Source organism: Chelonia mydas, chromosome 6, assembly GCF_015237465.2.
Source record: "Chelonia mydas isolate rCheMyd1 chromosome 6, rCheMyd1.pri.v2, whole genome shotgun sequence".
NCBI lineage: Eukaryota > Metazoa > Chordata > Testudines > Cheloniidae > Chelonia > Chelonia mydas.
Window position 1 is genome coordinate 106289516 of NC_051246.2, and position 144179 is coordinate 106433694.

The 144179-nt window shown below is 42.7% G+C and overlaps 1 protein-coding gene across 2 annotated transcripts; it reads left to right on the forward strand.

Annotated features, from left to right (window-relative positions):
* The first annotated feature begins 11208 nt into the window (after nucleotides 1-11208).
* C6H14orf132 (chromosome 6 C14orf132 homolog) lies at nucleotides 11209-97303 on the forward strand. Of its 2 annotated transcripts, XM_043549156.1 has the most exons (3): nucleotides 11209-11688; nucleotides 37076-37154; nucleotides 84201-84280. In XM_043549156.1, the coding sequence occupies exons 1-3, from the start codon at nucleotides 11377-11379 to the stop codon at nucleotides 84239-84241; spliced, it is 432 nt and encodes a 143-aa protein (XP_043405091.1). In that variant the 5' UTR covers nucleotides 11209-11376; the 3' UTR covers nucleotides 84242-84280. The 2 variants fall into 2 exon arrangements, with proteins under 2 accessions (XP_043405091.1, XP_037756840.1); XM_037900912.2 differs by lacking the exon at nucleotides 37076-37154 and having other exon boundaries at nucleotides 11267-11688; nucleotides 84201-97303.
* The last annotated feature ends 46876 nt before the right edge of the window (nucleotides 97304-144179 follow it).

Genomic DNA, 144179 nt, shown 5'->3' on the forward strand with positions numbered 1-144179 from the left:
CTTGATAGACTTGTGCCCATTAAGTATGGTTGATACTGTAAATTTGAAGCAAGTTATGGATGCTGATGAAACCTACATCAACTAAATGTGATGCTCTGTTTCCCCTCTAATGGTGGTTAGGACACACATAAGTTGACAAACTAGCTACAGCTTTGGCCAACAGAAAAGTGTGTTTTTGTTTTTGTTTTTTTTTAGTTCAGGCAGTAGAGGCTCATGGATTGGATTTAGAGGTCATGGGTTTGATCCCCACTGTTGACTCAGCCGGGAACATGGCTGTATACTGGAAACAAAACAAATAACAGTTGTGGCATGGAAGTTTTTTAAATTTCAAAATATAGGTATATGTAGTGCCTTTTCAAAGATTGGAATGTGAAAATTCAGGATGACACGAGAGCATACTGATTTATGCCACAGGCAAGCTTACTGATGTCAAGAGGGTGTATGTTACTGCGAGGAAGCCTGGGCCAAATTTTAATGGGCTCAAAGTCCTTCATGAATATTGCTCGAGGTAGGGACAGTCCAACCAGATATATACAAGTATCTTTTATTTCCAGCTGGATATTTCGATGTTCACTTTATCTTAGTTGCTTTCTGTTAAGCTTAAATAGGCTAAAAGATTCATTCCCTGGAAGCTTTTGCAAAACACACATAGCTAAACAGAAGTGGTAGGTTTGCGAGAGATATTTTGAGAGAGATGGCAAAAAAACCAATAGTTCAGTACAGTAATTGTAATGTATCATAAGCAAGAGTAAAGGAAGTGACTCATACAAAAAGCCTTACGTGTATTGCTGTCCATCTATAAAAGCTCCAAAGAAGCAATAATGAATCCAACTCTGATCCTGGGTTGTATTTACAAGGAAGATCAAGTTTTTATGCCAAGAAATGAGAAAGAGGGGACCGGGTTCTGTTCTATTGACACTACCACATAGAGTTGGCATGTCATTGAGCAAGTCGTATGTCTATCCCCCTGTTTCCTGTAACATGGATATAGCAAGTCTTACCTTGGTGTCATGAGGCTAAATTTTTAAATATTTTTAAAGCATTCTAAAATCCTTGCTTTGCATTTCTATAGCACTTTTGATGTATTAATTAGGGAATATAGTGCAAAATACTTATATTTTAAGCCAAAATCTTCAGATTTGTTTGACTAAAGTTAGGCATCGAAGGGCTTGTCTCCAGGAACACTTAATTCATGGCAAGTTGGGGTGTAAATCTTCCCCCACACTAGCCTGCTGCACACTAATTTTCCATGAGGACCCTGCTGCCGTGCACTAGAAGTTCCCTAGTGCACTTATATCTACTCTGCTTTGAAACAGGAGTAGATAAAAGTGCACTAGGGAATGTTTAGTGAGTGGCCATAGGGTCCACATGGACACTTAGTGCATAGCAGGCCAGTGCAAGGTAGACTTACACCTCAACTTGTTACTAACAATGTGTTCATATAGACAAGCCCCAAACTTCTGTTTTGAGCTATAGCATATCTTTTAGAAAGGTTAAGAGAAAGCAGTGTTAGTGGCCTACAAATACGTACATGAGGAAGAGATTTATGAGAAGAGATGGCTCTTAGATCTAGCAGAAAAAGGAGTGATGAGATCCAGCGGTTGGAAGCTGAAGCAAGACAAATTCCAACTAGAAATAAGGCACAATTTTTTTAAGAGTGAGGGCAGTTAACCTTTTGAACAATTTACCTAGGGACATTGTGGATTCTCCATAATTTGACTTCTTCCAATCAAGACTGCATGTTATGGCTCAAACAGAAGTTAGGGACTTGATGCAGTAATTACTGGGTGAGGTTCTATGGGTCATGTTATGATGAAGTCGGCCTAGATGATTGTGATGTTCTTTCTGGCCTTTAAATCTCTCAATCTATTAAATGTTCCATCTGTGAACATATAGATGCAGACCACTTACCTAGTTGCCTGAATATGGAATAAATGTAGGCACCTATGCTTGAAAATATTGGCCATTTTGCCTTGTGATGGTGAAACAGACCTACAGACTTCAAACCCTAAGGTACCTCTATTGCAGAGGATTTCCTGTCTTGTAGGGTGAGTTTCATTGGATAACACTGAGTTTCTGTAACAAGAGAGGCGGTATCTTAAGACTCCTGGATTTAACTAATACCAAGGGCCCGGACTCTGGAAACATTAAAAAGTATGGGCTAGATTTTCAGCTGGTATAACTGGAATAACTCAGTTGACTTCCATTACTTCAGTGGAGCTCTGCAGAGGATCTGGCCTTGTGTTTTCAAGATAATGCCAGGAAAGAGGATAATGCTTCTGGGTGGGTTGTGACGGCAAGATGGAGGAAGACAGCCGACTGACCAAATAAGTCAGCTTCATTATAGTGGATTATTGGCACCACTATATAGGTCTGCCAACCATGCTTGTCCTTTCGGCTCAAATTCTTAAGGGATTTGGAATAAATGCCAGCCTTGCCAGCAGCTTTTTCCACTGCTATTGGCCATAAGGGCCTTGTTTATTTCTTCTGTAGCATATGGAGATGATAGCGGTGGAGTAGCAGGGCTCTGTCAGATGTTTATAACAAGCTCTTTCTGCGCCTTCTATCTAACCAGCTTGTCACTTTTGGTCTTAGAATTATGGAGAAGGTGTGAGGCGATAGCCTTGGCCGACACTTTCAGCTGACTGCATTATACTGAGTCAGCAGTCCCAGCTTACAGAGGAGTGCCCAGGCTTTGCACTGGAATGAGTGAAGTCAAGATGAGGGCTAGTAAATGTCTGTAAAAACTTTGAGGCCCTCCTCTGAAAGGTGCTATAGTAGTGAAGGCTAAGAGATGACTTACAGTTTAATAAATCCCTCCACAGGGAGAAGATTTCTGATAGTAGAGCATTCTTTAATCTAGCAGACAAAGCCATAACAAGATCTAATAGCTGGGAAGTGAAGCTAGACAAATTCAGAGTGGAAATAAGGCATACATTTTTAACAGTGAGGGTAATTATCCATTAGAACAACTTCCAAGGGATATGGCAGATTTTCTATCACTTGAAGTCTTTAAATCAAGATTGAATGTCTTTCTAAAAGATACATACTCTAGCTCAAGCACAAGTTACTGGCTTGATTCAGGAAGTATTGGGTGAAATTCTATGGCCTGTGTTATGAAGGAGGTCAGTATAGATTATCATAATGGTACCTACTGGCCTTATAATGCATTAATCTATACATGCAAAGTGTTACCAAACAACATTATTCTCCTTACTGATTAAGCATTCAGTTCCCTGAATGGCACCAAAAAGAATGATAAAGGGAAAACATTTCTAAGTGAATTATCCTTTGGTAATTCAGTCCAATCAGGCTCTGTATTAAAAATGAAGAATCCCACTGCTTAAATTATGATGTATTGTAACAACAGGGGTCTATCAGAGACAATGCATACCGTCTCCAGGTAGGGTTTCACACATCACTTTGAATTATTCCTCCTGAAGAGAACTAACACTCAGCTGCAGCTGTGAATGAACCAGGCTTGGTACAGTGAAGAGAGTAAAACTTAAAACTGACGTTCAGAAGAGAATAGCATTTGTTTAATTATATCACAAGTTCACCAAAACCTCGGATTCACCTTCTCTCCAACATGGAGAAATATTATCTATGTAAACGTAAAATCTGAGATCAAAGGGAGACAGAATTGGGAATAGGGTGACCAAATGGTCCAATTTTATAGCGACAGTCCCAATTTTTGGGTCTTTTTCTTATATAGGCTCCTATTACCCCCACCCCCCACCCCATCCCGATTTTTTACATTTGCTGTCTGGGCACCCTAACTGGGAATGCTACAGCACTACTTTGGTAGTAAGATACAACATACAATAAATATGACTGTACACATACAAGCACTCGTAAAATCCTTTTCAGTAGCAAGACTCAACTGTCAAGTTTTGTAAAGTCTGCTTTGTGAAGCAAAAACATAACTTATGCATGCATTCAGTGCAACAAAGGATTTCCTACTATGCCCCAGGAAATCTAACAAACCAAACTATTCTCTAATTGACTGATGTTCCACTGAACTGAAAAATGTGGTCTTTTTAATAAACAGCTCTAAAGCAAATTAAGAAGCACGTTAGGCAATTGTGGCTTGTTTTTGGAATGCAATAATGTTACACAACTGAATTTGCATTTTAAGCTAGAAGCTTTTATGCTGTATTTGTCAAAGGCACTAATAAATCATAACTCTATTTAAATGCTCTCAATCTACTTCATGAGACCCATGGTTGGCATGCTAGCTACTGGACCCCTATTCACACCTTCCACCATCATTAATAGAAGACAGAAGCAGCCCATAGATTTATTTTACAGTAGAATTTAAAGAATTTGAAAGATACTATAGAGTAGTTTTGATGCAAAATTTAGTTTTGCATAAGGAAAAAAAATGAAGTGTTTATAAATTTTCTTCTAATATATTGTTGGAATGAAAGTAGTTCATTTTTCATGGCATAGTGTTTGCAATTCAAATATTTCCACATTGTGCTGTTGCAGGAGCCAGGAAGAGAAATTGTTAATAAATAGAAGCGAAAATTGACTAGTCTATTTCCATCAGGCAAGCAGAATGAAATGCAAAAAGTAAACAAACATCATAAATCATATAAAAAAGATTATCTGTCAAATTTGTTTACTTAAATCATCTAAGGCCTTGTTAGTGAGAGGACATTTTGTTTTTAAAATGTGGAGATTATTACTTCCTTTTAGAATAAAACATAACCAAATATCATACCTATTATAAACAAAAAGAGTAAATTTACCTCTTTCAAAAAAGAATGACATCTGAAACAGTAACCTCCTTTGTGGTGAAGAAGGAAGCTGGAAGTTACGAAGTTCTCTTAGGCAGCTTTTCCCAGGCAAAACTGGCAAATTCTGCCCAGGTATTATTCCCATAAAACAGACTGCCTAAACTGTGTTGGCAGGGAAAGGGCCCCAGTAGATAAAGTTCCAGCTCTGGTCAAGCCATTCAGGAAGTAATTCTCAATGGTAACCATTGGACTTTACTGCTGCATATAGTTAGATCCCATACTGGAGTACATCTTGCACCTGCAATAATCCATTACTTTATTATTCCTCTACCACCTGCCACTTCAGTCAAACTTCTAGAGTGCTTAGCAAATACAAGATATCATTTACCTGCTGTATATCCAATGAATGGATAACAGCTGTGAAGAATAATACTGGCACCACATTCCAATGGCACCAGATGTAATGAGACCCTCCTCCTTCTCAGATAGTAGAAGAGCATGTAAGAAATCAAATGTAAGCAAAGTTCTGCATAACCCAAACTATGGAAGCGAAGAAGAAGAAATGAAGCTAAGCATTTGGGGTTCAGAGTAGGAACAGACTGGGGCTGAGTTCCTGTCTTCTCTGCTAAGCACAGCAATGTTAAAAATTGTTTATATGAAATAGTTTTTCTGCTAAATCCAAACTCGGCTCTCACCTACAAGGGTCTAAATCAGAAGTCATTCCATAAGGCATATGCACCATGGAAGTGAAAATTTTGAAGCTTGAAAATTTTCAACCAGCTGTATTCTCCCTGACCTTAGTTACATAGGTCTGGAGTGGAATTCTGGAGTTGTACACATTTCGTGTGAATCAAGATTACAATGAATAAGAGAATATCAACAGTTTGATGCTAGAGCCAAATCATGAACTTGGCTCTAATATGCTAGTCCTACAGCCCTGGGGCGGGGGACAACAAAAAAACCAACAACCCCTCAGACCTTAATGAGCAGATTGAACGACTGCCCGTTAACCACCTAAGCATCATTTGATTGTCCAGTAAACCTGCAGGAAATTCACTGCACCATTCCAAAATCAAAACCGGAGAGAAAACTACAGGTTAAGCTATATTCCTTCCTTCCTGCATATTTCTGCCCACTTTCAGAGGATTAATGCAGACATCGGCTGAGTGTCAGTGCCAGAGCCATGCCCCTGCAAAGCTCTTAATACACAGATCAAATAATATCCTCCTTTAGGCCCCAATTCTGAAGAGACTTAAGCACATGCCTAACCTTATGCACTGTGAGTAGCTCATTGATTTCAATGAGATTGCTGAAAGTGCATAAAGGTAAGAATCAGGGCCTTTGCTACTTTATTTTCCTACTGAAGTGATACTGCTATAGCTTTTATTGTGGAGGCAGCCAAATGACCCTATTACACTCACAGGGATGGCTATAAATGCATGCAAAGTTCATCTCTAGACAATTAATTATTGCAACTGCTTTGCTTTGAAGTTACCTTATGGCTTGTGATGCATGTGTCAATAACCTTTTAAACCTTTTAAGACTCTGGAGGACTTCCCAAAGTGAGACAATTCCATTATTCAGAGAATATAATTTAAAATCTTAAAATGAGAGAGCCTCATTTAGATTCTGTTGGGTTTGGTTTGTTTTTTTTTCCCTTCAGTTAATGAGACTCTTGACACGTAGGAGAATGTTTGGCAGGGACACAAACAAAGTCATTCAAGTAACTGAGAACTGATTTTTTTTTAATACATCATCTTCTTTCCATAGTCACCCTCTGCAAAACTGTACATAATTATCTTGAAAAAATTAGTATAAGATGTGTCTACTGATTGGGAGTGGGGAAAACACAGTTAAAACCCCAGTGCATAGGATCAGAGAAAAGCTGCCATTACTATGCTCTTACATTCTTATTTGTATCATAGTAGCATCTAGAAGCCATGATCAGGGCCCCATTGTGTTAGTCTCTGTACAAACATGAAGCAGTAAAAACCCAACTCCAGCCCCAAAGAGCTTAAAATCTTGAAGATGTTGCAACATGGATGAAACAAACAGATGTGTGGCAGGGGCAGGATGAGGTAACAGTAATACAAATAAGTCTAGCATAGTGAGCAGTAGTTGCAGCTTTCTACCACAGGTTTCAGAGTAACAGCCGTGTTAGTCTGTATTCGCAAAAAGAAAAGGAGGACTTGTGGCACCTTAGAGACTAACCAATTTATTTGAGCATGAGCTTTCGTGAGCTACAGCTCACTTCATCGGATGCATGCTGTGGAAAAACTTCCACCTAACGATGGCCAAGGGGCAAGCTTTTTAAAGGATCTCAACAGAGGTGAGACTCCAGGAGGGATCTGAAAGTGGATAAAATAGCAGCTGTACATATCTTTTGTGGGCGATTTTTCCCATATGTAAAGGACAGCATGAGAAAAGGTGTGAAGATGTTTGAGGATGAAGCTGCCTATTGAGTGGTAAAGGCTGGTAATGCTGGGGGAGTGAGGGCACCATTAAATGTCATGATGAATTAGAGTGGTTAGGTAAGGTGGGGCTAAGTCGTGGAGGGGCTTAAAGATGTGATGTGGTGGAGCAGAGGAATCAATGCAGTGATGCAAAGGGAGGGGTTCTGTGGCCAGAGTGAGGAGCCAGGAAGATGACTGCAGCAGCATTTTGAATAGACTTGAGAGGGTTTACATAGACGTTTACAGCATTCAAGTACCTCTGTGAACTGGGATGGATTGGTACAATGTAATATAAGGCTCTGTGAATGAAATGCAGGCAAACTGGAAACACCTATTCCTCATTCTGTTAATTGGTCCGGCCCTTGTCTTACTAGGAGTTCTACAGAACCCAGCACTCACCCCCACACTCAACATCACCATACTGCGTACACACAAGGAGGTTGAATTAAGGTAGCACAGGCAGGTTTAATTTTTGGCATTTACTAACTTTTGAGTGCATGACTTTGTAACCTTAATGTTCTTGTAATAGCTGTGTGTGTGTGTAAGTCCCTAGGTTTTTAAAAAAGCAAACTGAAAAAACAAATTCCCTCAGGTGACATCATATTGACACCTACATGGGTACCATAGTTTGAATCTTTAAATCCACCGTGCAGACTGTTGCCGCTTGAACTGACAGAGGAACTGATAGCAATAGTAGATTGTCAACCTCTATGTACACCAGCACTAGAAGAGGGGATGAGGCTCCCACTTTTCAGGTGGGATTCTCAGATGTCTGCTGACAGCAGAGGAATGATGCGATTCAGGAATCTTGAATTTCATCCAAGGCTCTGGAGGGGAGTGGGCTTTAGCAATCTCCTGCCTGTTTCCCCAGCGTTTGACACCTCCTATCCCATTCCCTCCATCCTGTCTCTGTCCCTTCTCTTCCCCACTCCTGGCTTCTTGTCACAGTTCCATTCCCTTTGCCTACCCAGTTACAAACTCTACTCCTCGGGTTTCTCGTCCCTGTTTTCTTACCCAGCCAGACCTTACCCATCTGGGCTCACTGTCTAAGCTCCAGTCCTCCCCTGCCCTTGCTTCCAAATCACTTCCCCACCACACACCCCAATCTCAGTCTTCGTGCCCAGCCAGTCCCAGTTCCCCACTCCTGGCTTCCATCTGAAATGTCTCTCCCAACCCCACTAGTTCCCACTCATTCTCCCTTCACACTCCTCCTTCTCCTCTCTTTCCCCTACCTGCTTAATTACCCCAGTTTCTTCAATAGCCAGTCCCACTTCTCTCCCTGCATCCTAGCTCCTTGTTAGTTCTGTCTTTCCTTGTCCTCAACTCCTTCTCCAGCCAGTCCCAGTCTCCTTCCTCCTCCCAGCTCCTCATCCCGATCTGTGTCCACCTTCAATTGGCTGGCACCCAGTCACCTCCAATTCCGTTGCCGGTTCCCAGTCCCAGTTTCCTTGTCTAATTAGCCCTTGCCTCCCCTCCCACCCAGCTCCAAGTTCCAGTCTCTCCGCCCAACCAGTTCCAGCCTCTCTTCCACAATTGCCAGTCTCCCCAAAGGTGATTTTGTCTGGTATCGACAGGAGTCTGTGATTTTTTTAATGAGGTCATACCAGTGGGGGTGGGATAGCATGTTCTTAAAAATGGCACCCTGTTGCAGCGTGACTTCATACACATCAGCATGACCTTGCATGTATGGTGGGGGTTCATGCCATTCCCATAAGTACTGGAATGTCTTATACCACAGCCAGGAATGTGTGAATGGCTTAGTCCTAGTGCCCAGCCCAATCTACCTGGGTGCAGACACTAACAGGGATAGTTCTTCTGAGAGCCTGTATTCCTGGGCTGAAATATGCTTAATCACTCTATGGTGCAGTCCAGTCCCATACAGCATGAGCAGCGAGGGTGGAATCTTCTGAGATTTTAGTTGTTAAGCTCCAGGATGTCTCTACCAAGCATGTGCAAATTGTGATCTTTTTTTTTTTTTTCAAAGGCTTATATCTCAGCCGAATTTGGGTGGATTTTCATGGAGATGAAAATCATCCCTGACACTAAAGTATCCACCTGCCCAATTTCAAGTCCCTGCTCCAAAGCAAGCAGGGTATTAGAGCATTTCAGAGGCAACGTCTCAATTTTTTAATATGGGCACAACATATTTTTTTTCCTAGCCTCCTTCTTAGAAACAGCTGGACCATTTGGGCTGAAATTTTCCACTAATATTTCAGCCCAAGGCAGAACCCAGCATGGACATTTTTAGTCCAAATAAGTGTGTCAAAGTTATAAGCAACTGAAAACAGCGTCTTATGATGGGAAATGACAGGCAACCTATGGTCTACCAAACCTGCCTTTAATATCATAACTAATTGTATTAGCATCTCAAACACTTTCAGAGGAGAAGGAAGCTTGACTTGACTTTAGCAAAGCTTTTGATACGGTCTCCCACAGTATTCTTGCCAGCAAGCTAAAGAAGTATGGGCTGGATGAATGGACTATAAGGTGGACAGAAAGCTGGCTAGATCGTCGGGCTCAAGGGGTAGTGATCCATGACTTTATGTCTAGTTGGCAGCCGGTATCAAGCGGAGTGCCCCAAGGGTCGGTCCCGGGGCTGGTTTTGTTCAATATCTTCATTGATGATCTGGAGGATGGCGTGGATTGCACCCTCAGCAAGTTTGCAGATGACACTAAACTGGGAGGAGTGGTAGATAGGATACAGAGGGACCTAGACAAATCAGAGGATTGGGCCAAAAGAAATCTGATGAGGTTCAACAAGGACAAGTGCGGAGTCCTACACTTAGGACAGAAGAATCCCATGCACTGCTACAGACTAGGGACCGAGTGGCTAGGTAGCAGTTCTGCAGAAAAGGACCTAGGGGTTACAGTGGACGAGCAGCTGGATATGAGTCAACAGTGTGCCCTTGTTGCCAAGAAAGCTAACGACATTTTGGGCTGTATAAGTAGGGGCACTGACAGCAGATCAAGGGACGTGATTGTTCCTCTCTATTCAGCGTTGGTGAGGCTTCATCTAGAGTAATGTGTCCAGTTTTGGGCCCCACACTACAAGAAGGATGTGGAAAAATTGGAAAGAGTCCAGTGGAGGGGAACAAAAATGATTAGGGGGCTGGAGCACATGATTTATGAGGAGAAGCTGAAGGAACTGGGATTAGTTAGTCTGCGGAAGAGAAGAATGAGGGGGGATTTGATAGCTGCTTTTAACTACCTGAAAGGGGGTTCCAAAGAGGATGGATCTAGACTGTTCTCAGTGGTACCAGATGACAGAACAAGGAGTAACGGGTTCAAGTTGCAGGGAGGGAGGTTTAGGTTGGATATTAAGAAAAACTTTTTCACTAGGAGGGTGGTGAAGAACTGGAATAGGTTACCTAGGGAGGTGGTGGAATCTCCTTCCTTTGAGGTTTTTAAGTTCAGGCTTGACAAAGCCCTGGCTGGGATGATTTAGTTGGGGATTGGTCCTGCTTTGAGCAGGGGGTTGGACTAGATGACCTTCTGCGGTCCCTTCCAACCCTGATATTCTATGATATTCTAAGCTTGCACCCTCATAGTTATCCTTACTCTACAGTACAACACAGGGGAGTGATGGGTAGTTTTTAATCAGTGTAGCTTTCAGAGGTTTATTGTTCCTGGACAGGGAAAGAGAGGAATGCCACTTCAACCAAAGTTGAGGTCTTGGTCTCCCCGAAGCCAGGGGGCTTGCCCTTCCCTTCAGGCCTAAGGGTGTTAGGCTTTGCATGCACTAGTAGTCTTCTGGGAGTGGAATCTTTTTTTTTTTTTTTTTTTTTTGGGGGGGGGGAATCCCCTTAGCGGGCAATCCTCTTAGCGGGCAGTCATCCCCACGCCCCAGGTTTGAAGGATTGCCTATGCCTGACACAGTGAACCTGCTTCCCGCTGCCCTGGTAGGAGTAAGTGGGGGAAGCCAGTGGCAATGCGCTGGTGGCCCAGCGGGGCCAGGGAAGGCGCAATGTCCGCCCAAGGGCGGCAGTGGAGTGGAGCGGGGAAGGCCCGGAGAGCAGGCGCCGCCCGCAGCTAACCGCTGTGACAGGCTCAGCCAGGCGTGCACGGCCCCCGCTGCGGCCGGCGGCAGACCGGGCTCGTCCCCTGGGCAGGCGAGGGAGAGCCCGGGCAGGGCTGCGGGGCTTCGCCCGAGCAGTAGGCGGGGAGCAGGGAGGGGGAATCACATGACAGCACGGGCTGGCTCGGCGGCTGCTGTGCTGGGAGCTGCCGCTGCCCGAGCCGCTGCCCGCGCAGACCATGAGAGGAGGCTGCGGGGAGCCGGGCTGCTGTCGGGGCGCCGCGATCGCACTGAGCTGGAACTGCTAACGCGCCCGCGGCTGCTGCTGGGGGAGGACCAGCTCCCTCCTCCTCCTCCTCCTCCTCCTCCGCAGCGCCACAGGGACCTGCCGACCCCGGGCAGCAGCGGCAGCCTCTCCAGCAGCAGCACCGCCACCACCCGCAGCAGCACCATGGACCTTTCCTTCATGGCTGCACAGGTAAGTGGCCAGTCCCGCCAGAGGCACCGGATTTCAGTGCCTGGTTAACCCCCACCCCTCCCTTCCCCACTGGATCTGAGTCCCCTTCCTCCCCAGAAACTCCACCTCCCCCAGGGGCTGCCCGGCCGTAGCCTCCAGTCCGGGGAGCTTGGCAGGTGCGCGGGGGGACTGACACAGGAAGAGGCTGCTTTCTCCCCCCTGCCTCTGCCTGAGGCTCGGGGGTGGCCCGCGCCGGGCAGGGGCTGCGAGAGGGAGCGGGGCATGTGGATCAGAGCGGACGCATTGTGATAACTGATCTTCCCCCACTCCCTGCCCAGCAGGGAGGGTCCTTTTCCTAGTGACTCTGAAGCTCTGTTTAGAACAGAGCGAAAGACGAGCACTGACCCAAACAGCTGGCCGTAGAGGGAGTGTTTTGTATACAGTCAATCCTGCTGGGTTGTTTTTTTTTAAAGGGCACTTAATGATCATTTAAATTGTACATTGTCATTATTTGGCAAAGGGGAGAAGGGATTCTCCTGGTGCTCCCCGGGGAAAGAAAACCAGCAAGATTTCAATGCCAGCCAGCACCCTTTCACATAAATAAAAAATTGCATTGACTTGATCACATAAACTGTTAATCACCATCACTTTCATAACAATCATTAATAATACCCAGAACAGTCGCTTTATTTTCTCAAAGACCTTCCAGGAAATCAGTAGGCACCATATTAATAAGAGCTCCTATGCACAAATCAGCATACAGCACAACAGCTGTTTACACTGAACAGAGCTGCACTTCTGAAAATGGAGCTGCTGTTCTCCATAAGTAGTTTCACAGTTGCCTCTCTGCTGCTAGGTTTATATTCTTACAGGGGCACAACAGCAGCAACATTAGAAGCAAAATCTTATTTTTTAGTTGCCTATTGGTACTCAGCTGGCTGCCAGACCATTCGTTTATATTATGTTACGCTTCAAGTTTATGCCAGGTGATTTCATGTTAAATTGGATTATGTTGTATGAAGGGAGGAGCAAGCATGAAATTTTTCCAGTGCTAATGTCTGCTGGGTGCCTCCAAGGCTGAAATATGGTTGTATAAATTCAATGGCCATCTCCTTATGCAGCCCTGCTTTCTATTATATTTATTTTGTTTTCAAATTCGAGCGAGAACAGTATTTTTCCCACCAGGGCCAGAGATTATTTTATCCCCTGAAATATTAATGGGAGTACAGTGCACAATTTGTTTTTCTCTCTTTAAGTGTGTGTTTGTGCATGTCTGTGTGTTTATATATATTATTTTCTGATTCTGAAAACTGTTTCTGTATATGTCATGTGTATGCGCAAACATATGACAAGCTACCAAATAAGTTCTGTGGGGTAGTCCTATAAATATACAAGGAAATAAACATTCACTATGGGGAGAGCAACTCAATGGTTCCAGATATCCTCAAGGCCAAGAAATGTCTGTGACCTGGGTGGTGCTATCATGTTTTTTTTTTGTATTGTTTTGTTTTGAAGAGAGAAGCTGTATCTAAGATATGCTATGAAAACACAGGGTTTTATGTCAATAGGGCATCTTCAATAGACTGTACTTTTAGGATACTTTAAGGTCATTTCTGGTTGGTTTGTTTTTTGTTTGTTTGGTTTGGTTTTTACAGAGAGGTGGGTATGATCTGCAAAATTTGGAACTTTGCCAAAGGATTCAGCCCATCTCTCTTTAGAAATATACTAAGGGCCAAATTCTGGTCTCACTTTACATCAGTGTAATGGCCTGGACACTGCCTACAATTGCATTTTATGAGTGTAATGGAGAGCAAAATTTGGTCCCAAGTGTGCTGTATTTCATTAATGGGATGGTAGTGTTCTCTTGTATGCAGTCTTCTCCCTCTCCACAGCCTACTTCTTCTTGGTGTGGGTATCGAGCTATGTCTTCCTGAAGGAGGACTGACCCCGTTGCCCAAAAGTGAAGTAGCCTCTTGTATTTAGTGGGAATGTCCATAATAAGAATATTCTATAAGCAATGCCATACTGGGGAAAAAAATCAATGGCTTATCTAATCTGCTCTCGTTCCTTCAACAGAGTCCCGTTCTGGATTATTCAAAGGAAACTGTCATACATTCCAAGTGTCCCTGTTTAAGCGGGAATATACTTCTTTAGTTACAGAGTTTTCTATGGTCCCCATTACCATAGTCCCTGGGTACCTCAAAATCACTGATGCCTTTATCTGCATGACACCACTGTGAGGAAGAGAAATATTATCATCTCTATTTTACAGATGGGGAACCGAGGCAGAGGAAAATTAAGTGATTGACTGAAAGTCACAGAGAATGTCTGTGGCATAATCTGAAATAGAACCAACATCTCCTGAGGCCAAAAGCTGTGCCTTAAGACCATCTGCATTCCTTTCTTAGCACTATACTTGCTGTTTACAGTTCTCATTCTAAAAATCCTGTTTTCCCCATCTTCAGTATATTCAAAAAGCTGAAGAGCTGGGCCCTTATTTTCTCCACAAAAGTCCCCTATTAATAATTTTAATATGTACTAAATTAGGCAATAGGAGTGTGTGGGTGTGTTTCTTCCTGACCCTCCAACTTTTTCCGTGAAATATGAAGATGAATAGTCTCTTTAAGGTCCTACCTGGTGAAGTTTCAGAATCTATTCTTTATACGAATGTCTGAGTATTTTTAAAGTCAGTTATTTGTGGTGTTAATATCCTGCTGCAGTGAGTGCTAGAGAGAGAATGAGATCATCCCTCCATGGATCTTGTGTATATACAGATCTCCCTCTCTTGTGGTAAGGAGAGGTGGAAGGTCTGCTGCCTCCAGAATGCTATTTCCCTACATCTCTGCCTGGACCCTCTGAGGAGAGTTGCTGGTGTAGGGTCCACTCGGGGATAGGGTGGAGACTGGGCAAACTAGGGGAGGATTGAGTGGACCGAGGCAGGGACAAATGATTGGACTGTAGGAGGAAAAGGTTAAACAACCTGAAGCTGTATTATCTTTTCCACATGGTGCCCTCCCACCCCGTGGTCCCGGGAATTGCCATGGCCATAGGAGTCCCTGGGAGTGCAACTCCAAAGCCATGCTGCCAGGGGCCAGAGCCAGTGTAGAGGCAGAGTGCCCCTATGGACCTTCTGCGCTTTTCCCAGGAGCCAAATGAATTCCAAGGGATCTGCCCATTGGGGGAAATGAGGGAACTCCATGAGGAGATCCTTGTGCAGATTTCCCTCCATAAAAACCTGTCGCATAGGAGGGGATGATTTGAGGTTTTATGTGTATATTATGTAAATCCATGTTAAGGGTTGCTATGTTTAGTAGAGATGCCCAACTAGCCTTCACTAGACCTTTACCACAGCACCTCTTACTCTGTCTTCATTCTGAACAAAACAATCCTTTCCCAAGTGGAATTTCATACAGACAGACACACGTCTCTTATTTTTGTTGCCCTTCTTTTTCCGGCCTCCTTTTCCTGCTGTTTTTGTAATTCAAAGCCAAGATGTATGATCTGTTTGACATAACGGCATTATCCTAGGGGTTCCAATGCTCAGTGTTGTCGTCATGTCGCCTATTGTATTATGCAACTCTTCATCTTTCAAACTACCCCATGGCTTTCAATCTGCTCGGTGTGGCTGGAGCCATTTGTGTCCATAGCGTCTGTGGTGAGATGGTGCACTGAGCTGGCCCTGCTTGACAAGGCAGGTGAGGAGTTGGTGGTTAAAGGAGAGGATGTGTGAGGACAGGAGATGAGATGGGGGCAGGAGGAGATCCAGTAAGATTGTGTTTGCCATTTTACGGCATAAATGCCAGATGCATAAATATTATACCTGATTTTTATGACAAGGTAGGCAGTGCTTGTGAGCGAAGAGCATAGCTAGCCACAAAGGCAAGGGTTAAATCTTAACTGAATTTCCTTGCTCTTGTGAGTTCATCAGGCCATTAATATTCCTGTGAGAGAGGCTTTGTATATTGATCTTTAAGTAATGCATTCACACAATACGTCAGGGACAGGCAACTTTAAAGTAGCAGAGGACCACTAAAACCCTTTGTTTTTAGGCTACATATTGCATAACTCAGAAATGTTTGCTACATATAGTCTGTTGACCATAAAAATAACTATGTACTAACAGTGTAAAACTGAAGTGTTTTTAAATATAAAAGCCCCTTATAGCTCAACCTTTAATTAAATAAAAAAAAGTTTAAACAAATCTTTTATGAACCTTTTTTTTCAGTGTGCAGAAGAGCAGGGGATTAGGGGTTGTCCATTAATTATGTAACACATTAAGGGTGGATCCTTAATTTTCATGCTTGTTTTAGTGTTACAAGAGTGAGAGGAAGGTCTTGAAAAAAATCACTCGAAAAGGTGTTATATAATTTATGGAGAGCCCCTTAGTAAATGAAAATAACAAAAAATAACTATGAAAGATGTTTATGTCTTTGTTGCTTTCAGTCTGCCTCCTCTCTGCTTCCGATGTACGAGATATGTTGGCATGCAAGTGTTGAGCTATATTGTAGTATGTATATTTTACCTTTGCGTGCTCTGTGTTCACCTGGGAGCACATTTGTACTGTAAATAATCTTAGAAATAAAATTGGCTTCTCTTTATTTTACATAGAGATTCAGTCTTTCAAAATAACGGCCCAATTCTGTGAGGTGCTGAACACCCTCAGTGCCCAGTGGGAGCTGAGGGCATGCAGGACTGAGCCCTGAATTCTGACTACATATCAGAAGGCTGTGCTGGTTAAAAAACTGACCTAGTTTAGAGGGGAAGTGAAAGCAGCTATACAAATAAAAAACAAATAGAAGAAAGAGGAAATTGATAATAATGAATATAAATCATAAATTAGAAACTGTAGAAAATTGATAAGGGAAGCAAAAGAACACAAGGCGAACTCTATGGCCGGCAGAGTTAAGAATGATAAGGAGTTTTTAAAATATATTAGGAACAAAAACAACCATGACAGTGGTATTGGTCCATTACTAAATGGAAATGGTAAAATTATCAATAATAATGCAGAAAAGGCAGAAGTATTCAATAAATATTTCTGTTCTGTATTTGGGGGGAAACAGATTATATAGTCTCATCATATAGTGTTGATAACACTCTTTCCTAGTCTAGTATCTCTGGAGGATATTAAACAGAAGCTACTGAAGTTAAACATTTTTAAATCAGCAGGTCCAGATAGCTTGCATCTAAACGTTTTTAAAAGAGCTGGCTGAGGAGCTCACAGGACAGTTTAATGTTGATTTTTCAAAAAGTTTTGGAGCACTGGGCAAAGTAGAAAAGACTGAAAGAAGGTGACTGTTGTGCCAATTTGGGGTAAATGAGGTGACATGGGTAGGCCTGTCAACCTAAGATATTGAAGTGGCTGTTCTGGGACTTGATTAATACAAAATTAAAGATGGATAATGTTGTTAATGGAAATCAACATGGGTTTATAGAAAATAAATGTAATACAATCCAATGGCTGGAAGCTAAAGCTAGACAAATTCGGACTGCAAAAAAGGTATCAATTTTTGATTGTGAGGGAATTAACCCCAACAGTTGTGATGGATTCTCCATCACTGACAATTTCAAAATCAAGGTTAGATATTTTTTTCTAAAAGGTATTTTCTTGGAATTATTTTAGGGAAGTTCTCTGGCCTGTGTTGTATAGAAGATCCGACTAGATTACAATGGTCCCTTCTGGCCTTGGAATCTATCAATTATTTTGTCAGTGACCACAACCTGGTACCAGGCAAAGATGTGTTTTTTGGTTTTGTTTTGTTTTTGTTTTTAAAAGCTCTGTAATTAAACAACAAGTTTAAATTATGTTAAAAAAATTTGGAAAAAAAAGAATGGTTATATGGTCTTAAGTGTGATACATATCATTGCTATCGTACATGCCAATTGTATAACTAGGTCCAGTTAGTTATTTTTTAGGATTTACATTTGTAATATTCCCCTATCCCCACAATGTTTAAAGGATTTGAAAAGATAGGTGTAATTTTTGCTCCATAGTGAAAGAGAAAATTGCGGAATCCTCCTTTCCTTTTTTTGTATTTTTATTGCACTATGTGCTATGTAAACCACTACTATTTTCTGAACCCCATCAATGTCCTTTGCATTGTACCAAAAAAAGAGTACCTGGTAACGAAAAGACTAAGCCTTTTAAGACTCTAGAGAATGTGGTCAAGATTCTAAATGAAATGGAGTACTTGTGGCACCTTAGAGACTAACAGATTTATTTGACCATAAGCATCCGATGAAGTGAGCTGTAGCTCACGAAAGCTTATGCTCAAATAAAGTACTCCTTTTCTTTTTGTGAATACAGACTAACACGGCTGCTACTCTGATTCTAAATGAGTTCATCGGTACAAGTGTAACTTACAAAATTAAATTATCTTTGTGTTCTGCCTGGTTCAAAAGACTTTTTTGGTACAACTTCTGAGAATCCAAGGTCAAGTTAAAGTTAACTCTTAGGCCTGCAATTTGAGTTTGCTCAGATTAAGTACAAATTCTTCACGTTGCTAGAGTGAGTTTTCTAACCTTGAATTTATGCTAGGGCTAGGTACATCTTATATCTTGTCCTCCATAGACATTAAAGTGCACCTCAGCAGTGCACTGTGGAGGTTAAAGAAACACATTTAAAATAATATAGCAGATTCTGTTTTAATTGTTCCCATATTCTGTGTGGGAGTCATTCCATTGACTTTAATAGGCATGGATCAGGCCCTTTTCACAGGAATGTGTTCTTTATCTCCAGTGCAGCTTAGAGAAACCCCAGGGCTCTAAATTGTGCCATCTTGTTAATATACTCCATAGACTGTTACGGTAGCACAGAACAGCCAGATCATAGCTCCCCAATCAACTCTACCGCATCCTCTGCCAGAGGGTCCAGGAGGTGATGCCAGTGTAGAGCTATTATAAAGATCGTATGCTATTTGGAGAACTTCCAACAATGAGGTTATTCTGCAGGAGCCTTTTAAAACCTTTCTGGCCCCTTTACACTACTAGAGCAGTATACAGTGGTCCCAGCATAAGGAAGAATCTTGACAACTGATTCTAGATGGGTGTGTTGAAACCTGGATTCAATATCAGCTTAAAGAGTTAGATCTTGCAGACCTGCTTAGTACCTTGAGTAGATGTGTCTGATATTCAGGAATGCACTGATCACACTTGGGAACTTGTTCTTCGTTTGGCACAAGTTCAGGGAAATGTTCTGATCTTCAAAACAGTATATCATGTGGAAGAAAACAAATTAGAAAAGGAGATTTAAAGATGCATGAGTATCACACGTCAGCTTTTTAGACTTAAAAGCCAAATCCTCTTTGATCCTTAGTATACAACATTAATAATTCTACCTAAGTGGATGCAGACCTCCCCTTATATGAAAATATAATTATTTCAATACAAACTGGCATAAAACTTACAATATAGTAAGGCACCATAAATTCCTCTACCAGCTTTGCTGTTTTCCAAAAGTTAAAGTAATTTTTTTTTGCATCCTTTAATCAATACAGATCTAGAATGTCTTGACCCATAATAAATTGAATCAACCTATTTGGGAAACTAAAAGATCAGAGATGTGCCCAAGCTGCAAAATTCAGGTCCAGATCCAGGTTTCAAATTCTCAAAGTTCAGGGCATCTTTTAAGATCAGGGGTTTTGATATGGCCCATTATAGAGATATGGGCCACTTGTGAAACTTAGATACAGATCAAATTCCACCCCATACCCCCTCAACACATAAGTCGGTCGTGTTCAGATCCAGGACATTTGTTGGGGCCCATTACTCTACAAAAGGCTATCTGCTGCTAGAGGCTCCGGTGTGAATAATCTTTGGTGTGGCCTGTCTGGGATTCGATGCCATATGCGATTGGCAGAATCTTAAAGGAAATATCTCTAGCTACAGAAACGGTGGAGACCAAGACAGCATCTCCAAATCTCATGTTGCTTCTCAGGTAGCAGAATCATTGTGCCAAAAAAGTTTTTGAACTTCATTCTGCAGAGATTTGGTTTGTTTTGTGAAATTCTTACACTGCGCATTGGAAGAGGCTGCTTTGTCCTAGCATTATGGGCTTGATCCTGGGCGATGCTGAGAACTCTTGACTCCTTTCCAGCAACGTGTGCTGTCCTTAATATCTATGAATGGTCCCACTGACACCAGTGGGGGCATTCATCTGCTTAAAGTGAAGCACATGCTAAAGAACTTTGCTCAGCACTTTAGGGGATCAAGACCAATCAGAGTGGGAGAATGGGAATACAATTATAGAAGTACGTTATCTCATGCTCCAGAAGTATCCCAAACAAAGCTGGTGTTTTGGAAAGAATCATTTTAAAGAGATTAATGTCAGCAATTGTCTATTTCTCTCTCCTGTAAAAAAAAAAAATCAGTGATAAATATTCCATTGGAAATTACTATATGCAGTGGAGTTGTAGCTGTGTTGGTCCCAGGGTATTAGAGAGACAAGGTGGGTGAGGCTATATCTTTTACTCAACCAACTTCTGTTGGTGAGAGAGACAAGCTTTCAGGCTTACATAGATCTGAAGAAGAGCTCTTTTATGTCTCTCACCAACAGAAGTTGGTCCAAAGAGAGAGATTACCTTACCCACATTGTCTCATTGGAAATTACTAAAACTTTTAGGGAAAGAAAGGCAGGTGGGTAGGAGTGTGTGTCTGTGTGTGTATGCACCTTTTTGTGAACACCTGGGTTTCACATTCATTAGTTTGTGTTTTGTGGGGGTTTTTGTACATGTGCATGGATACACAGTTTGCAGAGAACAATGCCCCTCTTTGCTGTCAGTTTTATGTGTCAATTAGCTAATAACTGAATTTTATGAAGTATTACAATTATGATTTTATTTCTGTCTGTTATGAACCACCACATCCCCAGTCACTACATTCTGAATCTTTGACAATTAGTATCTGAGTCTTTTTTAAAATTTCCTGCTAGTGCAAAGATAAAGTGGATAAAAATATTTGGAAACAGACATTGGTATTATCCATAAACACACCTTTTTGGGGTTTTGGGTTTTGTTTTTTTTTTAAAGGATTATTTCCCAGCTTTCTTATGGCAGGAGCTCTGCTGGGGCCCATTGTAAAGAGGAAATTCCAAGAGGTGGAAGCGTGAAGAGGAACCAAGATTGAAGAAGCACCGCATGCTGATTGAATATAGTGTTTGTTCTTATGTGTATATTTTGCCCTGCCGTAAGAGCCCAGTACTGCAGTGTCCTGGGCGCTCTTAAAAGGGCTGAGCACTGTCAACTCCTTTGAAATCAATGTGAAGTGAATTCTTGGAGTACTCCCTCCATTCTTATATTACTGGATTCTAAGTGTATATAAGCAGAGTTGCAGTCTGAATTCTTTAGAAAATTTAGCCCTGAGTTTTATACAAATCCCTTTTTAATGGACATAGACTGAATCTCACAATGCAGGAATAAAGTGCAAACAGCAAAGCGTGCTAAATTAGATAGACACTGTATGAAGAATGAATAAATTGACCAACTTTACTGACAAGTAACATTCTTTGTGAGTTAGAAGGTTACCATTAGTTGTTTTAATTATAATAATCATTACCGTTGTTACAGGGGGGGTTTATGGACCGTGTGGCAGGGCCGGCTTGCTCCTGTCCCTGCTCAATTCCACAAACAGCTGAGAGACCTTTATGCCGGTAAAACACCCAGTGCAGTTTATTTACAATGCTGGCTCCCGTTACCCTTGTATACTATACAGCCTTACACCTAGGGAGCCCCCAGCTTAATTAGCCTTTTAGTTCTCCTCAGCCCATCAATTAGGCCCAGCTCTTCTTAATGAGGTCTGCTCTGGAGAAAGTACGGCAGTTAGAACTGCAGTGACCAGAGTGCTGGCGTAGCTGCTGTTGCTCAGTACTCTGTCGCAGGCTGATACACTTTCTTGAGAATTTTGTATGGCTGCTATAGATATTGGACAAGATTCTGTGGCCAGTGTATGGTCTCTTTGCATCACTTCTCCACCACAGCATTCCTCCTAAGGCCTCTCTGTGAGTGGGAGAAACTGCCTGGCAGAAGCTTTCAGTTGTGTTGGAGATGCGGTTGAGAATTAGGGAGTCAGTTCTGGCTCTTGATGCACCTGTTCCAATTCCTGTGCCAGACAACACTCAGCATAGAAGAGTTTAGCCCAATGACACAATTTTATTTTTTTTTAAAGCAAACTATTTCCCCGCCCCACTCAGAAAACCCAAAAACAAACCAAAACTTGGAATGAGACTTAGAGCTACAAAATGAGAATCCATTCTACTGCTTGTTTGAACATTATCAAATCATAGCGTCACGTAAAAACCCAATTTGGATCCTTCAGATGAAAGGCGCAGTAATGTAGAAAGTGGAAAATTAGAATGGCAGCAGAAGTAAATTTAGCATTGACCAACTTTGTTAGCATGCTCAGTGTACCTGCAAGGACTTTCATGGCAGAAAATCCCTTCAGTGAATGTTTCTAAGAATCCTCCATCTATCCTTCAGAGCTGGTGTAACCCACACACCTTCTGGGTGTGGTGTTCTGTCCCATGTAGTGGCACCAAGACCGCTTAGAGAGAGATAAAATGAGTCTGCTCTTCAGCCTTAGCTAACAGCCAGTTGGCTTTAAGCTCATACGGAAGACTGGAGGCTCATGCACTAAACTCCAGAGGTCCCTGGTTTGATCCCGCCTGCTAACGACCGGGGTCTGTCAGCGTTACAAGTAGGGGCTTGTCTGGGATTTCAACTGGGAAGTCTCTGGACGTGCTTCCTCAGCTAGGGGAAGTATGTAACCCACATACCTTCTGGGTGTGGTGTTCTATCTCCTCTAGTGGCACTGAGACCACTTAGAGAGATTAATGAGTCTCAGCCAGTTGGCTTTTAGCTCATGCAGTAGAGGCTCATGCACTAAACTCCAGAGGCCCCAGGTTCAATCCTGCCCACTGACAACCGGGGGTCTGTCAACATTACACTGGGACTAGGCATAAGCAGACTAAGCAATTGCTTAGGGCAGTGTTTCTCAACCAGGGATAACGTACCACTAGGGGTACGCAGAGGCCTTCCAGGGATACATAAACCCATCTAGATAGTTATCTAATTTTACAATAGGCTACATAAAAAGCCCTAGCAAAGTCAGTACAAACTAAAATGGCATATAGACAATGACTTGTTTATACTGATCTATATACTATACACTGAAATGTAAGTACAATACCTATATTCCAATTGATTTATTTTATAATTATATGGCAAAAATGAGAAAAACTGAAAAATTGCTTAGTAATATGCTGTGCCACTTTTGTGTGTTTATGTCTGATTTTTGTAAGCAAGTATGCTTACAAAGTGAGGTGAAAGTTGGGGGTATGCAAGACAAATCAGACTCCTGAAAGGGGTACAGTAGTCTGGAACGGTTGAGAGCCACTGGCTTAGTGCCTCAAGCAGCTCAAGGGGCCCCCTATTAATTATGATGTGTTTTGGGGGGCAAAAATATTCCTACTTAGGACTCTGAATGGGCTAGTGCCGGCTCAGCTATGATTTCACATAGTCCCTTGCCTAGGTGAGTGTTATAATATAAAAAGAACCTGCTAAATCAGAGGTCCCCAAATTGTGGGGCATGCCCCTAGGTGGCACAGAGGAAAGTTCAGGGAGGGCGTGGCTAGGCCAGCCCCCATGGGGCGCGGGGAGGGAACACCACACAGCTCTGCTCCTGGTCCCAGCCATGGCTGCTGGCTCTGTGCCTCGAGCTCTGCTCCCTGCCCACGCCCGGAGCCCGGCTGCCAGCCCTATGCTCAGGGCTCTGCTCCTGGCCCCTCTTCTAGGGTCCTGGCTGTCAGCCCCATGCCCGGTGCCCCGGCTGCTGGCCCGGTGCCCCGGCTGCTGGCCTCGGGCTGAGGCTCTGCTCCTAGCTGCGGCCCCAACCTCAACCCCCTTACCCTGGTCCGTGTCCCCCTCTCCCAGAGCTGGCCCTGGCTCCTGGGGTGGGGGTGGGGAAACAGATAAGGTAAGGGGTGAACACGAGATAAAGTGTTTGGGGAGCACTGCCCTAAATGGCTTACACGGGCCATCATGTAAAATGGGTGCCCTAAAATAGAAATGGTAAATCAGTGTTGCTCTTAATAAAAAAGTGCTTTCAACAGACGAGCGCTGTCATCTCACTGGAGGTCCACCCAGAGCAGCAGTAAATCGGAAACATTTGTGCCATCCGCTAAGGGCCTGATTCTCCTCTCAGGGCTAAATTAGGACTAATTCCATCGACATCAGTGGAGTAACACCAGTGTGAAACCAGTATAAGTGAAAGGAGAATCTGCCCTGCATATTGTTCATGCCAGAAGCACAAATAGCTTTATTATCTGGGGTGTCTGTAATTCCCATTGTAGGGCCAGGGGCCAGATGCACTCAAGGGTGCATTTTGAAAAATTAAGTGATGCACAAACCTTGCACTGCCCTCACCTGCGGAAGAGCAAATTTAACCTACAAATGGTTAATGCCCTTTCCCTCCAACCCCAGCACATGGCCTGAAGATGTCTAGTGCTGAATGCTTGGAGAATGTCCTCTCCACAGCTCTGGGGGAAAACCAGGAGCAGAGGAAAACATTCCCCATTGTGATACCTCTCTGCCTGCAAATGTTCTGACATGAGTCTCTGGGTGCATGGCAGCCAGAATTTGGTTTATTACTTGCAGCTACTGTACGCCCACACATACAGGCTCACACCCACGTGCAGCTCCTTTTATGTATGTCTCCCAGCAAAGCAAGTTTGAAACCACAATTATTCCTGTTCCTCGACTGAACCTCTTGTCGCTCCCATTCAGTGTTGAATTCTGCACTCGTATTAGCTGTCAGGCCCCGAACCTGCCAAGAACGAGCTAACTAGAAAAAATTAGTATTCCAGTCACTTCAACTGAGCTGGAAGCCTATTAGGAACAGACGTTGGGAGGCAGAGGCAGACCAAGTGCCAGTTCTTTTGTTATATGACAAGCTGAGTCCTCTCTGTTGAATGATCAAATAGTACATTTTTGACACCAAAACTGGCTTTTTTGCTGCTACTGCTGCTGTTCTGCTTATTTTTGAGAAGTGGTTATAATGTTATAAAAAGGGGAAACATCTCCGAAATGATGTTTAGCTTTTTAAACAATAATACTTGCAACATTATTTATCCTCTGCCAAACCCACCAGTCAAGCATCAGTAAGGCACATGCTCCCCTGCTGGGCATCAGGGTTTGGGCTGCAGGAACTTGGAGCTGGCAGGAGCTGGTCACACTGTAGAAGCAGCATATTCAGTCCCTCGGGAGGAGGAAGAATCTAAGAGAAAACTAAAGCCACCCCTCTGGAGGACGCTGCAGCATGCACATGCTTGGAGCGGAGAGGAGTAACGGGAGAATAAGGCAGATCAAAAAGAGTCTCCCCAAATAAAAGGGTTTCCAAGACAGAGCATCTGATGCTGAAGACTCAGAGGGGCTGTCATAAATATAAAGGGAAAGGTAAACCCCTTTAAAATCCCTCCTGGCCAGAGGAAAAATCCTCTCACTGTAAAGGGTTAAGAAGCTAAAGGTAACCTCGCTGGCACCTGACCAAAATGACCAATAAGGAGACAAGATACTTTCAAAAGCTGGGAGGAGGGAGGGAAACAAAGGCTCTGTGTCTGTCTGTATGCTGCTTTTGCCGGGGATAGCACAGGAATGGAGTCTTAGAACTTTTAGTAAGTAATCTAGCTAGGTATGCGTTAGATTATGATTTCTTTAAATGGCTGAGAAAAGAATTGTGCTGAATAGAATGACTATTTCTGTCTGTGTGTCTTTTTTGTAACTTAAGGTTTTGCCTAGAGGGATTCTCTATGTTTTGAATCTAATTACCCTGTAAGGTATCTACCATCCTGATTTTACAGAGGTGATTTCTTTACTTCTATTTACTTCTATTTCTATTAACAGTCTTCTTGTAAGAAAACTGAATGCTTTTTCATTGTTCTCAGATCCAAGGGTTTGGGTCTGTGGTCACCTGTGCAAATTGGTGAGGATTTTTACCAAACCTTTCCCAGGAAGTGGGGTGCAAGGGTTGGGAGGATTTTGGGGGGAAAGACGTGTCCAAACTACGTTTCCCAGTAAACCCAGTTAGAGTTTGGTGGTGGCAGTGGTTATTCCAAGGACAAAGGATAAAATTAATTTGTACCTTGGGGAAGTTTTAACCTAAGCTGGTAAAAGTAAGCTTAGGAGGTTTTCATGCAGGTCCCCACATCTGTACCCTAGAGTTCAGAGTTGGGGAGGAACCTTGACAGGGGCTGATTCTCTGCAGCTGATCTGTGGCTCCAATTGAGTGAGATACTTAAGCATGTGCCTGACTTTGAGCTTGTGAGCAATCCCATGGACTTCTCTTGTGATTAAAGTGAGGCACGTGCTTAAGTGCCTTGCTGATTTGGGGTCCCTGGCTCACAACTTTGGGGCTACATGTCATTGCTGTTCTTCAAGGGGATGTAGGATATCTGGACACTCGGACCAGAGAGAGAAAGGTCATTTTCCAGAGCCAGGCCTCCATTATCACACCGTTAGCATTTGCGAGGCCTGTCCCATGACCTTCCTTTCTACCCCTGTGTCTTCAGATTTTGTGTGAAAATTTTCTTTGAGAATGGAGTCCCACAGATCTGCCTGGTGCTTCTTGGACTTTCCACTCTCATTTCCTAACTCAGCTTTTGTGCTCTAGTGCAGGGATTCTCAACCTTTTTCTCTCTGAGGCCCCCTCCTCCTCCCCCCACCAACATGCTATAAAAGCTCCACGGCCCACCTGTGCCACAATGACTGGTTTTCTACATATGAAGGCCAGGGCTGGTGATAGGGGGTAGCAAGCAGGACAACTTCCTGGGGTCCTATGCCACAGGGGTCCCTGTGAAACTACATTGCTCAGACTTCAGCTTCAGCCAGGATGCCGGGGCTCAGGGCCCTGGGCTTCAGCCCTGTGTGGTGGGGCTTCGGCTTTCTGCTCTGGGCCCCAGCGAATCTAATGCTGGCCCTGCTTGGTGGCCCCTCTGAAACCTGCTCTAGGGAACCCCAGACTCCTGTTTGAGAACCACTGGTCTAGTGCCATGGTTCCCAAACTTGTTCCGCCACTTGTGCGGGGAAAGCCCCTGGCGGGCCGGGCCGGTTTGTTTACCTGCCGCGTCCGCAGGTTCGGCCGATCGCGGCTCCCAGTGGCCGCGGTTCGTTGCTCCAGGCCAATGGGAGCTGCTGGAAGCGGCGCGGGCTGAGGGGCGTCCTGGCCGCCACTTCCAGCAGCTCCCATTGGCCTGGAGCAGCGAACCACGGCCACTGGGAGCCGCGATCGGCCGAACCTGCGGACGCGGCAGGTAAACAAACCGGCCTGGCCCGCCAGGGGCTTTCCCTGAACAAGCGGCGGAACAAGTTTGGGAACCACTGGTCTAGTGCATGCAACAAACTAAAGCCCCGATCTTCAAAGTCTTACATTCATACCCATGCTTGGGTCTTTGTAAGATTTGGTCCAAAAGGTGAAATTCATTCTTGTGGAGAGGGCCACTATAAAACAGGGATTAAGTGGGTGTGCTGGCCCACTGCTAAAAGGGACCCCAAAACTTGCAAATGTCTGCTCTATTGCAACTACCATGATCGTCTGTAGCCAGTTCTCTCATGTTTTAGCACAGCCCTTTTGAAAGGACTAAAAAGAGCTATCGCTTTGTGGCAGAGCTGCAAAGTTCAGGTTGGCCAAGGTGACTAGTAGTACAGATTAGGAGGGCATCATTATTGGCCTATGGGACTCAGAGCCAACAGACATGAATTCGTGTCGTGATAGTGACACTGGTTCATCGTGTGAACTTGGGCAAATAATTTCATCTCCCCGTGCCTCAATTTCCCCATCTGCAAAATAGGGGTAATAAACACTACCTTGCAAAGCACTTTGGATTAAATATGCTGTATTTTATTATTTAAGTGGAGGATTTTTATAATATTTTTACATAGTTTTCCCATATGAATGTAGTGCTTGTGAAATGTGCTGGATTAGCAGCCCTGCAGACTGAACTCCTGTGTTCCCTGAATACATAGAATACAGGCAGCAGCAGCATAAGCTTTCCCATGCTGCTCTGTACCAGTGTGCCTGTGACTTTTACAGGAGAAAAGGTACTTCTGGCTTTATGTTCATTCTTCTCTGCCGAGTCTCACAACCAGAGTGCCACTTAGCGTCAGTTGTGATATAGAATCTAATGCACCTGGCATGAAAAAACCACACTAATTTCATAGAGGTCGTCAAAATATCGGAGGGTAAAATCTTGTGGTCACTCTCAATCTGGGCTGATTGATTCAGCAACTCAGATCTGAACGGCTCTGAATCCCATTTTCAGTACATGGCGCCACCCAGTCAATTGGAGAAAAACATTTAAAACATAAAAATAAAACAATTGAGGGGAAGGGAGTGAGTTCAGATGCCTCCTTTTTTCCTGTTCACCTGTCCTCAAATTTTCTCCCTTTTCTCCATTGTGGGTGGACGTTATCAACATAAAAATGCTTGTTATTTGTCATGTCCTAACTTTAAAGAGCATCGTTTGGTATTACTGGCAGCCCCTTCTGTGCTAGTCTTTGCCAAATGTGCAACCTTTTCACAATTCTAGACCTCACACCACTTGACCAGGCATGCTGTGAAAATGGACAGATGGCTACGTCAGTGAAATCCTGAACAGATTCACTGACAAAGTGCGACAGTTGGTTTATTCTCCTGGTGTGTTCTTTGGCACTCAACATGTAGATGGGATCGAAAGAGCAGAAAATCAAAGGTTTTTTTCTTCCGGATGCCTTGCGTTCCTGTGTAGCTTTGCAAGTCATTATCCATGTAATGTCATGGAGAATGAACAGAACTGGGTCCTCTTTGGAAACTTCTTTTACAACTGTGCTTTACGCTTTCCATGTGGCCCTCATCTTTACCCAAGCATCCCTGACTTAGCGTGCAGAGAGGATTTAGAATAGAATACACTTTGTTTTGATAGTATCTTCCTTACTCAGCATGAAGAGGTATGATGTATTCTTAACAAAATTTGAAATGCAAGTATTTTTCAAATGTTGTGAATACATAATTAGTCCCATTTCCATAACATTTGCCCAGTGATATCTGTTCCCTGGAATATAGATCAGCCATAAAAAGAGGATTTAGTGATCTGCCAGCAAAAGGTAATATGCTAAAGAAGCTGCCATTGAGGGCCCCAATTCAACAAACCATTTCTGTTCAGCAAACCAAAAGGAATAGGGGTGAGGAGAACATGGGAAATGGAAGAAAGGCAATGGCCAAATTCTGCCATTTGAAAGCTGGACCTGTCATCCGTGTGTGTGTGTGGAGAGAGAGAGATCTGTCCCTCTCTTTCTCTCTATTATGTTATATACTCAGTGTAATAATACATCAGTGCATCCTCTCAGGAATGATAAGAGCTGGATGTGCCTTTCATGATAAAATGGGACTGATTACTGTCTGCCTTATTGGGTATACAATATAGAATGGTTTGAATTGATTTTGAGTACGTTGGCCATTTCTGAATGCCAGCTCATTATTTCCAGCAGTGTTGGATTAGGAAACTGCATCTAGGTTATAAAATTTGAATTCAGTGCTAGAGGAGAGGCTATGGATTTATCGAGGTCTCCTGTGAAATGAAATCAGTCCTGTCATGCTGCTTAACCCGTGTTATTTAAGAAATATAATAAAATAAAAACAATGCAAAATTATATAAATAAAGTATGGTTAATATATTAAGAAACTGTATCAGTGAATAAACAGCAATCCTGCTTTCTCAGGTCAGACAAAGTGATTTAATTAAATATTTCTTCCCTCTCTAATTTCCATTTTAATAGTGATACTGTTCTGCATATTGCTCTTGCACAACAAATGTCACATGAAGGAACCACACTTAAAGCCTAAGTAACTATATTTACTAAACATATATAGCATGCGCGGCCTAGCTACATGTATACACTGCTGCTCTCTCAGAGCTCTGGTGGCTTCTAAAACAGAAGATGGTTGGGGCCATTGGGGGGCTCACGCACTATTTAAAAGGATATTACGCAATTCCTATATGCTACAGATGCTTGCCATTTTTAGGCCCTGATTTAACTTAAGTTATGTGCTTAAGTCCCATGGACTTCAAGCCACTTTCCAGAGGAAGGCAAGTATCATTTACAGACAGGGCACCTGAGGCACAGAAGGGTGATGTGACTCACTTAAAATGTCAAGGAGTAAATTAGTAACATAATCAGGCCTGGCTGACTCCCAGTTTGGTGCTCTGTCCAGTGGAACACACTACTTGTCCTGTAGATCAAGTTGAGATTAGTCCTACATGGGGGCAGGAAGGTTTCTCCTACTTCTTGTGTCATGCACAGAGAGCCAGCTGGACTGGCGTGGTGATGTGCACATGTGTCCTATTCCACTGTTCACTCCTCTCCCCATGCATGAGGAATTTATACTACTGCATATGCCCGCCCCAGCCCCATCCAGTATAACCAGTATCTCAAAGCCAACTTCTGTCTGTCTGATTCTCTTTGAACTTGATGAAGTCTAATCTCCTTCCCCATCTTAAGCAAGTCTTGCCCTTCCATGCTGCACTCACCACAATCAAACTCATACACAATCCATTATTAGGGCCCCCTTTCATTCGAGGTGACCTCAGTAAGTATCATCGCTGTGCTGTGACAGCAAAAGCAATCTTTTCAGGCCCAATCTTGCAAGCTCTCTGAGGGCAAGTCTTTCAGTAAAGCCAGGGCAGGCTGGCAGGATCAGGCTCTACATTTACACATCCCAGGAACTAGGTGAAATCTCAGTGATTGTTGATTTGTTCAGAGGTAACAAATGCAGGACTGGGGGAGGAGAACCCACTTTCAGTTTATGTAGGGCTACTTATTGAGGGTTATCCCACGTTCAGCTCAGTTATGGTAGCTGCAAGTTCCTGACCTTCTCTCAAAGAAGTAACAAGATGGTGACAAAAGAGATAATACTCCAACTGTCTGTCATATTTAGACCTTGTTGTTCCACATCAGCCAGCATGCAGCTATTTCTGGCACAGAAAGTTCTAAAAACACAGGAGTAAATGGATTCAGTATTCACTCAGTAGAATGAAAATATTTTTCTAATTATTTTTAAAGTAGACCATTAAAAAACTAAATCACAAGTAAAAATGTAATATCCCTGCTAGTTGCTAAGACAATATTGACAACATGCCGAATAATTGAATTCTTCTACTTCCTATACTAATTTAGTAGGAGATCCAAGCATTTAATGCCAGATCCTTAGCTGATTTAAGTTGGCAAAGCTCCATTGATTAAATTTATACCAGCTGAGGATCTGGCCCTTAAAGTAAAGATTTTATTCCTGGATTCAGTGGGTATGTTATCTCAGGCTTACCAAATCTACTAAAATGAAAAAATATTCAGCACAAGGCCAAACAATATTTACTGTAAAAAGGCAGAGAGGATTCATAGTTGTGTGACTATAAAATCAAATTGAAGATTCCCTTTGTTTTTTGAAAACAGTGGTGGGGGAAAAAACATTTGAAACAATTAATGCTTTCTCCCTCGTAACCTAAAAACAAACACTTAGCCTCACACCTTCCAGCTCAGCCTCCCCAAAAACATGGGCACAAGACCAATTTTATAACAGCTCATTTAGTCACTAGATATTTTTAAAATTCAAACAAAATTGTTGATAGTTCACATTCTTTTCTAAATAACGCAGTAAGTCCCAATACAGCAAAGCTGACACGCTTAAAGTTAAACGTGTGTTTATGTACTTTGTTGAATCGATGCCTGGTATAGGGGGGTCTCAGTTAAACAAAATAAAAGAATATAGCAGAGTTTGTAAAACTTCACCTCCTCAGGAAGCAACCAAAGGGTCTGATCCTAGGAGGCGGTGAGTACCTGCAACTCCCATTAAAGTCAATGGGACTGGAGTATACCCAGCACCTCAAGATCAGGACCATTTTCTACAATATTTGTTTTCTACACATTGATAAACTTCATTTAGAATAAGACCTTTCTGAGCTCACCTGAACAAGCTCCTTGCCACAGGATCATCAGCCTCGGAGATTTGTGTTACATGAAAATCCCACCCAGTTTGCAGGACTTCACTCACACCACCTCCAATAGAATGGACAGATTCATGAAATGAATAGATGCCCACTAATTACTCCTGCCAGAGATCAGGTTAAAAGGGCCACCGAGTCCACCCCTCTACATTAGATTGAATTAATTATCCCTGACTTATTCCTGGTAGATGGGCATCTGATTATCTCCAGTGAAGGTGATTGTCCATTCTCCCTTGTCTGCTGGCTCGGTGCTATAGTATACTGGCTAGTGCCTTAAAGTATTATCATAAATCATTAAAAATAAATGAAGAGAATACATGGGATACAATATATTTGCATTTATAATTGTTTGTTTGTGTACTCAGTAAGCCACAATAGGTCACCCAGTTATTAGTGTGAATTAGGAGATATGTGACACAACTAACTATTCCTTTCCCATCCACAACTCCAGCTAGTGTCAAATTAATTCAGCCCATGTCTTTTAGGGTTGTTAAATGCATTCCCCATTACAGATATTAAAAGCATAATCCTGTGTAGGATTCTATTTGCCTATTCCTGAGCCTTCCCTTTAATAATATTTTGAATTCTACCTCTAGCAAATAGGGCACCTCCCAGAAGGCATCAGGAGTGACTAAGTGGAACAATCCTTCAACTGACAAAATCAAGGTTCTTGAATATTTTTCAATTTAAATTTCTCTTGCAGTTTTCTAAATGACAGTAAACCAGACTTTTTGTACAAGGCCCATATCACTGTAATCAACCCTCCTAGCAATACAGTTCCCCATCCGTTCTTAAATTTGGTATTGCCTGGGAACATTTACTTAAAAACCCATCTTAAATTATTCCCTTAGGACCAAATTTTACTCTGTTACAATGCACAAATACAGTGTAACTCCTTAAAACCTATTAGAATGACTCCAGATTTACACCATGGTAACCTTTTGTTAATTTTCCAGACTCTCCAGACAGCCAGGTTGATGGGCACAACTGCTGTGCAAAGAGATGGGCCAAAGCATTAATAATGGCATATGCGTATTTCTATATCGCAAACCTGTCTACCAATGCGATGCAGTGTGTGTGTTCTTACTATCAGAAAACCTCAGCAATGATAGGATGTCACCTCATATTGTTGCCATTTAGGGGCTAGGCTGTACCAGCCCTAATGCCATTGTGCAGGGGAATAAGTCTCCCCCAAACCTTCCACTGACCCTATAAGCCACCATGTTAGGGATCAAACACAGAAGCTGTTTACCTAATGCTACACTAAAGGTACATCAGCACTGCATGCTCCATACAGTAATGTGTAGAGTATAGACCCAACACCCTCCTCCCCCCAGCATGGGTATGAATAGCAGTGTAGACAATGAGGCACTGCTTAGGTGCAAAAAGCCATGCCAGACCCTTAGGGTATGTACTCAAGTACGTACTCTCTGTGGCTTTCTACATACCAAAGAAGTGCCCGTCTATTCACACTGCTGTTTTTAGCAGTGTAGTATCCTGCAGCTGTCTCCCAGCTGCCAGAGTCTTTCCCCTCACAGGGACCTTCAAGAGCGGTGAAGGGCTCCAGCAGCAGGAAAAGGGTCTGGCAGATCCCCACGGCCAGGCCTTTCCCTGCTTCCTCGCCACTGCCAGAGCCTTTCCCTGACAAACAAAGCTACACACTACAATGTGGATTCAGCCTGCTTTTCACTGTGGCATGTAGCTACACATACCCTGCACATGATCGCCACAAGAGGTCTGCCGTGGAGACATAGGCTTAAGGTATGTACCCTACAGAGTTCTCTACACACCCAAGCAGTGCCCTCCCCCCCACACCGGTACAGCTATTTTAGCTGTGTAGTGTCCCACTGCCAGAGCCCTTCCCCACCAGAGGGAGCTGCCAGAGCCTTTTCCTGCTCTAGGAATAGACTCCGGCAGTGAGGAAAGGTCTGTCAGATCCCTGCAAGAGGGACAGGCTCTGATAGGTGGAGGCTCCAGCAGCTGCTGACCTGCCACAATTTTTCTTGCTGCCTCCCCTCTGCAAAAGCCTTTCATTGCTGTCTCTCGCTACACACTGCAGTGTGGGCGCAGCCTGCTTTTTGCTGCAGCATATAGCTACACATGCCCTACATGCTGCCACCACTGGTGTGCAGTGCAGACTTACCTTAAGGAGCAAGCAGGCAGTCAGGGATGGATAGTTGGTGGAGCTTTAGCGCTGCCTCCCACCCCACCCCCCCACATAGCAGCCAACAAAGCTGCAGTGAAATAAGTGCCCCATCTTTCCAAGAGCAATAGGGGAGCACCAGAGGAATTGTGCCTCACTGATACACCAGGCCCCTCAGGCTGCACCTGGACTTTCCCAGCTCCATGCCACCCCTAACTGCAGGCTAAGTGCTTTAAACACAAATTAGCCTTAGGCTTTTAGTGGGAGCAGGAACAGGCTCTCCCTGCACAGAGCTAGTTACCCATTCCAAAGAAAAAAGAGTCTGGTGAGACATGTTATAATTGTCACATGCATAAAACATACAGCAGGGTTTGTAAAATATGCAGAGGTCATGAACCAGTATTCTGAACGTGCACATTGCTGCTAATCACCAGCTCCGGTCATACACACTTTGCCTTCAGCACTCAATTATTTTCTTTTCTTTGGCATTACTGTTTTTCAGCTGAATGTAGTGTCCCCTCACAGCTCTGCACCTGAATAATCAGTAAATGTGATGAATCATTTGTTCGCAGACATTTTAAAAATAGAAGCTTAATAAAGCAAGTAATCAGCACTCAGCTGGTAGCATACCCAGTCATGAATGCTGGATGTTATATGATGAATTGGAAAACTGAAATTATTAGACAAAGGAACTAATGATCATCCTTTTTATTTTTTCCTCATGGATGTAATAGACCGAAATGTCAGACTGCAACACACCAAACTTTGAATTCTGAACAGTTCATGCAAACATCTGTTTGCAATGACACATGACACCTTCTGGGGACAGCCACCTGCGTGTGCCTTTTTGCAGGCATGAAAAGAAAGGCCACAGCGCTACATATTTCCCCTTAAAAATTCTCTCCTCATTAAATGATGGATCATTTTAGAAACTGCTATTAGAACTTGTTGGGAATTTTCCATCTGAATGATTTTTCAATGGAAAAAACAATTTTGACAATAATGAAATTTTTTGTGGACATTTTTTTTGGTTTTTGTCAATTTTCTGTTGGGAAAACTAAATGAAATATTTCAGTTTGGGTCGGTTTGATCTGAATCAAATATTTCAGTTTGTGGAACTGATCTGAAATGCTTCTTTTCCCGTCATTTCAACACTAAACTACATCTCCCTATAATGCTGATTGCCTTATGGGTGTTGTTAATGCAGATATCTGATGCCCCCTTTTTCTCCTATGAGCCAGACCTCTTGTCTGGACTACAATTCCTATGATGCAACATGGTCTCCTTTCTGACTGAACCACTTAGTGCATCATGGGAGGTGTAGTCCTGCCAGGGAGCCCAGCCCTCAGGGGAGGATGGGGGCATCAGGCACCTGCATAACTGCCATGAGGCACTGTGGCACCATAGGGAGATGCAGTTTAATGTTGAACAGACTTGAAATGAAATGTTTTAATTCAGGAATATCAAAATATTTCATTTCATTTTGATAGAAAATGTCAAAACAAAATGTTTTGCCATTTCAGGTTTGAAATTTTCCAGAACTTTTTGTTCTGCTAAAAATGTTAATATTTCAACTTTTTGTCCTGATTCAAGATGAAAATAAATATTGAAATATTAGAATTTCCCTTGGATGGAAATAGGATTGCCAGGTGTCTGGTTTTCCCCTGGAACGTCTGGTCGAAAAGGGAACCTGGCAGCTTCTGGTCAGCTGACCAGACGTTAAAAGTCCAGGTGGCTGCAGTAATCGGCCTCCACAACCTGGGGGGGCAGGAAGAGCAGGAGCTGCGGCTGGAGCCACATGGAGGAGTTGCTCTCTGCTCAGCTGCTGACACCTGACAGAGAGCAGTGGCTGGCTTTTGGACCAGGCTCCAAGAGGTAGGTGCTGCTGCTAAGGTTGCCAACCCTCCTGGTTTCATCGGGAGTCTCCCAGAATCGGGCTTTATCTCCTGGAGGCTACTGAAGCCAAAATGGGAGATTTTAGGCCGCTAAAAGTCTGGTGGCGCAGTGGGGCTAAGGCAGGCTCCCTACCTGCCCTGGCTCCACGCTGCTCCCAAAAGTCGCCAGCACATCCCTGCAGCCCCTGGGGATGGGGGCAGGGGGTTTCTGCGTGCTGCCCCTGCCCCAAGTGCCGACTCCACAGCTCCCATTGGTGGGGAACTGTGGGGCGGGCCCCTCCCCCCCACTTCTGCCTCACCATGCCCTGGTCCCTTGCTACAGGGACCAACCCCTCCCCACCCCAGCCCCTTGCTCCGAGGACCGACCCCTGCTGTACCCTGATTGCCCCGGCCCTGGCCCCTCGCTCTGGGGACTGACCCCCCCTCTGCCCAGCTGTGCCCCAGTTGCCCCTGGTTCTCCTGCACAACACTCAGCAAAGGTTTAACAACAGATACCATGTTGTAAGAGTCAATGTAGTACAGAAAAATGAATATTATCCTGAGAAACACCTTGCAATTACAACTTCTCCATCACTTGAAAATACAGAACTGTGTATTCTAAGGAATGACTGGTAACTGATATGTAAATATAACCATTTTCTGTGATGGGGATGTGGTGTTGGATTATGAACTAAATTCTCTACCTACTCTCTTCTAGGTGGGCTTTTTTATTGTCTTAAAGGTTAAACCAAATTCAGAATATATTCTCTTAACACAGTTGACTTAATATATCAACATGTTAGTGCCTTGTTTTGTTAATCTTGAGAATAGCTGGTATCCAATGTAAATTATATTGTTATCTTATAGTTTTCACATCATTTTGTCATGGCTTAATAATACTCTACCAAACATGAAAAATGGTGAAACTGTAAGCATGCAAGTTTCATGTACTAGATACAGCAGTTAGTGCTGTTCCCAGGGTGGTGCTAATTGAACTGTTGCAAATATACAGAAATGTCCTTGCAGAATTAGATGTTACACAAGCTGGTCAAAATACCTATGTTAACTATGGCTCCACTGAAGACAGAAAAATAGCTTATGACAAATTACAGAGGATAATATATAATATAACATAACATAATATAATTAATTAATATAATTAATTCAGAAAGTCCAGATTTAAGGGGACCTGTGCAGTCAGAAGTATTGACCGCACTATGTTACCAGGCTCTAATTTAATTATAAGTCAGCAAGAAGATTAATTGAAATCAGTGAAAGCTCAATACAGTTGTACATTGAAAGAGAAAGAATGGGAAAGGGGAGTGTTAAAAGGGCTGTGAGTGTGCTAACTATGCTCCTTTTCTGAGCCAGAGCCCGACGGCTGTGCCCGGATTGGGCAGGTGGGCAGGCTCCACGTCAGCTCCTCCCAGCTTGGCTCTGCAGGCAGCAGGTGAGTCCCGGGACAGAGGGGAGTGAGCTGGGGTGGGGTGGGGTGGAGAGTAAGCGACGGAGAGAGGAGGGGAGAGGAGTTATTGGGGGGAAGCTTGGGGGTAAGAGGCAGGTCAGGGGCGGGGCATCTGGGGAAGAAGCAGGGCAGAGGATGGGGAAAGGGTGTTCAGTTTTCAGCAATGAGAAAGTTGGCAACCCTAGATGGAAATTCTGACTTTCACACAGCAATACAGTGTATGTAGTCTCAAGATTAGGGATCTGTTTCTCTTGCATTTGCTATTACTGTTTTGAACTTTGGCCTCACTTTTACTAGGATTGTATTTTTCATTATCAGTAATCTTTCAATTTCTTTTTGTTCCTCTTTCCACTTAATAGAGTCTGACTCCTTGCATCCCAAATTTCTTTTGATTCTATTTGTCCAGACAATGCTGTGTCTGTAAGACCACAATAGTGAGCATTTTAGAGCTTACATGCCAAAATATTAAAAGTTTTATAGGTAGACATCTATTAATTTTTTCCAAAGTGAGACTTTGCAAAGTGAGACTATATAGCAAATTTCTCTGAAAATGACATTTGAAAAGGATGCATGCAAAGCTCATATAAGTCAGTTTGAAACTATGGAGGATTAAAGTATAATCCATAGATATGTAGTGCTCGAGAGGTCATCTAGTCCAGCTCCCCATGCTGAGGCAGGACCAAATATACCTAGACCATCCCTGACAGGTGTTTATCTAATCTGTCCTTAAAAACCTCCATAGATGGGGATTCCACACCTCCCTTGGAAGCCTATTCCAATACTTAACTGTCCCTATAGTTACAAACTTTTTTCTGTTATCTGACCTAAATCTCCCTTGCTGTAGATTAAGCTGATTACTTCCTGTCCTACCTTCGGTGGACATGGAGAACAGTTGATCGCTATTCTCTTTATAGCAGCTAATGTAAAGGCCAGTCAAGGCCCAGTGCTCTGAATGGGCATCCACATTTCTAAGTATGAATTAATATCACATTTCCACGCAAACACACCCCACTCCATACATATGTATTTCTAGACACCTTGTCCCTCCCCCATAAGCCCTATCTCATGATTCCGTAACCAAGGCCCCAAATTTTACAGATGATCAAGGCCACGGTTCATTTGAATCCATCTCTGACTTAGATTGTTTAATTTTCTGAATTTTATCTCAGCGAGAACTGTGGTTTGCAATAGTATTTGATATGCAATTGAGAAACTAGCCTTGAATGAAATAAATTCTGCTGTCTGCAAAACTAATCATGGTTCTGCATTTTCCAAAAATGGAAGAGTGATTGCAGCTCTATTATTTTGATGATTTCTGATGATAAAAACAAAAAGTGGTTTATTTGGAGGCAAAAATCTTGCCCTTTGAACACAAAGATTTGCAGAGGTGGGAGAATTTCTGATTTAACTCATGGTGAAACTTCATGTTTTCGGGGCGGGGGGGGGGAGCATTTGCTGATATATATGGCTAAATCTCACTTCTTATCAAATCTAGAGGTTAAGACCAAGAGTAAGAAGATCTGGGTTTTTCTATTCCCATACTCCTGTTTCTGCTGCTGTCTTGCTATGTGACCTTGGACAAGTCATTCAATTTTATTTAATTTCTGTGAACCAAGTTAACCTCTTGTTAATTGTTAAACTCCATTGATTTCTTTGGGTTTACGTGTAGGCCGAATGTGATCCCTAGGAGCTGAGTTTCTTTTTGCAGCTGTAAAATGAGGATAATATTTCCCTACCTTATTCAAATGGAGTTTGTGAGGTTTAATTACAGTGTATGCATGAAAATGAAAACTGGTAAAGTGGTTTCACACAGCTCAAGAAATATGCAAAGCACTGTAATTACAGAATACAGTTACAAAGGACTCCAGAACACTGTAACCATCAGGCAAAGAATTTCACACTTTAAAAAAGTTTCAGAGTAGCAGCCCTGTTAGTCTGTATTCACAAAAAGAAAAGGAGTACTTGTGGCACCTTAGAGACTAACAAATTTATTTGAGCTTTCATGAGCTACAGCTCACTTCATCGGATGCATTCAGTGGAAAATACAGTGGGGAAATTTATATACATAGAGAACATGAAACAGTGGGTGTTACCATACACACTGTAACCAGAGTGATCACTTAAGATGAGCTATTACCAGCAGGAGAGCGGGGGGACGGGGACCTTTTGTAGTGATAATCAAGGTGGGCCATTTCCAGCAGTTGACAAGAACGTCTGAGGAACAGTGGGAGGTGGGGGGGGGGGGGAAATAAACATGGGGAAATAGTTTTACTTTGTGTAATGACCCATCCATTCCCAGTCTCTATTCAAGCCTAAGTTAATTGTATCCAGTTTGCAAATTAATTCCAATTCAGCAGTCTCTCGTTGGAGAGCCACACAAACTTCCTCATGGCTGGACTTTACAAAAATTAGACAAGCCATTTACAACACACACTTTGCTTCTCTACAAAAGAAAAAGGACACTAAACTATCTAAACTACTACATGCCACAAGGGGCCACAACAGTGGTTCCCTTAACCCACCCAGCAATATTGTTAATCTATCCAAATATACTCTTAGCCCAGCAGAAGAATCTGTCCTATCTCAGGGCCTCTCCTTCTGCCCCTCCACCCCCACGAACATGATACAGTTCTGTGGTGACCTAGAATCCTATTTTCGACGTCTCCGACTCAAGGAATATTTCCAACACACCTCTGAACAACATACTAACCCACAGAGACCTTCCTACCAAGACTACAAAAAGAAGGATTCTGGGTGGACTCCTCCTGAAGGTCAAAACAACAGACTGGACTTCTACATAGAGTGCTTCCGCCGACGTACACGGGCTGAAATTGTGGGAAAGCAGCATCACTTGCCCCATAACCTCAGCCGTGCAGAACACAATGCCATCCACAGCCTCAGAAACAACTCTGACATCATAATCAAAAAGGCTGACAAAGGAGGTGCTGTCGTCATCATGAATAGGTCGGAATATGAACAAGAGGCTGCTAGGCAGCTCTCCAACACCACTTTCTACAAGCTTTCTACAAGAAATCCCACTGAGGGTTACCAAAAGAAACTACACCGTTTGCTCAAGAAACTCCCTGAAAAAGCACAAGAACAAATCCGCACAGACACACCCCTGGAACCCCGACCTGGGATGCTCTATCTGCTACCCAAGATCCATAAAGCTGGAAATCCTGGACGCCCCATCGTCTCAGGCATTGGCACCCTGACAGCAGGATTGTCTGACTATGTAGATTCCCTCCTCAGGCCCTACGCTACCAGCACTCCCAGCTATCTTCGAGACACCACTGACTTCCTGAGGAAACTACAATCCATCGGTGATCTTCCTGAAACACCATCCTGGCCACTATGGATGTAGAAGCCCTCTACACCAACATTCCACACAAAGATGGACTACAAGCCATCAGGAACAGTATCCCCAATAATGTCACGGCAAACCTGGTGGCTGAACTTTGTGACTTTGTCCTCACCCATAACTATTTCACATTTGGGGACAATGTATACGTTCAAATCAGCGGCACTGCTATGGGTACCCGCATGGCCCCACAGTATGCCAACATTTTTATGGCTGACTTAGAACAATGCTTCCTCAGCTCTCGTCCCCTCATGCCCCTACTCTACTTGCGCTACATTGATGACATCTTCATCATCTGGACCCATGGAAAAGAAGCCCTTGAGGAATTCCACCATGATTTCAACAATTTCCATCCCACCACCAACCTCAGCCTGGACCAGTCCACACAAGAGATCCACTTCCTGGACACTACGGTGCTAATAAGCGATGGTCACATAAATACCACCCTATACCGGAAACCTACTGACTGCTATTCCTACCTACATGTCTTCACCCAGACCACACCACACGATCCATTGTCTACAGCCAAGCTCTACGATACAACCGCATTTGCTCCAACCTCTCAGACAGAGACAAACACCTACAAGATCTCTATCAAGCATTCTTACAACTACAATACCCACCTGATGAAGTGAAGAAACAGATTGACAGAGCCAGGAGAGTACCCAGGAGTCACCTCTACAGGACACGCCCAACAAAGAAAATAACAGAACGCCACTAGCCATCACCTTCAGCCCCCAACTAAAACCTCTCCAACGCATCATCAAGGATCTACAACCTATCCTGAAGGACGACCCATGACTCTCACAGATCTTGGGAGACAGGCCAGTCCTTGCTTACAGACAGCCCCCCAACCTGAAACAAATATTCACCAGCAACCACACACCACACAACAGAGCCACTAACCCAGGAACCTATCCTTGCAACAAAGCCCGTTGCCAACTGTGTCCACATATCTATTCAGGGGACACCATCATAGGGCCTAATCGCATCAGCCACACTATCAGAGGCTCGTTCACCAGCACATCTACCAATGTGATATATGCCATCATGTGCCATCAATGCCCCTCTGCCACGTACATTGGTCAAACTGGACAGTCTCTACGTAAAAGAATAAATGGACACAAATCAGACGTCAAGAATTATAACATTCAAAAACCAGTCGGAGAACACTTCAATCTCTCTGGTCACTCAATTACAGACCTAAAAGTTGCAATTCTTCAACAAAAAAACTTCAAAAACAGACTCCAACGAGAGACTGCTGAATTGGAATTAATTTGCAAACTGGATACAATTAATTTAGGCTTGAATAGAGACTGGGAGTGGATGGGTCATTACACAAAGTAAAACTATTTCCCCATGTTTACTCCCCACCCCCACCCCCCCACCTCCCACTGTTCCTCAGACGTTCTTGTCAACTGCTGGAAATGGCCCACCTTGATTATTACTACAAAAGGTCCCCCCCTCCCCCCGCCCACCGCTCTCCTGCTGGTAATAGCTCACCTTAAGTGATCACTCTGGTTACAGTGTATATGGTAACACCCATTGTTTCACGTTCTCAATGTATATAAACCTCCTCACTGTATTTTCCACTGAATGCATCCGATGAAGTGAGCTGTAGCTCATGAAAGCTTATGCTCAAATAAATTTGTTAGTCTCTAAGGTGCCACAAGTACACTTTAAAAAGTTAATTATTTGTGCTTACAGTCTGTGTGCCTTCCAATTAATTATTCTCTGTCTCCTCACACTACATTGATAAAAAAGGTAATTCTGAAAGGGCACAGTCCTTTAACGTATTCTGCTTTTAAACCCACCTGCACAGATTTGATCACCTGGGCACACAAGCAATTTTGAGCAGAAAAACAGTGCATGGGAGGGGGTGCAAATTTGCTTATCTATAAGTTGAATCCACCTAGTAAAAATCAGATCAATATTTTTATTATTTTCGCACTTTTTGGTGATGCCAGCATTGATTTGCAGAGGTCAATAAATAATGTATGTGGATAAGTGTTTGCTGTAGACAAGGAAAGGAAACAGATATTATTAAGGTCCTGCGCAGATACAAAATTTGTATCTGCATCCAATCCGCAGACATGGTCCGCAGATATCCAGAGATTTGCAGGGCTTTATATATTATGCTGTTGGTGGCTATTTTGGTTGTTTCTTTTTAATATAGTGTGAATATATTAGAAACCAGGGAACATGCGTGATGAAAATAATGACAGGTTTCAGAGTAGCAGCCGTGTTAGTCTGTATTTGTAAAAAGAAAAGGAGGACTTGTGGCACCTTAGAGACTGACAAATTTATTTGAGCATAAGCTTTCGTGAGCTACAGCTCACTTCATCGGATGCATGCAGTGGAAAATACAGTGGGGAGATTTATATACATAGAGAACATGAAACAATGGGTGTTACCATACACACTGTAACAAGAATGATCAGGAAAGGTGAGCTATTACCAGGAGGAGAGCGGGGGTCGCGGGGGGCTGGAACCTTTTGTAGTGATAATCAAGGTAGGCCATTTCCAGCAGTTGACAAGAACAGTAGTAGGGGAAATAAACATGGGGAAATAGTTTTACTTTGTGTAATGACACATCCACTCCCAGTCTTTATTGAAGCCTAAGTTAATTGTATCCAGTTATGAAAATAATGTTAGGGATGATCAGTTCTTTAGCCCAATCTATTTCGGCACAGCACTTTCTTGAAATTCAGTAATTTTTGCCGCTAAGGTCTTGACTTCACTGGCGTGTAAGCTCAAGGTGTAATTCAAATGCGGCCCATAACCCAGTTCCTAGCCATACAAAACAATCTCTAGCTCTAAAAACTCTAGCTGGTCTGGGGCTGTGGGTTGAAGCTTAAGTGGGTCTGATGCTCCAGCTAGTAATGCAGTGGGGATGCTGCCAGTCAAAACACTCTGTGCTGTTCCAGTATTATTTTGCAGTGTGGCTACTGACACTCAAGCTAGGCTAACACAAGAAGAGATATCTTGAACTACTCTGCAGTGAAGACATACCCTAAGACTTACCTTGGCTTCTATCACTGTCATCTTCTGGTTCTCCTCCTACTTCTCTAATTGCTCCATCAGTGTGTCCTTTGGAGAATCCTCATCATCCCCCACCCCCAACTTTCTGTGTGGGTTCCACAGGGCTTTTTCCCTCTACACCTCATTGTTGGTTAATCTCATCTGCAAACACAAATTCAACTACCATCTCTATATGCTGACAACTCACAGATCTACCTCTCTACTCCAGACTGGATCCTGTCCAAAGTAAAATCTCGGTCTGTCATTCTAACATCTTCTCCTGGATGTCTAGCCATCAGCTTAAGCTCAACATAGCTAAAATAGAGTTCTTAATCTTTCCTCCCAAATGTTCCCTTCTACCTCCTTTCTCAGTCACTGTGGACAACATCATCATCTTACCTGTTGCTCGGGCCCCTAACCTGGGCATCATTTTCTACTTGAATCTCTCTCTAGGTCCTCACATCCAGGCTATGTGTAAATCATGAAGATTTTGTCTGCGTAACCTTTTCTCTGGCCTTGACAAATGCAATTTTGCCCTGCTCATATCCACTTTGAGTGCTGCTGCAGAAATCATTTTCCTAGCTCATCACTTGGATCATATCATGCCCCCCCCTTCACATCCCTCCAGCGGCCTCCCCTTTTCTATCACAACAAACATAAACTGCTTTTCTTCACTTTCAAAGCCCTTCACGGCTTATTTCCATCCTACCTATCCTCTCTCATTCTGTATGGACATGGCGACTTCCTCCTCTGATTGTCCAGTAATGCCAGCCTCCATTGTCCACTGTTAAATCTTCAAACAAACACCTTCGTGTTTTCTCCCATGCTGCGTCTCGTGCTTGGGAAGAGCTCCTTGTAAACATCCACAAAGCTACCTCATTTTCCTCCTTCAAATCGCTCTTTAAAACTCACCTCTGTCATGAGGCCTACAAAAAACTTGACAGTTGGCTGTTGGTGTACCGAGACCACTGCCTGGCATGTTGACTGATATTGTCTCATTGTTTCCGCCCTTGTCGTTCTCTCTCCATCTGTTGTCTCTTGCCTTATGCTTAGATTGTAAACTCTTTGGGGGCAAGAACTACCTTTTTGTTCTGCATGTGTATAGCACCTAGCACAAGGGGTTCCTGGTCCTTGACTGACTCCTAAGTGCTATGGTCATACAAATAATAGTGAATAATAAAAAAAATTCAATTTGTAGCCCATCTAACTGCAAAGGGTTCAGCTTGTTAAATATAATCTTCATGAAATGTTATCCCTTTAGCAGAAATGCTGAAAGCTAGTGACTAGTATGTTCCCATGCATATATCCAAATGCTTCTGAAAGCTGTTGACCTCCTGTGGATCCTCTCAAAATGACCTCAAAATGTCCAGTGCTCCGTAGCTGCTTATCATAGTCCTGCTACATGTTGTATGGATTGACCATATTTTACTAGACAAGTTGGATCACATAGTGTTTTTTCATATATATCCCAAGCACATTTGTTTTGATGATAAACTCTCACTTCTTGCTCAAGAAAGGAAATGGTTTCTTCAAACTGTTAGCTGTTGGGGCAAAGCTAAAGAGACAAACAACATGCAATAGAAAAAGATCAGTTATACTAATTGGGCTCAGTCTCTTCTTGTCATTCCAGTTTCCTCATGCTCATCCCTTTTCTCCTACTCTAGGTTAGCTAAGTAACAACCCTCAAAGCGGTTAACCAGACTGGCAAATCCAGTTACCTCTTTAGTTTTAATCACCTTGTCTCAACAACAATGCCAGGGAATTATCCAGTCAATAAAGTTGCATTTAGAAGAGTAATTCTTTCGTAGATTTATTTATTTGTGTGAGTTTTCTTTCCCCTGAAACAGTCTGAGTTTCAGTAATTCTTCATCCAACTTGCTGGCAGCACAGAGAACAATCACTGCCAGACTCTTATGAATGCTCACATCATCGCATCCTTCATGGAGCAGTGAGAAAATGCTAGCTTTTCACTTATCAGTCCTGAATTATCCACTGGCACCACATGCATATATCACTATATCAACCAAGCACACATCAACTACCGCATTACTGCCTGCCTTTTTTCAGTTTTGTCTAGCTATCCATGCTGCAAAAACAATAAATTTGTAATGATTGTGTATTGAAGGTAAAGATGGCTTCATGCCAAAGGATCTGAATCTGCTTTCAGATCGGATTTCAAACACCACCAAAATACAGGGTGTTCTGATCTGGGTTTCTGGATTGGCTCATGACAAAGATGGGACTAGGGTTGCCAGGTGTTTAGTTTTTGACCAGAAAGTCTGGTTGAAAAGGAGACCTGACAGCATCTGGTCAGCAGTGCTGACCACACACTAAAAGTCCAGTTACCAGAGTAACCACAATCAGGGTCCCTGCTGAGAGACAGGAAGAGCAGCAGCTGTTGCTGGAGCCTGGAGGAGCTGCTCTCCGCTTAGCTGCTGAGGGAGAGAAGTGGCAGGCTGGCTCCTGGACCCAGCTCCAGCCTCTCCAGCAGAGAGGTAGGTACCAGAGCTGCCACCACCCGGGAGGGGGGATCCTGTCTGTCCCCGCCCCGCTGTGCTCCCACTCCGGCCTCTCGCTCAGGGGACCGACCCCCACCCCCAACCTTGTTGTGCTCCTGCCCCGACGCCTCCAGGGACCAACCCCCTCCTCAGCCCCACTGTGCCCTGATTGGGCAGGCAGGCAGGCTCCAGGTCAGCCCAGCTCTTCAGGAGGCAAGTGAGTCCCGGGATGGGGCAGTGAGCGATGCGGGGAGGTGGGGAGAGGAGTGAGTAGGGGCAGGGCCTGGGGGAAGGGGTGGGGCAGAGGTGTCTGGTTTTCAGCAATTAGAAAGCTGGCAACCTTCGATGTGGCACATTTGCAAAGTTCAGATTCAGAGTATTACTACTAGCTATATAGCACCCAAAAATGTACCAGGGTCTGTATATTAGGACAGGTCACTGTCCTAAAGAGCTTGCAATCTAAAACATAAAGGACAGACTAGGGACTGGGGGGCAAGGAACATTGAAGCTTCAGGATGTATTTCAAACAGCCTTGGAATTTGAGGGATGTTTGAAACTCAGTGTTTTGATTTACTCCAGTTTGAAATGATCTCATGAAGGATATTAAGGAAGTTCTCCATTTTGGCTACGTGCACACGCTTGTTAGCAAGAGCTATCTCTGGAATAATGAGTTCTTTTTATCATCTCTCTGCTGTAGTTTGTTTTTGCATAACAGAGACATCTCAACAGTCATTTAATAGCGAGTGCTAAAAGATCCACTCTTTCATCTCACATGCTAACTAGAGGTTGTCACATTTTTTCAGACAAAACATATTTCCATTGGAAAATGCTGTATTGTCTAAAGGAGCATGTCAATTACAACAAAATTTTATTTTAAAAAATGGGGAAAAGGATTTTGATAAGGTCAAATGTTCTGATTTTCCATTTTGTAATATTTTCCACTTTAAAAAAATTCATTATCAGAAAAAAATTTTAATTTTTTTTCATAATGGCTTTTTGACCTGAATTTTGCTTATTTTTAAGTAAAATATTGAAATCAGAATGAAACATTTAGATTTGATCAAAACAGAATGCTCTGATCAACCCCAAATGATTTTTTTTAGATAATTATGTTTTACAGAAAATTGAAAATTTTTTGCAGAAAGGAAATTCTGGTTCCTGCACAGCTCTGTTGCTAACATTGTACATTTTCAAAAGTTTTAAAGCAATTGGATACATTTTAATCATGTTGAGCTCAATAACTTAAATGCATCCATTTTCTAATAGGCACAAAAGATGTGGAACCTAGAACACTGTTGGAAATCAAGCTTTCTAATGTTCATCTATTCTTCTGATCTATCAAAGAATAAAACATCTTTGTAAGTAAGCATTGCCATGGTATTTCAAGGAGCACCAAAAAGTTAGAGATCAGGCATGATCCTTCCTACTGGGAAACATATTCTGGATATCTTGGTGTCTGACTAGATTTTTCAGGATGCTCAACTTCTCCATGGGATAGTCATAGATTCTGTCCTACCTAGGCATTGGGAGGATATGTTGAGGGGATGGAGCACGTGCACAGCTGACCAACAGCTGGGTGGAACCATGAATGGAATATACATACTTAATATGGCACTCCTAGCTGACAGATCCAGACCAGAGCTGTATCAAGGATAGGAGTTGTGGCTCAAGGTACCATTTGGTTTGGTTTGATTTTATGGCTCTATCCTGGACCCTACAGCTGCAAGTGGGGGAGAGAGGAAGCAGGATAAACAAAGGTGAGTTCAGGGTGTGGAGCAAGGAGTTCATTTTCACAGTCCTCTGCCAGCAGTTCCATTCGCCTTGAATATAGACTATGTGTTCAGAGCCCTTCTGCCCCCCTTCTTTTCTGAACTGAGCCAGCTGCCCTCTGGATCAGTTAGCAAGGCCACATGAACCAATAGGCTCATGACGCCCAGGACTAGGGTACAGCAATTATAGGACCACCATTCTGGAGAAGTAGGCAGATATGTAAACAGGGGAGTGGTAACAGTGAAGGGAACTAGACAGCTAAGTGGAATCTGAGGAAGTCTGGCATGACTTCAGCCGTTGTAGCTGTGCCAATCTAGGGGAGGAGCTGTAGGTGCATGCTGGCCATGCACCTGGAGGAGAACCATGCCAGCGACAGGATGGGATATGAACAAGAGAATCTGTTAGAAGACGAGGAAATGGACAGCCGCCATCAGCTGTCTGAACTGGCATCTCAGAATGAATATAGGTTGTGTTTATGCAAACATAGGTATGTATTGGGTTAATCTGTCTCTGTTGGCCAGGCCCATACAGATCCAGTATATGTAGCAATAATGGATTTCCAATCTCCTTACTGGTGCAGTCCAGGATTTTAATATTAGTAAGAATAATTAATAATAATACATTAATATTGTAACAACTAGGGATCAACGGAGTTCGGGATCCTATTGGCTAGGCATTGTTCAGACACAGAGTAAGAGACTGTTCCTGTCCCAAAGAGCTTACAATCTAAATAGACAAAACAGATAAAGGGTAAGGGAAGGGATATAATACACAAGTAGAGGAAGTAGAGTCAGTCTGCAAACACCATGTGAGTATTACAATTTAAAAAAATTATATGGCTGGCATTTAGTTAGGAGGGGATTAGCTAGACGGAAAGACAAGGGAAGGGAGAGCAGGTAGGGGGACAGGGCAAGGGAGAAATAGTAGGGTGAGAAAGGAGAAGGGGTGCAGGGTTGGTGGAGTGAGGCTTGGGTGCAGAGAATGTGGGGGAGGGAGTTGGAGCAAACAGTCAGTGAGCACTGGGGAGAGAGTATCCAGCCAAACCAGTATAAAGGATTCTGATTACATCATCAGTGTCCACCGGTCCCTCTGTGTCTGCTTCTGCTGGTATCCATTCCTCTGGTCTCTGGGCCTGGCAGCTCCTCCCTGGAATTTCTTCCCCTAATTTAGCCCTGTGAAATTATATTGCTACATTGTTTAATAGCTGATCTTAAACCCATCCTTTCCATATGAAGATATACAACACTGATATACAGCAGAGCGTCAGGTATGCTTCTCCCCAAGCAATTGGACCCAACCTTCATTCATTAATCTACACAGAAGAACTACATTTATTTATTTATTATTTTGACTGAATTTGTGGAACTATTGGCTATGTTTTTAGCTTGCTTAATGTTATGAAGGAACTTCCTCACCGAGAAGGTGCTCTATAAACTCATGAGAATAACGATAACAATAAAAATAGTTACAGCAAGACAGCATCTTTTATTAGAGTTGGACTGAACCATAGCAACCTACTACCTGGAGGATTGTCTGAGATCCACGGTTCAAGATAGTCAAAAGTGACTAGTGATAGCGGGTACCTCTTTTGGGGATGTCCGGTTTGAGACACGCTAAAGCGGCTTTACTTTCAGAGGGCGGTTGCTCAGCTCTTTCTGAAAATCAGGCAGCACTCAGGGGTTTCAAATCAGCTACCCACAAACCTGAGGCTCCTAACATCACTAGTTAACTTTTAACAATTTTGCCGCTATGTATCTATATGGTATAATCCCATCATAGCACTGATGGCCCTGATTGGACAGCCATTTCTGGAATTATCCCATACCAGGAAGAGGAATGATATAAAAACATGGCTTCCCTTACTGCTGTCAGCACTTGATTTGCCAGTGGGCAAATTATGGCGGGTAAATGAGGAATATGTGAATGGAAGACCTTGGCTGGTGGGTTATTTTGTTCCTGATGCATCAGTCGTATTTATATATTTCTACCCTGGTAGTGCCTGGGGCCCAATCATGAATGGGGTTCAATTGTACTGGGCAGTGCACAAACATGGAGTAATAGACTGTCCCTGTATTGCGGGGCTCACAATCTATATCAGTGGTTTTCAACCTTTTCATTTGCAGGATCCCTAAACATGTTCAAATGCAGATGCAGAGCTCTTTGGAAATCTCAGACATAGTCTATGGACCCCCATGGGTCCGCAGACGACAGGTTAAAAAACACTGTTCTACGGTAATGGTAACCTTTCATGGACCACTTAGACATAATGTGTGGAAACCTCGGGATCTGCAGACCACAGGTTAAAAACTACTAATCTAAATAGAAAAGACTGGCCCAGATAGAAGTAAGGGATATAACAGAGAAGCAAAGTTTGCTTATTTTCACAATGTTCCTCCTGCAGGTGTGAAACAAATCAAGACGTGACAATTCGTTTGCTCTTGGGTCTTGTTTTTTCTGTGTTTTGTAAGTAGCGTCATACTCAAAATCCATCTCATTTGATCCTATTGCTGTAAAGGTTCCAATAAATACCTAGATTAGATTTTTTTTTTTTTGGCATTGTTTCTCTTTTGAAACATGTCAGTTCAGTTCTAAGATAGATAGGGTACAGACACACTCCCTTGGTAATGAATCATCCTCTTATGTGCTTTCTAGAAATTTTCTGTCTTCGGGGCAGAGGAGTTTTCACACTGGGAAAAATTTTCAACATGCACAATTCTGTTTTTTTATTTCAAAATGACTTTTAGTTAGTTTATAGTAAAACAAAGTTTTAAAGAATGTAAGAAGTCACAACTGAAATGTTGCAAAATTATTAAAGCAAAACATTTTGAGTGACTGAGCCAATTTTTTTTTTTTTTGGCCTTTTTGATTTGTGAAAATTTTCAAGATTTCAGTTTTTTACAGGAAATGTTTTTAAAATCTTGAGAATTCTCATGGGACAGGAAAACCACTTCCCACTCTGATCCACTTGTGACAGCAGTGCTCTGTAATTACAGATCTTGTTAGCATTTCCAGCATGCACCCCTATTTTCATGTGTTCATAACTAAGCTGGTAAACCATACACATGTATGGTATTTCCTGGGTATGGGAATAAACATGTATTTCGTGCCTCAAGCCTTCCAGTCACATTGCAGGAAGTTGGTGTTATGCCAAAGTCTAGGGCTTGTTGTAGGGTTTGTACAGTCCTCTGGGCCTGATCCAAAGTCCACTGAAGTCAATGAGTCTTTCCACTGACTTCAGTGGATTTTGGATCAGGCCCAACATGAAGTATGCAGGGCCCCAACGGATCATTCCTAACCTTCATATACGCATGATGTCGCTCGTCCTCTGTAGCTGCCTCCTGCCTGTCTGTGACATTCTAGGCTGTGGCAATTTTCCTTTTTCCTCAACTAGTTTGTGAAGTTCAGGCAACACTCCTTGCTGACCCAAGAAGCCTAGAGGAGGACCTACAGCACAACTTTTCAGGAATCATAGTAGGACAGTGTTCTACAGAGACGCTAATGCAGACACTGCAAATGCTGGTGATTACACTGTCCTCCTCTTTGAATTATTGTAAGGACAGAGCATCACAGTCTAGTTCTCTTACCTCCACAATAGTACCCCAACTGGACTCACCAGGGTTTTGGCTTAAGTACATTTGTTTGCTGTGACTTATCAGCATTTGCCTACCAGCAGGTAAATCCCGTAACCCTTTGAAACCAGAGACATAATTGTGTACGACAGTCATTAGTGGATAAAACAGAAATATGTCTGAGAGCATCTGTTTTAAGAGATTCCAACATTATTAAAGTTTAACCATACTATGTTTGGAAGTTAAATTACCATGCTAATTAGACAGTACAACTACTTCACAAGTCATAGGTCCTTTTTCTTTAGGGTCACATGCACATTTCATGTGAACTTCCTGAGTAGTTGAGAGTTTGGCCTACTTTTTCATGCAATCATGCATGAAATGTATAATTTGCAAGCAATCTGCAAGCACATTTCATATCATGTGTGGGTCAAACAGGGTCTAAATAACCCAGGCTACTTAGAGCTCACATGTTGTTGCTATTGCAGAATAAGTGGACTCCACTTGCTTGGATCTCTTCTTTCTCCGAGCTGCCATACCAGTTAAACAACCACAGATTACATCATAGCTTCAGCTTGTTCTGAATGGCTGCCATTCCTAGAAACATTTCCAGATGATGTACCTCCTGAAATAATAGCACGAGTGGGGGAAAAGTGAGGGGGACTGAGTCTCCTCTCACTTACACATCTGTAAATCAGCTGTCAAGCCATTGAAGTCAATGTCGTTATACCAGTGAAAAATCAGTGTGAGAGGAGAATTGGATGTTCTGTATCCAATTACTTGAAATCTCATCGGTAGATCAGGTATCTGGAGTGGATACCTGCCAGAAACTGGTGTCTCCCACTCATCTATGCCACGCATCAATATAGGTGTTGGTATAAAGCAACACTGGTAACTGTGACATGCAGTTGATTATCATCTTAGGTAAAGTAATTTCTTTATTTATTTTAATATGGGTAACAATTAAAAAATGGGCTGTTGTCTTGTGATGCCGCAGAAAGTTTCTGAGTGTAGCTCATCACCATTTAAAACAGAAATGAAAACACAAGGGATGGATCAGGGTTCTGAAATATTGTGATAGTCATCTGGTTGAAATGTCCACCATTAATAGAACCAGAAGTGATTCTTTAAGCCACTTCAGAGCAGAGATCATGTCTTCATGTACGTTGGTTCAATGCCCAGGACAATAAAGACCCAATCTTGATTGAGGTTTCTGAGAACTACAGTAATGCAAACAATTGTGTTATTATTTATATTACACAAGTGACTAGACTCCCCAATCAAGATAGGGGCCTCATTGTGTTGGGCACTGTATAAAAAACATAATAAGAAACAGTCCCTGCCATAAAGAGCTAAAATATAAATAAAGAATTGATATAAAAGTGGAGAGCAAAGAGAAGCAAAGGAACGTGAAGTGACTCATTCAAGTCATAGAGCAGGTCAGTGGCAGAGCCAGAAGTAGAAGCCAGGTTTCATGAGTAACCACGCCAATGCCCTATCCACTGGACCATAGTGCCTCTCATCCCCTCATCCCTGACCAGAACTGACCACCTCCAGGAGAGAAAGAATAGGTCAGTCTTCATGTCTTTCCAGTCCTTGGTGTCTCTGCTGAGAATGTAAATAAAAGCTTGATCCAAAATCCATTTAATTTAATAGGAGCCTTTCCATTTACTTCAGTGTGGTTTGGATCAGGGCTAAGTGATGTGGGCTTTTGAATTGGACGGAGATCACCAAATTCATTTGTCATAGGCCACAAAACAGCCTTCAAATGATCAGAGTTTTCATTTTCTACTGACTTGGCTCGGATTCATATCAGCAAACGGTAAGTGAGATGTTGTACAGAGTATTGCCAATCTCCTGAGCTACCCAGTCTGCAAAAGATGGTACTTTTCTCCCAAGCAGCCTATTATAAACTCCGCATCTTTGTATGCCCCATATTCTCAATAAACTAAAGTTTCACTACTTCTATCATCTCTGGTAATTTGAAAGTGAAGCCATTATGCTAGACAGTATCTTTCCACTGATGAGATTCATAAGATCCACAGGTGTTAAGCAATTTAAAAATTCATTGTCATTAATCGTGCAATTTAAAAAATCGCAGTTAGTCTCACGATTAATCATGCATTTAAACAATAACAGAATATCATTTATTTAAATATTTTTGGATGTTTTCTACATTTTCAAATATATTGATTTCAATTACAATACAGAATACAAAGTGTACAGTGCTCACTTTATACTTAGTTTTATTACAAATACTTGCACTGTAAAAAACAAAATAAATTTTTCAGTTCACTTAATACAAGTACTGTAGTGCAATCTCCTTATCATGAAAGTTGAACTTGCAAATGTAGAATTATGTATGAAAAACATCTTCATTCAAAAATAAAGCAATGTAAAACTTTAGAGCCTACAAGTCCACTCAGTCCTACTTCTTGTTCAGCCAATCGCTCAGAAAATAAGTGTGTTTACAATTGCAGGAGATAATGCTGCCTGCTTCTTGTTTACAATTTCACCTGAAAGTGAGAACAGGCATTTGCATGGCACTGTTGTAGCTGGCGTCACAAGATATTTGTATGCTAGATGCACAAAAGGTTCACATGTCCCTTCAACCATTATTCCAGAGGACATGTGTCCATGCTGATGATGGGTTCTGCTTGAGAATGATCCAAAGCAGTGCGGATCGACGCATGTTCATTTTCATCATCTGAGTCAGATGCCAGCAGCAGAAGGTTGATTTTCTTCATTGCTGATTTGGGTTCTGAGGTGTCCACATCGGAGTGTTGCTCTTTTAAGACTTCTGAATGCATGCTCCAAACCTCATCTCTCTCAGATTTTGGAAGGCACTTCAGATTCTTAAACCTTGGGTCAAGTGCTGTAGCTATCTTTAGAAATCTCACACTGGTACCTTCTTTGCATTTTGTCAAATCTGTAGTGAAAGTGTTCTGAAATGACCAATATGTGCTAGGTCATCATCTGAGACTGCTATAACATGAAATATATGGCAACATGCGGGTAAAACAGAACAGGAGGCATACAGTTCTTCCCCAAGGAGTTCAGTCACACATTTAATTAATGCCTTCTTTTTTCAACATGTCATCAGCATGGAAGCACGTCCTCTGGAATTGTGGCCGAAGCATGAAGGGTCATACAAATGTTTAGCATATCTGGCATGTAAATACCTTGCAATGCTGGCTGCAAAAGTGCCATGTGAATGCCTGTTTTCACTTTCAGGTGACATTGTAAATAAGAAGCAGGCAGCATCATCTCCATTAAATGTAAACAAACTTGTTTGTCTGAGTGATTGGCTGAACAGGACTGAGTGGACTTGTACGCTCTAAAGTTTTACATTGTTTTGGTTTTCAGCAGTTATGTAACAAAAAAAAATCTACATTTGTAAATTGCACTTTCATGATAAAAACATTGCACTACAGTACTTGTATGAGGTGAATTGAAAAGTACTGTTTCTTTTGTTTATCATTTTTACAGTGCAAATTTTTGTAATAAAAATAATATAAAGTGAGCACTGTGCACTTAGTATTGTGTTGTAATTTAAATCAATATATTTGAAAATGTAGAAAAACATCCAAAATATTTAATAAATTTCACTCGGTATTCTATTGTTTAACAGTGCGATTAAAACAATGATTAAATATATTTCTATGTTGTATTTATATGTTATATATTATATTTCTATGTTGACAGTTTGGTGGATGGTATTTCATTTTTGTTTTAATTCCATGATTCCTTTACATAATAGACACTAAATAAACAATTTTCTTTACTTAACTGAGATATACTTCAAGCAGCAGTGAAGCACAGTTGAAATAAATTACCTTCTCTTTTGAAGGATGTAATGAAGAATTCAATTTTCTACAATATCTCTGGTCACTGAGTATATTATGAAATTGTTACATCATGGTTCCCAATTTCATTTCAACGGTAAATTTACTCAAATGATGAATGTCATGTAGAGAACCATTCAGAGCAGCATCAGTGCTTTCTGAGACTGAAAAGATGATATCTAGATGTCAAAGAAACCTCCATGAAATGCTTGCTCTTGCGTTCTCTCGTGTTATGGGCTAGAAACCATTGATGTGCAAAATATTTGCAAGGAAATCTGAAGACATGAAACACGTTACCTTGTTTTGGGACCCTCTATGAGTGTACGAAACTTTTCATAGAATCATAGGACTGGAAGGCACCTTTAGAGGTCACCAAGACCAGCCCACTGCGCTGAGGCAGGACCAAGTAAATCTAGACCCATCCCTGACACATGTTTGTCCAACATGTTCTTAAAAACCTTCCATTGATGGGGATTCCACAGTCTCCCTTGGAACCTATTTCAGAATTTAGCTACTCTTATAGATATTCCTAATATCTAACTTAAATCTCCCTTGCTGCAGACTAAGCCCATTACTTCTTGTTCCTACCTTCAGAGGACATGGAGAACAATTGATCACCATCCTCTTTATAACAGCCCTTAATATGTCTGAAGATTATCAGGTCCCCCTGTCTTCTTTCCTCAAGACAAACATGCCCAGTTTTTTAAACCTGTCCTAATATGTCAGGTTTTCTAAACCTTTTATCACTTTTGTTGCACTCCTCTTCACTCTCTCCAGTTTATCCACATCTTTCCTAAAGTGTGACACCAAGAATTGGACAGAATACTCCAGCTGAGTCCACACCAGTGCCAAGTAGAGCCGGACAATTACCTCCCAGGTCTTACAACACTACTGCTATTTCACTCCAGAATGATATTATCCTTTTTCACAATGGCATCACATTGTTGACTCATATTCAAAGTTTGATCCACTGTAATCCCCTGACCCTTTTATGCGGTATTACTACCTAACCAGTTATTCCCTGTTTTGTAGTTGTACGTTTGATTTTTTTTCTTCCTAAGCGTCGTTCTTTGCATTTGTCTTTACTGAATTTCTTTCTGATTTCAGACCAATTCTCAAATGTGTCAAGATCAATTTGAATTATAATCCTCTCCTCTAAAGTGCTTGCAATGTCTTCATCTTGGTGTCATCCTCAGATTATATAAGCATACACTCTACTCCATTATCCAAGACAGTAATGAAAATATTCAATAGTTCCAGACCTGGGACTGATCTCTGGTGGATCCCACTAGATTTGACAGTGAACCATTGATAACTGTTCTTTCAACCAGTTGTGCACCCATTTTATAGTCATTTCATCTGTTTATGAGAATGTCCTGTGGAACTGTCAAAAGTCTTACTAAAATAAAAATATATAATGCCTAGTGCTCCCCCCCCCCAACTGGGCCAATAACCCTGTCAAATAAGGAATTAGTTTGGTTTAGCATGGTTTGTTCTTGACAAATCCATGCTGACTATTCCTTATAACCCTATTTATCCTCTAGGTGCTTACAAATTGTTTAATAATTTCTTCCACTATCTTTTCAGGTACTGAAATTAAACCTATTGGCCTATAATTTCCTGGGTCGTTTTTGTTCCCCTTTAAAAGATAGGTACAGTGTTTGCCGTTGTCCAGTCCTCTAGGACCTCACTTATCCTTCATGAATTCTTGAAGGCCCTCACTTCAACAGTTCAGAGATTGCTTCAGCTAGTTCCTTAAGTACCCTAGAATGAATTTCATCAGGCCCTGCTGATTTGAATACATGTAACCTATCTAAATAGTCTTTAACCTGTTCTTTTCCCTATTTTGACTTGCGTTCCTTCCCTGTATTAATATTGTGTTGCATATCCTGTAACCATTTACCTTTTTAGTCAAGACTGAAGCAAAATAGGCTTTAAACACCTCAGCCTTCTTGATATCATCCGCTATTAGCTCTCCTTCCCTGCTAAGTAGAGGATACACTTTTGACTGAACCTGAGCCCAGTGTTAGCCAGTCTGGGCTCAGTTCCTCTCAGTCTTTTTATGTCTCATTAAAATATCCACTTCAGCATATGAAGACAATGTTATCATTTAGATTTCAGCAGAGCCCATAATATGCTCGGTTCTTTCCAAATATCTGAGAAAAATGTACAGTTGCTTAAAAGAAAAAATAATTTGACTAACTGTTATTTACTTAACAATTCCTTCCTAGCCTCTTTATCTTCCTGTGTACAATAGTGGTCTTTGAATTATATTTGAGATAGGTACAGGCAGATCCGAATTTTTAGATGTATTTCTCTCTGGTTAGACTTATAGTAAAAAAAAGTATCTTAAAAATGGATGGGCACAGGGAATAATCTTCCAAAAACACTTTGCCAGTTTAAGTGTTTCTGTTGAACTGTTCTGAAAAAGCTGCATTTTTGTTGTGAGAAATGGCTATGCGTGCCTCCCAGAGGATCTGTCCTGATCCTGACCTCTGTAGCTTGACTTCCTTTATTCTAAATGCTTCATTGTTATCTTATGTATGTGCTTATGAGATTGCCTGGAGAGCAAGTGGAAAGTAAACCCAAACCAGCTGCATTGTGGGCCGTGTTGTGCCCTCAGGATACTCCTTAAATGGAGACCTTAGTGTAACATTTTCAAACCTTGATAGCTAAAAAGAAATATCACTGAACTGACTTACATAAACTGCTGAACACCTGCAGCACAGAACCTCTGAATATGCAGCCACTTATTTAGATGCCTAACTATGGCCTTTAATGTGTAACTTGGGGCACACAGGCTTGAAAATGGCTTTAGTTTGTATGTTAGACTTGAATTTCCTCTGACTTACTCTGGTTTGACACAGTGTAAGTCCAGTGATCTCAGAGGAGAATCAGGCCCTTTGTCTTGTATTATTAATGGGGTATGAAAATGCGCCTTCTTCCATAGAAAGCCAGAGCCTTAAATTCAAAGTATATAAGAATGTAAGAACAGCCATACTGGGTCAGACCCATGGTCCATCTAGCTCAGTATCTTTGTCTTCTGACAGTGGCCAGTGCCAGATGCTTCAGAGGGAATGAACAGACCAGGGTGATTATCAAATGATCCATACCCTGTCATCCACTCCCAGTTTCTGCAGTCAGAGGCTTAGGGACATCTCGAGTATGGGGTTGCATCCCTGACCAGCTTGGCTAACAGCCATTGAGGGACCTATCCTCAACATCACCACTTGCCTAGGAAATATTAGAGACTGCTCATCAACCAACCTCTTTTGGTCTTCACATTTCTCCAAGGTGACTCCTTAATTCCTCCTTAATGGGGAATTGTCATTGAGTAGGTCTGTTTCCAGTAGGGTCTCACAGGTATTGGTTCTTGTCCCTACACTATTTAATATTTTTATCAATGACCTAGAAGAAAACATAAAATCATCACTGATACAGTTTGTGGATGACACAAAAATTGGGGGCGTGGTAAAAAAATGAAGAGTACAGGTCACTGATTCAGAGCGATCTGGATCGCTTTGTAAATGGGGCTCAAGCAAACATGTGTTTTAATACGGCTTAATGTAAATGTATATATCTAGGAACCAAGAATGTAGGCCATATTTACATGAGGGGGACTGCATCCTGGGAAGCAGTGACTCTTAAAAAGATTTGGGGGGTCATAGTGTATAATCAGCTGAGCATGAGCTCCCAGTGTGATGTGGCCGAAAGAGCGAAAGCAATTCTGGGATGCATAAAGAGTGGAATCCCGAGTTGTTTTACTTCTGTATTTGGCACTGGTGTTACTGTTGCTGGAACACTATGTCAAGTTCTGGTGTCCACAATTCAATTCAAGAAGGATGTTGAGAAATTTGAGAAGTTTCAGAGAAGAGCCAAAAGTGTGATTAAAGCATTACAAACTATTCCTTACAATGATAGACTCAAGGAGCTCAATCTATTTAGCTTCAGAGAAGAGAAGGCTAAGGGGTGACTTGATTACATCTATTAGTACCTACATGAGGAACAAATATTTGATAATGGGGCTCTTCAATCTAGCAGAGAAAAGTATTACACGATCCAACGCTGGAAATTTAAGCTAGACAAATTCAGACTGGAAATAAAGCATACATTTTTAACAGTGAGAGTATTTAACCATTTGAACAATTTACCAAGTGTGGTGGTGGATTCTCCATTACTGACCATTTTTAAATCAAGATGGGATGTTTTTCTAAATGATTTGCTCTAGGAATTATGTTGGGGAAGTTATACAGGTCAGACTAGATGATCATAATGATCTCTTCTGGGTTTACAGTCTATGACTCTCTAATTAGATAAATGTATATGGCATCCCATCAGAGGCAGGACTCAGTGATGACTGTGGGATTTGACACATAGACTTTCTGTAGCGATACCTGACAGGCATTTAGGTGTTAGGTTTTCCTGAACTGCACATCAGCCTGAACTAAAGACCAGTCCATCAGAGTTTAATCATCTTACTTTTTTATTCCAGTCACCAGCCATTTGCCCCTTTTGTCTCACATTCACTTTAAAACCATCACAAAGAGCCAGATCGTGACACCTTTACTCAAGTTGAGTTGACTTCAGTGGGACTGTTCATGAATACTCAATATGAGTAAAGTAGTATAATCTAGCCCAAAGAAAGCCTTTATTCTTTTTCTGAACATGCAAGCCAAGCCCTAGATAAGTGAATTCAGCAATGCATCTGTCTGGCTCTGAAAGTGGGAAACCCAGAGGCACCTTTCACACCCTGCTCTGTCTTGTGGCACAGTGAGCCAGACTTCTGTTAGCCAACTTTGATTGGGATTTTACTAAGACCCCTGAAGAGCAGATTCTGATACAGCAGAACTAATTAATATTGTAACCTAGCTTTCAAATATCCAATAACAGTATTTAAACTTTAGCATTAGGATCACGTAAGAGATGCTTTCCCACAGATTCTTGTGATGCACCGGTTGTTTGGAATGTAAGATTGGTCATGTAAGGCCATATTTCCAAAGTAGCTACAACCACAGAAATAGGGTACCTGCCAACACATGCATTTTTGAAAATAAAACAGCAGTTCCATGTGCAATATGGGTAATTGTATGTGCAAGTAATTTACACCCCCCTTTATTTGAGAAGCTTGTCAGCATGGCACACTGATCTAGTTTTATGTGTCTTCTGTAATTGATCTGTGTAAGTGTCTAATTCAGTGCAACTGTAGGGTGAGTCCTTGGGCCAGATTGTATCATCCCAAACTGTCCTACTTAAATCAAGGAGTAAGGGGCTACTCAGTATGGGTAAAGGCCCCTGTTGGCCTGCTATGACAGTTGCTTCCACCTGCATGAAAGCTACGAGGGGAAGCAAATGATCAGGCTTCCTGTGCTATTGGCATCTTAGCATTCCTTATAGCAAAGGACTTTGGAGCAGTTCAGAAGCCATCGTGTTGTTCACTTTTAGAATTCATTTCATGTCATATTCATAGAAGCTCTTTCCTTGGGGGCCCATGGAATTGCACCTTTCCATGTACTAAAAAAGATAGCTGGAGAGAAAGAAACAAAGTACAATTATTTGAAAATGAAGCCTATTTTGATATTTATAAGAGGAATTTTTTTCTGCCTTATAGATCAAATTCAGCCCTGCTGTAAACAAGTATAACCATTGGGTTCAGTTAAGTTATGCCCACTTATACCTGCATTGATTCATAGATTCATAGATACTAAGGTCAGAAGGGACCATTATGATCATCTAGTCTGACCTCCTGCACAACGCAGGCCACAGAATTTCACCCACCCACTCCTGCGAAAAACCTCTGACCTATGTCTGAGCTATTGAAGTCCTCAAATCGTGGTTTAAAGACTTGATATGACTGCATTACATTTTGTATCTTTCTTATTTGTGAAACTTAAATCTCTTAATTTTCCTCTTTTGCCCTTCAAGTGTAATCTTTAAAAGCAATATAAGGGAGTTAGGAGCCCAAGTCTAATTGATTTTCAGTTGGACTTAGGGTAAATTTTTCAAAATCACCAATGTGACCCTGAAGCCTGCATCCCATCAAAAATCAATGGTGCATGGCTCCTAACTTACTTAGACACTTCCGAAAATGTTGCCCCTAATTGCCATAGGGGTTTTTGAAAATCTCACCCTTATCCTTTTCCATTTAGCAAACACTGATTTCGTTTTCTGTGTTGAGAGTGGGGTTGAAATCAACATTTTTTTTTCCAGACAGTCTTTTGTGTCCCTGATTCCTTCATAGACTTTAAGGCCAGAAGGGACTATCAGATCATGAGAAAAAGGATTTCCTCTTCCTTATTTCTCCCTCTTTTAAACCTTTCCCTCTCATAAGGCCAGTAATGATCCTGCTGTTTGATTTCCCCCTCAGAAAATGAGTAAATAAAATTAAAATAAAATAAATTTTGCATCATCCCAATTCCAGGCACCATCTTCTAGGCACTCTCCTCCTTTCCCCCATCCTCCCCTCACTTTTTTCCATGGCACTATCCAATTGGCTACTGCAGAATAGGCACCTCACTGTCACAACCAGACCAACTGCTATACAGTCTGTGGTACTTGCTTGCCAGTCACAAACCATAACTGGTGAGAATCTCATCCTGGCCCAAGCACATCAGTACACATTAGCTCCTGTCATAAATATAAAGGGAAGGGTAAACACCTTTAAATCCCTCCTGGCCAGAGGAAAAAAACCCTTTCACCTGTAAAGGGTTAAGAAGCTAAGACAACCTCACTGGCACCTGACCAAAATGACCAATGAGGAGACAAGATAGTTTCAAGCTGGAGGGGGGGGGGAACAAAGGGGTTCTCTCTCTCTTTCCTTCACCCATTTTGTTCCGGCTTGCCCTGCCTCTCTGGCAGTCTGGGACTGCTTGTATCAATCAGCATAAGAAGAAAGACTTTCTGCTGAGTTCATTTCCTTATCCCATAAACACTGTTTTATTTCCTCCTTGGACATAGTCAGGAATTGCTCCTGAGCTATCAAATCACACATTCCGTCAAAGCTAGTGACACCCCTTCCTTGTACCCACTTATCTACCAGATCCTTCATCTGGTTTAGATAAGCCACATTACTTGGTCCAGGCCCTCTCTTAAGGGTTTGAAATTTTACTCTGTACATTTCAGATGTAATTTGAAATTGCTTTAAAACCAAATCCTTGAACTTATTATAGTCAGAAGCCTCATCAATAAGCATCTTATTGAATATATCCAGAGCTCTTCCAGTCAATTTTGCGACCAATGTGGTCATCTTGTGAGCTTCAGGAATTTTATGGAGAGTGCACAGACTCTCAAAGGTGAGAAAATATTCAGCAATATCACTGGATTCATCATACTGTGGACATAGTCATTCCCATTTGTGGATTGTTGGGGAAGGATTGTTAGGGTTATCCAGGAGATCCTCTCAGCCCTTACCTTCTTCATCTCCAGTGCATGCTTCCTCTCTTTTTCCTTCTCCTCCAGTTCTTTTTCCCTTGCCTCCATAGCTCTCCTGTGGGCAGCCTCTAGGGCTTTTTCTGCCTCTTTTGCTGCCTCCATTTCTTTGTCCTTTGCCTCCATTTCTCTGTCCTTTGCCTCCATAGCTCTCCTGTGGGCAGCCTCTAGGGCTTTTTCTGCCTCTTTTGCTGCCTCCAGTCTGGTTAACTCCAATTTGTGTTGTGCCTTGGTTTCTGTCATGTTAGCCTCTCTGTTTTTAACTAACTTTACACCCGAGAGTTAGAAAGAAAACAGCAAAACAAAACAAACAAACAAACAAAAAACTTGGCTTGTCAATATATATATATATATATATATATATATATATATATATATATATATATATATATATATAGGTTGTGCTGTAACTGTATACCTATGTTCTCTGATAGTGATTGTCAGCCTACAGAAAAATCCTATAAAAAAACCAAAACTAACACCTTTGTCTCCAGGCAAATAGACAGAAAACCCCTTTAGTTGCTCTTAGCTAAAAAACAACTTCAGGTCTATGAAGAACTTGTGAATTTTCCTGCAGGAGGTTAACTACCCTGCCTTTAGGTAGAGAAAACTCCAGCTCACAAAAGGCAAATCCCTTTTGTCTCTGCTCTGGCCCCCAAGCAGAGACAAAAAACCCTCTAACTGCTTTCAGCTTAAAACCTGCTTTCCAGCAGCCCAAAGGAAAAAAATATTTCCTTTTAAAATCTGTGCTTCTGGTTCAAAAAAATCTTGAAATGATTTCAAGTTAATCCCACCGCTCTGCCACCATGTCAAGGTTCCTTCCCCACTCTGAACTCTAGGGTACAGATGTGGGGACCTGCATGAAAAACCCCCTAAGCTTATTTTTACCAGCTTAGGTTAAAACTTCCCCAAGGTACAAACTATTTACCTTTTGTCCCTGGACTTTATTGCTGCCACCACCAAGCGTCTAACAAAATATAACTGAGAAAGAGCCCACTTGGAAACGTCTTACCCCGAAAATCCCCCCAAGTCCTACACCCCCTTTCCTGGGGAAGGCTTGATAAAAGTCCTCACCAATTTGCATAGGTGAACACAGACCCAAATCCTTGGATCTTAAGAACAAGGAAAAAGCAATCAGGTTCTTAAAAGAAGAATTTTAATTGAAGAAAAAGTAAAGAATCACCTCTGTAAAATCAGGATGGTAAATACCTTACAGGGTAATCAGATTCAAAACATAGAGAATCCCTCTAGGCAAAACCTTAAGTTACAAAAAGACACAAAAACCAGAATATACATTCCATTCATCACAACTTATTTTATCAGCCATTTAAACAAAACAGAATCTAATGCATATCTAACTAGATTGCTTATTAACCCTTTTCAGAAGTCTGACCTGCATTCCTGCTCTGGTCCCGGCAAAAGCAACACACAGACAGATGGAGAGAACCCTTTGTTCCCCCCACCCTCCAACTTTGAAAGTATCTTGTCTCCTCATTGGTCATTTTGGTCAGATGCCAGCGAGGTTGTCTTAGCTTCTTAACCCTTTACAGGTGAAAGGATTTTTTCCTCTGGCCAGGAGGGATTTAAAGGTGTTTACCTTTCCCTTTATATTTATGACAGCTCCCAACAGCAATGGCCAGCCCTGACAGTGCCATTAGAGTACTTCCTGACTGGCAGTTCACTGAATTACCATCCCAGTTGTTCAGTGACACCAATACAGAATGCAAAAGGTGCGTGCACTCAGGCTCCTTCAACCATTGCACTTTCCAGGTACTCATTCTGTGTACGTATCAAAGCCCTATTCCCACTAACCATACCCTTCATCTGACAGAACCATGCCTGCTTATGAAGGAATGTCATGGTGCACAAGGAATAACCAATCTTGGTTAGTCAAGTGTCAGAGTTTAAATCACTTCTAACTATTAGGGGATTAGGAAGAGCCCTTAATAGGGGGTCGGGGGAGGTTATCCCACATCTGCCAACTACAGGGTTTCTTATTTTTGCACCGTGCCATGATGTTTCTGGTATCAGCCACTATCAGATATAGGATTTTAGATTAGATGGACCTTGGGTTGGATCCAGGAGGGCAATTCCTCTTTGTCTATATTCCAATGTTATATTTTTTCTGAAAAAAAGCAACACAGCCCAGTGCACAATGCCTTGTGGGAGGGCATTTCATTTCAGACACATGGGAATGTACTAAATGCAATTAGTAATACCATCTACATTGTATTAGTGGCATGTTTCAATAGATGCTGTGCAAAAACTAAGAAGAGGTTTATCTGTCACATGAAAAAAGTCCACATGCACGCAGCTCATAATGCCACACCTTACATTTAAAAAAAATCCTTATCTTAAAAATAAATCAGGTAAGGATGCCAAATGGAATTCTCTACCAAGTAAAAGCCCCAATGTTTCATAGCCACCTCTCTTGGCTTTGGATGTGGTACTGGTGTAAAACACTGGTGGAGAGGGGGTCAACTGTCTCATTCTCTTGATTATATTTAAATAGTATAAAACTAGCAATTACAGGCTGTTTTTCATGGACAGATCTCAAAGTATTTGACAAGGGGAGATAAGTATCATTAGCCTTTTTTTAGAGAATGGGAAACTGAGTCATAGACATATCATGTTAATTGTCCAAAGTCACATAGCAAATTACTGGCAGAGCCAGGAATAGAACATAGCTCTTTCTGATGCTACGTCAACTGCCTCCTCAAATCACTGAAGATGATTTTTTTCAATTAGCTAGTGAATTTGTCAACTACGTGCCTTTGGGGCCTGATCCAATGCTTGTTGACGTTAATGGATTCTTATTATTGATGTCAACGGGCCTTGGATCAAAGCTTTTTGTATTTTTTCTCCGCTATATATTGTTATCTGCCTAACAGGATGTTTAGCCTATTGCTGTATCTCTGGATAGGGTATGAGGGTATTTGGCTATCATTAGCAGAGATGGAAGTGGATGTGCATATCTCAACACAGCTTGAGTTCAAAACTAATTATTATTAAATGACTAGAACTCATTACTGATTGGCTTAGTGAGTTCATAAAAAATAAAAATCTGTCCACTCCAAATGGCTCAATATGATGCCGATTTAGGTGGTTTTGGTGCTTCTGACAAAGGCTGGAAGAATTTCAGAGGCCAAGTGTTGGAGGGGCTGAATCTAGAGGGACCTATTATGTGAGGGGTAAATCTTAACGGGTCTAAAACGTGAAGAATTTTTTTAAAATCCACCATGTAGCCTATGTTGACCATTGTATGAACCAGCTTGTACTAGGAATAATAATATCTTGTAGGCTCATTCAAACTCAGTTGCACTGCCCATAAAACATTAACCAGCTGAGCCTCAGCTGTGCCACACTAACAAGCTAACACAGCTTAGCTCTATTTCATCAAAGAAACATATAGCTATTCCATGCAGATTGAAGATCCATCAAACTATCTGCCTGATGCATTTTATATCGTGTTGGTTGTCGTCCAAAGGCAGGCTGGGATACATTTGCCTACTGAGGGGAGTAATTGCTGTCACAGCAGCAGTACTGTAAGTAATGATACAAAATAACTGCCTCATTGTCAACAACTCTGAGACAACCATAAGGGTTCTGTCCTCAGATATACCCAGCGAGAGAGCCAGGGCAGTGCCCTCATCATGGTGTAACCCTACTGATAACATCATTATATTAAATCATTCTAAATATTAGTTCCCTCATAGGAAAACACATGCAGGAGTGGAAGAAAATATCTGGCTTTCAAAGAGAATGCTTCAAAGGGAAATTATATAGTATTACAGCCTCAGCTTTTTCCTTAATGGATATTTTCCTTAAAACCACATGTTTTCAGACCTGCTGCAAGAACTGAGGAGTAAGAATACTGCTAATGGTGTATTGGTTTTCATAAGAATTATAACATTTTTGTTCAGCATTTTCTTTCCCTATTTATTTTCTTCCTTTCCCTTCATCTTTATGTTGCATTAGATATTTCAGAATCAAAGAGGGACATGATGTAGGAGATGAGGATATGTGATGTGTATTCTATAGTCTTTTACTTAAGCTCTTTTTTTATATGAGCACATTCTCTCTCTTTCCCAGTACCCAGATCAAGATCTAGAAATATATTTGGTCCAGTCACTTTTGTAAACATAAAAATACATCTGGGGGGAATATAAAGATAAAAGTCTTCTGAAACAAAGTAGCATTACTCCTCCCAATACACACCCTTTATTCATGAAGTTTGGCAGGTCACAATAGATATGGCTAGCAGCAGGACACCTTGACCAAATAAAGGAGATGTCATTTACAGCAGCTTTCAGGAAAACCAAAGGATGTCAGCATGAGTACAGACCTGGTGAGGGAAGCTACCCAAGTCTCTCAACGCAACCCACTTTGGGGTCCCAATCCATGGACTGCAAAAGGAGTCAGAGCAGGCACAGCGAGGATGCCAGTCTGCCATGGTAGGATGACATGGGCAAGATCCTCAGCTGCTGTAAATCAACGCATCTTCAGTTATTTCAATGGAGCTACACTAAATTATAACAGCTGAGCATCTTGTCCGTACTGCCTGCTTTCCATCCTTAAGACCTACTAGGTGAATCTGTCTATCTTAGGTAGTTATAGGGCCCCATCACTGTAGTATTTGAGCACCTCACAGTCTTTGAGTTCTCCCCATAAGACCCCTGTGAGATAGGGCAGTGCTGTTATCCTTATTTTACAAATGGGGAACTGAGGCGCAGAAAGACTAAATGACTTGCCCAAAGATGCACAGGAAGCCTATGGCAGAATTGAGACTTGAATGCAGCTCTTCCAAATCCTAGTCTAGAGCCCTCACCACTGGACTGTCTTTCCTCTTTCACTGTTGTATGGCAAGGAGATACCAGACTCAGAGGAAGGCAATTTTAGCAAAGTGTTTTGTGCTACGGGAGATGTGATTTTATTCAGAAGGCAACTACTAGAGACTAAACACCTTCCAATCTGTGATGAAGAATGAACCTATAAATAGAGAGACTCAATATTATAGAATATGTCCGTACCAGCTGCTGAAAGTCCACACTTCATAATGGGTCACTGCAAGTCCTTCAAAAAGTCAGCTGACTTTTTCGCCAGGTGCTACTCTCAGATGTTGAAAACAATTCATTTGCATTGTGTGTGGTATCGCAGGGTTCCGACTTGACATTACTTGCAATGCTGTGCAAGTCCACACTGTCCATGTACTCTGAATGGTACTTACACAGAAGGGGCAGCACCATGTGTCCTAAAGTTCTTATAGCTTCTTGGATTCAAATAATGAATAATCTAAGTCTAGTAAAATGATTTGTTGAAGAGGCATGCCCTTCAAATGAAGTGTTCTGCTGATAGCATTACAAATGCACACTCACAGAACATCTCTCTCTTTACACTATGTAGTACAGGGGTTCTCAAAATTCATTGCACCATGTCCCCCTTCTGACAATAAAAATTACAACACAACTCCAGGAGGGGGGACCGAAGCCTAAGCCTGCTCAAGCCCCACTGCCTTGGGCCAGAGGGGGACCAAAGTCGAAGCCCAAGGGCTTCAGCCCCAGGTGGGGTGGGGGCTGTATCCTGAGCCCAGTGCTGAAGCCCAAGCCTGAGCCCTGCTGTCCAGGGCTCAGGCTTGGGCTCAGGCTTTGGCCCCGGGCCCCAGCAAGTCTAACGCCAGCCCTGGTGACCCCATTAAAAGGGGGTCGCAACCCACTTTGGGGTCCTGACCTGTGTTCCCTGTAAGCTGTGCGCTTGGGTGGCCACCCAGGAGAGATTCAAGTGCCACTCAGTTGAATAGCAGAGCCACACAGATCCAGATGGCAGCATATGTTCTGCCCCTCCTCCCCCGCCCTGCTGCTTTGCAGCCACCTTGCTCCTGCAGCTATTCCTGGGACCCTCCTGCTTGCTGTGCAGAGCAGGGCGGGGGAGGGGGAAAGGATGGTGCTGATTTCAGGGTGTCTCCCTTCCTCTCCCCCAGCCCCTGTACCCCATCTCCACAGAGCAGGGTAGAGGGGACAGGGCTCAGGACTTGCAGCAGCTCTGAGGTCTGAACAAGCCTTCAGGTGAGTGAGTGCCTTAAAGAGACAGTGCACGGTTTCTTACACACACACACACACACACACTCTGTCTCTTCATTTCTCCCCTGTCCATCTGTCCCATCTCCATAGAGCAGGGGAGGGGGGACATGGTTCAGGAGGAGGAGAGCTTTCAGTGAGTGCCTTAAAGAGACAGCACACGGGAGTCTCCCAGAAACTTCCCTAGCAGCCATCACACACACTCTGTGTCATACACACACACTGTGTGTCTCACACTCACACACAGTCTGTGTGTGTGTCTCTCTCTCTCTCTTTCACACACACGCACACACATACACACAGTCTGTGTCAGACACCTCCCAACACTGTTGTTGTTACTTCTTGGTACTTCCTGCAATGCACATATATTCTCTGTAATTTTCTTCTTTCAAAGTGTGTTATTTTAATTTTTTTGACTGGTCTATGCATTTCATAATTTTTATTTCTCTCTTACACTTACATTTAATTCTTTTGAGTAGTGTGTTCTAAAATGCCTAATTTGTCCTGGTTGGAAAAATTATCCCTATTAGTCACTTTTTAAAAATATATATTATATACAGGGTTTTTTGTTTCTACTGGTGGCGCACATCTGCACATTACCTTGGTGCACATAACAAAATTTATTCCGCACATGGGTGAAAAAAATTAGAGGGAACATTGGTCCCAACCCACATTTTGAGATGTAGTATAAATGTTACACTGGTTATTTTCCGTTAAAAATGAAATATGCTTCACATTCCACTTGAAGCCTTTAGAGCAGGCCACACTGAAAGAGGGTCTGCCTTTTACAGCTTTGAGTGCTATTGATAACAGTTTACCCATATCAAACACATTTCATCCCAGAAGGTCCCCCACATGCTTTACAAATGATGGTCCAAATTCTGCAAAGCAGAGGTGAGTAGAGATCCTGTCATGGGGAAAAGTGGCTATGCTCTGTTATCCTCCACACTAAGCTGCTTCTCTGGAGCTCAGCTATATAGGACTAAGAGGAGTGTGGGTAGGTGTGCTGGTGAGGACTCAAATCCACATAAATAGGAGGTGAGGGGGAAGAGTTACCTTCTTCCCCTTGCAGTTAAGTGGGACTTGATATTTGAGGCAATGCAAGTTAATGTTGCTAAAAGCAATAACTCTCTGTGGCATAGTAGTGGGAGTATGTGCATAGTGAAGGGCAAGGGCACCATATGACAATGCTGCAAAGCAGAAATAGGGGCCAGGAGACTCCCAGAGACAGATCCCTGCCACATGGAAGGACAGAGATCCACCAGATCTCCCCTGCATCTCAGCTTCTTCACCTCTTGATGGTCACTCCCTATGTCAAGACAACTCTACTGCAAGCCTCACCTCCCACAAGCGATGATATGGTTGAATGGCAACAGGACAAGTAAGCCTGCCCTACCCTTCTAGGTCTTTTATGGTGTGGTGAAGGAGAAAATCTGATCCTCAGTCTATAAACTGTTGGTACCATATATAGCAGAGATGGGCAAACTACGGCCCGTGGGCCACATTCGACCCCTGGGACCGTCCTGCCCGGCCCTTGAGCTCCTGGCCGGGGAAGCTAGCCCCCGGCCCCTCCCCTGCAGCCTCAGCTCGCCGTGCCACCAGCGTTCTGGGCGGCAGGGCTGCGAGCTCCTGCCGGGCAGCGCGGGTGCAAGAGCCGCCAGGTGTAGTGTATTAAATTGCTCCCCATAGGAATGTGCTACTTACGGAGCACCAGGACTGGCAGCTGTAAGTCGCACATTCCTCTGGGGAGCAGTTTAATACACTACACACAGGTAGGGAAGGCTGTGCCTCCCCAAACACCTGGGCCTCCACCCCCTATCTGCCCCTTCCCACTTCCTATCCTCTGACTGCCCCCCTCAGAATCCCCGACCCATCCAACCCCCCCACTCCTTGTCCCCTGACTGCCCCCTCCCAGGACCCCCCACCCCTAACCGCCCCTCCAGGACCCCACCCCCTATCCAACCCCCCCCGCTCCCTGTCCCAACTGCCCCGACCCCTATCCACATCCCCCTCCCCCTGACTGGCCCCCCAGGACTCCCACGCCTATCCAACTGCCCCCTGTCCCCTGACTGCCCCTTGGGACCCCCTGCCCCTTATCCAACACCATCGCTCCCTACCCCCTTACCATGCCGCTCAGAGCACCAGGACTGGCAGCTGTAAGTAGTACACCATAAGTAGCACATTCCTACAGGGAGCAATTTAATACACTACACCAGCCCTCCATGCACTTTCGGAACCCCAATGTGGCCCTCAGGCCAAAAAGTTTGCCCACCCCTGGTATATAGGAATCGCTAGCCCTCTACTCAAGTACAATGCACCCACCTTACAAGTGAAACATGGCAACTGATTAATAATATCCGGCTCCAGAAGCATCTGGGGCCATGACTTCACTCCTTCCACTCTTCACTGGCCCACGATGCTATTCAGCCACCCAGAAGAGAGCCTGTTAAACCACACATGCCCCTGTATTCCTTGGAGCAAAGGAAACCAAATCGTTTGTAGAAGAGAATTGATTTTAAAGGTGGTTTTCCCACAAAAACCGTGGGATCCTTTGAGAAGTTGCTAACCTTTTCTTTCCCTGGGATGTGCAGAGCTTAGAGCTGTGTTTGCTCCAACTTCTTGGCGCAGGCTCCAATGCTCAGGTCCTTTCTCGTTAAAAAACACTATGGTTTTGTTTTCTGAAAGATTGACTCTCAAGTGCCTTGAATGAAATAGGTTTTTAAAATATAATCCCAGCCTGAGACTGCAAATGTGGTTGTTCAGCTGGTCACTCTCCCCATTTCAAGGCCCATTTGATACTTATAGCATCATTTACGAATGCTCTCCGGGGGTATTTTGAGAAATCTGTCTGTGTAAGATCAGGCTTGAGTAAAGAATATGAGAATAACAGGATTGTTCAAAGCTTTGGCTTCAGTCCACATTTCATCTTTTGAAGATGGATAATGCACCCATCATCCGCTCTCTAATAACTGAGAAATAGGTTCTTGATTCAGATTTAAATGATCATTTACTGCTGAAAACCAAAAAGTGGAAGGTGCAGCAAACATGCTACTGAAACTTGATCCATCTCCCTTTGAAGTTAGTAGGTGTTTTCCACTGATGTTAAAGAGGACTGGATCAGGCCCTGGAGAGCTTGTTGAGCAGCAAGCACCCGCTCCCCCTGCAGATTGTGTGTGGTGTTTGTGGTAAACATAATTTTCACCCACATAAGTAAGAGTTCATTTGTTGACCAAAGATTTTTTTCCAAGGGCTTTTTCAAACATTACACCCTAAAGCCGAGAAACGATGATTATTGTGAGGAGTGTAACACTGATTTCTTGAGATTTCTAACAAACCTGAGGGAATATAAAATATGTTCTGTGCAATTGAAATGGAAAGATAATATCTCCTGTGTCTTTGCTGTGGCTAGCACATCACCCAGTTATATGAATAATTTCCCCCCAAAACTTCATAGTGGAGACACCATACGCTTCAAAAATGTGATGCAGTTCCTTGGGCTATTATCTCGGCTGGAGGCGATTGTAAATGTTTTTCATCTGATAAAGTTTTCCATCCCACTAAAATCTAAAACTTTGTGTATCAGATTTTCAAATTGTCCCTGTGAAACAAACATTTTGCAGTTCTATTTTGTCTAAACAGTCTCCTTACAACAAGGTGCCTAGTTTTTAAAATGTTCTTCCTTTTGTGAATCTTTTTGGGCTGTTTTGTAAGTTTAATTGGTGATGGAATTATGCTCTGGAAATGTTTAGGAAAGCAAACAATGATCATACCCCCACATTCTTGAAAGAAAATCAAACTGTGGAGGGTTAATATAATAAGGCCTTTTGTAAATGTCTGCTTCTTGATTTGGAATTTTGTGAATCATTTATTTTAGGATCAGAGGACGCCTGGTGATCGGTTTTAGGTACCGTTTTCGTAATAAAAAATATTTTTCTGTCCCTGGAATACTCAGTTCATTACAGATTTTTTTGCAAAGTGTCTTTTACTAAGTTTCCTTGCTGTAGTCCATTCTCCCTAGGTGAAAGAGTTTTATTTTGTGTGGCCAGTCTTACAACGTGCTGAGCACCCTCGACTCCTAATGGCTCCATTGGGACCTGCGGGTAGTGGGAAAGGCCCAGCACCTTGCAGGATCAGACTGTTTGATGCTAATGGTAATCATCCTTAAAGGAGTAGGATCATAGAATCATATCATAGAATATCAGGGTTGGAAGGGACCTAAGGAGATCATCTAGTCCAGCCCCTTGCTCAAAGCAGGACCAATCCCCAATTTTTGGCTCAGATCCCTAAATGGCCCCCTCAAGGAGTGAACTCACAACCCTGAGTTTAGCAGGCCAATGCTCAAACCACTGAGCTATCCCTCCCCTGCAATCCCTCCTTGCGGAAGCTAAGGGACCTGGCCGACCTCAGTGCGGTACAGACCATGGGGAGAGGTTGCCAGGAGAGGTTCCTGTGGGAGAAGGGGTTCCTGTACCGAGAATGGGCTCCCTCAGGGGATATGGAGCCCTGGGGGATCCATAGGTCTTGGAAAATTTTTTGAAGGAGAAAGTAGTTAAGGACATTTAAGTCAATGGTAATTGGGACAAAATACAACATGGTTTTACAAAAGGTAGATCATGCCAAACCAACCTGATCTCCTTCTTTGAGAAAGTAACAGATTTATGACGTGATTGGAATAACAGAGACTTGGTGGGATAACTCACATGACTGGAGTACAGTCATGGATGGTTATAAACTGTTCAGGAAGCACAGGCAGGGCAGAAAAGGTGGGGGAGTAGCACTGTATGTAAGGGAGCAGTATGACTGCTCAGAGCTCCGGTACGAAACTGTGGAAAAACCTGAGTGTCTCTGGATTAAGTTTAGAAGTGTGTGCAACAAGAGTGATGTAGTGGTGGGAGTCTGCTATAGACCACCGGACCAGGGGGATGAGGTGGATGAGGCTTTCTTCCGGCAACTCACAGAAGCTACTAGATCGCATGCCCTGATTCTCATGGGTGACTTTAATTTTCCTGATATCTGCTGGGAGAACAATACAGCGGTGCATAGACAATCCAGGAAGTTTTTGGAAAGCGTAGGGGACAATTTCCTGGCGCAAGTGCTAGGGGAGCCAACTAGGGGGGGCGCTTTTCTTGACCTGCTGCTCACAAACCGGGTAGAATTAGTGGGGGAAGCAAAAGTGGATGGGAATCTGGGAGGCAGTGACCATGAGTTGGTTGAGTTCAGGATCCTGACGCAGGGAAGAAAGGTAAGCAGCAGGATACGGACCCTGGACTTCAGGAAAGCAGACTTCGACTCCCTCAGGGAACAGATGGCCAGGATCCCCTGGGGGACTAACATGAAGGGGAAGGGAGTCCAGGAGAGCTGGCTGTATTTCAAGGAATCCCTGTTGAGGTTACAGGGACAAACCATCCCGATGAGTCGAAAGAATAGTAAATATGGCAGGCGACCAGCTTGGCTTAATGGTGAAATCCTAGCGGATCTTAAACATAAAAAAGAAGCTTACAAGAAGTGGAAGGTTGGACATATGACCAGGGAAGAGTATACAAATATTGCTCGGGCATGTAGGAAAGATATCAGGAGGGCCAAATCGCACCTGGAGCTGCAGCTAGCAAGAGATGTCAAGAGTAACAAGAAGGGTTTCTTCAGGTATGTTGGCAACAAGAAGAAAGCCAAGGAAAGTGTGGGCCCCTTACTGAATGAGGGAGGCAACCTAGTGACAGAGGATGTGGAAAAAGCTAATGTACTCAATGCTTTTTTTGCCTCTGTTTTCACTAACAAGGTCAGCTCCCAGACTGCTGCGCTGGGCATCACAAAATGGGGAAGAGATGGCCAGCCCTCTGTGGAGATAGAGGTGGTTAGGGACTATTTAGAAAAGCTGGACGTGCACAAGTCCATGGGGCCGGACGAGTTGCATCCGAGAGTGCTGAAGGAATTGGCGGCTGTGATTGCAGAGCCCTTGGCCATTATCTTTGAAAACTCGTGGCGAACGGGGGAAGTCCCGGATGACTGGAAAAAGGCTAATGTAGTGCCAATCTTTAAAAAAGGGAAGAAGGAGGATCCTGGGAACTACAGGCCAGTCAGCCTCACCTCAGTCCCTGGAAAAATCATGGAGCAGGTCCTCAAAGAATCAATCCTGAAGCACTTACATGAGAGGAAAGTGATCAGGAACAGTCAGCATGGATTCACCAAGGGAAGGTCATGCCTGACTAATCTAATCGCCTTTTATGATGAGATTACTGGTTCTGTGGATGAAGGGAAAGCAGTGGATGTATTGTTTCTTGACTTTAGCAAAGCTTTTGACACGGTCTCCCACAGTATTCTTGTCAGCAAGTTAAGGAAGTATGGGCTGGATGAATGCACTATAAGGTGGGTAGAAAGCTGGCTAGATTGTCGGGCTCAACGGGTAGTGATCAATGGCTCCATGTCTAGTTGGCAGCCGGTGTCAAGTGGAGTGCCCCAGGGGTCGGTCCTGGGGCCGGTTTTGTTCAATATCTTCATAAATGATCTGGAGGATGGTGTGGATTGCACTCTCAGCAAATTTGCGGATGATACTAAACTGGGAGGAGTGGTAGATACGCTGGAGGGGAGGGATAGGATACAGAAGGACCTAGACAAATTGGAGGTTTGGGCCAAAAGAAATCTGATGAGGTTCAATAAGGATAAGTGCAGGGTCCTACACTTAGGATGGAAGAATCCAATGCACCGCTACAGACTAGGGACCGAATGGCTAGGCAGCAGTTCTGCGGAAAAGGACCTAGGGGTGACAGTGGACGAGAAGCTGGATATGAGTCAGCAGTGTGCCCTTGTTGCCAAGAAGGCCAATGGCATTTTGGGATGTATAAGTAGGGGCATAGCGAGCAGATCGAGGGACGTGATCGTTCCCCTCTATTCGACACTGGTGAGGCCTCATCTGGAGTACTGTGTCCAGTTTTGGGCCCCACACTACAAGAAGGATGTGGATAAATTGGAGAGAGTCCAGCGAAGGGCAACAAAAATGATTAGGGGTCTAGAGCACATGACTTATGAGGAGAGGCTGAGGGAGCTGGGATTGTTTAGTCTGCAGAAGAGAAGAATGAGGGGGGATTTGATAGCTGCTTTCAACTACCTGAAAGGGGGTTCCAAAGAGGATGGCTCTAGACTGTTCTCAATGGTAGCAGATGACAGAACGAGGAGTAATGGTCTCAAGTTGCAATGGGGGAGGTTTAGATTGGATATTAGGAAAAACTTTTTCACTAAGAGGGTGGTGAAACACTGGAATGCGTTACCTAGGGAGGTGGTAGAATCTCCTTCCTTAGAGGTTTTTAAGGTCAGGCTTGACAAAGCCCTGGCTGGGATGATTTAACTGGGAATTGGTCCTGCTTCGAGCAGGGGGTTGGACTAGATGACCTTCTGGGGTCCCTTCCAACCCTGATATTCTATGATTCTATGATTCTATGATTTTTTAGACAAAGGAAACACAGTGGATCTAATTTACCTAGATTTCAGTAAGGCCATTTGATACGGTGCCACATGGGGAATTATTAGTTAAATTGGAAAAGATAGGGATCAATATGAAAATTGAAAGGTGGATAAGGAACTGGTTAAAGTGGAGACTACAGCGGGTCCTACTGAAAGGTGAACTGTCAGGCTGGAGGGAGGTTACCAGTGGAGTTCCTGAGGAATCAGTTTTGGGACCAATCTTATTTAATCTTTTTATTACTGACCTCAGCACAAAAAGTGGGAGTGTGCTAATAAAGTTTGTGGATGACACAAAGCTGGGAGGTATTGCCAATTCAGAGAAGGATCAGGATATCATACAGGAAGATCTGGATGACCTTGTAAACTGGAGTAATAGTAATAGGATGAAATTTAATAGTGAAAAGTGCAAGGTCATGCATTTAGGGATTAATAACAAGAATTTTAGTTATAAGCTGGGGACACATCAGTTGGAAGTTAACGGAGGAGGAGAAGGACCTTGGAGTATTGGTTGACCACAGGATGACTATGAGCTGCCAATGTGATATGGCCGTGAAAAAAGCTAATGCGGTCTTGGGATGCATCAGGCGAGGTATTTCTAGGAGAGATAAGGAGGTGTTAGTACCGTTATACAAGGCACTGGTGAGACCTCATCTGGAATACTGTGTGCAGTTCTGGTCTCCCATGTCTAAGAAGGATGAATTCAAACTGGAACAGGTACAGAGAAGGGCTACTAGGATGCTCCGAGGAATGGAAACCCTGCCTTATGAAAGGAGAGTCAAAGAGCTTGGCTTGTTTAGCCTAACCAAAAGAAGGCTGAGGGGAGATATGATTCGTCTCTATAAATATATCAGAGGGATAAATACCAGGGAGGGAGCGGAATTATTTAAGCTCAGAATCAATATGGACACAAGAACAAATGGATATAAACTGGCCATCAGGAAGTTTAGACTTCAAATTAGACGAAGGTTTCTAACCGTCAGAGGAGTGAAGTTGTGGAACACCCTTCCAAGGGAAGCAGTGGGGGCAAAAGAACTAGCTGGATTCAAGATTAAGCTTGATAAATTCATGGAGGAGATGGTATGATGGGATGTAAGTACAGTGAGATAACTATCCATTCTTGTTTCCTTCACAGAATAAATCTACTCTTTCCTTTTCATTCCTATAAAGGAAGAAAAGGACCACCTATGATGAAGCAGGTTAACATTTAATAGCCTCCTTAATCTGTGGATCGAGGCACAATGTTCAGGCATATATCATTTCAAGATATTGTATCCTGATATTAGTTACCTAAACAGCAGTGTGTTTTCACAGAGCCCAGCAGCTCCACAGTGGTCCAAGCGGGAGGGCGTTTGCTGAGATAAGCCACCCTAGTCACCTGGGAAGATGCAATGAGACCTCTTGACACCGAGCCAACAGGAAATGGAATTTCAAAAATTCCCGGGGCTTTTAAGGTGGAGGGGCAGATGGTTGTTTACCTGGCTGCAGGGCAGTGGAGTTCGAACTGCTGACCAGAGAAGTCAGGATGGGCATTGTGGAACAATTCCTAGAGGCCAACTAAAGTGATAAAATCAAGTGTGGTGTCTACACCGGCACTTTGTTGACACATTTTTTGCGCAAAAAGCCTTATGTCTCTTGTTGGGGTAGTTTTATTTTGTTGCCAAAACAGGGCATTTTTGCCACCAAAAGTCGCATCGCAGTTTGTACGCATTCACTGTTTTGTCAACAAAAGCTGCCTTTTGTCAACAAATCTCTGTAGTGTACATAAGGCCTTAGGCTATGTATACACTAGCACTTTTGTCGGTAAAACTTTTGTCGGTCAGGGATGTGAAAAAACACACCCCTGACAGACATAAGTTTCACCGACAAAAGTGCTGGTATGGGCGGCACTCTGTCGGCAGGAGATGCTCTCCTGCTGACATAGCTACGGCTGCTCGTTGGGGCTGGCTTAATTATGCTGATGGGAGAGAGCTCTCCCATTGGCATAGAGCAGTTACATCGGAGACCTTACAGTGTCGCAGCTGCAGTGCTCCAGCTGTGCCGCTGTAAGGTCTGTAGTGTAGACATAGCCTAAGCAAACATTTTTGTAGTTACAGAGCAGACATTTAAACATTCCCTTGTAACATGGGATACAGATGTTATAAGTAGGATTAAAACATGCAACATCATAGAATCATAGAAGATTAGGATTGGAAGAGACCTCAGGAAGTCATCTAGTCCAACCCCCTGCTCAGCGCATCCTGCAAGCATTCCATAAAGTCTAAACACTAAAACACATTCTGATAACTCTTATATCTGTTTTAATATTACTAACACACAGTTCAGCCAGTCTGGTTTCCAGCTGTGCATTTGTCAGTGTTCAGTGAGGCCTAGGGCCACCTGGTCTGCCAGCGTCACACCTGTCTCTGCCTTGATTTGGCCAGACAGATGTAAAATGGAGATAACCACACTGACCTCCTCACAGTGGTGCGCTGAGAGTTAATTCATTCCCGGTAATATTATTTAAAGTACTCATATATAAAAAGGCTATAACTGATCATTTCACTTCTCCAAGTCAGGAAGAAGAAGCATATGTTTCAATGTGTTTTTCAGCTTTATCCCATACATAAGGTTCATGCTGCTCCAGGAGAGAAGTTGTGGATAATGCAACCTCCTAGTTCAGAGACACTAAACTAAATTTATTGCTGGTATAATAGATACTTTGCAGCCCTTGTAGTTACACCACGGGTGCATTTGGTCTGATTGTTAATAGCTAGGTACTAATTAACATAGCATAAGCTTATCCTCTCACTGATATGGCTCTCCTCCATCCATTAGCCGACCCAATCTACTCAAACATTCTATCATGTGGAAAATATTCCACCCAAGTTGTCGCTCTCTCTAAGGCCACTGTCCTATTCAGTCTTAAGCATGTGTTTAATTTGAAGCCAATGAGACTACTCACCTGCTTAAAGTTAAGTGTGTGCATACTTTTTTACAGGATCAGGGCCTTAATAATCAAAATATTACAAGATTTCCACCATTCTTAAATTGTGGGTCCCATCTGGTACCATTTGATGGGACCCATAACCAGGTTGAGTTAAAGCTCTAGCTTCTTTACAAGGAAGCAACAACCAGCTAAAGATCAATAGCGTTTTTATTTATGTGGTTTGATTCAGCTGTCCTCCCAAGTAAATCAGAAGCACTGTATTTTCCCAGGCCTGCCTCAGAGTCATGTTTATTAGGTCAGAACGGATACAAAGTTCTGGAATAAATCTTTTTACTGCCACATGCAATAAACCGTTAATAGAGAAATGTATGTAACTCTTACTTCGTGGTGTCTGATCCACAGGCATAGCATGTTTTGATGCTGTGTGATCAGTCAACCCTCCCACAGAAAAACCACTGGAGGGATTTGGGGGTGGGGAATCTCAGTGAGACACCCCTCATGATACTTTCCCCAAAGGGTGCTAAGAGTAAGTGTCAGTGACAAGTTTGCCTCATGCACCAGCCCACCCCATCCTGTGAAATAAGCAGGGGATCCTGATGGCAGAACCTGGGGATATGCAAAAGACCTATCCATGCAAAGGCCTCATACCTCTGCACCTACTCTGAGGCCCCTTGTGCCCCCTCTAGCTTCCTGGCAACATGGCTGCAAAGGAAAGCTGTGCTGTAGATTGCTCTGGAAGTACCTATGAAAGTGTTCCCACTCCTGCCATGAACCCAGCCTCTCATCCCCTTCCTTCCTGCCCCCTTTCCAGCCCTGGATCCCCAAACCCACAAGCGCTCTCCACAAGGTCGAGGTCAGGGGTGGCCAACCTGTGGCTCCAGAGCCACATGCGGCTCTTCAGAAATGAATATGCGGCTCCTTGTATAGGCACCGATTCCGGGCCTGGAGCTACAGGCACCAACTTTCCAATGTGCCAGGGGTTGCTCACTGCTCAACCCCTGGCTCTGCCAGAGGCCCTGCCTTCACTCCTCCCCCTCCCCCACAGAGCCTCCTGCATGCCACAAAACAGATGATTGGGAGGTGTGGGGAGGGAGGGAGAGGCGCTGATCGGCAGGGCAGCCGGTGGGCAGGAGGTGCTGGGAGCTGGGGTCGGGGGGGTGATGCAGGGTTGCTGACGTATTACTGTGGCTCTTTGGCAATGTACATTGGTAAATTCTGGCTCCTTCTCAGGCTCAGGTTGGCCACCCCTGGTCTAGGTGAAGGGGGAGTGAGCCATGGGAGCGGCACACTGTTCCCTACTGTACATGCAAGGGTGGCTGTGTGTGTGGAGTGCCCCTTTGTTATTCAGACCTCAGGGGGCTGATTAGTCTCTGCCTCCTAAGTGCATTGGTTCCATTCTTGGTGCTGTGGGTAACCCCAGATTATACCAACAAGAAACAGTATAAGTGCATTTCACCAACTGAAGAACAAGGAATCTGACTCGAGAAATTTGTTTTAAGGCGATTGGTTGAGATTTTCAAAACCAGCTAAGGGTTTTAGACACATAGTCCCCATTGAAATAAATGGGAGTTGTGTGTCCACATACTCTAGACAGCTTTGAAAATTGCAACCATTATTTAGTAGTTTTGTTTATCAATTTATTTGTTACAAATACATTTCTGTTCACATGTACAGACCACTACAATAAGCCAGGCTATAAACACAACCAGACAATAGCAAGAGAAGCCTCTGTATGTGCCCCATTCCCCTGTGGGGTGAGGATCCCTGTAAGTAGCAGGCTTTCTGCCCTGTCCCATCCATATCTCGTCCCCCTGTGCAACATACCCATGCTGTAAAGGGGTTGGCTTCTTGGAAGAACTCCCCAAATTCTGCCTGTCCACTTGCATGGCTGCCAAGGGGGTGCTCTGAAGCCACAGACAAGGAAACTGAATTTGCCTTAAGCTTTTCCTGTGGCGGATGATTACAGGAAAGAACATCTTTCAGAATGCAAGTGCATTTAGTTGAGATTAGATCTGGTCAGGAATTTTTCGCTCAAATGTTTTTTTGATGAAAAATGTGGTTTCCGCAAAATAGAAATTTTCTGCAGGAAGATTTTGATTTTGTCTAGCATTTTTGATTTTCTGCTGGTATTTTTGTCCAAAGCCTTCAGAATTTGGCCCTAGGACAGCAGTGACTTGATCCTTAAATGGATGAGGAGTCAATAGATTTGTTGGAAGAGATGGTGATGTGGCTGTATTTCTTTTTATATATGATCTAAGACAAGCTTGGGAGCATGATTTACATTGTTCTTAAGGAGACAATGAACGAATCAGCCTTTTAAACTTCACTATCAGACTGTTGGCATGCCTTGAAACATCCATATCCTTAGATTTTGAATCATGCACTGAATAATTGCCTTTTTACTAAGTGCTTTTGTTTAGTTCCATGTACAATGTTGATACCTCCATTACGTGTAGCAAGGGAATCTGAAAAAAGAACAAGGAGTCCGGTGGCACCTTAAAGACTAACAGGTTTATTTGAGCATAAGCTTTCGTGGGTAAAAACCTCTCTTCTTCAGATGCATGGAATCTGAGTCTTCTGCAGCGGGGATGTCTATATGGTGGGGAGGAAAGGTGGAGCATGAAATCCCCCACCTTGTATTTTCAGCAGACAGCGCTGTAGTCCTGTTTGGTTTCTGAACATATTGGGCTAGAATGTCAAAATAACTCCATTATTTACTCAGATTCACATCACCTGACGGCTCTGGCTGTTTATCATCAATTAAGTCTTCTGCAGCTTGTTCAGTGAATTTTCAGCATACATGTTGGGGTTTATGAATCCTCTGTCTCCACAAGGGTATGTTCCAATTCCAGGGGGCATATCTGAATAAGCTTTTGTAGGTTTCTTTCACAGGAGGACAAAATATTGAACTTCGGTCAATAGCTATCCTGGCAAAGGAAGATGAATTGTGAATGTGTAGGGCCTTTTGTGTTCTCATTTATTATGTTTGATTTTTCTGGTCACTGTCTGATTATACATCATGTGGGGGAAGAACACCATATATCATTTTCTTGTGCATTATTTTTGCATTCTACCTGTTTAATTCCTCTAAGCAGCACAATTCTGCTAGGTTTCTCGGTGTTGATAGTTTTTACTCTAGTCATGAGGTGACAGGCATTCTGTAAGCCACTGCCTACATTTTGACATCTGGGTGGCTGAAGGGTATATACAGCCCTACTGGAAAGGTCATTTGCCTTCCTTTAAAAGTCCATATAACTTTAATTTTAGCTTTTTGGTAAAGTTTGTTCAGCTGTGAGAGGTCTTTAAAATAGTTGATCGTCAAGATCATGTGGGTTTCATGCACCCAATTTGCCTTGACTGAGATTTTTTTGTGTTGTGAATTGTCCAAAGAGTTGAATACACTGTTACCTACATGTTATATCAATGATGCCAGTGAACACATTTGTCTATAATCTCTATCTCTATAGGAAGGGAATGTTATCTTTTATTTAGAACATGGGAGTGGGTGCCAGATCTCTTCAGTTATGTTCCTAGTGCTGCCTCACTGGACCAGATTCTCTGGCCTTCTCCACTCCTTTTGCATTGCCCTTAGCTCCTATGCTGGGGATACCCTAGCAAGGCCTTCCACTGCACAACCCCACTGCAGGGATGTGCGAATGAGCCGGCCACCTCCTGAGTGCCAGCTCATGGCCTACGGTTGCTCTGCAGGCAGCCTGCCTGTGTTTTCCCCTTCCAGGTGCTTCTTAAATAAATTCCACACCGGCATTTTTTTGTCCAACAGTGCCCGCTCTCCCAAGGTCTAATGTATTGACATAAGACACAATACAAAACTCACTACTAGGGCTTCTCTTCTCCCCGAGTCTGCTCTCCACAGCTTTTCCCTGCCGTGGCAGGCCTCTCTCAGCCCTGTCTGGCTGGAGTCTTTTTCTGCTCCCATGGAGTTTGTTCTCCCTGGCCCCCAAACTTCTTCAGACCTCTGGCTTCCAGGACCAAACCCTTCCCCCGGTCTAGGGTATCTGGCAAAAGTCTCCTGCTCACAGCAGCTTTTCTGACTGCAGCCTCTGCCACAGCTTCTTCTCATTGTCTCTCCTTGAGTGTCCCCCCTCTCTCTACAACAGGGGTTCTCAAACTGGGGGTTGGGCCCCCTTTAGGGGTCGCGAGGTTATTACATGGGGGGTCGCAAGTCGGTTGAGGCAACCCCCGCTTTGCCTCTAGCATTAATAATGGTGTTAAATATATAAAAAAGTGTTTTTAATTTATAAGGGGGATCACATTCAGAGGCTTGCTATGTGAAAGAGGTCACCAGTACAGACGTTTGAGAACCACTGCTCTACAGCTTCCTGCTGCTCTTAGAGTGGAATCACCCGATGCCAGCTCAGAAGTACCTACTTAGTAACAAGGGCTGGTTGGCCCCAGCCCCCTAGCCCTTAAAGGCGGCTTGTTTGTGCAGGGAAGAGGGGTTCTTCAGCTGCTCCCCTCTTCCAGTCCTCCCATTGTGGATGATTCACCAAAGAGAGGAGCAAAGTTAAGTAGCAAAGAAAGGAGCTGAGGAGCTACTTTACAACATAGGATTATCCTGCTTGAGAGAAGTAAAAATACAGGCTTGGTTTTAAAAGTGCCTGATTCCCCAATCACAGACTGAATTTAAACTCCAGCCACCTCCACTCAGAAATTATCTTGATGGGAGTCATATAAGTACCCAGGTGTACAGAAAGAAAACTGTCTTTCTCAGACCCACGTTTAATATCACAGGTCCCCTGAAATGAATTTAATAGTGCTGATGGAAACGTTATGATGTGCACATTTAAAATCTGCCTATACTATCAAAAAGTGCAAAGATCCCATGAAGATGATGCAAGGCATGTACAGATCCATTGTCTAATGTTTAAGGCAAGGAATGTGCCTGGCAAAGGACATTCTTCCATATATGATCATTGCATCCCAACATCATGCATGTGAGAGCTTTGCAGTTTTGCCAGAATGAGTGGTAGTTACTGCTTTGTATGAAAAGGTAAATAACATATTAAGACCAAAAAAAAAAGTTGACCCTGGACTTTAATCTGATGTTGTCAAATCCTTCTTCGCAGATTCCTGTTATGGGAGGAGCCTTCATGGACTCACCCAATGAGGACTTTGGTACAGAATACTCCTTGTTTAATTCATCGGCCAATGTCCATGCAGCTGCTTCAATGCAGAACCAGCCAGAAGAGACATCCCGCTCCTCAAACGATGCCATATTGTTATGGATTGCGATCATAGCAACAATTGGAAACATTGTGGTTGTGGGAGTGGTGTATGCCTTCACATTCTAAGAAGACCGGAGACTGGAATACTGCAGGAGTGGACGGCTACAAGTGTGTTTGTTGTGCGTGTTTGTGTATATATACATGTATAGCTATATAAATATATATAGATAGACACATTTTGTTAATTATAAGCTGCGACAGTACTAGAAATGAAGTGCAAGTTATTAAACTTGAACTTCAGTAGCAAAGTTTGGATGCATTGGCAAATTTTGTGGTGGTGAAAGCTTTAATCAAGAACAGCAAATATATGTCACATATAAATTTGATGTGAAAGGCCAATGTTGATATGCGAAACACAAAATGAAAGCGGGTTTTATGTAAAAAATGCTTATTTCCTATTGGTTGGATTTTCTAGTAGCTCTTCTGTTTTTTGTTTGTTCCTTTTGTTGAGTTTTTAATCTGCTTTTGGGATTGGTATTTCTATCACAACAGTATATGAAAAATGCTCTGTATCTTATTCTCCATGGAAATCTAGTTATCTAGATGTCCAGATGCATTGGATGGTGGGCATTGGCTCAATTGTAATTAACGGATTTTCAGGATTCTTGTGTGTTGAACTAAAATACACATGATCAGTTGGCTATGTTTAAAGTGTAGATATTATTAATCTTAAAGCAGTGGGCATGCAGGTGGACGCATGGCTGGTTTAACTAGGACTCTCGTTCTAAAGACAGTGAGCAGAGATGATATTTTGAGTGTTAATACTGAATCTGCTTGATATTTCTAGAACCTGTACTCCAGAGGATGAAGTGCTGGCAAGTGAGTTTTAAATGGGAGGGACAGAAGCTCCAATTTCCATCAGACTATTGACAGACAGAAATGATAATGATTATAGTTCATTGGATTGACCCCTTCTAGAAAATAAAGACTGTGGATCTTTTGGGTTCATTATGCTGAAATCCAAATTTCCCATAAAAGCCATGTGGTCAAATAAGCTTTATTTATGAATGAAAGAAATTACTTAAAGTGCAGTAATTCTGCAGTCTAATTCACTGCCAATGATTCATCTATGGGGATAAATGAATCACAAGGTTTACCAGATAGCCCTACAGTGCACATACATAACCTCCCACGGGTGAATTGGGTACATGAGTTACATACAGTGGTGGGATATACGGAGCATTGGAGGGCAGTAGCTTAAGGGAAGTTGCTGATAGACCTTGACAAATGTTTACATTTAGGCACTAATATGTTTCTATGGCCGGATAATGAGGGGGGAAATGTAAAATCAATTGTGCTAGCAATTTTATACAAATATTTGTATTCAGTGTTCTATTAATGGGTAATGTCTTTGTTGTATTAATCTTGTAAGCAATGATTTTTAAGGGCTGTACCCATCTAAAATAATCTGTAGCCTTCCTTGCCAAAGGAAGGGTGTGTGTATATATATAGGTGATGGATGTGAGCATAGAGAAATGGCAGCAGATAAATACTTTACACAAAACCTCTGTGTATTGGACAGTTCTCCCTCTACTCTTGTCCCCTACAGCTGTTACCCTGATTCCAGAAGGCCCTGTCTGCAGGCATGGTGGATATTTTTGACACTTCTCTGTCACTCCGCTCAAGGCTGGAGTAAGAGCTGGTAAACGTATGGAGAGGTTTTGCTTTTATTTTTCTCTCTAAACCATTTTTCCTGCAGGGTTGGTGGATAGTCACTCAATCCAGAGCAATATGTCCTAAATGAGCATTTCAGCTTTTGCATTTATTTATTGTTAGTCAAAGTATTGGCCTGTAAAGCTGCCCTAGTTCTTTTGCAGCTGGCTCACTGTCAATCAACAGCAAAGATCCTTGATCCATGAAATCACAGGAGAGGATTCCCAAGGCCCTTTTCTAGGGGCCATACCGTACTCTATATGGCTACCACCTCAGGAGGGAGGTGCAGTACCATTCCACACCACTGAACCTCTGGAACCTGACTCCTGGTTAGACTATATGGATGATCAGTCACGGAGTATCTGTGACAGACACCTGTGAAGCTGGTATTTTAGATGATTGGCATCCTACCATGTCTACTCTCTCCTTTATAGACAGAGGATTTAGCAGGGGGAACATCTATTAATGCTCATGTGAATTACATACATAAATTCCCTACATTCTGGTAAGAGAATAAGCCATTAAGTGCCAAATCCTGTAGCCCAAGAAAGGCCCTGAATGCAGTGAAAATTAGTGTGGCAGGGTGCAGAAGGGTCTCTAAAGTAGACTCAAAGAGGAGGCATTTGGGGGTAGGATGAGTTATGTCAGCCGTGCATTTGTAGTCCCCTCCCCGCCCCCATGTACATGTGTATGTAGTGGAAGAGCACAGCCCCCCATGGAGCAGCCTGGTGAAGGAGACTTCAACCTCCCACCCCATCACCAATAGCAACTATCAAATGAAGTCCTTAGTGCAAGGCCCATCTAATCAGGCTGTGGGCAGGGGAAAAGATCTGGTCCTAAGTGTGTGTGTGGGCCTCCTGGGCTTTCCATTTTAACACACTAATATATGGTAGAACAGTTTAATTCCATGCCCTCAGCTATTTCAGGTGTGTCACTAGCATCATAATTGCATCAATTAGTTATTAATAGGATTTTTTGGTGCCTCAATAAGGCTCTGCAGTGATGCTACCTCATGCAGTAAAACTGTTTTTGCAAGGTTGATAGTAAAGCATTTTCACCCTGATTAAAACCAGTTAGACAATATTGTATTTACCCAATGGGAATCTTTTGCTGCTCAGTGAATTTGCCAGTAGAATGCTTTGCCTAAACTTTTAATTTTAATCTAAATGCAATTAGCAAAGTTTATCTTTAATCTCCCAAAGTACTGGACCAAATTGAAAAGGGACAGTCAACCATGAAAAAAATACTTGAGAATGAGTTGTTTTAAAATGAGAGACACTGTCATGTTGTCTTATGCAAAGAGGTGCCCTACTTTCATATGAAGTCAACAGGAATTGCAGAAAAGATTCGAATGAACCAGTTCTCCCCCTGTCCTCTTCATATATATTTTTCATCATCAGAGTTGACTTGCCAGGAAGGGCCTGATGTAACTTAATGTAACTTGATTTAAGAGGGCGACATATAAAGTAGGGTATCTAAGGAAAATATTTGCTCTTGCCGCATCTCAGACTTGAAAGATTGTAAATGTGTAGTTAGCACTGTGAATTCAGGAGATTTCCACAAAATAAAGGCAGGTGCTATGGGAACTTTATGATTAAAAAATAGCCTTCTCTAGGGATATATTTGGACTGTTGAATGAAAAGTCTGGGCAGTGTGTTGTCAAGCATATTAGGGATGGACTTGTACTGAGGCTGAATCCCATCAAACTATGCAGATATGCAGCTCCAGAACCAGACGTTAGCTGTCTAGGTATTTATAACAAGATCTCAATGTGGTAGCTGAGCCTAAGATCCAGATACGGATTGGAACTTCACCGCTTGACCCTCTCTCGGTATTGGGCTAAACCAGAACATGGAATCCAAATACCTCCACATATTGGGGAATTTCAGATTTGGATCCAATTCTGCATCTAAACATTGTAAAATGGACCCAACTCCCAATCCTGACTGGTGAAAGAAGCAGTTCTGGGAGAATAAGTAGGGCCAAAGTAGATGCTTCTGCATCAGGAACTCTGTTAGACAGGATCCACATTATATACCTTTAACTGCATTTTAGTGCTCTTCTTAAGCAGGTGTATGCAATGCCCTGACCTGTTCCAGCTAGCACTTACTGCTGACTGCACCATAGTTACTAGCCACCTGTGGACTGTGTAACAGACCTCACCCTCTTTGGGATGTAGTATGAGCTTCAGCATGTCAATCAGGAATTTCTGCTTGTGCATCTGTGTGGACTGGGGAGCCATTCTACGTGGCTATTTGGCAGGGGAGGAGAAGCCCCTCCGCAATTCTCCCTTGGCCCCCTTGCACACCAAGGTAGGACTCAGCTCAAGGATTAGTTCTAATCAGTATTAAAATAGAGGCACATAACACAAACAAATGACAATGAGATACTCAGTGACATGCAGAGAGTGTTCATAGTTGTATTAGGCCTTTGTAGTGAAGAAGGCAGAACACCTTATAAATCTAGCATACGACCCCTAGCTGTATAAATGCCACACCTTGCACATGCTTGTAGTAACAATATGTGTCTTGTTCAAGGTTGTAAATTTACCTCAGCTTGGGAGGAGCAAGGAAATGGACTGGGCGATCTTCCGTAACTTCTACTGGCTCTCAACCTTTCCAGACTACTGTACCCTTTTTAGGAGTCTGATTTGTCTTGAGTACCCACAAGTTGCACCTCACTTAAAAACTACTTGCTTACAAAATCAGAGATAAAAATACAAAAGTGTCACAGCACACAGTTACTGAAAAAATGGCTTATTTTCTTATTTTTACCTTATAATTATAAAATAAATCAACTGAAATATAAATATTGTAGTTACTTTTCAGTGTATAATATATAGAGCAGTATAAACAAGTCATTGTATGAAATTGTAGTTTGTACTGACTTCGCTAGTGCTTTTTTGTACCTGTTGTAAAACTAGGCAAATATCTAGATGAGGTGATATACCCTGTATTAGACCTCTACATACCCCTGGTTGAGAATCACTGTTTGAGGGCTCTATGCTCGTGTATCTCACTATTTTAAGAATGATTTGACCATGAGCAGCCACCATCCCAACTGAGCTGCCCTGTTGGCATTTTAGCAAAGAGACAAAGGATTGAACAGGTATGGAGATTGCTGGTTCCTCCAGGTCAGGAAGAAGGCATGTTAGAAGGGAGAGGTGAGGGGGGAAGCTTACAGAGCTGCCCCTGCTGTCCTTGTTCTCTTTGGCCTCCATCGCTATTAATCCAGCACATGTCCCCAGCACTAACATTCCTTTACAACAAAATGAGAGAGGTGGAAAACATGCCTGTTTCCCTGCAAATGTGGTTTGAAATCCATCATTTCCCTTTGTTAACAAACTGACAACAAGCAAAATGTGGGAAAGAGATGGCTCGTGTGTTGCAAGCAATTTAGATCACCATTTAACAGGGCTCTGTCCTGCAAGCTGCTGCACGCTCTTGTCAGGCGCTGAGCCCCCTCAACTCTCCCCAACTTCAGTGAGAGCTAGAGACACTCAGCATCTTTCAGGAGTGCTCAGCACCATTCAAGAATGAGATGAGAGAGGAGACAAGCTAGACAAATATCTGCTTCAGATACACCCATATCAAGCCAACTGGAAACTTTTCTACTGTGGGTGAGTCCAATCCAAATACAGCCACAGTCTTTGTTCAGTGAGCCACTATATATTTTCTCTATTATTAACAGCCTCCTGTTTAATATCCTGCCATTATTCAATTCTTAATATCCTCTTTGCATTGTCCTGCAGGGAGCTAGTAACTATTAATTTAACACAGCTCCGCTTTTTACACCATGTTCCAGCAAGTATAATTTTACTGAGTTTCCTGTGGTTAATCACAGAAGTAGATCTGGAAAATGACATTTTGTTAAAAAAATATAATTTTTGTTAATAAAAAGAATTGGCCAAAATCAAAACCCCAGGTAGAAACACTTCTGAGCTTTGGGGTTTTGATATCTGGAACTGAATTTCATCTCACTAATGGTAGGGAAGATAAAGGGCATCCCGTGTTTCCCCTAGTTGTATAAAGTCCCATGCAGAATTCAGAGCTCTGTTAACTAGCATTCTGTTCCTGTGCTCCCAATTCATTTACTCTGATCTCTGTTCACACAAGAGCTGGACATCCCAGGGGGACATCGTGTACAGCTGCTCCTCCCTATTTCTGTTGTTGAGACTCCTGAGGGAAGCACTTATATTTACCCTGTTGCTGGCACTAGCAACTGTAGCCAGGGATCAAGACTGAGCTATGTGTACCTTGCTTAATCACTACAGGAAAAGCATAGGAGAATTTATGCTGGGCATGGAAGATGAGGGGTTGTCCCTCCTTAGCCCCAGCCTTGGGCACGTCCTACACAGGTTGGAGCATCCTGGTGCCTGCTTTAAACCATGCCAGCTTTCATGGTCCCCTAGCTGGGCATTGCTGGAGTACATTGAGCTCCTCATGCCCACCTCTCTCATCCCTCCCTACCTCCGACATAGCCCCTGCACCAAAGGCTGTGGGGTGAGATGGAGTAGGAGGCAACCATGCTGATTCTGTGTTGACTGAGGACTCCCACACACATCAGGAATCCCCAGCAGCTGTGCTCTCTTTGTGCTGCCTGAAAGTCACAAAGCGGGCAGAGTGAGGCCAAGAATCTACCTTTCCATATCAAGAGCGATATGCGCCTTCGCAGAATGAAGTGGGTGACATTTTTATGTGGTCCCAGTCTATTCCAGAGTATTTAGGCTTGGCCTGTGACAACAGGTAGGTTATTTTGAGGGTGTCAATTATCCTAGTCAATTTTGTGATGGGTTGTGTGTGCCTGTCATGTCTGCATTGGCTGAAAGAAGCCAAAACAAACCTGACGGGTTTATACAATAGACCAGCGATTTGACAACCACGATTGACCTCTGTCAGAACTAACCCACAAGCTATGGTATTTGAGGCCTATCTATTACATCAGAGCTGCTTGCTGCTGAATATTCAGTGGAAGGGGAGAAAACATTTATTTCTGAATGGCTTGGCATTTAGGCCCCTTTAAGCTGATGTTTTTTCCTTTTTTGTTAATTCTTTTTCTCCTGATCTTGTTATTGCAGTCACTCATTTTGGGAACTATCATAACACTTAGCCAGGAAGACTCCCCTAAATTATAAAATCTGCTTGTAACAGAAAAGCCTTTGAGCACACTAAGTCTCCGTAGCATATTGCAGGGTCCAGCCCCAAAGACAGGTTCACCTTGAAGTTCATGGACATGTTCAAGATGTTGTTGCCAAGGCAACTAGCCCTTTAGCATGAGCACAACCTTGTTCGCTCATCATCTGGAAGGCTTAACAAAGTCAGAAACTCCCGAAAGGCCTTCTTTGTTAGATCTGTCCTGTACTTCCTATACAAGGTGGTGTGGCTGGCGTGGTGCGGGGGTGGAAGTCTTCAGGTACAGAAATGGCAAAAAAGGCCTCCAATTTTGGCAAAATGTTTGAGGAAAGATTTATTATGTAAAGCCCTATGATGTCTATAAAGGGATATGAACAACAATAGAAAATTATATAACAGACAGATCTCATCCATAAATAGTTAATGAAGAAGCATTATTTGCATAATGCTAACACCACCAGCTGTTATATAGAACTTGACAGTGGTAGCTCTCAAAATGCTTTATAAGGGAGGTCAGAATCATTTTTCTCATTTTACAGAGGAAGTATAACTAAGTCTCTGAGAGCTGAAACAATTTGCCCAACATCATCCAGCAGACCAGGGGAAGAGCCAGGGCTAGAACTGAGGTCTCACAATTCCCTGTCAAGGGCACAGTCCTTTAGGCCATACTGTCTCCCTTGACTGTTTTATTTCAAATGCACCTTCCTCTAAAGTATCTGGCTATAACAAATCAAACACAACATGACACAATTCCTTTATTTTGTTATCTTCCCCCATTGGCATTTTTTGAAAATCTCCCTTTGGGGCACATGAGTTAATTCAAATTCCAGTTGATTGGGAACCAGAAATAGTCTTCATCCCTTCTCTCAATTTTGCAGACCTTCCAAATACTGCTCGAGAAAGTCCAGGGAAGCAAGAGCATCTTCCCTTCCATAGGTAAGTGTTTGTTACCAAGGGCCATACAAAACAACCCAATATTTCCACAAGCCAGACAATACATTGGGGGCCTCTGAGTCATGGCACCACTATGTTGTGACTCCCTTTGAGACCTCTTTCCACTCAGCTTCCCAAGAATTTAGTTCAACTCCAAACTTTGTCACTCAGGTATCTGTATTTGGCACAGCAACACTATGCTGAGTTGGTCAGACTCAAACGCCAGGGGTGGATGCAGGGTCCATCACTGATCTAAAGTTACGCAGAAAACCCTTTCCCTTTTTATACATTTACACTTCTCACTGCATTTACTATACATTGCATCGTGCATATTTATATTAGCTTGGTTACAGTGTAGGAACCATCCCTGGACAGCATGCGCTGTTCATGCCTTGTCCATGCTCAGCCTACTCTTTACCGCATCTTCACATTCCTGACTTATCTTGTCCATTGTTATCTTGTTCATGGTAAATGATTCCTTGGGTGTTCCCCCTGTTATCTGAGCTAGCTCAGACATTCTCTTTTAGCCTACTGACCCATTTATTTATCATCGTTATCACAAATATTTCATCTTCAGTCCGCTAATCAATTTTCCTCTCTAATCTTGTCTTCCAAGAAATGAGGTTTCCCCCATATTTAATTACTTATGTCAAGCCAGGCTTACATTCCTACTTCTTCCCATTTATAGCATCTATGCTCATCAATATTTGTGCAGCTTAAACATGCCTGCTGCCTGAGTCAATAGAAGCTCAGCCTTTACCAGCAGGCTGGCATCCACAAGTGCAAGCTCCTACCTAGCCAGCTTTTAGTAACCAGTCTCCTTTGAACCTGGCTCTGTGGATGAGGGGAAAGCAGTGGACGTGTTATTCCTTGACTTTAGCAAAGCTTTTGATACGGTCTCCCACAGTATTCTTGCCAGCAAGTTAAAGAAGTATGGGCTCGACTAATGGACTATAAGGTGGATAGAAAGCTGGTTAGATCGTCGGGCTCAACGGGTAGTGATCAATGGCTCCATGTCTAGTTAGCAACTGGTATCAAGCAGAGTGCTCCAAGGGTTGGTCCTGGGGCCGGTTTTGTTCAATATCTTCATTAATGATTTGGAGGATGGAGTGGACTGCACCCTCAGCAAGTTTGCAGATGACACTAAACTGGGAGGAATGGTAGATACGCTGCAGGGTAGGGGTAGGATACAGGGGGACCTAGACAAATTAGAGGATTGAGCCAAAAGAAGTCTAATGAGGTTCAACAAGGACAAGTGCAGAGTCCTGCACTTAGTATGGAAGAATCCCATGCACCGCTACAGACTAGGGACCGAATGGCTCGGCAGCAGTTCTGCAGAAAAGGACCTAGGGGTTACAGTGGACAAGAAGCTGGATATGAGTCAACAGTGTGCCCTTGTTGCCAAGAAGGCTAATGGCATTTTGGGATGTATAAGTAGGGGCATTGCCTGCAGATCGAGGGACGTGATCGTTCCCCTCTATTCGACATTAGTGAGGCCTCATTTGGAGTACTGTGTCCAGTTTTGGGCCCCACACTACAAGAAGGATGTGGAAAAATTGGAAAGAGTCCAGCAGAGGGCAACAAAAATGATTAGGGGACTGGAACACATGACTTATGAGGAGAGGGTGAGGGAACTGGGATTGTTTAGTCCGCAGAAGAGAAGAATGAGGGGGGATTTGATAGCTGCTTTCAACTACTTGAAAGGGGGTTCCAAAGAGGATGGATCTAGACTGTTCTCAGTGGTAGCAGATGATAGAACAAGGAGTAGTGGTCTCAAGTTGCAGTGGAGGAGGTCTAGGTTGGATATGAGGAAAGACTATTTCACTAGGAGGGTGGTGAAGCACTGGAATGGGTTACCTAGGGAGGTGGTGGAATCTCCTTCCTTTGAGGTTTTTAAGGTCAGGCTTGACAAAGCCCTGGCTGGGATGATTTAGTTGGGGATTGGTTCTGCTTTGAGCAAGGGGTTGGACTAGATGACCTCCTGAGGTCCCTTCCAACCCTGATATTCTATGATTCTATGAAACCCAGTCCTCATGTAATTCTGCAACTGGAACTAGGGTATTATGATTACTAATAGAAAATGTGGGTGGGGGGGGGAGAGAAGGATGCTGATGGTATAGCACTAAGGGCAGCATCCCAGAAAGTGGAAAAATCTTATGCATACCCACATTGTTGTTGTTGTTATTTGTTTGTTTCTGGTAGCATTAACAATGTGCTAGGCACTGTACATACACAAAAGAAGACAGCCACTGATTCAAAGAGCTTCCCATCAAGCAATTCAGTTTAAAGGGTTCTGAGGATAAAATTCCTGATGAAGTAAGAGTTTGTCTAAGAATAATGCGTGGCTGTGTTGATGTCAATGTCTAAACTCCCATTGGCATCAGTGGGGCCAGAATTTTACCCAATGTGAAATCATACTCCTCAGTGTATCTGTGGTCAGAGCAGGTGTTTGGAGCTCACATATCAGGGTATTTGTGGCCCATCTTATCTCCAATAAGTACCAGAACTCTAGCAGCCAGGACTAAATGTTTTTGGATGTTGAATACTGATCAATATAATACTGTTGAATATTGACCAATATCATATTGCATTTAAATATTCTAGCAAGCCCTGGAAATGCAAATTTTCACAGCTAATGTAATGTTGGACTTATACAGTAATTTGCTTATATTAAATTGTGTATTGCAATTTTTTCTTGACATGGAGAGAACCCTTTCTGTTAAGGGTTGAGGTAATATTCTGTATCCAAAAAACAATCCAATCTGGCTCCAGTGGAGTAGGAGAATCCAGAGCCCCAGAAATACGGAGACTTTCTTCCAAAACCTAACACACTGTCATCTTGACTTTTTTTTCCAGGTGTCTGGCAAAGTAATATTTTAAAAAATATTATGGGAAAGCTACTGAATAGACTGTTCATGCTTTATCATGTTTCATTGTGCTGTAATCAGCATGGGTAGCACAAATAGATCAGACAGATTCTATGGGATCCTTTTCCATAATAGAGCCAGAGATGCAGTACTGACCTTACACCAGTATACGGCATTATGATAAAACCATCATCATGGATTTAAACTGTACCAGGCACTCAAATCCAATGAAACAATCATGTCAGTCTCTTTGGGTGACTTTTCAATACACAATCTTTTTGTGATGTAGTGAAATAAGACATGTCTTTGTATGTCATCATTTGGTATGTGGACCTGTCCCTAAATATTTTCCTACAGTTCCATTTTACAGTGTGTTTAATTTTGCCTCTTCCAAAAATAATGATGGGCCAGTTTTGATACAGATATTGCTATCTATTAACTCTTTTCCTCTTGGCTGTTCTTCAGGTTGACATGGGGGCAGGATTGAGACCAGCAAAGGCTAACGTATCATTCAGTTAAAGAAAAATAACCTGAATTGAAATACTTCTGGAGTCCTGTTATTATAATTTATTTTTTGTATTCGTGTTGTGCCTCAGAGTCCTAGTCATAAAACAGGCCCTCGTTGTGCTGGAAGTTCTGCAAACACAGAACAAAAAGATGATCCCTGACCTTAGGGAGCTCCTAAGCCACAGATATTTAAAACCCTGGGATCTCTTTTGCCCTCAGGTGTTCATTGAAGCAGATGTGTGAACATTCCTAAAGGCCATCCACCTGCTTCAACAAGTGGGGGAACATCATGGGCCCAGAAGCGAAGTGGGACAGCCCCAGCAGCAAGGGAGGGAGACACTCACAGAGGGATAGCTGGTAGCTCCTCCAGCACCTCGGAGTCTCTGGTGCCCTTTGGGGGAGTAGGGCACTGACTGGGCCATTCAGAGATTTAACCTGGAGCCTGGTCTTTCAATTCCATTCCAGCAAATGATATGTGATCATTCCTAAATCAACTTCTGACCAAACACCATGGATGTGGGAACTTGCTTGGAACTTTTCTGACAGAACTGAAAAAAAGTTTAATAGCAAGGCAGTGAAAGAACCCTTCAAGGCACCTTCAAACACAAACTGATCCTGCTGCCACTGGAATCAGTGGAAGCACACAGCTAAACTATGTGCGTAATTTTACTCACACAAGTAGTCTCTTTGATGTCAATGGGATTATTCATATGAGTAAAATTAAACTGTTTGCAGGATCAAAGCCTAAAATTCATACCGGGTTATTAGGTTCCTCCCTTCACAAGAATGCCTACAGCCCCAATGCTGCAAGCTGGTCCATGGAGACAGAACCTTTCCCTCTTGTGAGCCCCCATTGGCTTGACTAAAGTTCCTTGCTGATAAAATGGGTCTGCCTGTACAGAATAGCTTGCAGGACTGGGGCCTTAAATCTCTTTTATATCTCTAAAATCTTTGTTATTTAAAAAGAAATCAGATCAATGTATTTTTTAAACGAATGGGTAATAGAAAATCTGAGAATTTTGATAGATGGGGCAGAGGGGTGTATAATATAGCAAATTTGTAACTTGCCTTCTCCTTCCATTTCGCTGCTTGCTTGTGGAGTGTCTGAACTTAATCAAGTGAACACTTGCTTCCATTCTGAAGTTGACAAGCCCTTAACTGGGTGCAAAATCTCAATAGAGTTTGTAGGTGATGTAAATTGGTCAAAGAGATAGCTTTGTTACCTAGCTTGCAGTGTATTTATTTTTTTCAATTTTGGTTAGCTTTTCATTTCAATTACCACTTGCAGAATTTTTGCAAAAATTCAAACTAATTCCACTGATGTTGTCCAAGCTTCACCCAAACTCTCATTGTTTTAGGAATCTAAACCTTCCTTTTAATCCTATTTAAGGCACAGGCTTTCTCAAGAGTCCTTTAGTATTGGTACCATTTTTATTAAGTATCTTTCACAATATAATGCTCATGTTCTTTCTCTCTGCTACTTCTTTCTCTGCTTAGTTTGCTTTGAAGGGGCTTCACTGTACTGTTTTATATTGTATGGGTTGGTTTACAGAAACTTTATTCTTGTAATGAATTGTTCTTGAAATGTGGATTTATCTGTACAGATACAAAATTTGAAAACTGTTCTGTGTCTAATTGGATTTTTCATAATTTATTGTAATCCTTACTGGTATAGTAAACAGAAAAATGTTCTTTTAAACTTCTGCTACATTCACTTCCTATTTATTTAACTGGCTTCACTATGTATTTACTTATTACTACTTGTTTACTCTTTTTACTATAATGAGAATAACAAAATTTGTTAATGTAAGATTAAATTTGTGCTTTTTCTTGATAAAGTTCTTGAAATTGACCACAACAGGATGATTTTTATTTCATTCTCTCAGTTAACTTGAAAGGGATTGGATTATAATTAAAGTTGAGTATATCAGTATATTAATAATCACCTATAATTTACAGATCTCCATTATTTGTTAACCTCTGAGAATTTATTAAAAATAAAATAACATCATTTAAAATAAATGCGCCACTCATCTGTTACACCAAATACCAAGAACAAAGGCTGTAGATCGATACAGATAACAGATTAGGGTAACCAGACATCCTGATATATCAGGGCCATCCTGATATTAGGGGCTTTGTCTTATATAGGTAACTATATCCCCCTCCCCGAAAAAAAAAGTATACCAATTTTTCACACTTGCTATCTGGTCACCCTATAACAGGTATACACACTTATATCCCCACCCAACAACTCAGCTAGATGATCATTCCCTCCCGCTGTCTGGAAGGTTGGTTAGCCTTATCCACCAACCCTATGTTCACTGTAACAGGAATCCTGCTTGCAACCCTTAAAATCCATTCTGCAGTATCAGGGCTCAGATATGCTCCTCCTGCAATGCTATTACCACTTCTCAAGGTCCTTTGCCTCACTATAGATATTGCCATTTTGAGGACTACGTAATCTGGTGATGCACTCTTGGGTCTCTTATCCCAGACATGAGATAAAGGGCTTTGAACTATGTCAGTAGCACAGTTAAAGAAGCATGTCCTGTTCTTTGTGATGGAATGGGGCAGGAGTAGCTCTCTGACTTCCCGGTGATACTTGGTGGGGGAGCAGACCTGTTGGCTGGCCTCTAAAGGTATGTCTACACTCCAGTTAGACACCTATGGCTGGCCCATGCCAGCTGACTCAGGCGCACGGGGCTCAGGCTACAGGGTTGATTAATTACAGTATAGATGTTTGGGACTGGGCTATAGTCTGAGCCTCTGGACCCTCCCATAGTCCTAGACCCCAGGCTCTAGCCCGAGCTCGAACATCTATGCTGCAGTTAAAGAGCCCCACAACCTGAGCCCTGTGAGCTCAAGTCAGCTGGCATGAGCCAGCCACAGGCTTTTGATTGCAGCGTAGACATTCTCTGAAGAGGCAAGATGAAGTGGAAAGTGGCCCAGCCGTCTTCTCTTAAGGGGAATTACTGACAGGGCAGGTAGAAGGGTGACTTCATGGTCCTCCGACAGACGGATAAGAGAAAGTCCAACCCTGTTGAAAGGAGGGCAGAAAGGAGTGCTATGAAACTCACCTTACATGGTTTAAAATAAATATTTGTCTTAATTTTGTTGGGTTGGGTGAATCTGTAACCCAAAGCTCACAAATCTGTATGGATGGTAAATTTAGCTAAAACTCATAAAAACCCAGATCAGCTGGTACTTATCAGGCACAGTTAGTATGAGTCTTTAACACTGGAGTGAATTATGTCATTCAATGGACTAGAGTCACTACATTTCAGCAGGTAATGCCTAATCATAATTCATTCAGCTGTTGCCATTGTGGAAATCTGGTTGAATTTGAATGTTTACAAATGTGTGGAAAATTTGAAATAAAAACAAACAAACAAAGATATGTATTGTGTGAAGACTAATTACAAGTAGCTGTGAGAATTCTCAATAGTCAAGGAGGAAAACAGTAATCCGTTTACAGGTCTGTCAGGTCTGACTAGCATACACCAGTTTAGTTTCATAGTGTCAGTATTATAAATATTCTTGAGCTCCACCACCTGCTTAATCTGAGATGAGGACAGTGTCCTTTAAATTAGCATCTTCTGTGGAGAGACTCACAAGGAAAATCAAGGAAGACTTGCCTTTAAAGCTCTGGTAGTCAGCCACTCTACTCATTGCTACACTTAGGATTTCTGCATCTCATAGAATAAAAAACACATTGCAGATTTCTTTGTCATTACGAGTTGAGTTTACTGCAGAAGCTGCAATGTGTGCTACCTTTCCTACTGCATGTATGCAGTTGCTGAAGTGAAGTCTTTATGAATGGACTATTAGCCATTTAATTAAAAAGAAATCTTTCAGGGCAGACTGAGACCATGTCTTCTGTTTTGAATTGGTGTTTTAAACAAATCTGCAGCGGTTGTAAAAGGCAGCAGACTGACAGTGCTGGAAGATGAACTCATCTACTCACACTATACAAAACAGGTACCATGGCAGCTGTTCCATCAACATGACTCAGCCTTGACCCAAAGTGATTATGTCTGCAGAGGCAAATTCATTCAGTCTTCCTGCCCATTCAACTCCTTGGCCTCTCTGCTGAAGCTGCCAACAACAGAGACAATTAAGGACAGTTCTGACCGTGTTTTTTTTCTTAGAGATGAGTGAATAATTTACAACAAAATTCAGAGGTGTATTTTGAAATTCTAAATACTTTAGATCAGCTGATTTCCCATTTCTCTACATCAGTGGTTCCCAAACTTGGGACACCGCTTGTGCAGGGAAAGCCCCTGGTGGGCCGGGCTGGTTTGTTTACCTGCCGCGTCCGCAGGTTCGGCCAATCGCGGCTCCCAGTGGCCGCGGTTTGCTGCTCCAGGCCAATGGGAGCTGCTGGAAGCAGCGCGGGCCGAGGGACATACTGGCTGCCGCTTCCAGCAGCTCCCATTGGCCTGGAGCAGCGAACCGTGGCCACTGGGAGCCGCGATCGACTGAACCTGCGGATGCGGTAGGTAAACAAACCGGCCTGGCGCGCCAGGGGCTTTCCCTGCACAAGCAGTGGAACAAGTTTGGGAAGCACTACGCTACATGTTGAAAGAATTCTAATAGATTAGAGGTGGGCTATTCCTTTAGTGAAACTGAGCTTGTTTTTCCTTATCGTAACACGATCACCCAAGTGTTTTCAGACTGTGTTCATTGATCTGTAATTTTCAGAATCACACCTCGTGCCCTCTTAAAAGATAGCTGCAACATTTACTAACCCCCAGACTTCCAGCATAGCAACTGATTTTAAGGAGAGAGTGGACATTTTTGTGAGCAGCTCAGCCATCTCCTTTCAAAGCTCCTTCAGAACTGCTGGGCTCAGTGACTTGTTGCTCTTTCATTTATCATGTTGTTCCAATACCCCTCTTTTGACACCCCAGTCTCTGACGATGCCTCATCTTTATTACCTGGAGAGAACAGATGTGGGGTAGGTATCTCCACAACATCCTCTGCCGTGCTAAATGATGTAAAGAAGTTAAATGATTTATTTGCAATGTCCAGTATCTTTAATTGATGTCCCTGGTAATTCAGTGGACCCACCAATACTCCTGCAGGCTTTGTGGTTGCGATACATTTAAAGAATGTCTTCTTTCTTGTTTGTATTTCTGGAGCTATTTGCTGTTAAAATTGCCTCTTAGCCCTCCTATCTTCCATCTCACATGTTACCACACATAGTTTTTTCTGCTCCTTTCTATTCTATGTCTTCTCTTTGGCTGGATCCCATCTCCCAAAGGATATGTTTGAGTTGAGTACTCTCGTCGACTTTGCCCTTTAAGCTTTTTGCTTTCCTTCCTGCTTCCTTTTTAGTTCAGGGGTATGTATGCCTTCTGTGACCTAATTATCAAAGGCATTAAGTAGCCTCCATGTTAAGTGGCGATTCTGTTTTCTTCACTTTTGACTTTAACGAGTTTTGGGTGAGCTTCCTCGTTTTTTTTCCTCTAAATTCTCTACTCTAAAGTTTTGTGTCACCGTGCTAGTTAGAGCTGGCCAGAACCAAGATTTCCCACCCACAGAATATGCCAACATTTTGATTTTTTTATTCTCAGTTGAAACAATAATAAACAAACAAATAAATAAATAATCAAAATTTTGAAATTTCCCACATTAAAAAATTTGGTTTGGGAAAAACTGAAGTGACATTTCATTTTGACCTTTTCAAAAATTGTTTTGATAAGGTTGAAATCACTTGGATAATGTAGATACATTTAGTTTGACTTTCTAGACTGGACTATTATATTATGTCATGTCATGTCATGATATTAGACATATGTATATATATTATACACATTATATTATGACATGACATGATTGAAATGATTTGACTTTTGTATTATACATTGTAATATAATGAATCAAACATATAATAAAGTCAAAATGAAATATTTCAATAAGGTTAAAATGAATCATTTTGATAGATTTTCATTGAAAATTCTGATGCATTCAATATGTTCCCATGAAATGTTTGGATTTAATCAAATGAACATTTTCCAGCAGAAAAACGTTGTGTCAGAATAATTTTGACCAACTTTAGTACTAGTATTTGATATGAATCCCTTCCTCCAGGTGCTAAACTGAATTATATTGCACTTATATATATATATATCAGTGGCTCACTTTTTCAGCCAATTTCTTTGTAATCACTTCTGTGTGTTAGTTAGTTCTCAGGAAAGCAGCCTTCTCAGGAATTAGCTGTTCCAAAGAGCAATTGTATAAGGGTCCTCCTCCAAACCTTGTCTTAGTAGCTGTTTGCCAAAACATTCTACAAACATAACTAAACCAAAAATCATAATGTCTTTGGCTTGAGAAAATTACAAGATTTGTTCATTGAGAAAGTTATACATTTTCCATAAATCAATGCAGAGAAATTGCCAGGGGCTTCTTCACATCTGTTCCGTGAAAAACTGGTGCTGCAATGCACAGTTTTTAATTGGAAAGGAAGCACTGAAGAAAGTACATTTTAAATTAAATAAGGAAGCACCGCTTTGTATAAAATTTTTAGCAAGGTAAAATGAGCAAAAAAAAGACAATGCTCCTCTTAGATCCTTTTCAAGTTCCCCTTCTATCACGGTCAAGCAGGAGGAAAGGCACCATTTTAAGTCTCTATTATTTAGCATGATTCTTTGGTGCAAGTTCACTAAAATATGCTCCTCCTTTATTTGCACTGCAAGTCTCTCGCTCTTTGCCTATTCTGTGCACATCCCACATGCAGAATTGCAGAGTAACAATAGAGACACTCCAGAGAAGAGATCCACTGTGAGAAGTGGAGAGGAGAATTTTGCCTGGAGGCTCTGTTCTGACTCTTAATCCTTATGGGCCAGTTTGTGCCCTTGGTACCCTGAAGCTTACTAGAGAGGGCAGCTGCACAACCATAATTCCCAGAAGGAATTCTAGCTGACTGAGGCATGGCACCAAAAAGAGTGACTCTGGCAAGATTGCCAGACCAATGTTTGTATTGAACATAAAGCTTGTCACTGAAGACATCTTTATTCTTCTGCTGCTTTTCGAAGTATAGCCACAATCACATCTCATCAAATGCATTCAGTTCACACATATATTTTGTAAAGATTATATCAGCGGTTCTCAAACTGTGGGTTGGGACCCCATTTTAATGGAGTCGCCAGAGCTGGTGTTAGACTCGCTGGGGCCCAGGGCTGAAGCTCAAGCCCCACCACTCAGGGCCGAAGCCTGAGTCCCACCGCCCAGGGTCACAGTTGAAGCCTGAGCCCCTCTTGTTCTCCCAGAAGCAACCCTTCTGTCCCAACCCTAGTTTCTTCTGCCTTACAGAGAGACTGTCTAGGGGGCTGATTTACTATCTTGTTACTACATTTTTATGCCTGTGTGAATTTAATAATGGTGTGTGGGGTAGAAAGGAGTAGTTTTAAATTGTTGGACACCAAGTAATTTTATTTTAAAATTACTGAAAATATTTAGTCCAGCGAAACAAGAAACAGTAGGCTTGCTCTCCTTAATTGTTTCTTTTACTGCCAACTCAGGGGTGTGACTCCCACTATTTTGGAACATAAGAATGGCCATGGCCGGACCAACAGTCCATCTAGTATAGTATCCTGTCTAGTGCCAGATGCTTTCAAGGAATGAACAGAATAGGACAATACAAAACACCTTGATTATCACTACAAAAGGTTTTCTTCCTCTCCCCCCCCCCCCCCCCCGCTGGTAATAGCTCATCTTAAGTGATCACTCTCCTTACAGTGTGCATGATAAACACCCATTTTTTCATGTTCTGTGTGTATATAAATCTCCTCACTGTATTTTCCACTGAATGCATCCGATGAAGTGAGCTGTAGCTCACAAAAGCTTATGCTCAAATAAATTGGTTAGTCTCTAAGGTGTTCTTTTTCGAATACAGACTAACACAGCTGCTACTCTGAAACAGGACAATACTGAGTGATCCATCCCCTGTTGTCCAGTCCCAATTTCTGGCAGTTGGGGGTTTAGGGCCACTCAGAGCATAGGGCTGCATCCCTGACCATCCTTGCTAATAGCCATTGATGGACTTATCCTCCATTAATTTATCTTATTCTTTTTTGAACCCAGTTATATTTTTGGCCTTCACAACATCCCATGGCAACATGTGCTACCGGTTGACTTTGCATTGTGGGAAGAAGTACTTCCTATTGTTTGTTTTAAACCTGCTGCCTTTTAATTTCATTGAGTGATCCCTTGTTCTTGTGTTATGTGAAGGAGTAAATAACACTTTTTTGCCACACTATTCATGATTTTATAGACCTCTGTCATATCCCTCCTTTAGCTGTCTCCTTTGTAAGCTGAGCAGTCTAAGTCTTTTTAATCTTTCTTCCAGTGGAAGTTGTTCCATACCCCTCATCATTTTTGTCACACTTCTCCACACTTTTTCCAATTCTAATATATCTTTTTTGAGGTGGAGCAGCCAGAACTGCACACAGAGTTTCAGTTGTGGGCATACCATGGATTTATACAGTGGCATTATGACACTTCATTTTATTATCTATCCTTTTCCTAATGGTCTCTACCATTGCTAGCTTTTTTGACTGACACTGCACTGAGTGGATGCTTATAGAGAACTATCCACAAGGACTTCAAGAGCTCTTTTTGGAGTGGTAACAGCTAATTTAGACCCCATCATTTTGTCTGTATAGTTGGAATGATGTTTTCCAATGTGCATTACTTAGCACTTATCAACACTGAATTTAATCTGCCATTTTGTTGCCCAGTCAGCCCGTTTTGTGAATCCCTTTGGAAATCTTTCCAGTCAGCTTTGGACTGAATCAGGGGTGAGCAAACTTTCTGGCCTGAGGGCCACATCTGGGTATGGAAATTGTATGGTGGGCCATGAATGTTCACAAAATTGGGGGCTGGGATGCGGGAGGGGGTGAGAGCTCTGGATGAGGGTGTGGGTTCTGGGATGGGGCCAGAAATGAGGAGTTCAGGCTGCAGGAGGGGTTCTCTGGGCTGAGGCAGGGGGTTGGGTCTGGGGGTGGATGAGGGCTCTGGCTGGGGGTGCAGGCTCTGGGGTGGGGCTGGGGATGAGGGGTTTGGGGTGCAGGAGAGTGCCACAAGAACCTGACATGAGCCGGTGACCTAGTGAAGGAACACTTGCAGGCTGCTGTGGGGGCCCAAGCCCAAACCTACAACCCAGGGGCCCAAACACGGACCTTTGAACCCGGGGACAGCGTCCTTGTGTTGCTCTCCTCTGAGGAGTCCAAGCTGCTAGCCCAGTGGCAAGGCCCCTACAAAGTCATCTGCCAAGTTGGCCACATTACTTATGAGGTCCGCCAACCGGAGCGATGGAAGAAGCCCCAGGTCTATCATGTAAATCTCTTGAAGGCCTGGTGTGGGCAGGAGGGTCTGCTAATAAACTCATATCCTCCCGACCGAGAACTAGCGCCTCAGATTCCCACTCCGGCGGAAGAGGGGAAACCCCTTCTTGGGGAAACTCTCACCCCTGAGCAGCAAAAACAAGTAAGATGTCTGATGGAGGCCTTCCCCCAGACATTCACAGCGATACCAGGACAGACCCTGCTAGCCCAGTACGTCATCTGGACACTACCTGCCCCCTCCCCGGGATAGGTAGTTCAGGGAAACCCCCGACCCCTCCCACACTGCCTGCAGGATGTGGTGGAGCAAGAAGTGCACATGATGCTGGAGATAGGGGTAATAGAATGGTTGCAAAGTGAGTGGCACAGCCGCATTGTGCTTGTCCCTAAGCCCGATGGGACCCAGTGATTCTGTATTGATTTCCAGAGAGTTAATATGATTTCTTAGTTCGACACATACCCAATACCCTGGGTAGATGAACTACTTGACTGTTTTGGGGAACCATGCTATATTACCACCCTGAACTTGACGATGGGGTACTGGCAGATCCCACTGGATCTAAGCTCGAAGGAGAAGACGGCCTTCACTACCCACAGCAGGCTCTACCAGTTTACCCACCTGCCTTTCGGACTCCATGGGTCCCCCGCAACCTTCCAGTGGCTGATGGATCGCCTACTGCAGTCACACCTGGAGTACGCCGCCCGCTACCTGAATGATGTAGTGATCTACAGTCATCACTGGGAGGAGCACCTGAACTAGGTGGCGGCCGTTCTATGAACCCTCTGAGCCACGGGACTGACAGCCAACCCCAAGAAGTGCCAAATCAGCTACCAAAAGACCACCTACTTGGGGTACATCCTGGGACAGGGGAAGGTGCGTCCCCAGTTGGGAAGATCCAAGCCATTCAAGAACACCCTCCCCTGACCACAAAGAAACAAGTGAGACAATTTCTGGGGCTGGTGGGCTACTACTGCCGCTTCATCCCCAACTTCGCCTTGATTGCCGCCCACCAACGGAACTCCTAACAAAGAACCAGCCGCAATGTGTCAACTGGTCCCCCGAGTGTGCCAAAGCATTCAAGACATTAAAGGATCATCTCTGCCACGAACCAGTGCTTTATAGCACCGATTTCTCTCATAGGGTTGTGGTCCAGACCGATGCCTCGGCAGTGGGACTCGGGGCTGTCCTCTCTCAGACCTCAAAGGAGAGGAACATCCTGTCCTTTACATTAGTCGGAAGCTCTTCCCCCGAGAATGCAACTATTCCCCCCCCCCTACTATTCAACCATGGAGAAGGAGGCCCTGGCAGTTAAATGGGCTGTGAAGGCCTTCGGTATTACCTCCTGGGGGACTCCTTTATTGTGGTCATGGATCACCCCCCCCTCAAGTGGCTCCAGATCATGAAACACACTAATGCGAGGCTAATGAAGTGGTACCTTGCCCTTCAACTGTTTGCATTTACCATACAACATACGGCAGGTAAGGAGAATGCAAATGTGGATGGTCTCTCCTGGCTGGGGGAGTGGGACCATACCAGTCCTGGAGAGTGGGGGCTGGACTTGAGCGGGGTGGGTGTAGCGAGGGGGCGTGGTCTCCCTCCCTGACGGACAGGGAGAGAACTGTGACCGCCCCCTGGTGGGCAGAACCGGGATATTCACGGCTACCTCGCCAGAAGCAGAGGCGGGACAGGAACCGGAAATATAAAAGGCTGGCCCTCCAGCTCAGTTGGGCCAGAGCAGCAGGATGTCTCCACCCCGCTGCTGGAGCCGGACCTGATGGAGGCCGCTACACTGCCAGAGACCCGGAGGGACTGCTGGAGTTGCCAGACACTGGGGACACAGAGGAGCTGTTGGGGCTGCCACTAGCTGTCTACCCCAGCAAGGCAAATGACAACCCTGGAACCCAGGTACCGCCTGACTGGGAGTGTAGGAAGGAGCCCAAAAAAGCCAAACAGGGTTTGGCTGCGTTACAAACTGCAAGTCGACCAGCGTGTTGTGGCCAGATTTCCCCGCTGACCCAGTGGCGGACCAGTCCGCCACTGTTTGGGCCCTGGGCTGGAACGCAGTGGAGTGGGTGGGCCTGTGTCCCCCTACTCCCTGCCACCCTACTCCTGGGAGTGGCAGCCTCCTCACCTTTAGGCCAGGAGGCATTGGTCTGGTGCCTGCCCAAGCTAGGACGCCAGACGGTTTGGCTGGCTCTCTTGCCAGAGCACTAATCCCCCCCCCAGACTGCTGTGTTGCTCTACCTGACTGTAGGCCAGAGCCATTACCTGATTGCTGCCCTGCCCTGATTGAGGGCCCCGGGCAGACAGATGCCCTTCTGCTCTGCCTGACTGCATGCCAGAGCCCTTAACTGATTACACTCCTGCCCTGATTGAGGGCGCTGGGCTTATAGACTTACTGCTACACTGCCCGACTACGGGCCAGAAGCATTAACTGTGTGCTGTCCCGCTCTGGCTGAGAGCCGGGGCTCACAGACCCAATTGCTGCCCGGCCTGGACTGCAGGTGTGGACCTATAAACTGTCGCCTAATTCCCCCATTGAACAGAGTTGCTATAGGAGCATTGCAGTGAGAGGGCAGGGAGAGAACCGCAACCACCTTATAGTTCTCAAAAAAGTATTCTGAAAATTAAATAATTCTTAGAGTATCTTTAGCATATTAGCTATTAAAGAAGCTGTTGATTCTTCATGACAATGTTTGGAAAGATGATTCCTGTTTTCCTGAGCTGACTGAGGGAATTTATTGAGCACTGGCAATAATTAATGTCCCGTTAATATAAATAATCTATACTTAAATAGCTTCTTACATTAGTAACTTGATTAGCAAGGTCATTAGATTCCATGCTGGTACATAATTTTCTTAACCATTTGCATAGCAATCATATTAGGAAATCATATTAGGAGCTTTGCATTTAGTTAAGATATTTGCAAGTATGCAAAGGGGTTTGCCATTTCAACATTTAATAAATAAACAAAAGGTTTAAAATATTTCCTATTACACATATTTTTCCTTGGAGTTTTAAAGACACAAACAGAGGTTTTTCTATAAAAGAAAAGGGGGCAGAGGGGAATGGCATAGTCCTTTTACCACCTAGATCTATTGCTCTGATAAGGCTTTCCTGTTTCCTACCTTCCTTTTTAAAGTATACTGCATAAAGAACATTGTCACAATTTTTCCAACTTGATCAGATCTTTACTTAAGACATGACTGTTTTGCATGCTTTGTATTCCTAACAGTAGGATTACATTTGTACCAAACGAGAGGGGGGTGTCTGTTCTAGATAAGACATTTTTTTGATTTGTCTTTTGACCCAAGCTCCTTAGAGTTACAAACTCTTTGTTGTAGCAATTAAATATTTTCTACAAAACACCCATTTTAATAACCAATACATCTTTTAAACATAGCACGAAAGAAAACACTATAAAGTTAAAGCAAGGTAAAGTTTAAAATGCAGCTTTCCTGGGTTTTTGTAACACTGTTGGGGTAATAAACATGGTTTTATGGCTAAAGAGGGGTTATCTTCCTGGCATTTGCTTTTCTCTAGGGTGACAGATGCAGAAACCTCCTGGAATTTCTTTGATTAGCTTGAACATTTTTCTTATAATCCCATGCAAGAAGTTAATAGATTTTGGAAGAAAATGATATGTTAAATAAACCGTTTGATGGTGTTTGAATGCAATATATTGTAGGCTGCCAGAAGATGATACTGTGGTTTCTCTATGTTTAAGAGCAGACTCTCAAGGAGGATGGGAGGGTCAAAGTAAAGAAACTGCTGAAAGCAGGAATAGCTACCACTTCTCTGTGTAAATGTGCATGTAATTCTAGTAAGACCTGGGAACAGCACTTGTTTGCGCTGTTAGATTGGCCAAACCACATGAAACTTGCTTGGTTTAATGATGAACTTGAAACTTGGAAAGGTTTGTCCAATGAACATGAGCTGATCATTCAACATATTTTACACCAAAACCTTGGCAATTTTATGTTTTTTAAAAAAGCCCGCAAAACCAGGTGAAGGTTAGCAGCATTGACAGGGCTGTATGATGAGTTTGGAGCTCATTTGAACCCAGGTACTCCAAGTGAAATACAAAGGCTGCAAACACACAAGAACCAAAGAAAATGTGCACATGAACTCACTGTGATTTTTGCACAGCTGCCTTGTTTGCATCGTGGAGTGAATAGCCTCAAAGCTGACACTCGCCCAGTGCCATTCCTGCTATACGTATTCCCTTGCAGCTTGAGCCAACCTGCCTACTTTCCATTCCTGAAAACATTCCTGTTTATAAAGCAGCAGTTCTGTTAGACAGTCCAAAGAACAGTGCGCAGATGTTCAGTTAACAAAGGATTTTTTAATTCTCATTGCAATATAATGTCTTTGCATGGGGTAACTAATACAAAGCAGACAGCAAGAGGGTATCCAAGCCCTTCCTAAGCAAACATCATTTCTCACTCCTCATGCAGAGAAAGGACTTATCAGCAAACAACTTTACAGCTCTGGTTGAATATAGGCATTGTATTATACCAAACCATATCCAGCCTTTGATTGGGAATTGGAGTAACCTGCACTGCAAATGAGCTGAAGCAGTAACTGCCCCAGTAATTTCAAGTGAATTGTGTAAACAGTGGATGGCTCACTTAATTAGAGAAATCTGGGAAAAGTACTGCAAGAGGCTGGCTTAGTTTTCATTCTATTTTCTGCCATGTTCCTCAACTGGATTTTTCTGTCAATTGACATCTTAATTTTCCTTTGATCTAAATTAACACTGACTGAATTTTCCTGTTTTTGCATCTTCTTAATTTGTTATTCCTTAATCATATCAAAACGTCCAATTGAGTCTAAATGACATTTTTCTTATCCACAGTAACTTCTCAGAGATCTACATTTTTATGCCCTCTAGTGATATCACTTCTCTAGCTAAGCAAGCAGCTTTTTAGTTACTCATGGTCTTTGTCCAAGCACACTGTTTACAGAGCTGGTTAAAACTTAAGAATTTTTATTCAGAGAAATTTTGAGCTTTCAGAATTTAGTTTTGTTCTGAATTAGAACAAAACCCAAATGTTTTGAAATGTTTCGCAAACCAGAAATCTAAACAAAAAAATTGTTTCAAAACCATGGACATATGGTGATTCAGAAACAAAACATTCTGGCCTAAACTGGAACTGCTGGCTGAAATTCACATTCTTGATATTAGCCGTCCTTTTGCAAGACATGTCAAGTTCAACAAGCCGTCAATTTTTCCATGAAACTGTTCCATCAGAAAATTTCCAACCAGCTCTAATTATTTATAGCTATTGCGATGGTGTTTTTAAAAGCTCATCATTGATATTGTACTTAGGCCCAAATTTAACAAACATTGAATCAGCAACAAATGCATGGTGGAGGAGCTCACAACACAGAGGCAATATGTAAGCTTTCACTGGTCACGTGGGGAGAAATTCACTGCTGTGCAGAGGGCCAGCACAAGTAATGGCCATCATTTAAGTCCCCTTAACTGCTCATATCAGTATTTAATTTGGACTTAAGTGACTCAGAAACCATGTGACTTTCACCATTGAGTTGTAATCCTGCTCCCAAAGAGTCCTATTGACCTGAACAGAGAAGGATCCTTGTTTACCAAACGTCTCAAACTTCTGAACCCTAGTATGCTTCATGTCCCATTCTTCTCTTGCTCCAGAAAGTCAGTCCAGTTAGTGCCAATATTTTAAGGGTTATCCTTACTTCCACTTTGGGTTTTTTCCCTTGCCTCCTCTGCAATCTGCCTTCAACTATTGTTGTTGTTTTGGATACTGTTAATACCCTCCACACATCAGACCATTTCTCATATTTGAAAAGTATATTGCTTATAGTTGCAAAGACTTCTGTCTATTATGAATGATACAAATTGTCTTCCTTATGAATAATTCTTTGAGGGATGCATCATAATACTGAAGGCTTTTCTTTCTCTTTTCCCCCTAGTCTTTTGTGGGTTTAATGATCACCTTGATATTACAATAATCAAATATTCTCCTTTGTCTATATCATTTGTGACTCCTCCATAATGTAATTTTATAGCCTTGAGATGTCATTAGAATTCAGTGTGGAGCAAAGAGGTTTCCAATGGAATGCTTCATTAAGTACTATCAACTCATCGTTAGAGCATATCATCATTACATTGAATTATGTTTCTGTTTTCTTTCTAAGTTATAAAAGCAAAATGATCTACATCCCATCCACCTTTTGGTCTGAATCACACTGTACCTCAGCACCCCACTTCAAAACTAAAATGAAAATTGAATCAGAAACTCAGTCTTCATGCTTCTCTAAGCAGGCTGGGGGAGGTATTCAGCACAGATATACTTTTGGACATAGTGTACCTTTTCAAAATTCCTTCCTCCCCCCCCCCCTGTGAAAGTCTCTTTCTTATGGAATTGTCCTGTAAAATTTAAATGAGAAAGCATTCCCAGCTAAATTGAGTGGCCTGTGTTATCCATCAGATGAGACTAGATGATGATGATAATACAGTAGTTCCTTCTGGACTTAAATTCTATGATTTTTTTTGATCGATCTGATAAAATGTAATGGAAAATTCTCTCCTACAGAGTAGGTTTTAAAAAATATAGAAAGTTTATTATATTCTACTAAATTCTGTCGATTTTCAGAGTTAATTTCTCTAGAACCCCAGTAAATTTCTATAAGCCATACTGTTTTCAGCCCTACTTCAAGGTCTTAAATTGGGCATAAGTGGTGCTGGCCTTCAGCATAGCAATTCATTTCACTCTTAGTTTCTTTATTTATTAAAGATAAAGAGAATTGTTGACCATGCACATTATTTTCTTACATGAGTATTAAAGGAAAGGATGACAAATATGAGATTTCTTAGTTCAAGTTTAAAAAAATACATGAATTGAACCTTGTTTGTCAGTAAACAGCAAAGCATACTGAGTCCAGGGAACATGTATAGTTGAGCTAACACATGGACTTTGAGATCTATCCATGAAAAGCCCTATGTAAGAGCAAGGTATTATCATTATTATTTATTTAGTACATCCTGTGATATTTCCATACACAGAAAGCAAAAAAATATATTCCCCTCTCTTTAAAGTCTCTCAGTTTGACAAGCCAAATTGCCACTGTTCTGATTAGCATTCCAGAGCAGCTCTATGGCATAACTAGCCTCTAATTACATGGCTCAGAGCAGGGGTTGGCAACCTCTAAGAAGTGGTGTGCCGAGTCTTCATTTATTCACTGTAATTTAAGGTTTTGCGTGCCGGTAATACATTTTAACATTTTTAGAAGGTCTCTTTTTATAAGTCTTTAATATATAACTAAACTATTGTTGTATGTAAAGCAAATAAGGATTTTAAAATGTTTAAGAAGCTTCATTTAAAATTAAATCAAAATGCCATGCCCCCCCCCCCCCGGACCAGTGGCCAGGACCCGGGCAGTGTGAGTGCCACTGAAATCAGCTTGCTTGCTGCCTTTGGCTTAGAGTTATGAGCGCTCACATTCTGCCTCTTTCCTCTAAACTTTCTATCACCTGTGGATTAACGTAAGGGCTTCGCCTCAGGCCTTTGCTCTCCCATGTAATATCCTAACCTTATCAGATTTTGTCACACATATGCTTATTCTCACAGCCTTTCTTCATGTTTTCAGCTGTGGGAATTCCTGCCACATGCAGTAACTGTAATTCAAATGGCACCCTAACTATTGTTTTTATCTATTTTATCTGTTGTTTTTCTCACATGATCACTACAGCACTGTCAAATGAATGCAGCCTAACTCACTGATGTGTTTTACTTCAGTGGGAGGCTGCAAATAGCATAACTTCTTGCTAAAGCAATCAAAAACACGGCCCTGATGCACCATCGTGACACACTACAGCATTTCTGCCTCAGTCTAATCCTTGAGCATCCTAATGAAGAATCTTTGCTCAGACCCATTGCATAGAATAAATGCCTCCAGTTTCTTAGTGAACTGTTTCTCACTGTACTTCCTTTTTTATCTGGGTTTTCCCTTTTATGAGAGAGAGAGATGTCAGCTGTTATGTTTCCAAACTTTCCAAAACGGAGGAAGACCCAGATTACATGATCAGGCTCAGATTCATCATTCATCTTAATCTTCACCCAGTGAATCATGCACTGGCATTTTAGTCAAGCGTGGGAAATGGTTTTCCTGTGGTTACAAGCCCTGTTCCCATTTCTGGATCTTTATTTAATTTCCTTATGGGGAAAGGCCCACACCAAAAGTCCAGCTCTGAAGTGTCTGAATTTTCCAAATGATCCCTATGTTTACAATGGGTGTGACCTGAAAGCCCTAATTTTAACACATACACCCAGGTCCGAGGCATTTAAAAGCAGATTGAAATGTACCTTGAGCCCATCTCGGTTTATATGTAGCCCTTTCACTTTTGCCAGAGATTTTTCTCTTCTTGGTCTCTTACTTGAGGGGGTGACTCACTGTAAATCTACATTTCTTATTCCTTAAAAATGCTGCAGTATGTTGGCACATTACAGCAGATTGGTATGTAGGACATCTTAAAATTAGAGATGTGTCAGTCATAACATACCCACAATCCTGTTCTACCCACTGGCAGCCACTTTTAATACTAAAAGTAACTTTGTCCATTAGTTATTTGCCATAGGATGAGAATTATCCTGCACAATGTCAGCAACTAAAATCTTCTGGGATAGTTTGGTTTTTTAAATATATATTATAAAAGTTTTCTCCTGAAAAAAGAGCTGCCAGGAGCAAATGTTTAAATGGATCTTGACTGGGATGCTGATTCTGTGCCGAGGGCTTGTTTCCACTGAAACTGTTAGCTCAGTTTAGTACTTTTGCGTATGTCACTCATACTAGCCTAGCTTGAGCAACCACATGAAATACCCTCTGAGCTGTAAAGAGTTACTGGAATAACAACTGATGAGTTGTTGTAACTCGAGTTCCCACATCCCCCCTGGATTACTAGGTCAAGCTTCAGGAGCTCTTGAACTTCACCCCACAGCCTGGACAGGTCAGCTAGCTCAACATTAAAGCACCACTTAACTGAAGCTAGAGATTTGCATGTGTGGACAAGAGTCGGGTTTGATTCAACACGAGAGTTACAGTGTGAGCTAACAATGCTGTGAAGACAAGCTCGCACGCAACCATCAGAAGCAGACTTGCTACACCCACAGAGACGAGTTAGAAATTGCTGTATCGGGGCCTTAGTTTCTTCCTAATCAGTTTAGCTTTGGGTAGAATTCACCCCTGTGCAAAGGACCCGCACTGTGCTTATATCTGCCAATTACCCCCCCTTTTTTTTCCATTAGCACAATACAGGAATGCTGTAAAGAGTCTGAATATTTTTCATTATGCGTTTATCTTTTAAGTCATGGAAATATTTTTCTTAGGCTTCATAAGAACTGTTAGAATTTTAAAATTATAAAAATCTGTAGAATGTTTCCGTTCCTTTAAAATGTTGTTCTTTAAAAAAAATAAACACATCCATAATAAGCATTTCAGCAGCTGACTCTGACTGTGGAGTCCAGATTATTTGTAACCACAGGTGTAAGGAAGCATCTTGAATAGTTTCTTTAGATTTACTCAAAGAGGACCCAATTCTGTTGCCCTTACACTGAGCAGTACCTCACTCATTGAAAGCAATGGGACTATTTGTACAGTACGATACTACCATATGCAAACCATGGTGGTTGAATCTGGCCCTAGACAGACAGTGCTTGGCTAGGTTTACATTCCGGTCCTTATGCACTAGCCCATTGTTGCTTTCATTCTCCTTTCCAGCTGCAGCCAGATACCCATCCCACCTCCGCATTCTTCCCCCACCCGCTTCCTGTATCCTGAAAATAAGAAGGATCATTTCTTTCTAGCAAGCAGTGAGCCTCCTGTTCCTTGCCTGCCTTGCTTCCCCTGCTAACTGGCCTCTTCCACATGTAGCCACTCTCCACCATGCCAGGAATTCCCAACGCTAACCAACTGAGCCCTCTGCTGTCTGGGAATTCCCTGTATGAGGCAAGGGGTGGGACCCAGCAACAGGATTAGGGGCAAGTCTCTCATCCAGAACAGGGAATCACAATCAGATCTGCTCACTCATACTTGCTCTGTCCAGGAATCCAACAAGGCCAGAAAATCAAGAAAAGTGGCTACTCTCGATGTGTAGAACACTCAAGGATTGGCCAGCGACCTAAGAGTTAAATGCCTTAATAAGACGAGGGGCATTCTGCCAACACAGGCAGAACCAAGGACTACTCACAGCCTGTTACCTGTTTAATCTTTGGAAGGAGATATTGACGCCATATGGAGATGAATGAAGCCACAATGTGATTACTCTTCTTAGAGTGAAGTGAGACTAACCAGAAGCTGTAGTTTTTAGGATCTCAGTGTGGTAGCCAAAGATTTCAGTTTGCCTTATTTGAACCATACTGTTTGCCTTCTGCTGAGTGTTTAAATGATGGATGTAATATTTACTTAATAAAAAGCCAAAGGAAAGAACAAACAGCAGCATCTGACGCATTTGAATCTATTTTTCTATTTCCACTTGGCTACAAAGTTCCTGAAATGTGTGACTGCCCTACAGGGAATGTGTCATTTTTTTATGTGGGAGTTCCAAGTTATTTCCCCTGTGTAAAGGAAGAAATGATGATTAACATTTATGATAATAAGATGAAAAGAATCAGATTCCTGTTATTGAGGAAGAAAATCTCCAACTTCCAGATCTGATATGGTGTTGTTCTATAAATGTCTGCCCATGGCACAACTGTAGTGGACGTAGATGCTGATCGTAAAGAGCTCAGTTAAGTGGGAATGTCTGAGAAAAAGATTATGCATTAGCCAACAAAAGCTTCAGTTAACAAAGCGCATGCAACTGCGGGGAACGAACTAAAAATAAATCATGCCCACAATGCAAGAAATTCTCAGCAAGACAGATGATAAAGAAGGGGGAAATGTAAGTTTCCTACACATTTGGATTTCCTGAATTAAACACCTCAGATGATTCCAACTTTGTACAATGGGAATGCCATTATCTAGTCCCCATCTGCACTATGGAAATGGCTCTTTCCTGGCAACTGTTGACATCAGTGGGTCCACCTTCAGCTAGTGTTGAGCATAGGTAGGGCCCTTAATTTTCAGTTTATTTTATTTAATTTTTCTTGGGAATTTATCAGTGTTTATTACCACAACAAAAACAGGTGAAAATCAGTGCAAAAAAGTATTAATAATTTTTCTGGGTAAATATCGGGGTTTATTTTGGTGGATGGAAAGACAGAGGGAAAAGTATTTAGTAGTCTAATGCTTTGAATTCTGTTCATCAATGTGGTTTGCTGCAGAACTAAAACAGAACTCAAAACACAATTCCGCCTCTGAGTTTAAGAAAATAATATATCTCTAATCCCCAAATAAAACTTTTCATTTGAACAAACAGTTCACTGTTGGAGTCTTAGGAGTATTAACCTATAAATATTTACATTTAATAGTTGGGTCACGCCATTTGCAGCGCATACACTCAACTTCATCCTTTTCTCCTGTTTTTGTTTTTCTAAAACTTGTGTTCTGAAATGTATTCTGATACAGATTTTCATTTTCTTCCCATTTTAATGTGTCAAATCTTTAAACCATTATCTGCTAACAGCTTGAAATGTGTCCGTGGTGGGCATGAGATTCATCAGTACATTCAGATGCGCACACACTTCAGACCTCGCGTGCGTGCCTGTTTGTTTATTGCGTGTATCTTCTAGACCAGGGGTGGCCAACCTGAGCCTGAGAAGAAGCCAGAATTTACCAATGTACATTGCCAAAGAGCCACAGTAATATGTCAGCAGCCCCCCATCAACTCCCCACTGCTCCCAGCACCTCCCACTGTCCGACAGCCCCGCCGATCAGCACCTTCCCCTCCCTCCCGATCAGCTGTTTTGTGGCATGCAGGAGGCTCTCAGAGGGGAGGGGGAAGGAGCGAGGACAGTGCAGGTTCAGGGGAGGGGGAGGGAAGGGGTGGAGTGGGGGCGGAGCCTGTGTCAGAGCCAGGGGCTGAGCAGTGAGCACCCCCTGGCACATTAGAAAGTTGGCTCCAGCCCTTAAGTCGGCAACTTCCTCTGTAGCATGGGGCATAGGTGACTTGCTGGAGGATTCTCTGCACCTTGAAGTCTTCAAACCATGTTTTGAGGGCTTCAATAGCTCAGACATAGGTGAGAGATTTATCGCAGGAGTGGGTGGGTGAGATTCTGTGGCCTGCGTTGTGCAGGAGGTCAGACTAGATGATCATAATGGTCCCTTCTGACCTTAATATCTATGAATCTATTAATATTAACTTCTGAAGAGCCGCATGTGGCTCTGGAGCCACAGGTTGACCACCCCGGTCGAGACTAATACATAGCCTTACTTCAATAGGCAGCTTTGTGTATACACACAGACTAATGTATTATCGTAATACATATATCTCATGCAATCTATTGTATTTTCCTAATAAAACAAATTATTTTTTATATATTTGGATGATACAAATGTAGGGTGAGAATCAAAAAAACCTGAATAATACTTTTTGTAAAATGTGGACATTTTTCAGTAAAAATCTGTTTAAACTGAAAACAAAGGGACTTAAGCATAGGTTAGGAAGCATTTGCATCTAGTAGCTAGGGCACTAGACTGGGAGCTAGGAGACCTGGGTTCTGATTCTGGCTCTACCATAGACCTGCTGAGTGATTATGGGCAAGTCACTTCACCTCTGTTTTCCCCCCTAATGGTATTCTGTCTTGTTTATTTACAGACTAAACGCTTCAGAGCAGAGACTGTCGCTCATTGTGTGTTTGTGCAGAGCCTGTCACAATGGGCCCTCATTCAGAGCTGGGACCTCAAGGCATTGAGGGAAACACAAACAACAGTAATAACAGACAAAACAAAACCATTTCCAGCACCACCACAGACAGTGTGACTGCGACCATGGATTCTCTGGCGGGGTCTATAGTAGTGCTTGGGTAAGTCTGTGCTGTTTTTAAACAAGGCCAGCTGCTAACAGTCCACAAGGGATGATATGCTGGCTGGAGATCATAGGCGCGGACTCCATGGATACTTCAGGGCTGGAGCACCCACAGGGAAAAAATGGTGGGTGCTGAGCACCCACTGGCAGCCCCTTATCAGCTCCCACACCAGCGTCTCCCGCCCGATAGTGGCCCTGTGGATCAGCACCTCCCCCTCCCTCCCTGCTTCTCCCGCCCCCCACAAACAGCTGTTTCACAGCATGCTCGAGGCTGGGAGGGAGAGGGAGGAGCAAGGATGCTGCACGCTTTGGGGAGGGGGCGGAACTGGGCGGGAAGAGGTAGTGCAGGGGTGGAGCAGGGGCGGGAAGAGGCGGGGGGGGGGGCCTTGGGGGATGGGGTGGAGTGGGGGCAGGGGCTGGGACAGTGCTGGGGGTCGAGCACCCACCAGCACTTTGGAAAGTCGGCACCTGTGCTGAAGGTTTTAGGAACACAGCATGATCCAGCCACAGCCCCTATGCCAGGGATGGATAGAGGAGGGAGCTGGTTACTCTCTCTGCACCAGCTAAGAACTTCGCCACACCAGGGGATTCTTAGCTGGGAAGATCCAGCTGCTTTTCAGCCTCTTTGTCTTGTATGAAAGGAGCAAAGGGAGCAGAATGCACAAGAGAATCTGGCTCAGTGATCCACCTAAAGCGTCAGTCATGTCCTTCTCACAACAATGATGAACAGAGTTTTGTCCCATATACACTAGCAGTTATACCATTTTTTGGCATCATGGTAGACAGTCACCCTGTTCCCACTTAGTTATGCATTTACATCACTTGCTGGAATTTTTCCCACTAGCTATAAACAAAGCCATTGTGTTTATCTCACTGATTTATAAACACTGTTTATACACAGATGGATGGTGGGGGAAGAGAGCTTGCTGGTCCAGCTGGGGCTCTTACTACTGCTTCACAGGCTGATTAAATATGTCCTCTGTCCTATTTTACTGTTACTCAGCCATACCACCTGTCAAGATGTTTTTAAAAAATACAAATAAATTATTTTGCAATCTAGTTGAATTGAGAAAATCCACCAGGCTGGTGGCCAGTGCTTTGAACATCGTTTTAAAATGGCAGTGCCAGAAGAGGCAAGGAAGAAGAAAGAGCCAGTGTTGTCTATGCTGAACTCACACACAGAGGCTACATAACTGGCAAATGATGTCCATCACTCTGAGAGTATACAGGATTTTCAAAAGAATTCAGCTCCTGTTTAGGCCCCATAATATCAGATTTTCAAAGCTTCCAGCGGCTCCCATGGTGATACTTAAAGCCAGACTTTCAAAAAGCTCAGCACTCAAAATGCTGATCTGTTTTGAAAATCTGGCAATGATGGAAGCCAATGCTACACGATAGTAAAAGCCTCAGTCAAGACTTTTCTTATCAAGGGGGTTATTTGCAGTTTGGTCTCGCTCTGCTATCATGTACATTATTTAAATGGTAAAAGTCCATATGTGAGCTAGTCAATTAAAATATAAAGCAAAAAATAAAGAAAGGAAATGTTTCCAAGTTATACACCTGTCCGTATGCACCTTAAGGAGAGGATTCTGCCATCACTCATGCATGTGAGTAACTTACTCATAGTAGTTCCTTTGGCTTTAAGCTATAAGTGCTTTGATAGCCTGTAAGACAAGGTAGATACGGTTACATTTTTTATTGGCCCAGCTTCTGTTGGTGAGCGAGACAAGCTTTGTGTAAGCTCTAAAGCTTGCCGCTCTCACCAACAGAAGTTGGTTCAATCAAAGATATTACCTCACCCACCATGTCTCTCTAATATCCTGGGACTGACATGGCTAGAACAACATTCAAATCCTGTGACAGGCTTCTGACAAGCATTTGGCCTAATGGTCAACAGCTGGTTTTCATAGTATGGGGATATACTTAAATCGGGGATGAAAATGAACTCTGGTCTAGAGAATTCACGGTCTTTTTATTTTTGTAAAGTGCTCTGGGATTTAGGTATTATATAAACACAATTCTCTTTTATTCTTTTCTATTTCACTTTGCTTCTCCAGAACAGAGAAACAACGTCTGTGTCAAGTTCTTGCTCTTTATTTGAAAAACTTTAACCAAGTACCATGCCATCAAGTGCCATGTGGGCAGAGGAGAGGAATAGCAGAGTTATCTCCTGTTAAGTCACTGATTAACCTTCTGTAAGTCACTGCTCACTTTGACATGTTTCAGTTTACTCGTCTACAAACTGGAGATAATACTTGCCTACTTCACAAGTGTGTTATAAAGATTAAATACTTGAGGTATGTAGAGCACTTTGACAACCTCAGATGAAAGTTGTTATATAAATGTTACGAAAAAAAGATTTGGGGGCCAACTTGAGTTGGTTGCTTTGTGCTGCTATGGCAAAACCAAGCATCCAGAAAGCTGGAGTAGCTGGGCTCCTGGGTACTCTTCAATAACAGCTCCTGCACCAACCACCAGCCCTCCCAGGCCAGGGGCAGGGGATGGATCTGGGAAAAGTTCAGCATGGCTGTGGCGTCTCTATGAGTTGGCAACCCTCCACTACTAGAATAGCCCACTGGGGCAATGGGAGCTTGGTGTGAGTGAGAGCAGCCCTGACTCTAAGGACAGAGCTACACTTAAAAAGCTGCAGCAGTGCAGCTTTGCTGTGGCAGCTCTGTATTGAAGATGCTACTACACCAATGGGAGATGCTTTTAGTTAATCCACCTCCATGAGGGGGAGTAGCTATGTTAACAGGAGAAGCTGTCCCATCGACATAGTGCCATCTGCAGCGGGGGTTAGGTTGTATAGCTATGCTGCTCGGGGGTGTGGATTTTTTACCACCCCACCCCCCGCATGGCACAGTTCTACCGATGGAAGTTTGTAATGTAGACCTGGCCTAAGTAAGCCGGGCACCGCAGCCTAGGATGTGCAGCGCAACATATAACTTGGAAATTCTGTTCTGAAAGCAAAAATATCAAGACACGGTGTGCATTTTTTTCCACAGATTGAGCTGTCAGAATAAGTCCACATGAGGTTTGCTCAGATTTATATGGGAAATAGAATATACATCCATAAATGATATGTATCCATAAATGATTTTATTGTCTAATTCTCAGGAGAGGTGATGCCTCCTAATGCTGGACCCAGCATGATCCTGCTTACCTTATGAGATCTGATGAGAGCCCAGCATGGTGTGGCAGGGTTATATACCACATATCCACTAAGACAGAATTCGGACCCTGGATATGTGAAATAAGGCTTTTATTTAAATCAGAGGAAGGCAGGCATGCACATCTAAGGGCAGAATTGGTCAGTGTCACTGCTCTGTTTTAAACACTTTTATCTTTCATTTGTAAACAAAGATTCTGCATATAATAGTAATATCCTAGGAAACAGAGTTTCAAAGCTGATTAAAGTACTGGTATTTTTATTAAATGTTTTTGTAATGCTTTGTGAGATAGTAAAATCTTTAGATAAGAAAACCTTCCTATGAAGGGTTCCAGAACATGCTTTAGAAATGGGAATACATTAAGGAGAATAATCTCAGCTGTGATAAATACTTCCAGGGGAATCTTTGAGGTACAAGAAGTTGGTCAACAGGGAACCTGCTACTTATCAATGTACTATCTTCTAGATTGTCTTTGTCACTATTTATGAGCATGTAGTTGCCCCTCTTGAACTGGTGGAGGTCAGCTGGGAGGGGCTTTGTGGCTCCAAGTTGTAGGGCTGTGAGATCGGTGATTTGCCAGTGAAGAACTGGAAAATCCTTGTAATCAGGATCAGTCGTATGTAAAGTCTGAACAGACAAGCTCATTTTGCATAATTCTAAAGCCACTCAAATGTCAGACTGCAACATTACTGAGTTCATGTTTCACTTTGGAGGAAAAAAAGGAGTACAGAGATGCGCCAGAGTAAAACCTACAGTGAAACAAACTGGATGGATAATGGAGTGGAGAGAAATAACAAATACTGAGACATTAGAAATGGGGGGAGAAGAAGGAACAGAGATGTTTAGAGGAAGAAATTCTGCTAAAGAAAGAAATTCAGTGTGTTCTGTGAGCACCCATCAGTGGAAGCCTAGCTTTCTTGGGGGGTTGGTGGGAAGGGATTTTTTAATCTTTAAGGCCAGGTCTATGTGCGAGACATCCTCAGGGTGCAACCTGGAACTGGGGTACTGCTGAGCCTTCTGTCTCACCAGTTTGGCTTCCTTACTCACTGTGAGGCTGTGAAAAGGTGCAGACCGCTCCCAGTCCTGCGCTCACACAAGCATTTACACAGGCAGGGACACACCCAGCAGCAGTTACTTGAGTGCCTTTGCCAGTCAGTCAACAATAAAGAGGCTTCAGCCTCCAGCCTAGGACCCCAGAGAGGAACCATCGTGCCCTGGTCAAAACCCTGACCAAGGTAAGTTTATTTTCCAGTCCGCCCCTCCCTCAATGTGGAGAGGACAATGTACCAGTTCCTGCTCCTGAGCAAATTTCCCTTTTGCACTGTTTTAGGTAAAAAATATAAAACAGATGTATTAACTACAGAAAATGGATTCTAAGTGATTATAAGTAAGAGCAAACAGATCAAAGTAGATTACCATAAGAAATAAAACAAAAACACAATCTAGATTCTGTAAACTGGATGGGAATCGTCTCACCCTATTAGATAGTACAAGCAGGTCACAGCGTTTGCATACACAGGCTGGAATTCTCCTGTCCTGCCTGGGTCCCCATTCCAAAGTTCAGTCTTTGTTCCTAAAGTGTTTCCAGCTGTTAAATATTGGGAGGAGTGAGGCCAAGTGATAATGTCACTTCCCTCTTTTATATCTTTTTCCAGCTTGCTGGAAAGATCTTTTGCTGTGACATGAGTCAAACAGTCTCCACTGGGTATGTGCTATCTCTGATTTGTAGTGAGCAAAACAGGAGCCCTTTAGAAGACTGGGAATAACTAACTTAATTTTAAATATTAAAATACTGTTCACGGTTCAGTAAAAATGCAAGTTATTATAACTCAGAGCCATTAGTCTGGAGCTGCCAAATAACATAAGGAGCCTTGAAACAAAAATTCTTTTTCACTGCAACTTGCTTTAGGAGTAAAAGCAAAACCCATGTAATGATACAATTTACTTCTTTGTTATTTAGTAATGCTAAATACACACACGACTATAACAGGGTTCAAAAAAGAACTAGATAAGTTCATGGAGGATAGGTCCATCAATGGCTATTAGCCAGGATGGGCAGGGATGATATCCCTAGCCTCTGTTTGCCAGAAACTGGGAATGAGCGACAGGGAATGGATCCAGGCCCACTGACAGGGGTGGGGGCAAAGCGGGCAATTTCCTGGGCAGGCTGCAGGGCTCAGAGGCGATGCCGGGTTAGGGGGGTGGGAAGGGTCGACCTCCCGCCCTCCCCAGATGCCTGCTCGGGGCACTCGACCCAGCAGGCAGCCCCGGCTGGGGAGAGGAAGGAGCGGGGCAAGAGCTGGAAGGGAAGAGGTGGGGCCAGAGCCTCTCCTCTTCCAGCCATGCTGCCGGGTGCAGCGCAGCATCTGCCCTGGGGCTCAGCTTCTCTAGGGACAGTGGCCAACAAGCTGGAGCCCCGTTGCCCTCCCCGGCATGCTCAGAGTCAGCTCCTGTCCCCAGAAGCTGAGCCTGGGCAAGGCAGGGAGCAGTGACAGTGGTAGCTGTCTTAGCACAGGCTGGTACCGGTGGCGGCAAAGGCAGCCAGGGGGGTATGTGGAAGCTCTGGATGTGTCAGAGCAATGTGCCCAGCAGCACAGCCGGAAGCAGCTTGCTGGGCACCAGCCAGCGGAGGCGCAGCACCGCTCAAACGTCAGGCAGACCGTGCCCGCGCAGTCTGGGGGCCCATCGACTGTTCTGCCCGGGGGCCCAGAATTGCTGTTGGCTGGCCTGGATGGATCACTTGATGATTACCTGTTCTGTTCATTCCCTCTGGGGCACCTGGCACCGGCCACTGTCGGTAGACAGGATACTGGGCTAGATGGACCTTTGGTTGGACCCAGTATGGCCATTCTTATGTTCTATGTCTTATTGGTCCATAAAGAATGAATTGATACTGGAACTGTCCTGTTGCACTTTAGTCTGTGGCTCTGATCAGAATCTCTTTAATCCTATTTCTGATATGAATTTTAACATTATTAAACTACTGACCATTGTCAACGTTTTGTAAACCCTTAAAGTACAGCAACAGAATGAAAAAACGGTGTGGAAGAAAAATAATTGTGGCACAAAAAGACCATTGAGTCTTCTTGATCAACTTGGTAGGTTCTGATAAATATTGACAGGTTTCAGAGTAGCAGCCGTGTTAGTCTGTAGCCACAAAAAGAACAAGAGTACTTGTGGCACCTTAGAGACTAGCAAATTTATTTGAGCATAAGCTTTCATGGGCTACAGCCCACTTCATCGGATGCATAGACTGGAACATATAGTAAGAAGACATATATATAGATATAGATATATATACACAGAGAACACTACTTCCACCTTTTCATGTTCTCTGTATGTGTATATATATATATATCTTCTTACTATATGTTCCATTCTATGCATCCGATGAAGTGGGTTGTAGCCCACGAAAGCTTATGCTCAAATAAATTTGTTAGTCTCTAAGGTGCCACAAGTACTCCTGTTCTTTTTTCTGATAAATATTGACACTCAATTTTAGGGAGCCAACCAAGCTCTCATTCCCTCATTACTGGTGAACCAAACTCCAACGGTTCAGAGTTTGAGTACAGTTCACATAAACACCTTAATGTCTAGATTTTGTCTAAAAATTACTCTAGGTATTTGAGTCTCTTAACCCTGCTGACTGTCTGCAAATCTCATGAGAACAAGCTTTCTAGCAATATTTTAGTACTTTGCTGTAATGTGCCAGATGGAACACAGAAGTGCAATGAAGTGTGAAAATGAGAACTAAAAAGTTTATTAAAGTTAATTAGAAGTTCTTCTGTATGGCTCCTTCCAACTGGCATTCTTTCCAGATGTGAGCAGGGATCATGTGTTTTGGATGTTCCTCTGTAGGCCTTATCTCAGTAATAAAGTATAGTAACAGTGCAAATAGAAGCATGGGTCAATATTATAGAGAAACTGAACAAGAATTGGACACAATTATTTTTTCTGTCTCCAGTGGAGGAGGAATTACTAGTGCAGAAATTCACAGCTACAGAAGTAAACGGGAGACTTCTGTTATTGCACTGTGTAGAAATAAATATCAGATTGAAAGAAATAAAAACATTAGAAAGCTTCTGCTTACTCAGCTTGAAAGCATTGAAATTCCATATTCTCTTCTGCTGTAATTCCAATTTGAGATGGGCTAGCTGAGTTCAGATAAATAAGGAGCAACATAAACTAGAAGCCTAATTCAAGCCACACGGTTCTAGAGGTCTGACAATGCTCTGCTACTACCATTATTATGTCGGCTGTGCTTAGTACCCCAAACAGGAATTAGAGCCCATTGTACTAGGCAATGTTCAAACAAACATCATATAGACAGTTCCTACCTCTAGAAATCTTACAAGCTAGGATTTAGACAATATGCAACAGGTGAATAAACAGACACATGGGAGGTAGGGATTGAATGACCAGGTTAAAGGTAGGTGGCATGACATAGGTTGTCAGTCATGGTGGACTCTGTAGTCAGAGGTGGTCTCCAATCTAACCAGTGTCAGCTGTATCTTCTATTTTAAATTCTTGTGTCACTTTTTCTATTGAACTTCCTGGTTCTGTGTGGAGCCCAGAATAGGAAATGAAAAATTGCCAGGTGAAAAGCTACTCTTGTGAGAGTTCCAGCTCAAATTTGCATACTCAGGAGGTTTAGATTAGAGGTGGGGCTCAAACTAACACCGTGCATATGAACCCCACCGAATTTGGGGAAAGTTCAAATTCAGAATCCAGTTTCACAGCCCTGGCCTATCTCTAGCTATCTAGCTTATATGAGGTTTCCACCAGATAAACATCTGGATTTCAGGATGTTTCTATAGCGTGAACCTCTGAACCCTTTGAGGCTTCATCCATCATTGTAATCTGGCTACTAGCTTCCAGTTAGTGGAAGGAAGCACAATATATTCCCTGCCTTATTGCCTGCCTTCTCACACAAGGCTTTTTGCAGCTACTGGAGTTTCCTCAAGCAGATAATTAGTACTTTTAATTAATGAATATGTAGAAAATTTGTTTGCCCAAATTGATTTGCCTAGGATGTTTCAGGCTTTGACAGAGGTGCTAAAATAGCAGCCCACTGCATATGCCACCTAAAACTTTCCTCTTTTCAACATTCACAGTTCAGTAATGAGACACTTCTGGCTCATAAACTTTTTGTTGTGTGGGGACGGTTGTCTGTATTCTCTTGAGCAGAACTGAAAACATCCTCATTAAATTTGATGAGCATTTGTTTAGTTTTTACCTGAGCGCTCAAGTTTTTTCCCTATTAGAGGCTAAAAAGTGCTTATTTCCAGTGCCCACATATCTATTCAGGGGACACCATCACAGGGCCTAACAACATCAGCCACACTATCAGAGGCTCGTTCACCTGCACATCCACCAATGTGATATATGCCATCATGTGCCAGCAATGCCCCTCTGCCATGTACATTGGTCAAACTGGACAGTCTCTACGTAAAAGAATAAATGGACACAAATCAGATGTCAAGAATTATAACATTCATAAACCAGTCGGAGAACACTTCAATCTCTCTGGTCACGCAATCACAGACATGAGGGTCGCTATCTTAAAGCAAAAAAACTTCAAATCCAGACTCCAGCGAGAAACTGCTGAATTGGAATTCATTTGCAAATTGGATACTATTAATTTGGGCTTGAATAGAGACTGGGAGTGGCTAAGTCATTATGCAAGGTAGCCTGTCTCCCCTTGTTTTTTTCCTGCAAACCCCCCCCCCAAGACGTTCTGGTTAAACTTGGATTATTGCTGTGCACATTGTAAGATGAGCTGTTGCCAGCAGGAGAATGAGTTTGTGTGTGTGGTTTTTGAAAAAAAGGGGTGGGGGTGGGGGGGGGGGTGAGAAAACCTGGATTAGTGCTGGAGGTGACCCACCTTGATTATCATGCGCATTATAAAGAGGGGTTTCAAAGAGGGATGGGCTGTTGCCAGCAGGAGAGTGAGTTTGTATGTGTGTGTGTGGGGGGGGGGGGGGGAAGGTGAGAAAATCTGGATTTGTGCTGGAAATGGCTCTACTTGAGGATCACTTTAGATAAGCTGTTGCCAGCGGGGGAGTGAGGTGGGAGGAAGTTTTGTTTCATGGTCTCTGTGTGTATATAATGTCTTCTGCAGTTTCCACGATATGCTATGCATCCGATGAAGTGAGCTGTAGCTCACGAAAGCTCATGCTCAAATAAACTGGTTAGTCTCTAAGGTGCCACAAGTACTCCTTTTCTTTTTACGAATACAGACTAACACGGCTGTTACTCTGAAACCTGTTAGTTATCACCCACTCACAGTGTGATGGCCCATATTAAATAATGCTTTAAAAACAGCAACTCCCATCACCATTCTTTTTTGTAGCAAATGTGGTAATGTGAAGACACTGCTATTATCTAACATGAGACAAAAAAGGCTAAGGGACTTGAGGGTAAGTCATTATCCAAACAGCTGTTACAATGTTTAATAAAGAGAGTTCTTTATAGACCTTTAATGCAGAGTGACACACATCTTTTGGTCTTGTGAGCCAGAAATACAGAAGAAGAGGCAGTATCTGAAAAATTGTCTAATATTATGCAGTCACTGACATCAGATATGCTATTTGACCTATTGCCAACATATCTGTTATGAACCAGAAATCTTTAGGCTCTTCCCAAGTCATGCATAAGATTTTCTGTCTCCCTGTATTTCTCTCTCTCTCTCTCTTTAAAAACAAAAACAAAACAATTTGAGCATTACACAGAATCTTGCCGCATTATTACAGTGTGGTGCTAATCCATCTGTAATTCAGATTGCAGCTTTCCTCTTGTTATAAGCCTGATTTTCAGCTCCTCTCCAACCTCCCAAAACTATTCGCCTGAAATTTCACATTTGGTTTGCATTTCATATATGGATAGATATTGTTTTCCCCAAAGCTTGGTGGAAATCAAGAATTTTACAGACATGACTGAAATTGTCAGCTTTTTTTCTTTTTTCCAGCCAATTTTGGACAAACAGAAACATTGAGAGGTCAAACCCACTCGGAAACCAAAGGCTAGAAGGCAAACACCTTTCAAAAAAACCCTTAACTTTACTCCTAAAAATCTTTTTCAGATGTCTGAAGTGATGGTTCTTCAGATTTTACACTTGAGATCAATTGAATATAGCATCATAATGTAGATGCTTCCTATCTCAATGGAAGGGATTTTCCCACTGATGTAGTTAAGCCATGTTTCTGAGTGATGGTACCTTGGTCCATGGAAGAATTCTTCTTTCAACTTAATGGTGTCTACACTGAAGCTTAGGTTGAGCTAACGTTGGGACTCCGGGCACAACATTGTTCACATCCCTCAGTGCTGTAGCTTGGTCAATCTAATTTTAAGTGTAGACCAAGCCCAAGATCACACAGGAACTCTGTGGTAGAGCAGAGAACTGAACTTGGGTCACCCAAGTTCCAGGCTAGCACCTTGGGCCGGCCTTCCTCCCTCTGGAACTTCTCATGCTACATTCTGCCCAGACATCCAACTTCTCACACTATGTGAAGCTACTTAGGTACACATTTTTGTGTCTCTGAACTTTATTTAAACTCTCTAATTATTTTTCTCCCTTGCCCTGTATTTCACAGATTCCTTTATTTGAAAACACGAGACTGATCTCACCCTTGTTGAGTGAAATGCATCCCTATGCAGAGGGCAGAGCAAGACCAATGCCCCACTTGAGCCTTGGCTAATTCTGTGCACAGTGGAGAATTTCAACCTTTGCCTCCATGAGAAGGGAGTGACTCCCACTGGATTCTTTTTCAAGACTGATTCCATAATGGTGGAGTTATATAGCTATGTGGGCAAATACAGAGAAAAAGATGCATCCCTCGCTAGATCATTTGCATGCATATTACTTCCAGATGCGTAAATATTAATAAACACTACAAAAATGATGCATCTCACTCCCATGTGTACATGTTAGCTGGGGGAAGACTTGTGAGTGCTGGGGGAAGGGGAAATGCTTGAAGTTGACAGCACTGCTCACCAGACGGGATTTAAACTTGAAAGCATCCACTCTTGGCTTTTACAACATTTTTAAAGCGTTTACAGAATATATGTTTCAATAGTAAAGTTTCAAAAACCAGATAGGCCAGCAGTGCTTCCTGTTCTGCAACCCCTGTTCATAGCCCTCCTCTGCTCCCCATGCTCCTGCTCTGCTTTGAGCGTTTTAAATGTCCAAACATTAAAAGTGGGAGAGGGGCAGAAAATGTGAGCAGATAGATGCCAAAAGGAAGGCAGGGGACATGGAAGGGGATGCAGAAAATGGGATGAGGCACTCAGATGGGATTAGGGGAGTTCAGGAAGGAAGGGAAGGGACACAGAGGACCCCGATCAGGGACAGCAGAGAAGATGGTAAAAGGATGGGGAGCATGGGCCTGGAGGGCCTGGAAGGGCGATGTAGGAGTGAGGGCAGCTATGGAGCAGTCAGAGGTGGAAGAGGGCAGTAAGGCACAGAACAGGGTAGGGAATTGAGGGGAATGAGCGTGAGGATGGGAGCGTATTGAATGAGAGTACCTGAAGAGGGCAGGAGAGATGAACCATGGAATGTTAAGTACAGGGAACCAGGGTGGAGCAAATGTAGACATGAGCAGGGTGAGAAGGTGTCTTTTATCCACATAAAAAACTTTAAAACGTCAAATTTTTGATACACAAAGCTTTAAGTTCTTGCAGTTTTCCCTTCAGGTGCTATGTGCTAAACAATGGCACAGAAGCAAAATATTTGTACCCATTCATCAGCTCTGGTTTTGAGCATCACTTTTTTTTTCTCCTCCTCATAGTGGCATATGTCATTAAAAGCTGAGAAATAACCCTGCTAGGTCCAACTTGGGCTTCATGTCAACCTCATTCTGCTTGGTTGCCTTTCAGTTTTCCTATCTTGTTGGATGTATCACCTCACTAGTTGTCTTAGACTGAAATTCCCAAGGTGTTGTCTTTCCTTTGCTCAGCAGACACTCACTCAATATTGGCTGCTGTGCCTCAGTGGGTATTTATTTGTGGATATAAAATGCTAGAATAAAATAGTGTGAATTTCTTTGTTGCAGCTCGTCCAAAACATCCTCAACCACAGCTAATGCCAAAACCTCAGTTTTTCATTCACTGTCTAATGTTAAGAATGTTCCTTCCTGTCTGTGGTGAAGCTCATCCAAAACATCCTCAACCACAGCTGACACGTCCTTATCAATATCAATTGCATGGAAGAGTTTCAGAAACTCTTTTAAAGGATCACTGGAAGATTTCTTGGAAAATTTCAGCTTGGCTGAATGACTTGCAACATGATTCAGGAAGAGAAGGTTTTTGTAAGGATTTAGTTGTCATTTGGGGTCAAGTTGAGATGTGTTGATGCAAACTTAAGTTCTGAAAATGTGAAAATCATTCCAAATTGATGCAGGGAATGTATTTAACGTCCATTAGCTTCCACATTAAAATATGCATATAATAGATTTCTAGTCCTTTCAAAATTTAAACAAATGTTGATGCATTTATACTAATGGAATTGCATTGTTTCCTTAAAAAAAAAGGAAAGAAAGAAAGCCCATGCTCCTTGTAAATAAAAGAGACATCAATCTATTTTGACTTCGCAAAAGCACTGGACAACATATTCTTCAGAAAGTATTTGCAAAGGGTACACAGCCCAGGGGAAGAACATAAAAAAAGGACAATGTGGATTAAAAAGGAGAGTAGAAAACAAGAGAAAAGTATAAATGGAATTTATGGTTTTTTGGTTTATAGCTGCTTGGTTTCAGCACTCTGGTTGTTTTATTATTTATACAAATCACTCTGCTGGTAAAACTAGTATTAAAAGATTTGCAGATGAATCTCACTTAGGAGACACATCACAGATGGTAATGACAAATGATCCTTTAAAATATAGCACAGTAGTTCTGGGAGGAATAGAATGTACATCGTCTGTTACCTTGAGCTTTGAAGAAAAGTGCAAATTTCATAGGGCCCAGCAGTTTACTCATGATTTCCAACATGGAGGTAGGAAATTAGAGGCCAATTTTTTTTATTATTTTTTTTTAAGTGTGGCCTTTAACACACATAATAACATAAGAATGGCCATACTGGGTCAGACCAAAGGTCCATCCAGCCCAGTATCCTGTCTACCGACAGTGGCCAATGTCAGGTGCCCAGAAGGAGTGAACCTAACAGGTAATGATCTAGTGATCTCTGTCCTGCCATCCATCTCCACCCTCTGACAAACAGAGGCTAGGGACACAATTCCTTACCCATCCTGGCTAATAGCCATTAATGGACTTAATCTCCATGTATTTATCCAGTTCTCTTTTAAACCCTGTTATAGTCCTGGCCTTCACAACCTCCTCAGGCAGGAGGAATGGTTCAAGTGGCTTTTTCCCTTTGGATTTTAGCCCAGCACATCAACAGGGGAATATTATCCTTTGGTCTAATTTGACATCGTTGGGAATTTAACTCATGTAAGAGCCGAGCAGTGCAGCAAAGTCAAGATCCACCATAAGGGGTATGTCTGCATTGCGATCAGAGGTGTGATTGCAGCACGCGGAGATATACCTGAATTACCTAACTAGCACGAGTACCAAGCCACGACAGCATAGACTTCAGGGTGGGCTAGATGCCTGAGTAAGTACCCGAGGTCCCTGGCAGGCTTGTCCATCCCATGCTGAAGCCTGTGCTGTCACAGCTTTACTGCTACTGGTACTTGCTCCAAGTAGGTTAAAGCTAGTTCAGGTACATCTATATGAGCTGCAATCACACCTTCAACTGAAGTGTAGACATAAGTAGAGATGAAAGAGGAGAATTGTATCTTTAACCTACCAAAAGGAATAGTCTTTGCAAAGAGTCACATGATGTAAATTTACCTGTTAAATATGTTTTGATCATGGATGGAAATATACTATGCTGAGCGTGCAAACAACATGCCTTCCTAAAAGGATTCAGAATTTCCTGATCAAATGAATATATAGAGAGATATAGATATCTCTCTATATTAGGGTGACCATCTGTCCTGTTTTTAAAGGGACAATCCTGTTTTCTGAGAAGTTTTCTTATACAGGCACCTATTACCCCTCACCCCCTGTTCCATTTTTTTACAGTTGCTATCTGGTAACCCTATCTATATATATATATTCTGTATAAAGAATATTGCAATGAGAGATATGCAAATAATGGATTTTTTGCTTTGCTGGCAGTGCTGAAAAATAAACACTGGGTTGAATGAAAAGTTTCATTTTGACAAAACTGTAAAGTTTCCTTTTGATTGCAATAATTGAAAATGGTTTTGATTATTTTTGGTTTTCATATAAAATTAAAGGAAATTTTGAAATGAGATGTTGGTTTGACTCAAAAAATCAAAATGTTTCATTTCAAAAATGTGAGAATGAAGCATTTTTTTAAAGGATTTTGTTTTCTGACTGAAACGATTTGGCAAGACTGATACAAATTTGCAAAATCTTTTGGTGTTGACAAACCTGCATTTTTGCTGAAAAAAAAGTTTTGTAGAAAAACTTTGCCCAGCTCGAACTGCAAACTCATTTTTTATTGGAGGCATTTGTAACATTCTGCTACTTCTCTCTCTTTGGATGATGGCTAATTGAAAAATGCTCTAAGAATGTGACTATTACTGCTCTCTTTTACTCAGAGGAGTAGCTCTTTCTCTTTTGGATGGGAAATTTCTCTGTATTATTTGTTCTTGATTTCAGCCTTTAATTCCAGACTCGTTAGAGTAAAGGTTTGAGATGATTGTACATTTAACAAGTTAAAGTTTGCAGTGTACCTGCAGTTGTTCTATAGTCCTCATGGTACAGTCTCATCCTGATGCAAAAGGAATTTTATTTATTTTATTTTATTTGCAGAATTCCCATTAGTCGTAGTCTTTATTTCCAAACTGGTAATTGTACTGTAGTTCTACCATGACCAAAGGGCCCAGGGAACTGAGAGCAGGTGTGTTAAGAAAATTCAATAGCAGGCCATCATTGACAATAAAGAAAACTATGCAGGTATAAAGGAAAATGTGAATCACTTTCTGTACTAGTTTGTTGAACTGACCCTTTAGATTCTAGCATATGAATCTGTTGCATGATGGCAGTGTTGTTGTCTAATAGTTAGAACAGGGAACTGGGAGGCAGGAGATCTGAGTTCTATCCCGAACTCTGCCATTGACTTCCTACATGACCTTGGGTAGGACATTTAAACACCTTGGGCCTGATTCTCCACTGCCTTGCACCTTGGCTAGACATTTACATGTACGTATAGTGAGCATGATACATTCTGAGGGCAGGTCTACACTTAAAATGCTGCATCAGGCCAGCTGCAGCCGTAGCGCTTTAATGAAGACGCTCTACACCAACGGGAGAGAGCTCTCCTGTCAGCTTAGTTAATATACCTCCCTGAGAGACCGTAGCTATGTTGACTGGAGAAGCTCGCCCACTGACATAGCCCTGTCTACATGGTGGGTTAGGTCTGTAAAATTACTTCCCTTAGGGGGCTGGATTTTTCACACCCCAGAGTGACGTAGTTATACCAATATAGGTCTGTAGCGTAGACCGGACCATAGACCAGAATGGTAGCATTTTATGCTCACTTCAAGCAGGCACCAGTGACTACGCAAATTGCAAGGCAGTGGAGAATCAGAAATGTGCTTAAATGACCCTGTCAGTAGAAGGGGGTAATTAGTACTCACCTTTTGCAAAGCACTTTTCTGAGCCTTGGAGGAAAGTTGCTATAAAGTTTTATTACTCGCTTCAGTCTGAACTCATTTATCTCGCTATCTAAAGCACCCAGATGTGACAGAACTATTCAGGAAATAGGCTGAATCACTGCAACTCAGGTATGCTCTGATGTTCCTACAATAGGTGTGTATGTCAATGTATTTGTTCCCATCTCCAGCTAGAAGAGTGATTGTGCTGGGGGTTAGGGAAGCTATCACAAAATCTCACAGCTATTTGTAGCATTCAAAGTTCTCCCAAGCCAATGGCTCATTGGGCTGACCTGGTAAAGGCATAATAGTGTCATAGCAAAGGTGCACAAGGGAGCTATGTGCCCAGCATCACACCCAACCACCTTTGGCAGCCCTAAGCTGATGGATCAGGTAACCATTTGTAGCTGGGTGCACTGGAGGTGGCCTTCCAGTGTGAGACCAGGCAAAACTCAAACCCACACCTTTCAGGATTGTAGAAAATCCCCTTAACAGATTAGCTACCTCACCTCTTAGGAGAGTCCTAATATTCCTTAAAAACAATGCTGATGTGGTCACTTCCCAGTACATTTCATTTCACCATGCTAAGCTATTGCTCTCTTCCAGAATTTATATTATGTCCCATGTGGTTCTGTACTTTCAGGTTCACCTTGTACTATTTTAAGTAGGTTACTCTGAAAAGAAGGATAAGGAAAAGGATATTTACAATCTCACACAGGAGGAGTAAGGAGAGCGATTTTTGTTTATTGTGAAAGAAGTTGCCAGGATATTTGACAGAGTTTTTACATTTCATAGGACTCAAAAAATAGCACTGGTCAAATGTTCCAGTTCTTCACAGGAGTGTCCTCTTTACGATGAATAGATTTCATAAACTGCACAACAACATACACTTTAGATTTGTCTCAAGCAGATTTCAAATGATGTTGGTTTTAATTTTGGGGCTTTGCCTTTCATGATGTTTAGTTTGAAGTAGCAATGTTCGCTGGGGAAAGCCTGTAAAAATGAGAAACTTCCCATTCAAAAGACAATGGAGAGTATAAAATAATGGGAAGGAAAGAGTACTTTGACTGGAAATCTTTGTCACTAGCACCAGAACAGGATAGATTATAAAACTGAAAACAGTTTTGCTAAGTCTGGGTTTTTCCAACCCTAGAACTAACTCTTGACCTGGTGTTGATCATTATAGTTCCACTGAAGTCAATGGAGTCATGTAGACTGATGGTGTTCAGTGGAAGTAAGTTGTAGTGGTAGGACTCGGGGTCACTTCTCGAGCTAGCAGTCACTTTCATTAGCTAGGAATTGAAGTGGGGAGTGGGAAAGGGATAATGGTAATCAGAATAATGTGATTTTTTATGATCTGATATCTCATGAATCTCCCTGGCTAGAATAAACTTCCATATACCACTGGAAATCTGGGATTCTTAGATTTGCAAATGGTGTGTGGCGTTATTTTATACCTTGGATCAATCTGTCACTGAATACTGAAGTGAATTTATACCTCTGGGGGAAGCATTTTCAATGTTTCTAGACTCAAGCTGAAGTTGCTTGGCCAAAGTCAGGTATCATACTCCATCAATGGCCTACAGGTATCCAAGTACTTTACTGGCTTTACTATTATCTTTCCTGTATGGGTCTCACTATTAGCCCTTCTTTCCTCCAGGTTTCCCAGATGTACTGCATTTAGGATGTGTTACAGCTGGCAATGCTCTGGCAGGATCAGAAAAACCAACTGGCTGATGCTTCACTGTAGTTCCAGCCTAATGCAAAAAAATCCTGAGTAGGATTAGTTATCAGTCAAGAACCAGTGTTCTGGGCCTTGGACTTCAGACATACTGTTTCTTGAAGGTAAAGATTCTAATGAATAGTTGATCTATAAATGAATGAAGTATGCAGAAAGGCCTAAAAGGGAATACACCCAAACTCTGCTACACTGTATTCCTTCCATTAGAGGGGATCTCGCAGGATGTCCGTGTATGAGGAGGGCTTGCCTGTCAGATCATCTTTAGTCCAAAACCTGCCTTTGAAACAATATGGGCCAACTCTGGTTGTCCTTATTCCTTGCTCAGTCAAAACTCCAGTTGCCATTGATGTTAATGGGAGCTTGGACTTAGTAAGGACAGTAGGATCTGGCCCTTTATTGGCTACTTTCTAACACTGGGTAAGCCCACAGGAATCTCTCAATAAGACTCAGTTTCCATTCAGTTAATATTCTTAGACAGAAGTATAAAAGCCTACAGAATGTTAGAGGTGTACAGGACACACTGGGGTAAAATATTTGCTGATGGCCTTTTTTAGTTGACTATTTTACTAGCTCACAAGATACAGGGTTTTTAGGAGGTGCGGGAAAAGGAATGATATTCATCCTTCCAAATAATGCACTAATCATCTCATAGGCCATCCTGCTCTTTGACAGGTTTCAAAGTAGCAGCCGTGTTAGTCTGTATCCGCAAAAAGAACAGGAGTACTTATGGCACCTTAGAGACTAACAAATTTATTTGAGCATAAGCTTTTGTGGGCTTCTGCATGCATTCAATGAAGTGGGCTGTACAAAAGCTTATTCTCAAATAAACTTGTTAGTCTCTAAGGTGCCACAAGTACTCCTGTTCTTTTTGTGGCTACAGACTAACACGGCTGCTACTCTGAAACCTGTCATCATGCAAAGCACTGAATTTAGCCGTATGGAGTGGAAATCCATCAACTTAATGAAAAAATTAGTACAGGTATTTTCCACTGCATGTATCCGATGAAGTGGGCTGTAGCCCATGAAAGCTTATGCTCAAATAAATTTGTTAGTCTCTAAGGTGCCACAAGTACTCCTGTTCTTCCTGCTCTTTGAGAGAAGGTAGCTTTTTGGACCACAACTCACTTTGCCCTTGGCTGCTGAATGTATGCGTCACCCACTCTGCTGTGATGCTATCCAGCAGTATGGGTCTTTATCTCTGGCTAGTGGCTGGTCCACCCTAGAGGTTAATGAGTCAGCTATAGCTGCCAGCTCCTAAGCCTGCTCTTTTAGCTTAAGCGATAGAGGCTTGTATTTTTAGTGTGAGAGATCCCAAGTTCAGTCCCCACTGAACACCGCTAGTGAGCAGTTATTACATTTTTTCACTGGTTTACCATCACTGTTTCTTTACTCTGGTATTTGGTTAGTTCTCTTTGCTAGTGAATAGGTTCCCAAATATTCTACCGCCGGACTTTGAATTTGCCAGATGTATGAATTTTAATGTGGTGCCTATGTGTGTGGCACTCATAAAAAGTCGTGCTCCTGAGGAGTCGACATTCTTTCTGCTAATGGCATTTTTATGTTGTCTGCTGCTATTTTTTTAGATGCTTGAGTGCTTTACTTATATATACCAGGCCACAGGGGTATTGTAGCATATACAGTAGACTGTCAAAGTTGTGCTAAAAGACATTCATTGATGTACTTTTAATGGTTTGCCTCATAGTTGTCATGTAATCTGGTCAGCTCAAATCATGATATTACAACATGAGCAGTTAAAACCAAGGAAGTTAACTTCTTTGAAACTAAAAAAACAATGTCTAGTGGACAACCTGGGTCCACAGGGCTAAATCAACCATTAAAACATGCAGATTTTTGCCTTTATACGTGAAAGTGATTCAGGGCCACATTTTGCTCGCAGTGTAAACCCAGAGTAACTCACTGAAGGAGCCTAGAGGAGAATATGGCCCACAGAAAGATTCTATTTCTTCTCTCTCTTCAGATAAGTCACTGGTTAAAATATGTCCGTGGTTCAGCACAGGTTTCTTCCAATTTGTTTAGCATCCTCCCCCAAGAATAGCTCATCTCAGGTGCAGTATTTCTGTAACAATGAAGCTTTTCATCTGACGGCAGGAAGATGACTTGGGTAAAAGGAGGTTAAAGGCCTGACTGTTTAATCCTTACTCATGTTGCAGGGCACTTCCTCACACAAGCAGTCCCACTGACTTAATTTGGAACTACCCCATGAATAAGTAAGTCTCCCACAGTCGGCCCCTAAATTATTTCCCAGCATCAAACACTGAGCCAGGCCCAGGCTGTATTCATAACTTCCTAGATTTTAAAGCCAGAAAAGACCTTTAATTCATCTAGTCTGACTTTCTGTCTAACGCAGGCCATAGAATATCATTCAGTTTCTCCTGTATTCAGCGCTATAGTTTATGTTTGGCTAAAGCACATCCTCCAGAAAGGCATCCAGTCTTGATCTGAGGACATCAAGAGATGGAAAATCCAACACTTCTCCTGGTAGTTTGTTCCAATGGCTAATCACCCTCATCGTTAAAAATGTATGCCTTATTTTGTCTGCCTTTAATTTCCAGCCATTGGTTCTTCTTTTGCCTTTCTCCATTAGATTAAACGGCCTTTTAGTACCTGGTATTTTCTCCATATGTAGATACTTATACATCACAGTAAAGTTACCTTTTGATTTTGGATTAGAACACAGGACTTTTCAGCTACTGGTCCTTTTTCCACATTTTGCATTGTGTGAAAAAACACTTCCTTTTGTTTGTTTTAAACCTGCTGCCTATTAATTTCATTTGGTGACCCCTAGTTTTTGTGTTATGAGAAGGAGTAAATAACACTTTGGCCTGGTCTACACTACAGAGGTAGGTCGAAGGAAGCCTCCTTAAGTCAACCTGTTAATGTATGTGTCTACACTACCGGGTCCTTTACACTGACCTAGGTCGCGTCTAATGTCACCTTCTGTAATCCACCTCGGTGAGTGGCGTAGCACTTAACTTGATTTTCATGAGTCGACTGCGAGGTAGTACAGAAGCAGCGTTGTGTATTTTGATTTAATTGGCCTTCAGGTGGTGTCCCACAATGCTCATCTGTGACGGCTCTGGAGACCATTCTCAACTCTGCTGCACTGCAGCCAGGTACACAGGAAACAGGCCCTCCCCTGCTAAAGCCCCAAGAATTTTTGATTTCCCATTTCCTGTTTGATCAGCATTGGGAGCATGCCAGCTTGAGCACAGCTAATCATGGGGACTACGCACTCCAGCCTGGTCTGCACAGGAGGTGATGGATCTCATCGCTGTGTGGGGAGAAGAGTGTGTGCAGGCAGAGCTCCGATCCAGCAGAAGAAATGCTGACATCTATGCAAAGATCTCTCCTGGAATGGGGGAGAAGGGCTACACGAGAGACACACAGCAGTGTCGTGTGAAAATAAAAGAACTTCGCCAAGCGTACCAGAAGGCAAGGGCAGCAAACAGTCATTCTGGTGCTAAACCCCACACATGCTGGTTCTACAACGAGCTGCATGCAATGCTCGGGGGTGACCCTACCAGTAGCCCCACAAGCAACGTGGAACCCTTATAGGTGCATGAGTCTAGGGACAACAAGGAGGATGATATGGTGGATGAGGAATAGGAGGAGGAGAAGAATGGGAGACAGGCGAATGGTGGATCCATTCTCCCCGAAAGCCAGGAAATATTTTTAACCCTGGAGCCCTGTGGGCGGCAGGACATCACGATGGGCCACCATGATGCCAGGGAAGGCATCTCTGGTGAGTATACAGTTACAATCAAAGTCCAGTTAAACTTTAGCGGGCACACACGTTCAGTGGTATTGCATGTTTACTGTGAAGAAAAAGCGAGGTGCTGTGGTTCTCTGCTTACAAGAACCCGGGAATCCTCCAGGGATATCTCTAGGAAACTTTCATGGAGGTACTCTGCAATCCTTTGCAGAAGGTTTCTGGGCAGGACAGCCTTACTTCTTCCACCATGGTAGGACACTTTCCCATGCAACTCCTGAACTAATTCTGCTGGCATCATTGTGGTACACAGCATAGCAGCATAAGGACCAGGTCTATACCCAGACGCTTGCAGCATCTCCTTCCTTTCCGCCTCTGTTACCTCAGGAGACTGATATCACATAGGGTCACCTAGGGGAAACGGGGGAAGTTCTCATTAAAAGTGCTCTTACAAGAAAAAAAGAGCATGTAGACTCCCGCACCTCCCCCACATTCTGGATCACCAAACCACGCAGCTGCTAATGGTTGACGGGGGACTGGGGGCCCACATGTGAGATTCCACAATTTGGGAGTGAAAACGTTCCCCCCTTCTTGCCCTGTTCGTAAACAGCTTCTCGTGGTGCTATGGGAAAGGGCCATTGTTCCATTAGCTACCTCTGCTCCCAACATGAGCCTGCCATAAACTTCTTTAAAAGTGCGGTCATCCATGGCTTGGGGGGACCTAATCACCATGGCCGGAACAGCAAATCAGTGCAGTGAACGGTAACGGATTCTAATTATGTTATGGTTTGCACCTAGTGTAATAAGGTTTTTTTTTTTTTAAATGAAAATGGCCTTGCTATGGAAACATTTTTTTGCACGTACAATGTCTCCTTTCTTTTTTCCCATGACTGACAGCTGGAAATCTGTCCTTCGGCATGCCGTCAACATCTAAAGGCAGACTTTCACTGATTAGAAGGAGGAGAAAGAGAAGGTGGGAGGACGTGTTCACCGAGATAATGAACACCTCTAGGACAGCTGTCACAGAGCTGAGAGCATTGAGGATTTCACTGTTTGAGAAGTTAAATATGGACATGGAGAGTAGGAAAGCTTCCCATGAGCGTGAGCGTGCGGCTCAGGATGACATGTTTTGGATTATGCGGGACCAATAAGACATGTTGAGGCATCTGGTTGAACTGCAGGAACAGAAACAAGAGGGTAGAGTCCCTCTGCAGACCCTGGTGGACAGCCAGCCAGCATCACCTGGCACAGAATCACCTCCCCCCAAGCATTCCATGAGGCGTGGGTGAAAAGTCCATTATCCCTTTCATTTAACTCAGGGGGAGGTTACAAGGAACAGAAAGTGCCCATTCCCAGACATTTTATGGTCTAGAATGTGGTGTTATGTTACACAGCTAAAAATGTTTCTCCCTTTCCAACTTTACTACCCCTTTTCCCCAAGGCTAACTTTTTTTCTGTTCTCCCTCTTTACTTATGTTTGTTAAATAAAGTAGATGGATTTGAGAAATAAATGTTCTTTATTGAGTAGAAGCAGTGGATTTGGGCAGGGGGTTGGCTTTACAGGGACTGTGATACAAGCCAGGTGAAGCTTTGGGAAATCACAGTGCAGACAAGCAGCTCACATTACTGTGACTCATTACTGAAACAGCTTTTCAAAGCCTTGTGGATACGCAGCGCCTGTTGCTGTGCTCTTCTTAGTACCCCGGTGTCTGGTTGCTCAAAAATGGCTGCCATGTGATCTGCCTCAACTGCCCACCCCTGTGGAAAATTTCCCCCCTTTTTTTCCACAGATATTATGGAGCACACAGCAGGCAGCTATAACCATGGGGATGTTCTCTTCACTAAAGTTCCACCTCATTAGTAAACATCTCCAGCGTCCTTTTAAGTGACTGAGGCACATTCAACCACCATTCTGTACTTGATGAGCCTATAGTTGAACTGTTCCTTGCTGCTGTCCAGGCGGCCAGTGTACAGCTTCATGAGCCATGGGAGCAAGGGGTAGGCTGGGTCCCCCAGGATAACTATAGGCATCTCAACGTCCTCAATGTTCATTTTGTGGTCTGGAAAGAAAGTCCTGGACTGCAGCTTTTTGAGCAGAGACAAGTTCCTAAAGATGTGCGTGCCATGAATCTTTCCCGATCATCTTACACTGATGTCGGTGAAACGCCCCCTGTGATCCACCAGCACTTGAAACACCATTGAAAAGTATCCCTTTCAGTTTATGTACTCTTTGGCAAGGTGGTCTGGTGCCAAGATGGGGATATGCATGCCATCTGTCACCCCAACACAATTAGGGAACCTATCGCTGCAAAACTATCCACTATGTCCTGCACATTTCCCAGACTAACTACCCATCATAGCAGAAGTCGATTAATGGCCCTGCACACTTGGAACACAGAGAGAACTAAACACTGGAAGAGAACTATACACAATGACTCCAAGATCTCTTTCTTGAATGGCCTGAATCCCAAGATTTGTGAGAGTGAGGGATTGTCCTTCAGGATAGGTTGTAGATCCTTGATGATGCACTGGAGAGGTTTTAGTTGGGGGCTGAAGGTGACGGCTAGTGGCATTCTGTTACTTTCTTTGTTGGGCCTGTCCTGTAGTAGGTGACTTCTGGGTACTCTTCTGGCTCTGTCATTCTGTTTCTTCACTTCAGCAGGTGGGTATTGTAGTTGTAAAAATGCTTGATAGAGATCTGGTAGGTGTTTGTCTCTGTCTGAGGGGACTTTCATCCACACCACACCACACGACCCATTGTCTACAGCCAAGCTCTAAGATACAACTGCATTTGCTCCAACCCCACAGACCTATCCTGAAGGACGATCCCTCACTCTTACAGATCTTGGGAGACAGGCCAGTCCTTGCTTACAGACAGCCCCCCAACCTGAACCAAATACTCATCAGCAACCACACACCACACAACAAACACACTAACCCAGGAACCTATCCTTGCAACAAAGCCTGTTGCCAACTGTGTCCACATATCTATTCAGGGGACACTATCATAGGGCCAAATCACATCAGCCACACTATCAGAAGCTCGTTCACCTGCACATCTACCAATGTGATATATGCCATCATGTGCCAGCAATGCCCCTCTGCCATGTACATTGGCCAAACTGGGCAGTCTCTACGTAAAAGAATAAATGGACACAAATCAGACGTCAAGAATGACAACATTCAAAAACCAGTTGGAGAACACTTCAATCTCCCTGGTCACGCAATTACAGACCTAAAAGTGGCAATACTAAAACAACAAAAATTCAAAAACAGACTCCAACAAGAAACTGCTGAATTGGAATTAATTTGCAAACTGGACACCATTAAATTAGGCTTGAATAAAGACTGGGAGTGGATGGGTCATTACACAAAGTAAAACTATTTCCCCATGCTTATTTTTCCCCCTACTGTTACTCACACCTTCTTGTCAACTATTGGAAATGAGCCATCCTGATTATCACTACAAAAGGTTTTGTTTTTGTTTTTCTCCTGCTGATAATAGCTCACCTTAACTGATCACTTTTGTTATAGTGGGTATGGCAATACCCATTTTTTCATGTTTTCTGTGTAATATATCTATCTATCTTCCTACTGTAGTTTCCACTGCATGCATCCGATGAAGTGGGTTTTAGCTCACGAAAGCTTATGCTCAAATAAATTTGTTAGTCTCTAAGGTGCCACAAGTACTCCTCATTCTTTAAGCAGGATAAGCATCTACAAGGGAAGACCTGCCTAGATGCATCTCTAGGTGCTTTAACACCTTTGTGATTCTGGTCTTTTATGCCCCAAATGGATACAGCATGCTTAATGCTATGAGTCAGTCATGGAGGTCATGGATTCCGTGATTTTACGTAAACTTCTCGACTTCAGCCCCAGGCGGCAGGGCTTGGGCTGTCAGCCCTGGGTGGTAGGGCTCGGGCTTCCGTGCTTTATTGTTTATTGCCCGCATTCTGCCCATGACTTTATTGGCAATACAGCCTTTCCTATACTCCTCTGTCATTTGTCCTCATTTTGGGGATCATGTCTAAGAATAAGATTGTGTCTGTCCATATGAACAACAGTTAGTTCCATTTATAATGGGGGCTTTTGTGTTGCAAATACTCATCCAACACGCTGGTCTAAGGCCATTAGCTTGCTTCTCATGCTGTAAGCCACTGAACTAGCAGTCTCAAATTTGTACCAAGGTTTGACTATAGTTTTCAAAGCCCAGCCTCTTAAATATCTTCATGTATTTTTATATTTTATACTTCCTTTGATCATAACATGAAACCTGTTTTGCTCTTCAGTAAGCTATCCCTCTAGACTAAGGGAAAGGGCAAAGAAAGAAACAACAAATATAAAGTATCCATACAAGAATGTGCTCTGTAGCTGCAACCATTTTATATTTAGGGACAGATTTCAAAGGTTTAGGCACCTACCTTCGTCTTTAGACATCTAAATATTGTCAAAGTCAGATTCAGGACTCACATAATTTGTCAGACCACTCTGTTTATTAGCAAAGCGCCTTGCTAATGCACCCAGATGTGAGCCCCTCTCTGAGGCCCAAGATAACTTATTTATACAGCTAAGCCAAAGCCAATTTAACATAAGAGACAAAAGAAAGCAGAAACTGACAAATATACATACATATCTTATTTGCATACTAACGTTTGCCAATCTCCTAGCTCAGTAGGAGCTTTAAGTTAATTAGTTTGAGAACCCATTGTCTCACACTCCTTAATGTTTCTCTTCCTGACAACTATATTTCAACAAACCCTTCAAGTAGCATTTCTTTAATGAATTATAATTTCAATATAATTCATTCTACTTTCACAATATGATTTCCAAAAGCCCCTGTGCAGATTAGGTACCAAACACCCATTGAAGACTGCTTAGATGTTTTGAAAATCCCTGTAGGCACCTATCTGCTTCTGCACTTTTGAAAAGTTGGCCCTTAGTCACAGGAAAAACCTCCAAACAGCTCAAGGTGCCTGCTTTACTCCTAAGGGTACAGGACTTAAAGCAGACCCTACATACAAAGCCAACACACACTTTGCTCTTGTTTCTCACCAATTATCACCCTATCTCTAATCTTCCTTTGTTATGGAAGACCTTTACAAAGGTTACTTTGG

Excerpts from the sequence above, each read along its gene's own strand:
- C6H14orf132 (XM_037900912.2), top strand. The coding sequence starts at position 11,377 with ATGACAGCACGGGCTGGCTCGGCGGCTGCTGTGCTGGGAGCTGCCGCT. Across the intron at positions 11,689-84,200 it reads TTTCCTTCATGGCTGCACAG|ATTCCTGTTATGGGAGGAGC; the intron begins GTAAGTGGCCAG and ends CCTTCTTCGCAG.